At 34.5% G+C, this 144,179-nt stretch overlaps 9 protein-coding genes, 1 long non-coding RNA gene and 1 pseudogene across 11 annotated transcripts in view; 6 read left to right on the top strand and 5 right to left on the bottom strand.

The window, feature by feature from the left end:
* LOC126718113 (flavonoid 3',5'-methyltransferase-like) overlaps positions 1-3,012 on the top strand; it is a 5,344-nt gene extending 2,332 nt beyond the window's left edge. Inside the window, exons 3-4 of the mRNA XM_050420190.1 lie at positions 653-784; positions 1,953-3,012. Of these exons, the coding sequence (XP_050276147.1) occupies positions 653-784; positions 1,953-2,246 (426 nt within the window). The 3' untranslated portion in view covers positions 2,247-3,012. The remainder of the gene's footprint in view (positions 1-652; positions 785-1,952) is intronic.
* Positions 3,013-15,828: 12,816 nt separating this feature from the next.
* LOC126719681 (uncharacterized) lies at positions 15,829-16,905 on the bottom strand. The gene has a single exon (XM_050422210.1). It carries the CDS (start codon positions 16,903-16,905, stop codon positions 15,829-15,831), a length of 1,077 nt encoding a protein of 358 aa, XP_050278167.1.
* Positions 16,906-17,994: 1,089 nt separating this feature from the next.
* On the top strand, positions 17,995-35,405 carry LOC126718114 (flavonoid 3',5'-methyltransferase-like). Its single transcript, XM_050420191.1, has 5 exons — positions 17,995-18,176; positions 21,885-21,967; positions 22,124-22,268; positions 24,726-24,857; positions 34,852-35,405. Exons 1-5 carry the CDS (start codon positions 18,126-18,128, stop codon positions 35,143-35,145), a joined length of 705 nt encoding a protein of 234 aa, XP_050276148.1. The 5' UTR covers positions 17,995-18,125; the 3' UTR covers positions 35,146-35,405.
* A 1,738-nt stretch (positions 35,406-37,143) lies between these two features.
* LOC126718115 (uncharacterized) lies at positions 37,144-40,583 on the bottom strand. 2 transcript variants are annotated; one of them, XR_007652832.1, is made up of 5 exons: positions 40,436-40,583; positions 39,924-39,986; positions 39,093-39,212; positions 38,637-38,752; positions 37,144-37,410 (listed from the first exon to the last, which is right to left on the bottom strand). It is a non-coding gene; the product is annotated as an uncharacterized LOC126718115 (long non-coding RNA). The 2 variants fall into 2 exon arrangements; XR_007652833.1 differs by lacking the exon at positions 37,144-37,410 and having other exon boundaries at positions 38,443-38,752.
* A 15,364-nt stretch (positions 40,584-55,947) lies between these two features.
* On the top strand, positions 55,948-61,744 carry LOC126718116 (uncharacterized). Its single transcript, XM_050420192.1, has 10 exons — positions 55,948-56,435; positions 56,657-56,829; positions 57,653-57,811; positions 57,983-58,132; positions 58,742-58,885; positions 59,641-59,797; positions 60,200-60,372; positions 60,597-60,652; positions 61,115-61,217; positions 61,454-61,744. The coding sequence occupies exons 1-10, from the start codon at positions 56,228-56,230 to the stop codon at positions 61,541-61,543; spliced, it is 1,413 nt and encodes a 470-aa protein (XP_050276149.1). The 5' UTR covers positions 55,948-56,227; the 3' UTR covers positions 61,544-61,744.
* Positions 61,745-66,528: 4,784 nt separating this feature from the next.
* On the top strand, positions 66,529-67,836 carry LOC126719682 (uncharacterized). Its single transcript, XM_050422212.1, has one exon. The coding sequence runs from the start codon at positions 66,529-66,531 to the stop codon at positions 67,834-67,836; it is 1,308 nt and encodes a 435-aa protein (XP_050278169.1).
* A 10,343-nt stretch (positions 67,837-78,179) lies between these two features.
* Positions 78,180-87,919, top strand: LOC126718117 (protein ESSENTIAL FOR POTEXVIRUS ACCUMULATION 1-like). The gene is made up of 11 exons (XM_050420193.1): positions 78,180-78,580; positions 79,323-79,385; positions 79,508-79,581; positions 81,349-82,197; positions 82,353-82,446; positions 82,526-82,690; positions 82,799-83,593; positions 83,701-85,950; positions 86,089-86,164; positions 87,059-87,207; positions 87,290-87,919. Exons 1-11 carry the CDS (start codon positions 78,505-78,507, stop codon positions 87,625-87,627), a joined length of 4,929 nt encoding a protein of 1,642 aa, XP_050276150.1. The 5' UTR covers positions 78,180-78,504; the 3' UTR covers positions 87,628-87,919.
* Positions 87,920-90,990: 3,071 nt separating this feature from the next.
* Positions 90,991-94,748, bottom strand: LOC126718118 (uncharacterized). Its single transcript, XM_050420194.1, has 10 exons — positions 94,477-94,748; positions 94,305-94,376; positions 93,945-94,024; positions 93,299-93,398; positions 93,166-93,219; positions 92,498-92,575; positions 92,161-92,258; positions 92,002-92,059; positions 91,485-91,606; positions 90,991-91,356 (listed from the first exon to the last, which is right to left on the bottom strand). The coding sequence occupies exons 1-10, from the start codon at positions 94,690-94,692 to the stop codon at positions 91,200-91,202; spliced, it is 1,035 nt and encodes a 344-aa protein (XP_050276151.1). The 5' UTR covers positions 94,693-94,748; the 3' UTR covers positions 90,991-91,199.
* A 2,179-nt stretch (positions 94,749-96,927) lies between these two features.
* Positions 96,928-104,927, top strand: LOC126718119 (photosynthetic NDH subunit of lumenal location 5, chloroplastic). The gene is made up of 7 exons (XM_050420195.1): positions 96,928-97,100; positions 97,261-97,452; positions 97,591-97,741; positions 97,853-97,941; positions 100,125-100,179; positions 100,503-100,588; positions 104,442-104,927. Exons 1-7 carry the CDS (start codon positions 97,077-97,079, stop codon positions 104,592-104,594), a joined length of 750 nt encoding a protein of 249 aa, XP_050276152.1. The 5' UTR covers positions 96,928-97,076; the 3' UTR covers positions 104,595-104,927.
* Positions 104,928-109,699: 4,772 nt separating this feature from the next.
* LOC126718120 (ACT domain-containing protein ACR4-like) lies at positions 109,700-112,835 on the bottom strand. Its single transcript, XM_050420196.1, has 7 exons — positions 112,395-112,835; positions 112,157-112,202; positions 111,946-112,060; positions 111,784-111,851; positions 110,561-111,160; positions 110,333-110,437; positions 109,700-110,245 (listed from the first exon to the last, which is right to left on the bottom strand). Exons 1-7 carry the CDS (start codon positions 112,466-112,468, stop codon positions 109,901-109,903), a joined length of 1,353 nt encoding a protein of 450 aa, XP_050276153.1. The 5' UTR covers positions 112,469-112,835; the 3' UTR covers positions 109,700-109,900.
* Positions 112,836-134,548: 21,713 nt separating this feature from the next.
* LOC126718121 (transcription factor TCP20-like) lies at positions 134,549-136,031 on the bottom strand (annotated as a pseudogene).
* Between the last annotated feature and the right edge of the window lie 8,148 nt (positions 136,032-144,179).

Here is a 144,179-nt window from a genome sequence, read left to right on the forward strand (position 1 = left end):
TCACAAGATGTGTGTAAAGAAGTGTGTAATAATAAATGTGTAACAAGAATTAGCCTATAAAAAATAGGTGGAACAAGAGGCCTTGTTTTCTAGCGTTGTAAGCAGAATAGGAGTTTAGTACAATTCACACGACATTAGAAAACGGGAGTTTGTTGCCTTCCTACTAGGTTCATGGCACTAGAAAACAGGGTGTTTATAAATTCCACTGATCTAGCTTCCTTTATTTCTTCACTTCTCTCCGTGGGTCTAGTGAATCTTTATCCACACAGTATTCATTTCTTCACAAAATATATATTATTTGGGAATTAGCATATCTGATTTGGACATTTAAAAGGCTTTTTTGGACTGGTTCCCTCTTTTTTCATAATTTGGCACCAAAAACTTAGGCTCATGCAAGAGCCATGTGATCTCTCTATTAGCAAATGGACATATTATTGATAGAAGGAGACTATGTGGTACAGAGGCAAAGTTGTTGTATCAAATTGATGAAAAACATAGTTGTAGGATCTTAGTGAAACAACATAAAACTTTAGGGGGGTGTTAGTGCAATTTACCCAATTATTATGTTTTGTTACTCCTGTTTTACATTAATGAGGATATAAATATCATTAGATAGTAAGGCCAAATTAAACTAACGTTTTCATCTTTGTAGATAATAGCTATTGATCCAAACAAGGATGCATACCAATTTGGATTGCCATTTATTCAGAAAGCTGGAGTGGAGCATAAGATTAACTTTATTGAATCAGAAGCCTTGCCAATTTTAAATGATCTGATTGCCAATGTAAGTTTCTAGCCTAATGAATGATGCAATTGTATATGTACTTACTTAAGATAGTAATCCTAGATGCTTATAATAAAGTATGGGGCAAATTGTAATCCTAGGTGTTCGTAATAGAAGTATGGAGCAAATACTTTTATGTTGTTAATAACAAAAGCATGATCTTTCTGTGTACCTCCCATTCTAGCATGTCTAACAGGGTTATTTGTAACATAATTATCATGTTTTTTAGTATGGGAAAAAATAACATCAACAGAGGCATATGTTGATGGTTGATCACTATTTAGTGAGTAACATAAATTAATTTAGAATTTGTTAATCCACATTTGTATGCTAGTTACATGGAGTTAAATTAGTTTAAACAAATTTGTGGTTTTTATTGCTTTGTTACTATACCGTGAATTGTCAAAATAGATTATTATTTAAATATGTTACTACAAAATTTTTCATAATCACTATGTAAGCTTGGTTCCTTGAAAAACATTTCTAACTCTGCCACTTACTACTTATAATAAAAATAACCACATGGCTAATGCGGAATAATAATAATAATAATTTTTATTTTTATTATTATTATTATTTTAAAAAATAAAAAACTCTACATGAGCTCTGTCACTAGGTCTAAGAACATGAAAACCTCTTCATTAAGAGTCTATATGGAATCTATTTATTTTGTTGCAACTGAAAACTTTTTGTTGAAAATACTATAGATAAAAGTAAAAGTTAGTTGAAATAATACGATGAGACCCATGAATAATATCAAAAAGTGCAATGGGACTCATGAATAGTAAAAAAAATAAACGAAATAGTAAAATAAGCTGGCTTTTTAAGCTGGAGCCAAACGCACACTAAGAGTGTTTTTTTTTTTTTTTTTTTTCCATAGTTCCTAAAAGGAAGAATAAAAAGTGAATCTAGAATTAAAAATTTTCCCTTGCTAAAATTTGTAAATGTTTTCTATTTTGATGAATATGATGTCCTAATTTAATTCCTACTTGCGGAAATAATATGACCATATTCAGAATTCCTCAACAAAGTCTTCAGATTCCACAATCCACATGCAGAAATAAATTATAGTTGTGATATGTTAGGCTTCACTCTCCTTTTAGGCTGTTTTTTTGTGACAACTTAACATATGTCGCACATACTTGACCTTGATTTTCTAAAAATGCAGAAGGAACAAGAAGGGACATTCGATTTTGCATTTGTGGATGCTGACAAGCAAAACTACATGAGTTATCACGAGCTTCTTTTAAAACTAGTTAAGATTGGTGGAATAATTGGTTACGATAATACCTTATGGTTTGGATCAGTGGCTGCTCCTGAAGAGGATGCTAAGGAGGGATTTATTAAGCATCACAGAAAAAGTGTCATGGAGTTGAACAACTTTCTAGCAACTGATCCCCGCATCGAATCATCCCTCATTTCAATTGGTGATGGCCTCACCATTTGCAGGCGCCTCTACTAGTGAAATCAACACATTGAAGTTGTTGCTACACTAGAAAGTTACCCCAATAGTTATATAGAATAAATCAAATATTTGAAAAATAAATAAATAATGACTTGCAAATTGGCTTGACAGTAAGTATGCTCAATAGGAAAATTTATTCCTTATATCCGATGTTTGTCTTTCTCTCACGTAAGGATGGACATTATATGAGAGGACTGAGGAGCACCTAATATTGGTAGCCAATTGTCATTGCATGAGCATGGCTCAATATTTTTGTTATATAGCTTGCTTTTAAACTCAAATTTTACTTGGCCAATTCTGCTGGCAATTGAAGCGTACAAAGCTAATCAACTCTCCTCCAAACTGGCGCACTTTCGATGCGTATACCTCTTCCTCAGTCCGTAGCAGAAGTGAAAGCACTGGCATGTAGACGTGCAGTTAGTTTACAATTGAGATCAGTCTCCAAGAGGTGATCTTTGAAGGTGATACAGTTGTGGTGATTCAAGCAGCAAAAGATGGTTCGGCAGACCAGTCCATGTATGGTCATCTTATTGGTGGCATCCTTCAACAAGCTTCCGAGCTGTGTAGGTTTGAATTTTTTTTGTGTTAATCGCACTTGTAATAGAGTAGCCAATGCTTTGGCTTCAAGAACTAGTGTTGGTTTAGATTTACAATTCTGGCTAGAAGACTGTCCTGGGGATATAGCTCCCTTGGTTTTTGCAGATGTTCCTTAAGGGTTTTTTGTTGTTTCAATAAATTCCCAGTTTGGTTTCAAAAAAAAAAACTCCTCCAAACTCTTATCTCAAAATAATAATAATAAATAAATAAATAACTTCTTGGTATATAGTTTTTTTCTAAAATAAATACAGTATATATAAATATTTAAGTTCTTAGAAAACGACTTGAACAAGACTCAGAGTTATCAACCTCTAATAAAAATAGTGCATTAGGAAGTGATCTTCAAATAACATGAAATCTAAAAATAAAGAATAGTCTCTATTAGCTAAAGTACCGGCAAACTTGTTGATTTTATGATAGTTGTGCTACACTCAAGGACAGAGCTATTCATTGGCCTTCCGGGGCCATGGCCCCCCTAGATTTGTTTTTTTTTTTTTAATACTGTACATATTTACCTGAGATTTTAGAATTTGGCCAAGAAAATTCTTCTTCGCCCCCCAAACATAAAACCCTTAGCCCCTCAAACCCAAAAATTAATTTCCCAAAGAAGAACGGAAAATTTTAGCCCAAACAATAACAAAAAAATCAGCCCAAACAACAAAACAAATTAATTTTGGCCCATTTTTTAGCCCTTCAAATCACATAACTTACTTCTATTAAAAACAAAATCCCTAATTTCATACTAGTACCGGTCAAATATGTTAGTCTTGTCTCCTCTTTGCTTCGACTATACAACAGCACAAGCCACACCCATAGCTACACTCCATGCTGGTGAGGCTCATCTGCAATTTTACATTTGGTACTCTCTCAAAGAACCTCTCTCTCTCTTTCTTCTAGGTTACTTTCTAGGGTCGTTCTCTCACTCTATCGTATTATGTATTCTGTATCCTGTATTTGACTTCAATATTAGTAAAGTTAAGTGTTTTGTATTGAGTTTAGTGCATATGGCGTAGTGGGGTCAGTGGCCCTAGTGGGGTTGCTTTCTCCTATTTCTAGTTTGGAAGGTTTATATCAAAATGCTACAACACATAGGCCATGACACCATATTCAATTATCAATGCACATATATGCAATTAGTTAATTTCATGATGAAAAGTTATAAATTTATAATTAGTAATTGTTTGTGAATGGATTGGAGTCATTATTTTTTAACGTAATAGCTTAGAACTTAGGTGATGTTTGGTTTAGTTCTCTTTGCCTATTTATTATATATATTTTGCCTTTGTTTTTCTTTTTTATATTCTTATTTACTTAGCTACAATTATCTAATGTTTTCTCATTTGTTGATATTTTGTTAATACGAATTAGCTACTAATTTGAAGTTTCAAAAATATATAGATATATATATATATATATGTTCTATATTTTTGCCCCCTCAATTAGAATCCTGACTCCGTCTCTGACTTCACTTCACACCGAAGTCACTGACTTCACTTCACACTAATGAAAAGTTTGGACTAACTTCTGTAGTCATTTACAAGACTACAAATAAAAGTTTAGGATAGGAAACATTATTTAAAGCTAATACAATCTCCATAGCATCCAATTCCACAATTAAATTATCGATTCCTAACTCCCTAGCCAAATTGAGACCATCTCTTAAGGCCCAAACTTATGCCAACAAACTAGAAGCTTGCCAATAGCTCTGAAGAATCCCTTCACCAAGCTACCCTTCTCATTCGGGATAAGCCTTCCCTTACCAGCCTGACCTGTGCTCCCCAAAAAAGTACCATCGGTCTTGAGCTTGAACCAGTTCACCAAAGGCTTTTGCTATTTCAAAAGCACAGTAGTTCTAGTTGTAGAGGCACGGTCTGAGGGTAATTAGGCAAAAGACTATATTGCCGTTACTTAAACATTGAGAATGAATAAGTCTTGGGTTGAGGCATTTGTTACTAAAAATTACTGCATCTCTATGCAGCCCAAGATTCCATATGCTTGTCAAAAACACAATAGACCAATGGATAGAAGATTAAGCATGAATGATAGAACAAGTGCCATTCCTTTTTCAACCAGGAATGAAGGGGGTTTTCCCCAGAGAACTGAATCCCAAAAGGAATTCCAAAATTCCAAAGCTACTCTAGAAATTCTTGGCAAACTGGCAATCTCTCAAAACCTGAACAATTGATTCATTTTCCTCATTACATAGGAGGCAAACAATGTTAAGATTGACAACCCTTGATCCTAGTATTTCCTTGATAAGAACAATCATTTTTTTTTTCAAATCAAATAAATCATTTTTTTCGTCCTAGGAATAATGCAATGCAGGCAGAACCAAGATAAAATATGGACCTTAGGTAGCATAAAAGCATTCCAAATCCAAGAATGACTCCAAGATTCTGTCGTCATAGGGTTTAATCGCTTAGACAAAAGATAAGCAAATTTCATAGTAAACTCACCATTCTTAGAGAATGACCATGCTTAGGAATCCTCCTTATTGGAAAGGAGGGGAATTGGAATTTGGAACGACCTTTATAGTCGGTAAAGGTCTGTCTTCACCTATCTTTAATATCAAATAAGTTTTTGATAAGTAATCCTCATCTTACTTATCAAAAAAAAAAACAATAGGGCTTAATCCGTGTCTTGTTATACAATTCAAATTCCCAATTCCTACTTACGCCAGTTATAAAGCATGGACTACCCAACACTTAAACACCCATGTTCTCGTTGGCAGGTCTTATTTTCTATGAAATTGAGTGTTTTTTTATACAGGGCCTATTACGTTGCTTTTAAACCGCCACAATAGGTAATTACTAAAAAAGTACCTATTACAGTGGTTTGGAAGCGCCGCAATAGGTCTGAAAATTCCTTGATAGATGACCTATTACACTTAAAAACGTATATATGGTTTTCCAGTCATTGAACCCACTTCCATGTAAAAAGCCTATGGTGTAGAAAAAATTTTCAGCAGGCTTGTGGTGTAGAAAACATCTCCACTAATCTGCGACGGCTTTTTGTGTTGTTGCAACAAACTCTGGCCGTTGCAAATAGTAATCTTTTTTGTAGTGAGGTATAACCGTAGACATCCTATCACCCCACCTATAATTTAATTTTCAATAATTAATTCAGATTGCAAAATATCAAAATGTGTTTGTGTGCTTTATGTGTGTACATAAAGGTAAAAGTTAAGCATAGTTACTTAGCTTTTTTAATTTTTTTTCTTAAAATTTTCTTTTGATAGGTAAATAGTGGAGAAGAGGGAGAACTAATTCGAACAATTACCATTAGACTTGATAGGCCCAGAATGTATTAAACCCTTGTGATGAATTAACCAATTAATTAGCGAAGTTAATTAATTAATCAGATTAACATACAATACGCATAGTAACACAAACAAATCACCAACTTAGTTAATATGTAGCGGAAAATAAAGTTGACACGATGATTTGTTTACGAATGGGGAAAACCTTCAAGGCAAAACCTCACCGGGTGATTTTAAGGTCTCCACTCCCGAGAATCCACTATTATCACAACAAGCAGTTATAAGTAAAAAAATCACAGTATCTTATACCAACCTACAGCTGAACCCTTACACCAATACTCAATTGGACTTGTTCTGTAGTGACAATCTCTCCTTTCAATGCATGGCTCCCAGTACATGACTAACCAATCGATGCACTGATCTAAGTACGTGACTAACCACCAACTTGAGAAGAATGTTGGCTGCAAAGTTCTTCAGTTCATCAACACGATGAAGATCACGAAACTCCTTGGTTATAAAATCCTACGATGTACAAACGCAGCAACTTCTTGAAGAGAAAGATGAACTAGGGCATATGTCTCCAGTCACAATATGCTTGTAAAAAACCTTTGCATCAAGCTACACTCACTTGCATCAGCTGTGACGGCCTATAAAATAATCTTTATATATGTTTAGGGTTATGAGAAAAGAAAGCCTAAACATGTATACACGGATTGATGTGAAATCAAATCTGAAAAACTAATTTTTATAAATCTTGATAGATAGGTTATTTATCGAGCAGCTGTCGAGCATTGGGCAAAAACTGCCTTTTAAACATCGATAGAGGCTATTTGTCGAGCTAGCTGTCAAGTTTTAAAATCCAGCACTTCTTCACTTGTTTCTTGGACAAACTTGCATGGCTTTAACACTTGGACTTGAACTCTTGTTTCTTGAAATATTAAACACATCCTAGATCTACCCAATTACAAGTAAAGTGCATTTTGTCAAAGGATTAGCCAATTCTAGATGACATAAATTCCTAACATAATTCGCATATGTCCTAACAGAACTAATACTTGAACCCCAAGTATAATTCCACAATTGTTATTCTTTAGGTTCCTAATTAAATTCTAGCTAGAAGTGCACTGGCCTTTTAGCCAATAAATCACATGGTTTTACTACATTGATTAATAAGTTACATTATTGAAATTAATTGGAAACTGAAGGTATAACACCTTAAAATTTGTATCTGAGTTTTTTCCTTGTGCATGTATAATCCGAGTTTTTTCCTTGTGCATATATAATATGAGGTTGTGAGTTTTGGTTAGTTGTTTAACAAATAAAGTCTTTTGCTTTTGAATAAAAAATTCAGAATTCAAATCCAACCTATACAAAAAACTAATTGGTATCTTGACCGGATAATAAAAAGTAATCATCATAGAACCATAGATTAAAATTCTATCGTATTAATCAATCAAAAAAAAACTTATTTGTTCCTGTTCATAGTGTAAAGATGGACAATTCCGGTGGTAATGTTCCGTTTATTAAAAATGTCCTTGAAAACTATGAAATTAAAATCTGAGATATGAGGAACATCCCATGGTCCTTGTGACTGAAGCTTTTGCTCTCCACTTTGGACTCTATTCAGAAAATCTATGTATGAGACGTCCCTCTCAAATGTATATCCAGGAAAAAAGCTCAACCCTTCGAACAAAACTTGGAGTTCCTATTAATTAAGAAAAACAAAACATTACGAGTCATATTGTTATATTAATTAGAAGAACTTTAAAGGTATTTTTCTAGTTTTCTATAAGGTATTATAAATCATGTTGATCATTATAAATCATGCTCCCAAGGCATGTGGGGGCATGGGTTTTAAGCAATTAAAGGAGTTTAATCTGGCTATGTTGGCTAAACAGGGGTGGAGGTTACAGACCGGGGTTGATTCTTTGTTGTTCCGGGTATTTAAGGCGAAATATTTTCCAACTACTGACTTCATTGCAGCTAGCTTGGGGAGTACTCGGTCCTATGCCTGGAGGAGCCTATTGGCAGCCCAAGAAATAGTGAGAAAAGGAAGCAGATGGCAAGTGGGCAATGGGTGTAGCACGCAGATTTGGCTAGACAAATGTTTACCCTCCCCTTCTACATATCAAGTGTCTTCCCCAGTATTAATCCTCCCTCAGGAAGCTTGGGTTGAAACATTAATAGATAGGGAGAATGGAATGTGGAAAAGCGAGTTGGTTCGACAAGTTTTTCTCCCCCATGAAGATGACATTATTTGCAATATTGCCTTAAGTGCAAGTCTGCCAACAGATAAGCTAGTTTGGGCTCCGACTATGAATGGTCATTTCAGTGTTCGGAGTGCTTACAAGTTAGCTAGGGAGATGGGTCTGAGAGCTGATTCAAGGGAACTATCTGATGGTACTCGTCTAAGGAGGTTTTGGAAGCAACTTTGGAGGTGTAATGTCCTGCATAACGTCCGCCATTTTGCTTGGAGGGCATGCAGCGACATATTACCTACGAAAGCAAACCTGGTTCGTCGTAAAGTCTTAAGGGATAGCTGCTGTGAAGAATGTCAGAGGGAAGTTAAGTAATCGGGCCATTTATTCTGGGGTTGCTCTAGAGCCTGTGATGTTTGGCGCAGCTCAAAGCTATTTCGAAATTTTGACAACTTACGTTTCCACTCGTTTATGGATGTGTTATGGTTTGTGATGATGGAGGAGCAGTGGGAACAAAGCCGGGTTGACAAGGTCTTAATGATAGCTTGGGCCATTTGGACTAATAGGAATGAATGTAGACATGGAGGAGTGAAAAAGACCAGTCAGGGGCTGCTACAATGGTCCTTGGACTATTTAGGGGAGTACCAGGCATGTTCTATGGATCCTGGTGGTCCGACGCCCTCTGCAGTTGTGGACTGGACCCCCCCGCCTCCAAATCGATACAAAATAAATGTGGACGGTGCTGTGTTTAAGGCTCAAAAAGTAACAGGTGTTGGGGGTACTGATTCGGGATGCTGAAGGCACGTTGATTGGAGCCTGTAGCAAGCGAATTATGCCTCCTCTAAGGGCCATTGAAGCTGAGGCAAAAGCTATAGAGTTCGGGTTGCAATTTGGGAAGGACTTATCTATACAGGAGTTTACATTGGAGAGTGACTCCCAGACTTTGATACAAGCTTTGTTGGAGTTGTCACCACCGCCTTCTTCTGTTGCTGCTCTGGTGTATGGTTCTTCGGCTGCTTCTCACACTTTTCGCTATGTGGACTTCTCTCATGTGGGTCGTAGAGGCAATAAGCCAGCCCATTTACTAGCAAGACATGCTTTAGGCATTGTTAATTTTTCAATTTGGGTAGAAGAGGTTCCTTGTTTCTTAGAACACGGTCTTGCCCAGGATGTAATTATTGCTTTTCAAAGTAAATAATAGTATGAAAGTATTTCCTATCCAAAAAAAAAGATGTCCCTTGGTCATCATAATATTTGGCTAATTTTATACAATAGATGATGCCATCTTTGGTCACAAGGGAAATAATTCTAGAGTGAACAAATAATGGAAAAAAAAAATGATGATCTCGAATTTTCTAGAATATAAATTAATTTGTAATATAAGATATTGGTAAAATACTAAAATTACTAGTGTATTGTTTTACATATAGATCCTTTTTTTTTTTAACTTAAAACAATATATGGGTTGGAAAACGTACGCTTGATTTTAGAAAAACATATAAGTGCTTTCTTTTTCTTATTTTTTTCTTATCTAAATCAAGATTTGAATTATATTATTGATAGGTACAACTCAACCGTCAATTATAGTGGCTGGTTAGGCACTGTACACATTATATTTTTGATAGGTACAATAATATAATTTGGATAAGTCTTGACCCAACCTAATTAAATATTTAGGTTAAATGGATAAGACCCAAATGGATAATTCAATTAAATGGTTTTTTTTTTTTTTTTTTGTGAGAAACAATTAAATGGGTTTTGTTGGTTAAAACTGGGTATCCAATTACCCATTTAAAATTTAAAGTTTAGTACTTAAAAAAACAAAAAGCCAAAAACCCTAACAAACAATAAAACATCACAGCCGCCTCTTCCTCTTATCTAATTTAAAAAATTTCTCCTCCATTTTCTAGGCATTTTCTCAACTACCAAACTAGACAAAATCTAAACACCTTTCCCTCTTCCTCTTTCTAAAGTTTGTCTTTCTTAGATCCAACTAGTACGACTCTAGGGTTTCGATATGAAGAGAGAAAACATAACCATTTTTCATCAAAGATCTCTCCGATTCTATAGTCGTCTCTGAATTTAACTCTTCCTTGTAAGAATTCTGGTTTCTCTGCTTTTCCGATGGACTCTAGCTCTTGCTCCTACTTCGGTAGCGAAGTTTCATGCAATTTAAGCAGAGTCTCCGTTGGATTGGAGAACAAGCCGAGTTCGAACTTGCGGAAGAGAAATCTCGGTGAAATTGAAGGCTCTGAAGATTTCTTTTGTTGAGCAAGTTTCCAATGGAATTTTGAATTTCAGTGACGAAAATGTAAAAGCAAATTCCGAGAACAGAGAAACTGAGCAAGTTGAGAACAGAGCATCAGAATTTTCATTTCTGTGAGAGAGAGAGAGAGATTTCAAGTTTTTTTTGGATTGAAAAATCTATGTAATTTGCAATTTTGCACAAGGTGGATAAAGACTTGAGAATGATACCTCAATTCTCATGATTTAATTAATATTTTTTTTTTACTTATCTTCTGTTTGGTTGCCAAGAAAAGTTAGGAGAAAAGAAAATCTGCAAGTTAGTTTCAGTGTTATGTTTCGAGGGAAAGGTGAATTAGTTTTGCCAAAAAAAAAAAAAAAAACCTCAAATGATTTGCATGATATTAGTATGGGTGTGAAAATTTTTCCAAGAATTTCTTGTTAAATTTTTAAATATGAATTTTATAATGGGTTAAATGGGTGGATTACTAATTAAATGGATTGGGTTGATAATAGATAATTAATTTATATATAAACGGGTCATAAATGAATAAATGGGTAATTACACACCCAACCTATTTATGACTCAACCCATTTATAACATAACCCGCCCATTTGCCACCCCTAGGTACAACTCAACCCTTCAGCTATTGTGGCTGGTTACGTACCATACATACTAGGAGTTTCTAATTTTTTATGGAGAGGTTTTTTTTTTTTTTTTTGAGAAAACGAAAAAGAGCTTTTCATTAAACAGGCATTACGCCTCTGTCATGGAATACATATTGCAGAGCATTACTATGAATGTCCTCCATCCACACTTGTGGTTCATACAAGTTTTTTGCTAGTTTTGCAAGCTTATCAGCTACTTTGTTTTCCTTGCGCCTTGTGTGTGAGTATGATGCTTGTCTCAACTTGGCTGAAAGGCTTCGTGCTTCCTCTATTATGTGCCCAAAAGCTGTCAAACATGGCTGTCTTGCTTTGAGGTGGTTGATAATAACCTCTGAATCACCTTCAAACACCACTTCTTGGAGTCCTAGTTCGAGAGCGAATAAGATCGCCCTTCTGCACGCCAGAGCTTCCAAGTCAGCAACCGTTGGTGGTAGTCTGATACGTTCCGAAAGGGAGGCGATAACCATGCCGTCTGAGTCACGAGCTACCACACCCAAACCTACCGAGTCTGAATCAATGAAAGTTGCTCCACCAAAATTTATTTTGTAGATTGGATGTGGGGGAGGCAGCCATTGGGTTGAATGTACAACCATGTCTTCTTGTGTTGAGTAATCTTTCACCGAATAGAACTCTTGCAGCCATTCCACAGCATCACTGAAAATTTTTTCCGCTGGCAAGGAAGTGGACCCAACTCTTTTTGCATTCCTATTGAACCATAGACTCCATCCCATATAGGCAAACAGTTCAGCCATGTGTTGGTTTTTTTGTGCAAGGATTCCTTGAAATAAATCTCGGAAACTTACAAACCTTTCTGATAGGAATTTTCTGCAACATTCAAAATCCCACCAGATATGCTTCACCGATTGGCAGCCCCACAAAGCGTGTAAACAATCTTCAGCTTCCTCTCTACATTGATCACACGTTGGGTCTATTATTATTTTCCGCCTCTGCAAGTTCTTTTTTGTTGGGAGTGAATCATTTGCTGCCCTCCAAATGAAATGGTGAATTTTATTTGGAATGTTCAAGGACCAAATCTCATTCTAGAATTGCTTGTGGGCCGTTGGGTTGGAGGTGCCAGGGCAAGATACTTCAGCTTTTCTTAATAAGACTCGGTATGCTGATTTGGTTGTGTAGTGTCCTGATTGAGTTTCAGCCCATACCAGTTTGTCGTCTGTAGCTTCTAGGCTCAAAGGGAGGCTCATGATTGCATCCTCTTCATGAGGAAGGAATTCATCACGTATAATATCTTCAAGCCAACACCTGTTGTCCTCATCTATTAGGGCGCAGACCCGGCTGTTATTGGGAAAATTCTTCTAAGGAGATATAACTCGGCTGGAATGCAAGTCAGGCAACCAGCTGTCTCCTCGGATTTGAACTGATTTCCCATCCCCAATCCTCCATTTTGATCCCAAACGAACCACCTTTCTAGCTTGCAAAATACTTTGCCAAGCGTAAGAACCTTTCTCCTTCACCCCATCCTCTAGTATTGTGCAATTGGGAAAATACCTTGCTTTAAAGACTTTGTAAAACAGTGAGTCTTTGTTGTGGAGCAACCGCCATATCTGTTTTCCCAACATGGCTAAATTGAAATTCTCTATGTCCTTAAAACCCAATCCTCCTTGACACTTTGGCTTACATAATTTTTTCCATCCCACCCAATGTACCTTCCGAGCTTCTCCCTTATAACCCCACCAGAATTTTCTAATTAAGGACTCAATATCCTTGCATAGACTTTTTGGGAGTTTGAAACATGCCATGGTGTAAGTGGGCATGGCTTGTAAAACCGCTTTTATTAGGACTTCTCTTCCACCTTGTGACAATAGCCTCTCCTTCCAACCCTGCATTTTGTGCCAAATCCTTTCTTTAATATAGCCGAAACTTTGTTTCTTTCCCCTTCCCACAAAAGAGAGTAAACTAAGGTATTTGTCATAGTTGGTTGTGGCTGCCACTCCTAGCAAGTTTTTTATCTCTTCTTGCATAACTGGCTCGGTATTGGGGCTGAAAAAGAGTTGTGTTTTGCCCCGGTTTATTTGCTGCCCGGAAGCATCTTCATATTGCTTCAAAATGTCCAAGATGTGGGTGCACTCCTATGAATTTTCCCGACAAAAAAGCAAGCTGTCATCGGCAAAGAACAGGTGTGAAATTTTTGGGGCTGCACTACATAGCGAGACTCCTTTAATTGCACCCGAGCTTTCAGCTTGTTGTAGAAGAGAATGTAACCCTTCTGCACACAATAGAAACAAATAAGGGGATAATGGGTCCCCTTGGCGGAGACCCCTTTTGGGGGTGAAGTTGCCTCGGGGTTCACCATTAACCAGAATAGAGAAAGAGACAATTTGAATGCAAGATTGAATGAGAGATATCCATCTATTATCAAAACCCATTTTTTCCATTATTTTTTCAAGGAACACCCACTCCACTCTATTGTATGCCTTACTCATATCCAGTTTAACGGCCATGTATCCTGTTTTCCCGGTTTTTTTTGTTTTGAGGTGGTGGAGTGTTTCATGGGCTACAAGGATGTTGTCTGTGATTAATCTATCTGACATGAAAGCACTTTGTGATTCTGACACCAATTTTGGCATGATTTTCTTTAGGCGGTTGGCTATTGTTTTGGATACAATTTTATATAAGACATTGCACAGGCTTATGGGACGGAAATCAGTTGTTTTTTCTGGTGATTTTGTCTTAGGTATAAGTGCTATATAAGTGTGGTTAAGGCTAGCAGACATGTTACCCGAGTTCAAGATAGCCAAAGAAGCATCAATGATATCTTGACCAACAAATTTCCAACAGGATTTGAAAAAAATAGGAGACATACCATCAGGGCCCGGAGCAGTTAAAGGCTTCATCTGCTTTAGAGAAAATTCGACCTCCTCTGCTGTGAAATTTCTTATCAGCTCAGAATTCATACTTGGGGTAACCCTTGTGTCAATCCCTTGCAGGATCTGGTCAAAGTTAGTGGGCAATGAAGATGTGAATATTTGCTGGAAGTGTTCCACCAATCTGTCCCCAATTTGTTTGTCATCTGTCACCATTGTTCCATCTTCCAAAATCAGCTTGGAAATAAAATTCCGTTTATTCCATTGTGTTGCTCAACTATGGAAGTAGCTCGTGTTCATGTCTCCACTCTTCAACCATTCCGACCTTGATCTTTGGTGCCACAGGCACTCTTCTTTCACCATGAGCTCATACACTTCTCCTCTTAGGACCCGGACCTGTTCATGATTAGTACCAGCCATAGACATGGATTCGGCTTGGCTAGCTTTTTCCTCTTTTGGTTTAGCATGTGCCAAATATTCCCAAAACTCAATCTGCTCCATTTTTGCAAGCTTGACCTGCATACCTCAACCTTGTCGATAAGCCTCCCAACCGGATCTCCATAGTTATGACCATCCCATGCTCTCTTGATAACTCCCTCACATGCTTCATCTTTTAGCCACACCGCCTCAAAAAGAAAAGGCCTGGATTTTTTTATAAAATCTAACATTTTCATCATCAGAACATAACCACAAAGGACAATGATCAAATAAGGTACCTCCAATATGATGAATGCGTACTGTTGGGAACAAATGTATCCAGTCTGGAGTAGCCACCCCTCTATCCAAACGTATCCATGTCACCTCCCCCTCAAATTGATTATTACACCAAGTGAAAGGTGTACCGACAAAACCCAAGTCCTGGAATCCACAAAAGTCCAAAGCTTCTCTAAATTCTCTCATCTGTCTTTCTGGTCTTTCGAGGCCCCCTTTCTTCTATTCAGCTTTTGTGATCTCGTTAAAATCCCCCACACACATCCATGGTAAGTCCAATTTTAGGCTGAGGTGTTTTAGTAGTGCCCAAGAATGTTCCTGGTTGGCTGTTGTTGGATTTCCGTAGAAACCCGTCAATCGCCAGGCGTCATCCATTCCTGGGTTAACTACTGCATCAATGAAGCTTGGTGTTGAGTCCAGAACTTTGAGATTGATTCCATCCTTCCAATATAGGGCCAATCCGCCTCCTGTATTAACCCGCGGCTCTATGAAAACATTCTCTAGGTGGAGCTTCGAGCAAAGGGTTTTTAGCTTGTGATCCTTTACTCTTGTTTCCATGAGGAAGAGAATGGTGGGCAAATGTTTGTTCACCAATTCGGTGAGTTCATGAACTGCCCGTGATTGGCCCAAACCACGGCAATTCCAACTAATGCAATTCATTGCCCCTGGCGGGGCTGATGAGCAGCCTCCGCCAATTCAAGTTTTTCATCATTACCACCTTGAGTAATCTGTTGCCGTTTGTTAGGACCTTCAAGTGCTGCACTTAATTCAAGGACTCCACGTTTTTTGCCCAGACAAATCTCTGAGACCGGGACTGCTTTGTTTGATGTTGGCCATTTTTTCTGTGTCCAGGTGGGGAGGATACGAGTTGTGCTTGGAGTTGGATTGGAAACCCTAGCCGACTTGGGATGGTCACGTGATTCACTTAATTTTTCATTGCACATCTCTGTTTTGGTGGCACGTGTATTCCATTCTCCTGAGCACTGGGCTGTTTTCTTACAGCTGACTTGTGTTTTCAATGCCCAATTATTCTCCTTTGATTCCGTGTTTAATTCCTCATAATTCGGTTGAGTGGCTGATTAGGTATTGATGTTAATTGAATGCAATTGAAACTCATGCTGCTGTGGATCAAGCAATGGCTCAACATTCATATCTGTCTTAATATTATTTTCCAGTCCATAATTAATATCTCGCGTCATTGATTCAGCCACGCAATTATTGTTGCTTTGTGCGTTACACTTCAACTCCTTAGTGGGCGTTACTCTATTTGTTTCACTCCGACCATTGGCTTGAGTATTTTCCGTGATGATCATTGCCAGCTGTTCCAAGTTTGCAGTCACCTCGGCCTCCATAGGTGTAGTGACAATGGTGGTCTCAGCCTTCTTCCGTGACGAATAATATCCCGGCACAGTCAATCCCATTTTCCTTGTTGGTGTGAAAGCTGAAGCTCGTAAACCTGGGCCGAACTGTCTGTCATCTGGCTTAAGGGTTCCTTCATTATCAATCCATATCTCACACTCCTTGTCATCATGTGTAAGACGTCCGCACCAATAGCACACATTTGGGAGTCGTTCATACTTGAAACTGATCCAAACTTGCCTCCCATTCTCTAAAGAAATGAGTCTGCCTCGACATAAAGGTAAAGATAAATCTATGCTCACCTGTAGACAAAGAAAATTCCCTCCATCAATTTCCTTGAACTCTTTGGGAACGGTCACTTCCCCAATCACTCCACTGATCTTCAAAGCCGCTTCCTTTGTCATGTATTTTGGTGGTATACCATGTAGTTGAACCCAAAAGCTTGCTCTTTCAAATTTAACCTCATCTATTGGCGTTTCTTTGTCGTATTTCTGCATCGCCACCAAATGTTTGTCAAAACTCCATGGCTCGCTTGCTATGATTCGATCAACATCATTCTTATTATCGAAAGTGAATAAAACCATGTGATCTCCATAATTCTGGATTTTGAAACCATTGCGAGCCCTCCATATTGGGTTGAAGGTTCGTGCAATGGCATCAATGCTTAGGTTTCTCTTCGTGAAAAACTTTGCTAGGATGGATAATTCCTCTAAACTGTCAGTAGCCGTTAGACTACATCCTGGTCCCTCCCTATTAGTTAGAGTCAAACGGCTCCAACTCTGCGTGAGGTCTTCCATTACACCCCACCCTGTTCACCCTCCAAACCTTATCACTGTTTCCCTAACCCCTAGAAAAAAACCCCACTAGCCTTGGAATAAACTTGTTACTCCAAGGAAAACTAGACAACACCTTCAGACGACGAAGGGACACTCCAATTCTACCGTGCCAAGGAAATTTTAGAGGCAACTTCCGTGGCTACAGAGAAACCTCAATGAGCCCGTCTAATAAGTGAAAATAGTGACTTATGGAGAGTTAGAAAGGCATGTATGTTATCTAATTTGATTTAGTATCTGTTTGGGAATCATATAGTTTAGTATCTATTTGGGAATCATATAGTTTTTGAAAGCTTATTTTATAATATTTATTAAAAGATATAGTTTTTTGGTAATTTTTATGTACATGTGTGACAAAGAGCTAAAAACAAATTTATTTTAAAAAAATATTAGTTTTGTTAATTAAAAAAAAAAGACTAAAAAATAAAAACTAAAATCTTTTTTTTGGCTAAACAGATACAAGGCCTAATATTAATATTGCAAAATTTTGAGGGACAACTCTCATAAACTAATTAACATAACATCCTATGTTTGATCCATCTCACATGTCATTCTCTTTTTTTTTTTTCTTTTTTTTTTTAATCTAAACTATCATCCTAAGTTTCTTTTTTCATTTGGCTTCATATTTTCGTTAAATTCTAGTAACCTTTTTACTTATCCTAGGTAAAAATTATTTCCCACCTATTATTTACTCATTATAAAATAAGTATATTAAATTTTATCATATTGTTACATTTAAACAAATATTGATTAATACTACTTTTGCATGTAGTACCACACTACCACTTATTTTACAAAATAGATAAGAATTTAAAAATAATAATAATAATAATTTAGAGCATCATATTTCATACTCCATTATAATGGAGTAGAATATATTCATATAAGTTGGTTCAAAAAAAAAAGAATATATACATATAAGTTGTAACAAACGTCAGATCCTACATTTATGGATTGGTCGAATATGTCCAATTATTTTACCAGTTACTAATAACAAGTATGGTATGGCGTATACAAGTCAAAATTTGGTTTCATTCTCAAAAAAAAAAATGGTTGAATAAAACGATGGCCTACCCTCAAACGGTGCCGTTCAATTCTGAGTTTAGTATATATACAAGTGAAGTGATGGGCATTGTAATTCTTTGCCTAGAAAAAAAGCACTACACGTGAAAACTTTTTCAGCAATGGGAACCGCAACAAAGAAGGGCATTCTCAAAAATGAAGCACTTCAAAAGGTTAGTTTTCCCCAGTGCATTCGTTAAATTATACTTCAAAGTTCAAACCCAAGCCTTTTTCTTTTCTTTTCTTTTTTCTGTTCTCCTTTAATTTGTACGTTGTTGATCAAGAGCTTGTTACGTAAATAGTACAGAATTTTTCATTTGAAAAAAAAAAAAAAAAAAAAAAAAAAAAAAAACAACAACAACAACAACAAATATGGCCTGGAAGACCACAAGTTTAATTGTGAGCTTCCCTTTACGAGCTTAAAAAATAAAAAGAAGAAGAAAGAACAAACAAACCTCTGATAAAGTTAATTATTCAATAAAAGATAAAAGAAAAATTGCCATATATGTTGTCTGAAAGAGTCTCTGATCGGCTTTTTTTTTCTTTTTTTGGTTATGTTTTGTTCTTTTTAATTTTTTTAGCTTCTTCTTCACAATCAGGAAACTATTAATTGTTCTCTCAAAAAAAAATTTGTATTTTTGATACCAACTCTGGATATTCTACAATTTATTGACGCAGATATTCTACAATTTATTGACGCATAACAGGGGGAATTTCATATATATAGCTATTTAGTTGAAACTAAAACTATGATTTGCCACTAAAAAATAAAAAACCTATGATTTGCATAATAAATAATGCCATACTTCTCCTTTTGGGTAAACTAATTTAAGCATGTTACTTCATTTAAATAAACATAGTTTTGTGGGTTCTACTTAACTTAACTGGTAAAGTCTCTAATGATTGAATAAGAGATTTAGGGTTCAATCCTATACCAAAAAATTATTCGGGCCAGATTGGTTTGATGATAAAGAACTATCATTAGAAACGAATATCATAAGTTGAAATTCTCTCTTAAAAAAAAATAAAGATAGTTTTACAAAGCTTCATTGGCAAACTTTGGTATCCACAATAATTTTGAGAATCAAACCTAGATAATAATTAGGGCTGTCCACGGGTAGGGCCGGGTCGGTTTTGGACCCAACCCGGACTCGACCCGCCGACGTCGGGTGGAGGGGCGGAGGAACCCAAAACCGACAGCCGGAAAAATCGGTCGGTTCGGTTTCGAGTGATGGTTAGAGTCGGTCGGGCCAGGTCGGTTGCCGGAATTAAAAAAGGCATCGAAATCTAGAAATAAATAAATAAATAAAAATATAAAAATAAATAAATAAATCACCGGAATCTGGAATTTTCGCCGGAAACTGGAAAATATTGCCGGAAACTAGATTTTTTATGAAATCTGCATTTTTTTTGCTAGAATTTGCTGGAATTTGGCCAAATCTAGCTAAATCCCACCAGATCTAGCCGGATCTGGTCGAGATCTCGCTAGATTTGGCTTGTTTTTGCAGGATTTGGCCGAATATTTTTGTAGCTCCAGTCGGGTTCGGGTTGCTCAGGTTTTGGAGATGCAAACCCGCCACTCGACCTGCCGGTATCGATTTTTGAGAATGGAAACCCGCTGCCAACCGACTAGACCTTCGGTTCGGGTCGGAATTGGGTCGGCGTCGGGCGGTTTGGCCTGGTTGTCGGGCTCTGGTCAAGTCTGGACAGCCCTAATAATAATAGGTTCTTAAAAAAAAAAAGTAGATAATAATAATAATAATGTTTATAGTAGAATTTTTTAAGAGCGAACGTTATAAGTTGAAACTCTCTCTAAAAAAAATAAAGATAGTTTTATAGCACTACCATCAGATGTGTCAAATGCCAAATATTTGGCATTTGACACACCAAACACCAAAATTCATACCTCATGAGATGTTCTATATGCCATAATATTTAGCATATATGAATAATACCGTTCCATCTTTGGAATGGAACGGACAACTATTCTAAAAAGAAAAAATAGTTTTTTATTCTTTCCTCTCTCTTCATTTATGACTCTTTCTTCTCTCTCTCTTTCTTTTTCTTCTTTCTTTCTCTGCCTCTCACTTCATCTTCACACTTCTCCTCGTTTTCTTCTTCTTCTTTCTTTCTCTAGAACCTCCACCTCTCCCTTTTTCTTTCTTTTTTTCCCCCCTTTTTTCTTTTCTGTCACTTTCTCTGCACCTTCTATATCTCTTTTTTTTTTTTTCCCCTGTCACTCTACCTCTCTATCTTTTTCTTTTTTTTTTCTCCATGGAGCTCAGCCTCACCGATGAGGCCGTCGCCGTGGAGATCTCTTATTCTAATCTCCCTCTTTTTCTTCTTTTCCTTCGGTTGTGGATTCCATGTGATTGTGATTATGGGTGAGTTGGTTCTTTTTCAAGCTCTTTTCTCTCATTTCTCTTTGTATATTGGGTTGTATAAATGGAGTTGATTCATCTCTTCAATTTTTTTTTTTTTTTTGGGATAGTTTTGTGTTGATTTTGGGGATTTTTTTTAAAGTAGTATTGGGTGATGGTGGTGGCTGGTGGATTTTTGTTGGTGGTGGCAGGTTGTACCTATGGGTGGTGGTGGCGGGCTGTGCTTGGGAATGGTGGTGGCGGGCTGTGCTGTGTATGGTGGGGTTTTGTTGAAGGTTTTGAGTTTTTTTTTTTTTCTCTTTTGTTGAGGTTTTTGGATTTGGAATTTGTCGGAGGATCCGGTGATTGTAGTTGTAGTTTGTGGCGGTGGTTGTTGTTGTGGCGGTGGTTGTTGGTTCTTGGTTGATGATGACTGCCACTAGGCTATGTGTCTGTATATTGTTGTGTTTTGAGTAAATATATTATTTTGTTGTATATATTATTTTAATGTTTAGAATGAAAGAATAGAATATGTGATGAATAGTGTATTGTAAAATGATGTGATAAAATAATAAAGTAGGCTTTTGGTGTGTTAAAATAGCATTTTTTATAGGAGAGCTTATGAGAATGCTTTAAACTTCATTCGCAAACTTTGATATCCACAACAATTTTGAGAATCAAACGTAGATAATAATAGGTTAAAAAAAAATGTACATAATAATGTTTATAGTAGAATTCTTCAAAGAATGCGTTATGAAAAAGAAGTTTTTGTAATAAATAATTTTACACTATGTTTGAAAAAAAATGGGAGTAGAGGGAAGGATAAAAATTAATAAAATTAATAAATAAATTTTAAAAAAAAAAATAGGAGATAAGAAAAGAAAAGAAAGGGAAAGGAGAATAGTTTTCCAAAATATTGTTTTGTTTACAAGCTAGAAAAGAAGGGAAAGATGTATAACACTTTTTAGCTTTTTACTTTCACATTTTCTCCCAAATTGGAAGGAAAGAAAAATAGTGGTCCAATGGAAAATTATTCTCCCTATTTCCGGATTTCCCTTTCCTTTCCTCAATTTATCTCCAACTAAATAAGAAATTTTCTTTCTCTTCCCAACTCTTCTTTTCTTTCCTTCCATCTCCTCTATAACCAATGATAGGCTAGTACTTGGTTTTGGATTCCCTTCAAGTCTTTAAAGGCCCGTTTGGTAAGGCCATTTGAAGACTCTTCTATGTGATTTAAATGCTAAAAAACGTGGACCTCACTTATCTATCTACCACTTTTGGTCTTGAAGCCCACCATCCCACTAAGATAAATATTCCAAAAGAATCTTAAAGTATTACCGCATTAGTCCTAATTTCTTTTATTTTTCAAGGGCAACCAAAATATTCTAGTCGGCATTATTTGTAGCTATACACATAGAAATGATACTTAGATTTGATCCTTTTTAGGTTGTAATTTCATTTCAATTTGTAACTCAGTATGGCTCAACTTCCTCTAAAAATGATGTCTTTGATATATTATAGTACATTTTCGAGAAGAGCTTCCCGAGAGAGCATGAGCAATTGAAGGAACTCAGAGAGGCCACAGCCAAGCAATATCCCATGTGGTTGGTCATAATTTCTTTCCTGACACTATTTTTTAAGTTATTTTAGATGTTTCATGTGGTTAGGATTGCTTTAACCTCAGCTTTTGAACTAAGCATTCAAATTAATTTGTTGTGTATGTATGATCTTTACTTTTGAATTGTACTCAAATGTGGCAGGAGTTTTATGAATGTGCCTGTTGATGAAGGGATATTCCTCTCAATGCTTCTAAAGACTATGAACGCGAAGAAGACATTAGAGCTTGGAGTCTTTACTGGTTACTCTCTTCTTACTACTGCTCTAGCACTACCAGTTGATGGCAAGGTAAGTTTCAAAACTCATATTTTCCACACCAAAAAAAAAAAAAAAAAAAAAATTATTTTCTCGTATTATGGGTAAGTTACACTAATACCCTTGACTTTTTATGCTATTTCATTAAGACCTCCTTAAATTTTTTTTTTTCCTTGTCAATTTTGCCCTTTAAAGTTTGGAAATATTTTCATTTTGATCCATGAAGTTATTTTTCATTTTGGTCTACCAAATTTAATTTTGTTTTCAAAATGGTCCTTTTGTCCATCTACATTAGTGAGCTGGCAATTAAGTGCCAAATAAGCATCTAGCTATATGGCTACGTCACTCATTTTGCCATGTTATCTTGACATGTCACCAAAATAAATAATATTTTGAAAAGGGTAATGCAGAAAAAGCAAAAACTCAATTTGTAAATTTTTTTATAAACTAGTTTGTATCTTTAGTATGGTTTTTGAGTGGAGTTGTGATGTGGTTTTGTGTTAGAATCCTCTTCCCTCTCCTTATGTGTGTGTCTGTTTGTTTCTCAAAAAAAAAAAAAAAAGTTTGTATCTCTAGCATTTTCTTAAAATTTATCAGACCATTAAAAAAGCAAAAAATTGTTTTCCTTTGCTCAGATATCTCTCTGGCAATGTTTGGATCCACGTTTAACCACGTTTGCGTCTGCGTTTGTTATAAATTGCTGGGTTTCTGTTTTTTTTTTTTTTTTTCACGCGTTTTGTTTTGGAGTATTGCGGTTACTGTTCATTGAACAATAACCACAAATGTTGACTTTCTGCAGTAAACAGTGCACATATGCACTATTCACGGACCCACAAATTACACTTTTTATCAACTTTTTCATTAAAAATGGGTCCTACAGTACTATTCACACATTTAAAAATTATTTTGCTACAGTGTTTTCAGTTTTCAATTTTCAGTTTCAGCAAAATAAGCTCTATCCAAACACACCCTAAAATATCAGTTTTCAGTTTTCAGTTCTCTCCCCTAAAATATCACACCAAAAGGCCCCCCCCGCCCCCAACTGCCGCTACTCGTTGCCTCCAAAATGCTCATTATAAGCAACATATATCACCTTTCCTTTCCATCTCCACCAACTCAGTCTCAAACCCGATGAGACCTTTTCCAAGATGGACAAGCACTTTGGTCCCTTATGACCTTTTGCCTTGGCTACATCACCACCATAGTTTGCTTATTTTCATGACACCACCGAAGAAAACTCCACACCCACGACCAAATCAACCCATACTACTAAAGAAAGGAAAAAAAAAAAAAGAGGCATGGTGTTATGGGTTGATTTGAGTTTGATGATGGCTTTGATTATGAGGATTGGTGTGTTTCATAAATCAATTTTTTTTTCATAACACTACTAATGGTGCATTTCTTAACCCACAACAATTTTTAAATTTTTCACAAATCCTAATATGGTCTATCGTGGATGGTATATAATAAAAATTGTGTCAATGGTAGACCAATGTAAAAGTGATACTACTCTAATTATAGTAATATAAGTAGTTATAAAAAATAATTTGTGAAAATGTTGTTTTCCTAAAATTACCCATTCGATAATCTAACTTAATTCATGACATGGTTGTGATGCCATGTGATTCTTACCAATTTACCCTTTCTTTAAGTGGATTGGTATTGCTTCAACAAGGTTATTTTGTGGCCATGTGTATATTAAGAATAGCTCAAGTTGATCTTACATGATAACCAAAGTTACCTTTTATAAAAAGGAGTGGTGATAATTACACACAATTTCATGTCAACTAAAACCATGTTTTTAAAACACAATTTGACAATATGTGTGCATGGGAGTGTGCAATAAAGAGTATATTACAAAAATTAGCCTATAAAAAATAGGTGGAACAAGAGGCCTTGTTTTCCAGTGTCATAAGCAGCACAGGAGTTTAGTTCAATTCACACAGCATTAGAAAACAGGAGGTTGGTGCCTTCCTTCTATGTTCATGGCACTAGAAAATAGGATGTTTATAAATTACACTAATCCAGCTTCCTTCATTTCCTCACTTCTCTCCGTGGGTCTAGTGAATCTTTATCTACACAATCTTAATTTATTCACACAATAGATGTTATTTGGCCATTAGCATATCTGATTTGATCATTTAAAAGGTTTTTTTTTGGAATGTTTCCCTCTTTTTTCACAATTTGGCACCAAAATCTTAGGTTCATGCAAGGCAGTAAGAGCCATGTGATCTCTCTATTATCAAATGGACATACTACTGATAGAAGGAGACAATTTGTACAGAGGCAAAGTTGCTATATATCAAATTAATGGAAAAAAAAAATTTAGTTGCAGGGTCTTAGTGAAAATGTGAAACAACATAAAAGTTTAGGAGGTGTTAGTGCAATTTACCTTATTATTATTTTTTATTACTCCTATTTTACATTAATGAGCATATAAATAGCATTAGATAGTAAGACCAAATTAAATTAAGGTTTTTATCTTTGCAGATAATAGCTATTGACCCAAACAAGGATGCATATCAAATTGGATTGCCATTTATTCAGAAAGCTGAAATGGAGCATAAGATTAACTTTATCGAATCAGAAGCCTCGCCAATTTTAAATGATCTAATTATCAACGTAAGTTTTCTAACATAATGAATATTGCAATTGTATATGTACTTACTTAAGACAGTAATCCTGCATGTTTATAATAGAAGTATGGGCCAAAATTATTTATGTATTTAATAACAAAAGCATTATCTTTCTTTGTACCTCCTATTCTCTGCATTCAAAAGAAAATACACCTAGACCTTGTCAAAATGGATAAATTTGAAGAAAGTCAATTTCTTACTAGAGGCCATTTTGATTTGGCCAACGAAACAAAATATTTCGATATTAGTTAATATCGAGGTACTATTTAGGAGTTATCATATATATATATTGTGGGGCCGAAGAATTTGACAACCCCGGCCCACTTTATACTAAGCCCAAAGCCCACGCCGAGGAGAAAGAAATGGCCAAGGACTAACAAAGAAAGCCCAAACAACCTAGAAACGTTGCTGAGGACGATCCTGTTCTTGGCATTCCAGATCCCAGAAGGAAAGAACGGCACGCCATCAAAGGCAACCTCCTAGAGCACCCCCAGAAAAAGGACAAGTACAGTAGGACACCCATGGGGGTATGGTGTAGGAGCAATTCAAGGAGAAACTGTCACATCCGCATTAAATGCACCCAACTAACGTTCTGGCCGTATTAATGAAGAAATGACCCTTGAACAATGCAGTCTTGGTTGCCGCAACTCACAGAGAGTTTGGGAAGGTGGCTGATAGGACGAGCACTCGAGTAAGGACCTGCATGATCAACAGATGGAGGGTCGAGATCAATTGGAAGGAGATATATAATGTGAGAGATCCTCCAAGAATAGTGGATCAAAAATCAGGAGGGAGAGAAAAAAAGAGAATACGGGAACAATTTGCATAATCTTGGAAACCGTTGTAACCTAGCATTGAAGAAAGAAGAAGAACACCAAGTTCCTCGGACGAAGTGCCCGATGACAGAATTTCATACTTTAGTCTATATCCTTGTTATTCATTCCATACATAACCGTGTCTAGTTGTTGTAATCCTGACCAAGACCTAGTTCTTAAACCCATTCTCTATAAATTTATTGTATTGGACTAGTTGGACTTGAGTCTACTCATTCAACAGAAGAAGTACTCGAACCCAGTCCCTACATATATATATGTTGGGAAGGTGACTGATAGGACGAGCACTCGAGTAAGGACCTGCATGATCAACAGATGGAGGGTCGAGATCGATTGGAAGGAGATATATAATGTGAGAGATCCTCCAAGAATAGTGGATCAAAAATCAGGAGGGAGAAAAAAAAGAGAATACGGGAACAATTTGCATAATCTTGGAAACCGTTGTAACCTAGCACTGAAGAAAGAAGAAGAACACCAAGTTCCTCGGACGAAGTGCCCAATGACAGAATTTCATACTTTAGTCTATATCCTTGTTATTCATTCCATACATAACCGTGTGTCACAGGGTTAAATTTTCTTTCAAATTTTCTACCTATGATGGCACTAAGCCCACTGACTTAGTCTCAGCCAACACACCACACACACGCACTGTAGGAACACTATGATCAGAATTATCAAGAGAATGCACACACACACAGCACACACAGTATTTACAGGGCTCCAACCCCAACCTTCATTACTCAATATCAAGTACAAAGGAAGCCTGAGAATCCACACGAATTTCTCAAAGCAAAACAATACACTCTCTATGCTGTTGACAACCCCAACAGCCTAGGATAATATACAGAATAAACTGCCATGGCAGTTACTACCAAGTAACTGCCCCATTTCCTGGACTTACTGCCACATGTAGTCTGACTTAGGACACCTTCACTGCTGTCATCTGGGTCTGCCTTACACGTTTCCAGCCTTTGCACTGCATGTCTGAAGCACCCACAATGTTAGGAAACGTTGGTAACTGCCACCAACTGCTGCTGCACACACAGCACATGCCAGCCTAATACTCAGCATCTCATCATGGGTCTTCTGCCCATGTTCCAGCAACCCACACGTGATGCCCATCACATTTTAGAAGCCTTGGCCCTCTACCCAAGCCTTTCCTATCAGCATCACAGCCCATGTATCATGTCCATGAGCAGCACACTAAGTAACTGCCATCAGCCCACTCACATCAATCCATACATTAAGCCAGCACCAACCAGCCCAATGTCTTGCACAGCATATCATCAACATCAGCAGCCCAGCACTGCCTTGCACACAAGCCACCAAACCCACATACGAAGCAACCAATAACCAAGCCATCATGCCATGCACTACCACGTAGGGTCAGCACCACCTGCTGCTGCCCATCATCAACAAACCGTTGCTGCCCACCATGGCCCTCCTCTGCCATGGCCTTGGGGCATCATATGGAGCAAGGTGCCTCCACATGCTGCCCCTCATCGTGCTCATCAAACTGATCCCAACAGGAGGATTGGGTTTGTCCCCCTCAAAGAGCACTTAGGAGCTTCACTAGATAGGCATGAGGAGCCATTAGTGTCTTGAGAAAACATTGAGCCATGTGACTGGCCTGATGTTGTCCAAGCACTCCACTTCCTCATGCCATCATCAGCAACTTGCAAAGCTCCTAACACCGTGTCTAGTTGTTGTAATCCTAACCAAGACCTAGTTCTTAAACTCATTCTCTATAAATTTATTGTATTGGACTAGCTAGGTTTGAGTCTACTCATTCAACAAAAGAAGTACTCGAACCCAGTCCCTACATATATATATATATATATATCAAAACCTAAAATTTGTTAAGAACTTCTGTAAATTATAAGTCCATATATAAAGTAAATATATCCCTAACCTAAAATATTAATCCTTAATCAATATATTAACCCAATAATAATAATAATAATAATAATAATAATATAATGGTGATTGTAGAATTCCAATTAGTTAAAAATAAAATCAAAATATTAAAAAAAAATTAAAGGTATCTCAACAAAAAAAAAAAAAAAAAGAATTAAAGGTAAATATTAATGTTTGTCCGATGGGTAAGTAAGGTCAATTGAAATAACAATAAAATGGTCAAATTTTGAAAATATAACATTTTAACTCAACTACTTTAGTACTTCACGTGGACACACTCAGAGTGGATTTGGTGCGATCTGTTGTTTTAGAACTTTGAGGAAGATGACCAAACTGACTGAGTTTGAGAGAGAAAATGAAGAAAAAAAACAAAGATTTCACTATTTCAATACCAATTTTTTGGCCGGAATGCGAATTATTTCCTGGTATCGCCAAAACACCCCGGTACATTTTGGTATTCAAAGTGGTACGAATCATGAGTGTTTCTGTACCAGATTGCATACCAAAAGGGTAAATTTTGGCATACCATTTTAGATAGTGATAGGTAATATTGATATAACTCTCTCTCAAATTTGGGTGTAAATGGAGCAAATTGATAGTTTGGAGGACATTGAAAATAAGGAAAAAGTTCATGGTAGAATTGTGTAATTTTCCAAATACAATTTGAGAGGCAAGTGCTATTTTCTCCAAGGGCTACTTGCAGGGACGAAAGGAGGGGAGGCCAAGGGCCATTTTTTCTTTTAAACCCCCTTTGAATACTTTATAATATCCCAATGTTTCCTAATATTATATAACCAAAAAATTTACATTTTTATCTATTTTAATTTATAATTTTTTGATATATTTTTAAACTAATAGTTAGTAATCTGTCATTTGGGATTAGAGATTTGGATGATAGATGTCATTGTAAATTCTTACGTGCTATGTGACTTATGAATTTTTTTATGAATATAAAAATGTTTAATTTTATAATTCTATAAACTCTACAGTTACAACATTATGTTTACATACTTTTTACAACTTCTTTTTCCCATTTATTTTTTAAGAAATACTGATATCAACAAATATGAGACGAGAGTTACTTAAAATTTTATGAATGAAATATTTTTAATGATGATTTTACTTATATTTTATGTAAAGTGATTTTTTTTTTTTTTTTTTTTTTGGACAAGAAGGTTGTAACTTTTATTAAGAGAATTCAACCAAATTGGATAAAACTATAGCACTAAGGTGTGAAGGAACATCCTTTATCCACACTAAAAAAAAAACCATTGATATGTCTAGCATGTGTAGTAAGGTTATGAGCAATAGAATTATCCTATCTTTTAGTATGGGAAAAAAAAACATCAATAAAGACATCTGTTGATGGTTGATCACAATTTCATGAGTAACATAAATTATATTAGAATTTATTAATCCATATTTTTGTGGTTTTTCTATACTACTATTTAAGGGACTTCCCCTGTTTGAGATCCTCTTTTTTTGTTCAAAAATACTCCTACACCCCTATATTTAAGTAGAGACAAAAGTAAAAGACAATCCGGTAAAATACAACTCTAACTTCCACTAAAACATTGCCAAAAAAATAGAGTCACTCTCCTTTTTGATTTTCAAATTTCTTTATCCACTTATAAATTCTAAATGCATAATATTAATGAGGAAATTTCTAAACCTTAAATTAGAATGAATGAAAAATTATGACACAAAAAAAGCCTCATCGTAAGCACGAAGCGCGTGTGATGAAGCTAGTATTAATGTTATTAATTTGGTTTCGTTCCGGCCAGAACGACTAGAATATCTCATACTGATATGCATTCTGGTATAGTAATATCACCCATTCCACCTTGGGTTAAATTCTAGCCAATTTCAAGAAGTTCTGGCCATTTTGTCAAATTCCGCCCAATTTCGGCCAAAATGAACATTTCGGTGGGTTTCATATTTTGTCTTTGCCGCCATTCTTCTTCTTCTTCTTCTCTTCTCCATTTCTTCTTCTTCTAGAGTCTAGCTAGTACTCTTTTAAGTTTCAACTTTTATGAGCCCACACGTGATTAGCTTTGGTTAGCTTTGGAAATGACAAAGAAAAGTTTTTATAAAAATCCAAGTGTCAAACTTAGCTATTATTTTATTTTCCCCCATTGTTTAGGTTGAAAGTTGTTATTGGTTCTAATTTGAACCTATCACTGAAATTACTTTTTTTATCCACTAATATCAACCTGTGATAACCTTTCACTTAGAATTTGTTGTGAAAAATATTGTGAACATAACATTTCTTTATTATTATAGATATTCTACATATTAATTAAAATATTAATAACTTTTGTGGATGCAATAATTGCTTTGACCCTCACATTTATTGAATTTTTTATAAATTATCCAAAATGTGAATTTTATTTGTAGAAAAAATTATAATAAATATTTTTTTAATCCCACTTTATTTAATTTTTTTAGAAAAATTAAATTAAATTCATTATTTTATATAGTAGTAACACTTCTTTGAATTGATACTTACATGTGTGTGTGTATGTTTAAGAATCCCGAAACACCTTAAAACGGTACACCAAAATAAACCAGTACCGAAATATTCCATTCCACTAGAAAAATCAAAACGGAATTAGTAATATTGGTTTTTTATTGCTTTGTCATTATACCATGAATTGTCAAATTAGATTATTATTTAAATATGTTACTAACTCCAAAAATTTTCATAATCACTATGTAAGCAGAATAACAATAATAATAATAATTTAAAATAATATAAATAAAATTCTACATGGGCTCCGTCACAGGTTTAAGAATGTGTGTAGGGAAGTAGTTTTGAACTCAAGTAGTGTTGGGCCCGAGTGAGAATAAACCCAATACTGACTAACACATTCTGGTGGATGACCTCTATGAAGGAGTCAAACCTCGGACCACGAACTTCGCCAGACACATTACTTACTAAGAAGGTTATAGATCATTAAGCTAAGGATGAGGTACTTGTTGAGCCCTTGAGGATGAAGTACTTACTAAGCTACCAAAGATGAGATACTTTCTAAGCTTCCAAGGAAGGACTAGGGAAAATGTAGAATTGTCCAAGGAAGCCTACTCAATTTTTGTGAGATTTAATGTAAGAGTTGTGTGTGAGAGTTTGGTGAAGATTCTATGAAGATGAAGAATTCGCAACTAGCTCGTGACTGGCTCGCAAGTGCCAACCCACGAAAAGGCCATGTGAGAAGCACATGCTGGAATTTGAAGAGTCTTTGTCAGGCTGGATTTTGCGAGTCATTTGCAATTCAAGTCAAGTTGCAAGTGACCTACAAAACTCTTTGCCTGATGACTTTAAGTGTGTCTTTTCACATGCCTTTATCAATACTATGTAAACCCTCATTACCCACGAAATTGTAATAAGGAGTTTTTCCAAGAAACTTTTGAGAGAAAAAACCCTAACCAAACACTTGAGAGTTAGAGATTGTTTACCCACAATCATCTACACCATTTTTCTAAATTTTCCTTTACTCCTACCTCTTCATCTACACATCCTTGAGAGGTTCTTAGCCCAAACACTCACCTCAGCCCTTTTGAGTGTTGAGAGAAGTGTTGGTGCATATGGGAAGCATTGGAAGAAGCCATTGAGTGGCGTATGCAATTTGGAGGGTCTCTTCATTATTCATGTACTCCAACTTTATTCACTAGTGGATCGATTTCGGCTTGAAGGACCGCGGAGAGGTTTTTCGCCGAGTACTTCGGTTTCCTCTTTGATAACACATCTCAGTATTATTCTATATTTGCATCTCTCTTCCCCACCCTTTAAGCTTTACATTTATTGTCTATTGTACTTGCTTATGCCATAGAGTAGTGTTCCGGGTTTATTGCGCATCATTTACTCTTGTTCCGCACTTAGGGTGTGTTTGTTTTGGGTGAAAATCACTTCCGGAAATGCTTTTCCGAAAATAAGGCTATTTGGTTGGTCCGAAAAATTGAAATCCATTGACCGAAAAAAAAATGCCTTTGACCACGGAAATCATTTTACACTTCCATTTTCCCTTCAAAGTATTTCTGGAAAAAGAGAGAGAGAGAGAGAGAGAGAGCGTGCGCGCGCGAGAGGAGAAGAAACATTCCAGTCAGTCCAACGATCGCCGGCAAACTCCGAGCTCCAGTCCGCGCCGATCTCGCGAGCTCTAGTCCGACGACCGTGATCAACGCTTCGCGAGATCGCGCCGTCGATCGCAATCTCGCGAGATCAAGATGGCGATCGACGGCGCGGTCTCGCTAAGCGTCGATCGCGATCTCGCCTTCGCGAGATCGCGATCGTTGATGATTTTTTTCCTGGGTTTGTCTTTTCTTTCTTCTTTTCCAAACACCAGAAAATATTTTCTGGAAAATTGTTTGAAATACAACCAAACACATGAAAACATTTTCCTTTTCGGAAATACTTTTACACGAACCAAACACAACCTTAGTTAAGTTAGAGTAAAAGTAACTAAGCCGTTTTTTTAAAATTGGAGGTCTAAATTCGCTATAGTGTTTCACACTATTTGAGTTTTCATTATTGATAAAGTAATAGTCACCTTCACATTAATGAGACTCACCTGCTTGACACAGTCATATTTATTGATAAATGATTGGCTTGAACAGTGCTAAAGGTCCCAAAAGTCTCCATTCATCATGAAATGGGGAAGCAAGAGCCTGATGGGATAAGGTGCCTTCCAGCTGTACAGGGACAACACATTCCAAATGATGTAGGACACCGTTTATTTAAATTTTGTAATTATTTAATTACAACATTTTTATGTAATTTTTATTATTTTAGGTTTAGGTGATTTATTTCCTTGTTTTAGGTGCTTTTAATGTTGTTTAGTCAAATTAGGGTTTTATATGCTTTCATAGCCTCCTTAGGGTCTTCTAGCTGCCTTAGGGTTTCTAGCCACCGTAGGTTTTCTTTTTACTATTTAAACGCATTGTAACCTCTAAAGGCAATTCAATTTTCAGATTTATAAAATACAAACTTTGTCTATTTCTCTCTAGTGGATTCCAATTTTATCACCTTGTGGATTCAAGGAACCCTTTATGGATTTGAGGTTTACTGCCCAGACAATAACAGTTTAGTTTTTGTCCATCACAGAGAGTATCATGTGTGCTTTTTTCAAACTTCCGTAACATCAGTTGGTATCAGAGCCCTGACTTACTTTAGTCTGATGGCTAACCGGCAAGACGGTGACCACCACAACAATGATGGCAGTGACGACTTCAACAACCCAGTCCTCACTAGGGTTGAGTTCCTCAAGTTTCATAAAGAGGCTCGTGATGAGAATCAACAATTTTGTGAAAAGAGTCAACAAATTATAGGCAAAATCAAGCAAATAATTGCTACTCTTCTTGCTAGGAAATCATCTCACAACAACAATAATCAATATATTCAACGACGCACTCCTAACTACAAGAAAATTCCATTCTTTGATGGAGATATATGTAAGTTGGATTTTATTGATTGGTTTCTTGATTTTCTTTTTACTATTTAGGCTGCGTTTGTTTTGGGTGTAAATGATTTTCGGAAAATATTTTACACCCAGCAACGTGTTTGGGTGCACCGGAAATTACGGTCAAACAGAATTTCATTTACGCTTTGATCGGAAAAAGACCCCCTTCACCTGTAAAAAGACTTACATAGTTATTTTACCTTCAAACCATTTACACTCTCCTCTCACTCTTCACACGCCTCACTCTCAGCAGACACTCTCTCCAAAGCTCAACTGTGACCACTCATCCATCTCAGCAATAGCATTGCTCCAGCACCACCTCACGCACCGACACGACAAAGCTCAGCTCCGACCACCCAAGCCATCCGTTTCCTCCACTCAATGGTGAGATTTCTCCATCTTTTCTTCCCACTCAACCTCATCACCATGCTCCACCGCTGCATGTCTCTGATCCACCACCGCCATCACCACCCCCGCCATCATCCAAGCTACCCTACTCCATGAGCTCCGATCCACATCCAAGCTACCCATCTACCCACATAACCCAATCCCCATTTCGGCAAACCCACACCCACCTTGCCCGATCCACACCCACCCAATCTAGCTGCCACCGTCCTCCATTGGTACCGATCTCTCTCTTTCTCGATCTAGCCGTCGTCGTCCTCTGTTGTTACTGATCTCTCTCTTTCCCGATCTATCTCTCACTCTTTCTTCCTTCTCTCACCAAGTATATCATGTATATATTGTGAATAAATGGTTTTATTTTGATTTTTGGTTGTGTTAAGTGTATATTTTGAAATTTTCTTATATAAAATTTGTTTGGAAGCTGAGAAAATGGTTAAGAAAATGTGAAAATTTTGTAAGAAAATAGCATTTTCAAAATGTTACCAAACACTGAAAATCGTTTTCCGAACTATTTTCCATTGCACACCCAAACACCCGGATTTTAATTTCCTTACGGGAATTCATTTTCCCCTGCATTCATTTTACACTCTAAATTCGATTTACATCAAACCAAACGCAGCCTTAAACGCATTGTAACCTCCAAATGCAATTCAGTTTTCAGATTTATAAAAATACAGATTTTGTCTATTTCTCTTTGGTGGATTCCAATTTTATTACCATGTGGATTCAAGGAACCCCTCGTAGATTCAAGGTTTACAATCCAGAAACTAACAGTTTAGTTTCTGTCCATCAAAGAGAGTATCATGTGTGCTTTTTTCAGGCTTCTGCGACATCACCAAAGAAGAAGGCAGGCCAAATATAAGGAAGGATAAGGCCAAAAAAGGGAGGACACACAGAAAATTAGAGAAAGAGAATTATAGAGAGAAAAATATAGCTTTAGAAGATATTCAAGAGCCTGTTCTTTAGCAAATAGCAACAAAATGTATTGTGTTGACTCTTGCATGAATAATATAGTCTCATCTTTGTAGTTTCACATAGAATCTTCTTCTTATTCAAATCTTCCATTGTGGATTATTAGTAACCCCTCCTATCAAATTAATTAGGAAGTTAGAGATTTGATTAAGATTTTTGACTCGCATAATGTGAAAACCTCTTCCTTAGGAGTTTTTTTTTCCCTGGTTCCTAAAAGTGAATCTAGAATTAAAAATTTTCTCTTGGTAAAATTTGAACATGTTTTCTGTTTTGATGAATATGATGTCCTACTTGCGGAAATAATTTAACCATATTCAGAATTCCTTAACAATGTCTTCAGATTCCACAATCCATATGGCTAAACTTTTTCACTTCTCTTCTCTTTCTAAAAATGCAGAGCAAACAAGAAGGGACATTCGATTTTGCATTTGTGGATGCTGACAAGGATAACTACATCAGATATCACGAGCTTCTTTTAAAGCTGGTTAAGATTGGTGGAATAATTGGTTACGATAATACCTTATGGTTTGGATCAGTGGCTGCTCCTGAAGAGGATGCTAAGGAAGGATTTATTAAGCATCACAGAAAAAGTTTCATGGAGTTGAACAACTTTCTAGCAACTGATCCCCGCATCGAATCGTCCCTCATTTCAATTGGAGATGGCCTCACCCTTTGCAGGCGCCTCTACTAGTGAAATCAACACATTGAAGTTGTTGCTACACTAGAAAGTTACTCCAATAGTTATATAGAATAAATCAAATATTTGAAAAATAAATAAATAATGACTTGCAAATTGGCTTGACAGTAAGGATGCTCAATAAGGAAAAATTATTCCGTATATTTGATGTATATCTTTTTCTCGCGTAAGGATGGACCTAATATAGGTAGCCAAGTCATTGCATGAGCATGGATCAGTATTTGTTATATATATAGCTTGCTTTTAAACTCTTATATACTGCCCAAGTCAGCTGGCAATTGAAGCGTACAAAGCTAATGTTATCTTTTTCCCCAAAAAGAGAATAGTACAAAAAAAAAGAAGCTAATTTTTTCTTATTAGTTTGATGGATCACGTTTGCATAAGACTGTCACATTTATTTCTATTAATATTATATACAAATTGTTTTATTTAAAATTTGGCTGATAGGCACAAGCTTGCAAAAAAGCTCTAAAAAAAGTGTAGTGAGTGTGACTTCATTATTCCTTGAAATTTGGTTGATAGGCACAACCTCAATAATGCAATGAAACAAACAATTATAGTTTTTTTTTTTTTTTTATGGGAAAACAATTATAGTTTGAGAAGAGATAGCAAATATGCTGCATTATTTAGATTACGATAATCATTATAGCAATTTTTTTTTATGCAAAATAGAAATTCTACTCTAACGTAATCTAAATGTATGTGTGTAAAATTTTCTCCTAAAAACTTGAACTCTGGCCTTTAATTGTAGTCAAAGACTACAACTAAAATTTAGGATAAAGTTTACATTGTCAAGATAAAATTTATGATAATTTAGGATAAATCATATTGTTATGATAAAATTTAGCTACAAACTTTGTTGTAGTCAAAGGCTACAACTTCCACTAAAAAAATTAACTTTTACATATTTTGAAAATCTAGCCATTGAATTGCATATTCTTTATGTTCTTAACACACATCAAATTTTGTATCAATTAGATATTATTTACTATTTAATTCATAAACTTACTTTTAATACATAATTTTAAACTGCAAAAACTTGAAATTTAAATATTTGGTTAATGATATAGCTATTGATCTTTGATTTTTTGAAAATTCTACAAGTATGGAAGATATAAAAAGAAAATATTTTTTACTAATAAATTAGTCAAAATTCACATTAAATAAAAAGATATTGATTAGAGTTGTAGTCATTGGCTAAGCTTTGTCTATATCGTTAATTATGACGGATTTTGTCTACTTTTTCCCACCCTATCTTGGGAATATATTTATTTAAGGAGTTTCTTAAAATATCACACTTTTTTTTTCTAAGAAACGAGAATATTATTCAAACAAGAGAAACAAAGAAGCATCCTTCCTACAAGCATTCACTTCACAACTGCTGCAGAAAGAAGATACTTATTACAACAAAATGAAGACCAATAAGAAGCAGCAAACTTGGCTTAGCTCTATCCTCACCCAATTAAAATTACAACTAACAAAAGATTTCCCAAGGTCTAATATACAGTGTCGGCTGAACAGTGGAGCAAGAAATACGGTCGCCTAAGGCCTCAAGTAAAAAAAAGACCCCCAAATTTTAACCAATAAGGTTATTTATAATCAATAAATAAAATAATATTTTTTTACCAAATGAAAAACAAATAAAAAAATAGAGAAAAATGCAACGTCCACAATATTTTTTACAACACTTTTACAATTATGCTAAGTAATAGGTTGTTACAATCTATTATTGATGACAAAAAAATAATTATAGTGATATTTTCAAAGAAAAAAAAAGCAACTTAAAACCTAGAATTTGTTATAAAAAAAAATATTGTGAAGGTTTTTCTTCTAAAAAAAATAAGAATAATAATAAGAGTTTAATTAGCAAACTTTTACTAGTTCTCATCTAAGTCCACCACTAACACTATTTTTTTACTTACTATTATCAATCTACCATATCAACAAGTATGAAAAATTTTATCAAATTTTTTCTGTTTATAAAATTTCTAAAAAAAAAAAAAATTCTACGTAGTTTTTGTTAATTAGTAGTAATTTTACATATAAAATAAGATAATCAATTTTTGCCTTAGGCCTCCAAATACATTAAGCCAGCCCTGCTAATATATCGCAAATTAGAGTTTGGACAGGCCACGCAGCATGTGTCCAACCATCTTTAATGGCATCAAAATAATTTTTAGCATCACCCTCCACTACAATTCTCTTAGTGTTTTCTGATTTTGCTAGTTGCAACACCCAAAGAATTGCAGCTGCTTCAGCCTGCACAGGTTCACAAATTTCATAAACTTTGATTTCGGTGTTAATATCATTCTTGAATTTTCAATTTGAACAAGTCTTTGAGAATTTTATTTGTGACAAATTAAACATTCTACTAATATTTTCCATTAAAGCCAAATGAATTTAATCATGAGATATACACATGATTTCTGTCAAAGCATTAATAGTTTTGAACTATCATGATTAAATTCATTAAGTTTTAACAGAAATGCTAACAAACATTTTATTTGTCATAAACATAAAATGCAATGAGTAAATCATTCAAATAGAAGTTTTACAGTTCAAGGATGATAATAGCTTTGAATGCAATTGACCCATTTCATTCTGTGTCTGAGAATGATTCATTTATGCAAAATTTCAACTGAAGGCATTTGTGGGCAATCTGGAGTTTTCAAGTCCAAATGCTTGGTAACTTTTGATTTCAATAGCAAATCTTTTCTCATTAATTTGAAAATAATTCAGTTACACATGGTAATTTCATGCTATCAACTCCTAGTAGTTGGAATCAAGGCTCTTCATGCCCGAAAGTTACAAAAATGCAAATGGAAGAGCTGGGTGTTTGATTTGGGTAGTATTTGTTTGGTCGACTATAAGGGTCAAATGGTTGTTGTCTTCTTGTTGTGGATCGTTGAGTTTTGTGTGGGTTTGGGTGAGTGGGTAAGTTTCTATAGGTGGACCACTCTCTTAAAATATCCTGACTCAATTTGAAACAAATGACAGTAGTTTTTTGGGTGAGAGGACCATTGGACAGACACCTCTTACATGACAGTCCCGTTGTATTGAACAACATAAATAAGTCCCACAAGATTCTTACGAATAAGCTAAATATGTAATTCTCACATTTATAGAAATCTAGAGATTCTTAATCAAACCAAAAGTAAAACATGAATTCAGAATTTCAGACATCACATTCTTTGAAAATTGGACCATGAGAATATTGAATCTCATAAACCCGCAAACATAATATGAAAAACCACTTAACTGCTACCTTGAATCTAATTCAAAATCAAAATATAGACAAATCTCATCAGGACCCCGTTATATGATCAGCGGATTGGAGTAGCATTGTTCCTTTGTGATTATTATTAGAGCAAATGAAGAAGAATTACAAGGACCAATACAAACAAGAAATGCACAAGTATTCTTAACTTGAATATCATTGCAAAGGTAACACTGCATTATAATACTAGAACAATTTCAGTACTTACAATAGTCATTCGCACAATGAAAGAGAAACATTCCAAAGGACTTGAAATTGCAAGTATTTGCATAAATTTGAACCACGTTAATGGTAAAAGTGAAGCCAGTCAACCCTCTTCTGATTCTGCACATCAATTGATTCAATTTACACATCAGAAAGAAACTAAGATAATAATCAAAGTTTAAGAACACACTATTCCCCTATAATACATAAAATTAGCCCATTCAATTCACATTTATAGGGGGAACAAATCTCCATGACAGTAGAGGATGTAAAACAGTAAGGTGAATTTGGTATTCCACTTTCTTAACAATATAGCAAGCTACTTATAAAAATAAAAAATAAAAAACAATATAGCAAGCATGGGGCTCAATGCAGTGTTGACAACATGAACAAGAGAAGTATTTTTTTTTTTCAAGGAACCAGTAAGAAGAACAAGAGAATATATAGATACTCTTCATACCATGTATGGCTTCCATATTGTCTTCTTTGTAGACTCCAAGGGGTGAGCCATGTACAGATAATAGCATCTCAGCCTCAATGTTTTTGGTGTCATTCCAATAGACAGCCTTTGGCTACTCACCTGCAAAAATGATCAGATGTCACATCAATTCGTGCCCATTTGATAACCATCCAACACCTCCCATGAGAAATCTCACGGTATCAGGGAAGTCATAAACCATAAGTTGTCACACCCCTCCCCCCCCCCCCCCCCCCCCCACCAAAACTCTCTCTCCAAAACCCTTGAAACACCTAGCTGATATGTACTCTTCTAACAAACTTAAAACTTAGCAAGCTTTTATGGTTCACTCAATTGCAGCCACTAGCTGCTTATCCTTATATTTTCTCCTTTAACAAATGAATTGCTTTTGCAATTTATGATCATTGCTTAAAATGACAAATCTACCAGCACAAACTTTGCATCCAGAGCCTCCAAGATATCTACTTCAGCAAACAAGACAGGCTTTCAGAAGACACCCCTGAGAGTGAAAACTGACACAACACCCATAAGGGTTTTGTATGTACAATTCATTGGAGCATCTAGGGCACACCGGTAATTGTAGGCACTTAATATGCATCAGCTGAAACTTCTTCAAGGTCCTAAAGTTGGACTACAGCATATTGATGAATTGGAACTGACTTGTGCCATTCAGTAAATGCTTTTGCCCTTCTACTTGGTTTCAACAAATTAATAAAACAAGAACTTGGTTCCTAACTAAAACTAACCAAGACACTCGGTTAGTTACATTTTAATAAGATTGAAGCTTCATACAAAAATAAATAAGAAACAAACCCCGGGAGTTTGAAGACCATCTTGCATCCTGAATATTTGAGTTTCTGATGGCTCCTCCAATACCTATAAAATGGAAAATTTCAATCAGAATAACAAGAGAAAGGGACTGAAGTGTGTGTTTGGATTTTGGCTCAAACCATGCTTTAATGAGTTAATAATTATCACATGGGGTGCAAAAGAAAAGCACATTTCAATGCAATTAAACAAACTCAAATCAAATGAAAGTTGAGACCATCCTTTGTTTTGTCAGAATAAACCATGGACAACTGATGCAGAAGAGAAGCATTTATGTCTCTTTCCTTATTATCATATTCCATTGAACTTCAAATTGTTTGTTTCCTTCAACTGAAAGGTTTGGAAGATTTTCTTTACAAAAAAATGGCATTGTGGGGGTTTGTAGTTGTTCCTTGCAAACGCAATTCAGTCAGCAAATGCTCAATCTCCACATCACGAATACCACTAATGGCATCACTCTGTCGAGGAGGGAAAAAATAAATAAATAAAATCCTAACCTGAAACGCTGCGTTTTGAGATCATCCCTTGCACCCAAAATCAGTTTCGTCGGTCTCTCTCACGCCGATCTCTTTTGCCTCTTCTTCTTTGGGAGAGCTGATCTTCTTCCCGCTTCTTCTTTATCTTCTTCTTCTGCCAAATATGCCCTTCCATATTTTACAGTTTTCTACCCTTTTGCCCCCCACTTGGGAATTGGTGAACCCATACATGGCAGCCAGGTGTTTCAAATTTTTTTTTTTTTTTTTTTTTTTGATAAAACAAATGTTTTTATTTATTATTATTATTATTTTGATAGGTAGACAAATTTTTTTAATTTGAACGTGTGCTACCTGTATGTATGTTAATATTGATTAATAAAATAATAAATATATAATAACATTTTTTTTCAATTTTTTTTGTTAGATTATGTTGAAGAAAATATTATTTGGTAGAAAACAATAAATAAGGAGGGAGAGAATGCTAGTATTAATTAGGTAATAAGTTGGAAAACAATAATATTTAATGGTGTTTTTTTAACCGTTAGATCTATTAGAAATTTATGGTGTAAAAAAATGTGAGTTTATAAGAGTTACACCAGTTATAACTCTAAACAATGTTACATCACTCTATAACTTGTTATTGAATTAATATTTTAAAAATTCAACCATTAAATTACATGTTCTATATGTTCTTAACATGCATGCCAATTTTCATATCAATCGGATGTTATTTACCGTTTAATTCATAAACTCATCTTTTATACATTATTTTAAATTACAAAAACTTAAATTTTAACAATTGATTGATGTCATGACTATTAATCTTTGATCATCTTGAAAGTTTGCAAGCATGGAGAATATATGAAGATAATATAATCTAACAGTGGATTTGTCAATATTCACATCCAATTAAAAAATATTGAGTGGTCTAACATTGCTTAGAATTACACCAGGTATAACTTGAATCCAACCCATATATATATATAGGGTTTTACTAGTGTATGTTCTTAAACATAAGTTAGTAAACCATTTTAGGAAAAATTTTATGGGAAAGTGAAAAAGTGATTAATTTTTTTGACAATTTTTTCAATTTTTCATAAAAAGTTTCTTAAAATTAATTACTAATATGTACCTTAAAGGCATACATTAACCGGACCCACATATATATATAGGGAAATACTAATTGATGTCCTTAGGGCAATGGTTAACAATCCATTTAAAGAAAGTTTTTATGAGAAAAGAAAAAAAAAATAATTAATGTTTTGAAAGCTTTTTTCATTTCTCATAAAAGTGGTGTCAAACTTTCTTAAAATGGATTTTTAACCATTTTCCTAAGGACACTCATTAGCATGGCTCATATGTGTGTGTGTGTGTGTGTGTGTGTGTGTGTGTGTGTGTGAGAGAGAGAGAGAGAGAGAGAGAGAGAGAGAGGAGCCAAACCATAAAGTTTAGAACAACTTGTTTTCACTTTTAAGTTGGGGAGAGATAGGAGAAGGATAATATGGTCTCATTACTAATAGTTGGCATGTCAAAATATATTTTTATGGTTGCAAAAAGACTGATTCGGCTATGGGTAAAAGTTGGCTTAGTTGTCTGTAAAATATTTTGTCCCTACTTGTAGGCACCTTTGTCCCTTAGAATAACAAGTTTATCCTTAAGGTTTGTGGTTATTTCTTTCGGTGGTTAGGGAAACACTATAGTCATGGATGAACTAACAAACTGTTGCAATGGTTTGTCGATTTCAAACAGAGAAGGGCCAACCCTCGATCTTGAGGAGGAGATGGCTATGCCAGAATTCATCATTGCTGGCAAATTCTTCACAAGACAAGCTTTGAATATGGAAGCTATTGCTTTGACCTTTAAGCCATTATGGAGATCAAAAAATGGTTTTAAAGTTAAAATCAAATTTAAAAATATGGGCAACCACATAGTACTCTTCACTTTCGATAACAAACTAGAAGTTGATGCCATTCTTTCTAATGAGCCTTGGAGCTTTAACAAACATCTTATGGTGTTGCAATGCTATGACAAGGATACGCCAGTTGATGACTTGACTTTCAATCGTACATCCTTTTAGGTATAGGTACACGACATACCAGTGAGATTCATGAATCAAAAGGTAGCGGAAGGGATTTGCAACACCGTTGGTACGGTCATCAAGAAGCCTGAAACAAAGATGGATGGTGGAAGTTTTATAAGGGTTTGAGTTAGTTTGGATATCACTCGTCCACTAAGCCAAGGAAGAATGGTGTCCATGGGACAAGGAAAAGAACAATGGGTCTCATTTAAATGAGCCTACCAAATATTTGCTACTGGTGTGGCTGTCTCAACAATGATGATAGGGACTGTGAAGCTTGGTTTGACAATGAAGGTTCCCTTAAAGTTGAAGACCAGCAATTTGGACCTTGGCTATGTGCAGCACCTACTAGTCGAGCACGAAAAAACGTAGTCACTATTCCAGGTTTTTTTTAAGAAGATGAAAGGAAGCACTTCCACTCACAAGGCTTCGATCCCTCTAAGGCAAGCTCAGGTGGATACCAAGACGGCTCCACCACCACAGAGGGTATCGTCTGACGTAGAACAGAATCAAGAGGAACCTTTAATGATTCAATTATTAGGATCAGTTACAGTTGGCAAAAATAAGTCCTCCCCTGATTTTGCACAGCAACTTAATCATGCAAAGCCATTGGTGAATCAAATTGAAGAATTGGATCATGATTTAAAGAAATTTGATATACCAATTAATGAGGCATGGTCTGACACTCATCCACCATTCATTCCAAATTTAAATCCTCCTCAAAAGGTATCCAATCCTATTATCACTCCAACAGAACCGTTTCACAATGATTCTTTCCTTTCTAAGCTTGCCGAAATTGATGAGGGTCTATCAAAATTAAATGTCGTGTCAACTCTCAATTTTGAGGTTTCAACGAACGTGCAATCAGTCCACGTAATTAATGAGGAAGATAAGGAAACGGCTAGGGTTTGCCAAGGTAAGGGGTCCAAAAATCTTGCAACCCTACATGCAGAAGCAACTGGAAAACAAAAAAAAAAAATTCACAACAACAAGGAACATGGAAACGACTGAACAATCCAGATGTATCAAGAAGCATTGATAGAATTGCAAGCACAGTAGATTCGATGCTATCAACAAAAAGAATTCCTAAGGAGCTCTCTTATCCCAATGGTTTACCAAGCAAAATACGTATGGTTTCCATTAAGATTAATCCTATTGCACTGGCAGAGGCTGATGATCAGCCCGCCCATCACAATGAGTCTCTTAGTCTGGAACTGTCATGGACTTGGAAACCCACATACAATGAGGAAGCTTGGAATTTACATCCAGGCAAAAGATCCTTCTGTTGTGTTTTTAGCTGAGACATGGACAAATGATGCAAGGCTACATCAATTGTTACGTAATTTTGATTTCAGAAATAAATGGTTAGTTTCAAGTGACAATAGAGGTGGTGGTTTGGTTTTGTTGTGGAAGGAAGATATTCAAATCATAGTGGAAGACTCGTTGAAATTTTGTGTTGATGTACTTGTTGAGAAGAATACCCCACAGGAGTGGCGCTTCACAAGTTTCTATGACGAACCGATTACAACTAGAAGGCATAAGGCATGGACCAAGCTTCGAACCCTTGATGATAAACCACACATGCCTTGGCCGTGTGCGAGGGATTTCAACAAAATCACAAGACAAGAAGAAAAGGTGGGAGGAGCAATTCATGCACACAGTCAAATGCAAGCCTTCCAGGATGTTCTTGATAAATGCGGATTTATGGACTTGGGCTTCATTGGACCGAATTTTATGTGGAGTAAACATTATACCGATGGACACCCAATTTAGGAGAGACTTGACCGTGGACTAGCTACAAACCCATGGTTCTTGAGGTATCCTGGCACTCGAGTTCACCATCTACCTTACCTTTCATTGGATCATTGCCCTTTGCTTATCAACCCAATAGGTATTGAAATTCCATCTTACAAGAAACCTTTTTGATTTAATGAGATGTGGCTATCAGATAGTCGATGTGGAGAGGTGTTTGAAGCAACTTAGAGGTCATGTGTAGCAATGGACACAAATAAAGAAATCCTTGGAAAAATAGACAAGTGTGGCAAAGATTTATCATGATGGAATTATAATGTTTTTGGTAATGTTAGAAGAGAATTTAAAAATTAACAAAAAAAAAAAAAAAAAAAAAAAAGAGAGATTTGCTAATTGAAGAGGAAGTCATGGCATTGAGGACTGGTAGCAATATTCACATCAAAGAATTGAAATGTGAGATAAATGTTTTGATGGACCGAGAAACTAGAATGTGGAATCAACGCTCCCGTATTCTTTGGCTGAAAATGGAGATGGTAACACAAAGTTTTTTCATTGTCGGGCCTCTCATCGATTCCGGAAAAATGTGATCTTAGGAATAAATGACCAATAGGGAGTTTGGAAGGAAGAGCCAAACGACATAGCCGGAGTTCTCATCAATTTTTACCAGGAACTTTTCACCACCTCAAACCTGACTCTACACCAAGAAGTCCTAGACCAAATTCCTCAAGTAATCTCAGATGACATGAACCAAGAATTGACGTGCAAGTTTGAGGAATGGGAAGTGGTACAAGCTTTGAAACAAATGGCACCAATGAAGGCTCCTAGGCCTAACGGAATGCCCCCTTTGTTCTTCCAGCATTTCTGGCCTATGATTAAGGGTGATGTTACACACCCGATGCTATCTTGGTTGAACTTAGGTACACTCCCACACCCAGTGCATCATACCTTTGTTACCCTTATCCCAAAAAAGAAAAATCCAAGTTTAGTGTCGAAATATCATCCTATTAGTCTTTGCAATGTTCTTTACAAAATTTTCTCTAAAGTCCTTGTTAATAGGCTAAAAAAATTCCTCAATTCTATCATTACTAAGCACCAAATAGCTTTTGCCAAAGGTCGCCTCATTACTGATAATATCCTTATTGCCTTGGAAACATTACATTGCATGAAAAACTATAATTCTAGTTCAATTGGGTTTATGGCTTTGAAGCTTGACATGAGTAAAGCCTATGATAGGGTTGAATGGGTGTTTTTGGAAAATTTGATGAGAAAAATGGGGTTTTGTGAACAATGGATTGGACTTATCATGGTGTTTGTGAAAATAGTCACTTACTCAATACTAGTGAATGGAGAACTAAAAGGCTTGATCCACCCCTCAAGGGGCTTTAGACAAGGAGATTCTCTCTCTCCTTTTCTTTTTCGCCTGTGCACTAAGAGCCTACATGGCCTAATTAAAAAGGCAACAAGCAATGGCGATATCAATGGTTTCAAGGCAAACAATGACCCAAACTAACCCATTTGTTTTTTGTAAATGATAGCCTTCTTTTTTGTAGGGCCAACTCCACAGAATGTAGCAAGGTCATGGACATTATATCCTTGTATGAAGAAGTTTCTAGCCAAAAAATAAATAGGGGGAAGACAGCTTTATTCTTCAGCAAATCAATTACTAAAGCAAACAGACAGATCATTAAAGGGATTCTTAGGGTTCGTGAAATCCACCACTATGAAAGGTACTTAGGGTTGCCATCTTTGACGGGAAGAAGGAAAAAAGTAAGCTTTAATTATTTATAGGAGAGAGTATGGAGGAAATTGTAGGGTTGGGAAGGAAAACTCCTTTCCCAAGCTGAAAGAGAGGTTCTTATTAAGGCAGTTATCCAATCCATTCCAACTTATGCAATGGGGTGCTTTAAATTACCAATGGGATTGTGTAATGAAATTGAGGTGTTGATAAGGAAGTTTTGGTGGGGACAACAAGGGGAAAAGCGGAAGATTCATTGGCTAAAATGGGGTGAGATGACAAAATCAAAAGGTGAGGGTGGTAACGGCTTTCGTGACTTAGCTTTGCACAACGACTCTCTCTTGGCCAAGCAAGCTTGGCATTTACTGCAGGATAAAAGCTCACTATTTTATAAGGTCTTTAAACCTTGATTCTTCCCAAATTGCATAATCATAGAGGCTACTAAATCAAGGCATGGTTCTTACGCTTGGAAAAGCATACTACATGGTCGTGACATCATTAAACATGAAGCTTGTTGGAGAATAGGCAACGGGTAGAAAGTTCAAATTTAGCAACATACATGGCTGCCAATCAAGCACCTTACCCATGTATCATCATCTATTTTGGAGGGGTGGGAGGAGGCCACAGTTGAAATTCAGATAAATGAAGACAAGCGGACATGGAATGAAGAGGTAATTGATGGCCTGTTTGCTCCTGAGGAAGCTAAACTCATTAAGAAAATCTCATTGTCGAGACATCCAACAAAAGACAAGCTCTTCTAGCCATGGACACAAAGTGGGCAATATTCCTGCAAATTTGGATACCGGTTTTTGAAGCATGAGGTTGACGAGGAAGGGTCTATGGCAATGTAGGTTGAAGACAAAAAATTCGAGCATAGCATCTAGGATTTGCGAGTTCCAAATAAGATCAAAAACTTCTTGTGGCGAGCTTGTCATGATTCTATTCCTACAAAAGCAAATCTGAGGAGGCGACACATAACAGACAACTCGCTATGCAAACGATACTTGAGTGACAAGGAAAGTCCATTACACGCATTGTGGTCATGCAGTGAACTCAGCTCAGCATGGTCTTCATCAGAGTGGAGCTTTCGCCAAAACACAAGCGCCACAAACTTGAAGGAGCTCGTGTCATGGATACTAAAAAATCAAGGCAACCCAGAGCTATTTATGATGATAACGTGGGGAATATGGCATCAACAAAACCAGGTTCACACCCACAAACCTTGCTGCACCTCAGACCAGCTCGCATTGTAGGCGAAAGAGAAGTTAGATGAATTCCTACTGTACTCCCACCTAAACCACCAACAATTCCGAGGCCAAGGGTGAAATGGAAGCGACCAAATGCAAGTTGTTTCAAAATAATTTTCGACGGAGCAATCTTCAAGAATGAAAACAAAAGTGGCATAAGAGTTGTTATCCGAGACCACATTGGCTCCATCATAGCATCACTTGCTCAGCTAATATCTCCAGCACTTCAACCGGCTGAAATTGAAGCAGTTGTAGCAGCACAGGCTCTGGAGTTTGGACATGAAATAGGCATAAGTGGAGCGGTTCTTGAAGGCAATTCTAAGTTGATTATTAAGTTCTTGAAGGTAGGTGGTAATACAATTGCCTTAGTGGAGCCTCTAATTCAGGATGCCATAGTTTTTTCTAATTTCTATTCAAAATTGTTATACTCTCATTGCAAAAGAGAAGACAATAAATTAGCACATAGTCTAGCTAGATATTCTATAAATGTTTCTGACTATGTAGTTTGGATGGAGGAAGTCTCCAATCCTTTATTCTCAGTAGCTCAACATGATTTAGCCAATTTAGCCAACCAATTTCAATAAAGTTTCAAGTTCATTCTCAAAAAAAAAAAAAAAAAAAAGTTGTTTGAAAAAAGTATGGTAGAATTAATATTAAACAATTTTTAAGTGAGCGCTGCATCACACCTGTTAATAGTACTTAAAAAATATATATATTAAACTAGATTGTGTATGTTCATAGGCTTTTTTTTTTTTTTTTTTTTTTTGGTTGCATACTTAGAGGCTCTTATATTTTTTTGTAAAGATTAATAGATTTATGAGCACGCACGTGAGTAAGAAGTAGGATAGATATAAATGGATACATAAGCAATAAAAAAAGAAAAAGAAAAAACACAACATGAAAAGGAGTGTTTTTTTAGAAAGGTGTAAACTTGTGTTTTTTAAATCTATATCAATCTAAAAGAAAAAAAAAAATGTTTATTTCAATTTTCTAACAAAAAAAAAATCACCATGTTCGTTTGTTAATAAATAAATAAATAAATAACTCAGGTTCCTATAAAAAAAACCCATGTTAAATTTTTTTTTTAATAGAAAAATCTATTTTTATCTTCTTCTTTTTTTTTTTGAGAAATAAACACACATACAAGGGAGGGGGAAAGAGGTTCTAACACAAAGGTATACCACAACCTATTTTTATCCTTATCCTATATTTTCATGTAGTTTTTGTTTTTTTTTTTTTATGAGATTATCACAGGGGCGGCCCCACATTGTGTTCGGGTGGTCACAAGACCACCCTAACTTGGAAAAAAATTATTATTATTTAAAAATTTTATGATTTTTTTATCATTAAAAAAAATTTTGAGGCCACCCTAAATTTTTTGAGGCCAAACAAAATTTAACTTTAAACAAAATTTGGCAACAAACTTGATTGTAGTCATGTAAATTAAGGTTACAACTCCACTTAATTGTTTTTTTATTGGATGTGAATTTTGAAAAATCCACTATTAGATTAAAAAAAAAAAAATTATATCCTCCGTACTTACAAAATTTAAGAAAATCAATAACTATGTCATCAATCAAATGTTAAAATTTTGAGCTTTTGTAGTTTAAAATTACATATAAAAAATAAGTTTATAGGTCGAATGGTAAATAACATCCGATTTGCCTGAAATTTAACATGTGCTTTAAGAACATAAAGAACATGTAATTCAATTGTTATATTTTCAAAATATATAGCCATGTTAATTTGTTTGATGAGAGATTTAGCCTCAAGCTACGACTAAGTTTGTAACCAAATTGTGTCCTTAAACTTTGGTCCTCTTAACAATGTATTAGGTCTTTACAAACAAAAAGAAAAGGCCCAAGAAAAAATTTATTTAACTAAAATTTTAAAAGAGATGTAGCTTGCAGTATTGATAATGAAACTATTTTGCAACAATTTCAAAATAAGAAAATTTGTAGATTGTATTTGCGTGTTTTTTTTTGTCAATATATGAAGTTTTTTTTTATTAGATTTCGTATAATTTATCTTAATGAATACCCTAGAAAATATTTCTAGACCTACCGCTGGATTATCCCTTGTAATTAAAAGAATATCTAGTTATCCACTACTCTTTTTCACTTATCTAAGTAAAATTATTAATTTTTAAAATTTTAAATTTAAGGTTACTTATAAAATCTCTCTCCTTTTTTATTTCTCTCTCACTTTTTCTTTTTTCTTTTTGCACATGTTCAACTCTATAAAAAATAAACTCAAGTTGATATATAATCTCAAAAAAAAATATATGTAAGGAGAGGTGGTGCCTAATTTTATAGAATATGAAGAAATGTGGTGAAAAGGAAAACTGTTTTTTTTTTAATTTACCTAAAATTAGTTAAAGGGCTATGCGTTGCACGATTTTATCATAAACTTATAGACTATATATTTTATCTAATAAATAATAAAAAAAAAAATAATTATTATAATAATAAAGGGAAAAGATTGAATTAGTATAATAACTATCAAATATAAAATGATAACACCTAAATAAAAAAAATTATTATTTTATAACATACCAATTGTGTTCTAATGAGAATTTTGTATCTTTGGGAGATTGTTGAATACCTCTTTGTACACTACATTTTTAGTGTATCCTTTTTCTTGTTTGTCATTGTTCTTTATTAGAAAATTTAATGATCGATAAAAATTCAAATCATATTTAATGACTAATAAAATAAATAAATAAATAAAACTAAATGGACAAACTGCCTTCTTTTATAGGTCAAAGTGTACAACTCTAATAGTTAGCCAAAACTATTTCAATTTGAAAAGAAAAGAAAAAAATCAAATTGTTATGAACAATTTATCATAAAATTTATATCAAGACATTATATACTATATAATAAAACCTATTCAATTTAATGGAAAAAAAATTAGAGTAAACAAATACATACCTGCAAGGTTGTAAGTAGAAGAAGAGAAGAATAAAGAAAAAGAACAGTATAGTGGATATTCATTATAAATTATTTGATATATATACACTCTGGATTCAAGAAGTTGATATGAACAAAAAGTCTAATGTTAGTCTAATTTGTGGAAGTGTGAAGATAAAGTCTTTTTCTTTTTCTTTTTTTCTTTTTTGAGAAAGTTTCAACCTATGGCATCCACTCCTGTTTATAGCTCCTTATTATTAAACCAAAACACCGATCGATTTTTGGTGTAGGTAAAGATTGAAGCTCAAATCTCTTATTCAACTATTAGAGACTTTACCAGTTGAGCTGAAGTCTAAATCTTAAAAAAAGTGGCATGTGAACAAGAAATCCAAAGAAAAAAAAAAGGTCATGTTGTGTGAAGAGGCACCTTGAGTTTTTAAATTTTTCATAAATAGGTGAAAAAAATCATGAATAATCTAAAATGTTACTGATCTCCCCCCCCCCCCAACGAAATTATTATTTATACGGAGAGGATTGTTGATGTGATCCTCTCTGACCAATGAGATAATGTCATCTATACAAATGTATGTGTGAACTTCCTAATCAACACAATGAATAAAAAATAAAAATTACCAGATGATGTTACATTTACAGAAATAACAATATTTTATTGGTTGAGAGGTCAGGGAGGACCACATCAAAAGTCCTCCTGGCAGACCTAATAATTTCTCCCCACCCCCCCCCCCCCCCACAACTAAGATTTTGAGGAGAAAAAAATTATAGGAGTAATACTAGATTAATTCCCTCTTACCTTTTTCTCAAAAAAGATTAATTCCTCCCAAAATCCATTTTAGCGGTCTCTCTAAAATTTTAAAATGCAAAGAACCCTTAAAAATATCAATTAACCCCTTATTTAGCCTATAATCTCTCAAAATTCAATTAGAGAAACAACTTTACCAAATTCCATGTCACAAAAAAATGAACCCAAATCTATTTAGATCTCATGTTCAATGTAAATCAAGACATTTTCATCCAAATTAATAAAAAAAGAGAAAAAAAAAATTAACCATTCTCAGTATTTCATTCAAAAATATATCCTCCTTACACCTCTAAAACTGAAAGCATGTTGAAATTGTGCAAAATTGATATAGTCTCATTGTGTAGCGTGATTCTTTGTCGTTGTGTTGCTTAAACCAGCCTCGATTCTGTGCAAATCAACCCTTGGCCCTTGTCGTCTATTCAACTCCTCTGTATGACTCTCTCTTTCTCTCTGCCAATTTGCAGTGAGTATTGAGAATGCATTTTTTTTTTTTTGAAACTGAGCTTGCATTTCATTAATCTGAAATTGGAGTACAACAGAAAACACAGCAACAGGGACGAAAATAAACAGAACAATACAAACTCAACTTTTGGCCCTATCTAACAGCAACACTTGCCGGATCATAGGCGGCTCCACTCCTATCCATTGCTGCGAAGAACCTGCTGCCTTAGCAAACTAAGCAAGCTCATGCGCCGCTCTGTTGTCTTCCCTTTTCAGATATCTCACCTTCCAACTCCTAAAGGACCGAACCAGCTCCAGAGATCCTTGAATAACCATCCCAAACTCATCATTGCAGTTGCTCTCATTAAAAGCCTCAACCACCCCAGCCGAATCAGATTCCACAATGACTTGCTGAAGCTCTAACTCCATGGCCAACCTAACTCCTTCAAACACTGCAAAGGCTTCTGTAACAGCAGCACTATAATTTCCATTCAAAACTTTGCAGGCCACAGCTACAAGCATCCCCCTACTGTCTCTAACAACCACACCCACAGTGGATCGACCCTCAAAACCCGCAGTGGCACCATCTACATTTATCTTATAAAAACCCGAAGGAGGTGCCGCCCAACCAACATTTGGAGCCTGTTGCTTCAAATGACTATACAGTATGGCATTCTTATAGTCCTCTTGAGTGCGCACTGCAAGATTCCATATATGAGAGTGGGGACTGCATTTAGCCTCATGAACCGCTTGATTCCTATTAAACCAAATGGCCCACGCAGTGACAAAGAAAGTTTCAAGATCCAGAGGAGATCCAGCATCCAAAATTTTTAAGGCTAAATCCACAAGGCACATATTCCCAACCAACAAATTAATTGGACAATCTTGCCAATTCCACCAAACTTCCCATATCTTAGCACAATAAATTAATGCATGGCTGGTACTTTCCATTGCTTTCTCACATAGTGGACATTCGGCCCCCACCTTTACACCTCGCTTTGCTAGATTAAGCCTCGTAGGCAGCCCATCCAAGCAAGCCTTCCAAGCAAAAATTCTGATCTTGGCCAAAAGCTGGAGTTGCCACATTTTCTTCCATAGGCAAGTCCTACTATCTCCACTTGAGCTCTCACTCTCCTCAGCCTTCTCCACCACTGAAAGAGCAACATAATATGCACTTTTGACAGAAAATACGCCTCGTTTGTTCCCCATCCAGATTATACTATCTTCCGGAAAATTATAGCTGAGAGGGATGTTTAAGATGGTGTTAGCCTCAAAAGGAAGGAAGAACCTCCTGACCATGTCCACTTTCCAGTGCCTCGTTTCTTCATCAATTAGCGAAGACACCATTGGGAAATCACCAATATCTTGTGGGCGGGAGCAAACCTTGTAGGTTGTAGGAGTAGGTAGCCACTTGTCCTCCCATATATGAATCATCTTCCCATTTCCAACCCGCCACCTTATACCCCTATTAATAACCTCCAAGCTGTTATAGATGCTTCTGCAAGCATAAGAAGGGTTGCAATCAAGTTTTGCACCCAATATGTCACTATGAGGAAAGTACTTGGCCTTGTAAATCCTAGCAATCAATGAGTTTGGGTTGATAAGGATACGCCATGCTTGCTTCGCAAGCATTGCTAGATTGAAGGCTTGTAGGTTGCAAAAGCCCATACCACCTTCAAACTTTGACTTGCACATTTTCCTCCAACTGACCCAAGCCATTTTTGCCTCTTGATCTCTCTGACCCCACCAGAAATTGCTCTCCATTCTTTCTAAGTCTTCACATAGGCCCTTAGGGAGTTGGAAGCAACTCATAGTATATGTAGGGATGGCTTGTGTGACTGCTTTAATTAAAATTTCTTTGCCCCCCACAGATAGCATTCTTTCTTTCCAACCGGAGAGTTTTTTCCCCACCTTCTCCTTTATTTCTGCGAAGACTTGATTCTTTGACTTGCCTATCACTGATGGAAGACCAAGATACTTCCCTTGCCTTACCTCTTGCATTGGCCCTAAAACCTCCAGGACCTCCTCTCTTGTTTCAACTAGAGTATTATGGCTAAAGGTCATTGAAGACTTATCCATGTTGATTTTTTGTCCCAAAGCGGCTTCAAAACACCCCAGAATTTCAACCAACTTGCTGACCTCCTCCTTATTAGCCTTACAAAAAAGCAGACTATCATCTGCGAAGAATAGGTGAGTGACTTTAGGGCAGCCCCTGCATATGGATACTCCATTGAGAAGATTTCTATTGCTTGCATCAGAAATAAGGGCAGAGAAGGCTTCCATACATAAAAGAAACAAATAGGATGATAATGGGTCGCCTTGTCGAAGACCCCTAGTCAGAGATATTCTACCATGGGCTTCCCCATTAATCAAAACAGAATATGTTACTGTTGTAATACAGTTCAGCACCCACCCAACCCATTTCTCATGAAATCCCATTCAACCCTGTCGTAGGCCTTGCTCATGTCAAGCTTGACTACCATAAAGCCATCCTTGCCACTCTTCTTATGATCCAAATAGTGCATTAACTCAAAAGCAATAAGCACATTATCTGTAATTAATCTCTCCGATAAGAAGGCACTTTGATTCTCAGATATTATTTGAGGCAACACTTTCTTAAAACGGTTTGCAAGCACTTTGGATATCAATTTGTACACTACATTACTGAGGCTGATGGGTCTAAAATCCTTCATCCTATTGGGCATTTTAACCTTCGGCACTAATGTAATATAAGTATTATTAATATCAGATAAAGAGGCATTTGAATTAAGCACATTTAAAACCATATTAGTTACATCAACACCAACAATATCCCAATATTTTTTATAAAAGATAGCAGACATACCATCAGGCCCCGGTGCTTTGGTTGGATGCATTTGCTTAAGAGCTGCTCTGACCTCCTCTGCTGTGAAATCCTTAGTGAGTTCCCCATTCATCTCCTCGAACACCTTTGCCTGAATTAGATTTGTCACCTCTTCCATTCGGGACGGGTTTGTGGAAGTATAAATATTTTCAAAATAACTGGTGACTGTTCTAACTATCCCCTCCTTACTATCACACCAAATATCTTCATCATTCCACAATCCCACAATTGTATTCTTCCTTCTTCTCTCTGAGGCGCGGTGGTGAAAATATTTAGTGTTGCGATCCCCTTCCCCTAGCCATTGATTGTACGTAATTGGTTGGTGATAATATCTAAGTTCCTGATCTTAGCTAGTGGCTTTTAGTTAATTTGCACTACTGGCTTAGAAAATTGATAAAATATCATTTTGATGAGACTATTCAGATGTCATTGCAAAACCCAACTTCTACTCTTTTTTTTTTTTTTTAATTTATAATCAACTTCTACTATTTTATTTTATATTAAGTTTATAGGTTGTTTAGGTTTTTTTTTTTTTTAATAGTACATGTTATACAGTTTATTCACTTTATTGTTTACAATTTCTTTAAAAAAAATATAACTAGATTATAAATTATAAGTTTAAGTTTTTAAAGTGTGGGTAATATATGAGAGCATTAGCATCAGAAAATGCTACTCTATTCTATTTTACCATTCCAAAAAGCTACTTTATCAATTATACCATCCCATTTTACAATACTTCCAGAATCCCAAACTTTTATTTTCCTATTCAACTCATTAAAATAATATTTCCCCCAATCACCATCATTTATTCTTTCTTTCTCCCAATCACCATCACAATAAAATATTAGTTTTTTTTTTTTAGAATTGTGCTACATTGCACTGTAGCATTATTACAAAAAAATTTGCAATACTTAGCAATAGCATTTCCTGATGCATTACATTTTGGGGCTTGAAATGTCAAATATCCCTTACATTTGGCATTAGCATTCCTCAATGGTAATGCTATGAGGAAATCATTCACAATTGTTGTATATTTTAAGAAAAATTTTGTTTAAGATTCAGATGTTACTACTCAATATAGAAGTCAAGATTAAACAATGAATTTTTTAACGATATTTTTACTATGTAAATCACAAAAGAGTTTTTAAAATTGAGTTCAAAATCAATTTTAGCATCATGAAATAATGTACAGCACAACGATGTTGAGTTATAGTTTTTTTTTTTAATTAATAACCTTATTATATTTAGCTTGGCCACTTTAGGAAAAAAAAATTGACTTTGTCACTACATATAGTAATATAATTTAAATAAAAAATAAGGATTAATTGAAGATTTTAGATTGTGATCAAAGAAGATAAGAATAAAAAAATTATATATTTTTTAAAATTTAAAAAAGTTTCTACAATTTGATGAAGTTACTTTGTGTAACAATGAATTTTAAACCCAACTTATATATATATATATATATATATATTTTTTTTTTTTTTTCTTTTTAGAAGCACATGGCATTTTTCTTTTCTTTTTTTAACTCTAAAAGAATTTCTAGAATTTGGTAAAGTTGTTTAGCATAACGCCATAACCACGATTTCTGCCGTCTAACTTTTATTATATAATAATAATAATAATAATAATATAATAATATACGATATGATTTTTGAGTTTTTTATTTACGCATTGTTTCGATACAGTGGAATGGGAGAGAAGAGAAAGGAAGAGCTGGTATTTCCATTCCCTTCTTCTTTTCTTTTCTTTTCTTTTCGTTCACAGCGAGGAAAGGGAACAAACGAAAAAGCATTGAGCTCTGAAAGTCTGAACCACGTGCACGAGACATCACTGTCATTCCCTTATCACTTTTATTCAACACTTGAACAGTTTTTGAGACACCTTTTAATGCTTGATTTGAGTTATGTATATTGGACTCCAAATTAAGTCTGTGAAGCGACATAGCTAGCGAGAGAGATTGATAATGGAGGAAGCGAAGGGCAAGTCATGGATTATACTCCACAACGCTGTGATCGTCACCATGGATCCTCAAAGCCGAGTCTTTCGCAACGGTGGGATCGTCATCGACCACGATTCAATCAAAGCCATCGGTCAGTCATCAGATATTCTTCGCGATTTCTCTGCTCTCGCTCACCAAATCATCGACCTCAACTCCCAAATCTTACTCCCAGGTACTTCCTTCTCTTTCTACCTAAGCTAAAATTGCTTTTGCCCAACAAAAAAAGTTACTTATAAAAGTAAATAGTTGTCCTGTTAGCTCGTAAAGTTTTCATGGTTGAATAAAAGATTTAGATCGATCTTGATAAGACACGTAAGTTGAAACTTTCTAAAAAAAAGTAAATAGTCATATGAAATTAACTTCTGATATTTGATGCTTACTAAAAATAACTAGGATTGATCAACACGCACGTGCACACCTCTCAGCAACTAGGGAGAGGGATAGCCGACGATGTGGATTTGATGACATGGTTGCACGGTCGGATTTGGCCTTACGAGTCCAACATGACTGAGGAGGACTCTTATATTTCCACTTTGCTTTGTGCTATCGAACTCATTCACTCCGGTGTAAGCACCATCTCTATTCTTTTCTTTTCTTTTTCTCTCTTGTAATGTACTTTTGCTTGGAACAAAGTTGTCTATAGAAAGATTGACCATTCATGTGTATCTTTAATCACATCTTTTTTTAACCCATCCAATCTGATGCATCATACATATGATATATGACTAGTATTAAGTAGGTGGTGTGTTTGATAACAAACATGGATGGTAATAAAAATCATGTGCCCAAGTGTTTCAATTTATGTTCTTTAAAAAGTAACCACTATTTAATAATAGAGTCCAAATTCGGTAAGAATGGATTGCAAAACCTATGTTTTACACAATCCAATAAAATATTGCCATATCAGCTTTTCACTTAAAACTCAATAAATCCTACCAAACATAATAACATCTCAATAAACTCACAATTAAATTGGATTTTCAAATGGGTATTAGAATTGAGTAAGTGTGGTTGAGCCTATTCTTTAATATATAATATGATTATGTGGTATATTGGTATTGAAGGGATAAAACTTGGGTTTTACACCACATCCTTATAAAATTTAATCTCTTAGTAATTTTAAAAAAATAATGTCATGTTCACTAATGCCCTTAGGGCATTCAGTAATAGATCACATGAGAAATATAAAACAGTGTCAAAAAAAGGCATATATACTGCACTAGGAGAATAAAAAAAAAAGGAACACTAAGAGTGAGATACAGGATTTATATTTGTCATTTGACTAAATTTGGTCAGTTGGTTAGCTTTGGTTTTTGATGTTTCTGTTTTGGGGGGCTTTCTTTGGAGTTTAATGCTGTGATTGATGATGTTTGTGGTTTCTTGAGTCAGGTAACGTGCTTTGCTGAAGCTGGGGGGCAGCACGTGTCTGGAATGGCCAGAGCAGTGGAGTTGCTGGGCTTGCGTGCGTGTTTAGCCCGATCAACCATGGATGCTGGTGAAGGTTTGCCAGCAACATGGGTGACTAGAACTACAGATGAATGCATCCAGGTTGAAAATATCTTTAGCTTTTTCTGTTTTTTTCTTTATTCATCTTATAATGTTCTTGAAAGTTATGTAGATTTTCCTCTGATTCAATTTTTTTTTTCTTTATATTGTCAAATGACTCAAATGTGTTATGTTTGCATTACATTTTTCTTTTTTCTTATTTTAAGGGCACAGTTGCAAAAGGAGCTCTACAATAAATATCATAATACAGCAGATGGACGGATCAGAGTGTGGTTTGGGATTAGGCAAATTATGAATTCAACTGATCGTTTACTACTTGAAACGAGAGACGCTGCAAGGCAACTGAAAACTGGAATCCACATGGTATGGAACCGTGGCATGTGTGTATGCATTCATTATGTGTGTGTTCTCATTCATAGTTATATATCAGTTACAAGCCCGAGGATCTCTACACTATGATACATATAAGCTACAAGTTCTTGAAGATGATTATCTGACAGATCTGTTTGATGCATGCTCAAGCCTTCTTGTCAAACTAGAAAAATGTTAATAACCATCTCTGTTCTTGCATGACATTTTTAAGTTTTTACCATACATTATGGACTAACATCTGTAAAGTCTAAATAATACAAACATTTATACATTTCTCTTCTAACTTTTGAGTGGATTTAAAATATGGACGTGAATAACTTTCCTCTCCCATAAGATTAAATAGAGGGTGAAGTCATGGCCTACTGGGTGCTGTGTAACTTACCAATTAAAAAAATATGTGACTTATTGTGAAAAGTTATCAAATAAAAAGGAAAAAAAAAATTCAATTTCAATTGCCTTTTGCATCTTGAGAAATTTTAAAATTTCCTTCCATTAAAATATTAAACTTCTGCAGAAATTCAGTTCGATCAGGTTGACCTTTGATGCAATGAAGGATTATTGATATTGGAAATAGAATAAGTTGACCTTTCTATTGTTTAGCATGTTGCAGAGATACCCTATGAGAATCAACTTGTGATGGATACTCGAAAGGCCAATCATGGAACAGTTACACACTTGGAGAAGATAGAGTTTCTCCAAAACAATCTGCTAGCAGCTCATACGGTTTGGGTCAACAATACTGAGGTGAATTATTTCTTCTAGTTACTTGCTGCACTTTAAGGAAATCGCTAGATCTTATTTTTTCTTGTCTGTACCATCTTATTTATGAAAGAAAATTAAGGATAATGCCTTTCACTCAAAAGTCTAAACAAGACAGTCAGTAAATTAAAAACAGGGTTAGTAGAGTGTCAGTAAAGTTGACTTCCCATGTTTTACTGAATTTGATATGTTTTGTGAATCTTCTGGCTTTGGTTCTATTTTGAAAGTATGAGCATCATCTACATACATGTTTAGTATTCAATTTGTTTTTCTGTAAATATATTTTTTCCCTTCTGGGTGTTGTTTAATTGTTTGAGTTTGTTTCTATGATAATTCTGATTCAATTCAATCGTGGATATAATGGAACTGTACATTTTATTCTTAATATTTTGGATTACATGAAGAAGAAAAGGTTTGAAGACTAACTGAACCTTAAACATCAATATATAGAAAGTATGGTCATGTTCATCATTAGAACTTACTTATGTACCATGTTCCCATACTCTTGGGTGATGGATCCTTAGGAATCCTACTGATCATGGTTGAATTCTCTTACCATTCTGATTTGCAACCAGCATTTTTTGGAAAATGGTATTGAGTTAAGTCAGATCAGACAACTGTTGGGAGCAAATGTTACATAAGAATTGCATTGGTTGAACATGATAATGTATATTAGTTCTATTGCTTTTTCCTCAATTACTGCCACCGGTGTCCATAATTTTAACTCATGTCTTCTTCAGATAGGTTTTCTTTCAAGGGCAGGGGTCAAAGTATCTCACTGTCCTGCTGCTGCCATGCGAATGCTTGGATTTGCACCTATTAGGGAGATGCTTGATGCTGGCATTTGTGTCTCCTTGGGAACAGATGGGGCACCATCAAATAATAGAATGAGCATTGGTTTGTTCATATTTTGAAATCATTTCTATTATACATTTTCTTCATGTTTGACAATACCATATCAATAGTTGGCTTTTATCTGAATTTTGGACATTTAGGTTGAAAAACCTTCACTTCTTTAGCATCCCAGACATACTACATCACACACGAAACACAGGGTAAATATATGCCAGGAATAGCTGTCACTGAAATGCAAATTTAAGGAAACCAAATTAGAGGATCCTTGTGGAGGTAGTGTCAGCTTCTTCAGGTCTTTCACATAAGTTATAATTAACCAAAGTAAAAGTTATATCTGTTTACTATATCGGTGCAGCAGAATCTTTTCTTGATACTAAAGGAATAAAGAATGCTCGTTGTAAGACTGATGTCTGGAAACTAATATATGGATTCACCTCTTTGCAGTTGATGAGATGTACCTGGCATCTCTTATTAACAAAGGGCGTGAAGTTTATGCAAATGGAACCACTGATCCTACTGCTCTCCCTGCTGAAACAGTTCTTAGAATGGTGACAATAAATGGTGCAAAATCAGTACTCTGGGATGATGAAATAGGGTCTCTTGAGGTTGGGAAAAAGGTTGGACTACTTTCTCAAATTAGTCACCCTTTTATTTTTGCTTCATTCTCCTTATTCGTTTTTCCCCTTGTTTAAGTTTTATTATAGGAAGAAAAAGTTCCTTATGTTAGGCCACTAATCAACTATATTTAGTTATACTTTCCATTAGGTCACAAATACTAGATTATTTTATTCATTGTACAGGCAGGTGAGGTTGACTAATGTTTGTGTCCCTTGTATGGTAGGCTGACATGGTTGTCATCAATCCTTCCTTTTGGACAATGGTTCCCATCCATGACTGGTATGAGCTCATCCTAATTCCTAAAAAAAAAGATATGCTATACTTTATTCATAAATTATTTGTAAGCTTTGGGATGACTTTCAGACTTTGTTCCATTTTTTGAATGGCTTTTCATCCCTCTTGAAAACTGATCTTCTTACTCTTTTTCTCAAATTGCTATTTGTGCCATGTTTTGTGATTAAATTAGGGTTGAGAATTGAGAGTATGAGAATCTAGTCTTTTAAGTTCTCTGAATTGTTAATAATGACTTGAAATTAAAATAGTATGTAATAATCATTGACCATTAGCTATTATTAACTTTTTTTTTAGTTATTTCTAGCTTTTGTTGCTAATCTAAGTGCCATGTTCTATTTGGTCAACTTCATGTGTTCAATCATTAGAACCAGCCAGTAAATTTATTCAGTTACGTAGATTACTGATTCAATCCAAGATCTCTTATTTAATGTTTTGGTTACTATGCAGGATTTCCAGCCTTGTTTATTGCATGCGAACTGAAAATGTGGTCTCTGTAATGTGCAATGGCCAGTGGATTATGAAGGACAAGAAGATTTTGAACATAAATGAGGTACTTCGAAATTACTTTTTCATCAGTTAACAGTAAAATTGAAGATTAGCAGTACATATTTAATGTTAACACATTGGGAATTCATTTTAGATCATCAAAGGAGTCCCAATTTCAATCAATTACTATAAGAATAAGATAAATAATTCAATATTGTTTATCAATATGTGGGTTCCTCCTTTTTCTTTTTTTCTAAGAGTTGCATGGTTTACTTATGGTTGCAAATTGTATCTGGACAGGAAGATGTTATTTCGATGGCCCAGCAAGCTTCTAGTGAGCTTTTGAAGAGGGCAGGAATAATAATTCCAAAGAGAATGAATATACTATGATTCTTCAAATGGTCTTGTAATCACTGGACTTATGGAAAAAGCTTTCGTAGTTGTATGATTTTATTGTTTGATACTATCATCTGAGACTACCATAAGCAACTACACTTTTTAAGTCTTTGCACTCAGGCTTTTGTTCCCTATCTCCTAGTTTGCTCTTGTCATCTCAAGCAACTTAATTCAAGATCATACTCTTGCACTGTAGTTTGAACGGATATTGTCTTCTTTCTTCTTTTTTACCCCTTGGGGTAGTTTTTTAGATTTTTCATTCATCCCTCAAAGTATATTTCTGTGAAATTGATAACATGCCATGAGCAAGTAGTCTTCATTTGTGCCATGAAGAATTGCCAATATTATCTCCGAGTTAATAGCAAACAAAAGACTCCCTATGAGCTGTCCAGCCAAAAAAAAAAACCTCCCTATTAGAAAGCTTGTTAGTACTTAAGGAACCCCTATGTAGGGTTTGTGTCCAAGTTTTGTGCAGGTTATGTTTGTTGGTCCTTAAGGAACTCCTTTGTTGGGTCTTTTGACATTTCTGTTGATCCTCCAAATTTTGTGCAGGTTATCTTGGAAGGAGGCTGAGGGTTAATGTGTATTCTTAATTTCTTTTACTCTTTGGTTTTTGTGTTTCTTTTTACCTCAATAAAATTCTTCTCTCTTGCTAGCTAAAACAAAAATGGTGATCAATGTTGTGCATCACACGATGTGTGCATTTGTCATATAACTTAAAAAGTTTTTTTTTTTTTTTTACCACAACTTATTAGGTTTTTTTTGTCTTTTATTTTTATTATTCAATTCTAATTATATTATTGAAATATTTTGTTTAGCTTATACTAACATAATATACTTATATGCTAGTTATATATAATTTTTAACTATATAATGCTGATAAATTTAATATATATAGGCTTAAACTGATATTATTTTATCTAATTTATTTAAATAATAAAAATCTTGAATGTATAATTTAGTCATTAATTATTAACTTAAATTTCTTAAGAGTTAAAAAAAAAAAAATAGTGTGCCATTTACTTTATATAAATTAAAAATAAGATAACAATTGTCAATTAGTGCATTAACAAACTCGAACATGTTAAAAATAAAACTTAAAGTTTAAAATATCATCGAAGTTAGTGATGAGTTTTTTTTTTTTAGCAAGTTAGTGATGAGTTCAAACTTTAACTCTTTGTTTATTAAAATAAAACTAAACCAATTTAAAACTTTTTAATATGAGTTATTCTAAGGATACAACCAACTAGCAATTTTTGGTATTTTAAATGGAAACTAAGGTTTAACTCCTATCACCTTTAATGCAAAGATGAACCCACGTTGGGGTTAAAAGGGAGCCATACCCCACCCCTCCTCCCTGTTTAAAAAAAAAAAAAAAATTTGAGAATAGCATATATATTTTCTTATAAATTTTAACATTTGACACTAAAATTTATATCTTGGCCCCCTCACCCAAAAGTTTTTCATATTGTTCCATGAAATCCAAAACATATTTATCTATAATTTCCCAGTCATCCTAAGAATAAAAAAAATAATAAATAAATAAAATCCTTTGCACAATCACCTGGATAACAAGAAAATCCTTAAATTAAACTAAAATTCTAACAAACAAATGATAAATTAGATTTGAACAATAATAAAATACTACCAACAAAATAATTACAAATCACAAATCTCTAGCAAAATAAATCACAAAACCCCAAAACTTTTACCCAACTCTGCCTCTCTCAGCTCTCATCTTTTCCTCCATGGCTCCATTCCACCGCCACCGAGTAACAGCCTACACCGTTTACCGCTCCATATAGTAGTTAGTATATATATGTGGCTCTTTCTAAATAAATGGAAAAAAGTTGTCATCTTTATTACTATTTCTTCAAATTGCAATTTTTGAAAAGAAAAGATCTCACATCTTATGTTATTTTACCAAATTTTGGACATTGAAAACATCAACAAGTGTCAATTAAAATACAAAACTCTTGGCTATAAATCCATATAATTGATACTCCTATAATTTTCATTTGCTTCATAGATTATCAACTATAATGTTAGATTCTTTTATTTCATTAGAAAAAAATAAATAAATAAGTCTAAAACATATATTGATGACGTAACATTGGCAACCTCTAATGTTGATATCCCAAAATTTGAAAATTCTCAAACAAAGAACCTTGGCCCCCCTTGAGTTCAAATCCTAGTTCCATCTCTGCTTTAATGTAAGCAAGACCAGCATGTCAGGCGTCTTTTCCTCGAGCACTATCCCTTCAGGAATGTCGAAGGCTTCTTGACTGATGTTCACTTAAGCAGTAACCCAAGGACGATGACTGGGCTTGGGAGTGTCCTCGAAATTAGCACGGTAGAATACCTTTAAGTCTTTCTCCATATCAGCTTAGGTGGCCTCGGAGGTTGGATCTTCCTGTTCCTCGTCAAATGGAATTGGCTACTCATGTGAATAGAGAAGCTTAGCAGTAAGAGGAGCAAGTAGCTCAGCGTCTTTGAGTACCAGGAGGAGGAGGTGCAGTCAAGAACCCGAGGATAGCTACGTTGATTAGTGCAAGCCTCGGATCTTTGGCCTTAATCACGTGTTTAGGGGATTGAAAGTGTCTAGAGATGGGTTTGAACTTAAGGATCACGTGGACCGCCCGAAGTTGCCCGACTTGGTGAAGAAAGATCTCGAACTGTAAAATCCTGTTAAGATCCGCAAAGTTCACCAAGTTGTGATTTGGGGTAGTATGAAACTCGTCTGTAAATGAAACAGAGAAAAAGGGGTTAATTAAGAAAAAAGGTTGAAAACAAAGAATGCAAAATAAGAAGAGAGGGTATTCTAAGTTCTCGGGCACCCCACCTGGTTCCCCATCTTGGGTAGGGCAATGCAAACTATCATGCCATACCCTAGATGATGAGAAAGTCTTCATCCATACCTATATTGGACTTGGGAATACAAGAAATCAACCTAACGGAGGGCACTTTACACTTAAAATAGTAGCCTGTTTCTTTTCCCTTTTGGCAATTGTAAACCCAATTCACATCGTGGCAGGTAAGGTCGATCCCCATCTTTCGATTTAGCTTACACTGCCGAGGACCCTAAAAAGGTTAGGAGAGCATTAGGTCGGGGAAAGCCTAAAGTTAATAAGAAAATCCCTAGTTACCCTACCCATGGAAATTTTCATTCCGCCTTCAATAAGGGCAATCATGGGAATAACCACTGCCTCAGGTGGTTTATTTACAAACCATTCTCCTAGTTCACAATGTTGAAGTTCTACGTTTTCAAGGATCCTACACTTAGCCCTAAAAGCAACCATGCCCTCGGGGGTATCAACTAATTTAGCAAACCTACCCATATGTTCCTATCAGGTAAAAATAAGAAGGGAAGAAAGAAAAAGAATTTCCTTTACAACAATGGATGAGAGGCCAAAGGCATTTACAAGCGCTGAAAGAAGATTTTCTAGGATTGCTACTTCAAAGAAAATTTGTAGAGAGCATGTAAATGGGAAAAAATTGCCCCCACTCCTCCTTTATATAGGAGTGGGAAATGAGCAGTAAGTTTCCTGCTCATTAATCCCAATAAATTTGGACCGTTGGATCACCATTGCATCGTAGAACGTAGGGGGACAAGCAGCCGCCTGATGCAATAATTGTAGCAACGTGGGTACCGAAGCGTCAAGAATATTCATGAGACAGGTGAAACGACATCCCCACATGGGAATGCACTTGGCACGTACTAGCCCTCCCATTACTACTAAAACCTCACTCTTAGAGTAGCTACTAAGAGCAAGGTTTTAAAGGGCTATTATGTGGGGTCCGAGGACCAAGGAGAACTAGTCGAGGATCAACTTGCCCAATCCAGGCCTAGAAGGGTAAGCGATCTCCAAGGACTTTGCCTACCTGAGGAGAGTAAGAGAATCTGGACAATTGGTATTTTGTGAAAACCCAAGGAAAGGAGATAACAATGGGGGCAAGGATGGTGGGAGGAAGTGTCCTAAAGGATATACCTCCCACCTCCGCATTCAATGCCCTACACTAACATTATTAGTTGCATTAATGTGAAAATGACTCCTGAATAGTAACTTCACAGCTAGCAGGCTCTTTTACCACCTTTAGTAGAGCCTTAATGGGACAAGTATCCTAAGAAATGCCTTGAGACCTACAGGTGGAGGGTTAGGATGCATGAAAAATGGATATAAAAGGGAGGGAACCCCCAGAAAAATAGGATGAACATTTTCCTAAGGACCAATAGAACAGAAAAGAGAAGCCTTGTGTAGAATTGGAACTAAATCTATATACAAGAGATTGATCCTTGGACTTGCCCAAGGAGGACATTATCCTTAATTGCTGTTCAAATTGCTCTTATCTGTTACTTTGACTCTTTGGTCTTATACTTGGACTTATCCAAGGATTGCACTTGAGCTAGTTACTCACTTTTTTAAAAAGTCTATTGTTTGGGTTTGATTCGATGGACAAGATACCACTGATCTAAGTAGGCTTGAGTCTTTATCAATTTCGAGTCCTTACCGTGATAATCTTAAATTATAACAAATGCAAATTATTAATTTTTTTCTCAAAAAAATAAAAAAGCCTCTAAGCAAGGGCGTTGTCAATTTTAAAGCATGTTAACCTAATTTTTTTAATTTTTTTTTTTTTTTTTACAAAATTAATCATTATCATCAGCAGTGACAAAAGAGGCAGCATGATGTAGCGGCGCAACACGGTATCAACTCCAAATCAGCCGTGCGTGCTAAGGGAGTACAAGAAGATTCGACGATTTTCTAGAACTCGCCCCCATATAAAATCCCCTTCTCTTCAAAAAATATATCCCTCTCCGGAAATATAGAAATTTCTCGAACTTTCAGGTAATCACAAGCTAACTCTTATATAAACTCCCCAAATCCATTTCGTTTCTCACCAAAACACTTTCAAAAACACACAAAACAAACACTCTCAATATCACAGAAAAAGCACTTTCTACTTATATATTGAGGATAATGGACATTCCGTTGTTCGCAAGCCGCCGTTGGAATACGAAAACGACGCCGTCGTCTCGGAAAGTAGTGTCGATCCCGGTCCAATTCGTCGGGTCGGGTCGGGGCGGATCGGAGTCCGACTCTTCGGCGTTGAAGATCCAGAAGGTGTTCCGAGGGTTTCTGGTGAGGAAGAGCGTGAAGAAGATCGCGGCGATCAGGAGAGAAGTCGATGAGGTGGAGAGGCGGATCTCGAGGGAGGAGGCGCTGGAATCGATGAAGAACGACCCGAAGGAGAGGCTGAGGGTGAACGAGACGCTGATGAGCTTGCTCTTCAGGTTGGATTCGGTGAGAGGCGTCGATTCGGGGGTTAGGGATTGCCGGAAGAGTGTGATCAAGAGGGCGATCGCGTTGCAGGAGTTTTTGGACTCCATTGTTGCTGATGAACAAACCCTAGGTGGTGTTGATGAAGCTCCCGACTCCTCCGAAATCGGTGAAAAGCAAGGTAAAGTCTCTGAGTCTGAGGTTGAGGTTTCTGGTGCTGATTGCAATTTGTCTGCGAATTGTGATGAGTATGAGAAAATACAAGTTGCTGAGTCTATGAGTAATTTGAGTGAGCCTAAAGAGACTCTAAAATCTGCTGCTGATTTAGTTTGTAATTGTAATTTGTCTGCGAATTGTGATGGTTTAGAGTCGGAAAATCGTGTTGATTTTGATGAGTCCGAGAAGATTCAAGTTGCTGAGTCTATGAGTAATTTGAGTGAGCCTAATGAGACTCTAAAATCTGCTGCTGATTTAGTTGGTAATTGCAATTTGTCTTCGAATAATGATGGTTTAGAGTCGGAAAATCGTGTTGATTTTGATGAGTCTGAGAAGATTCAAGCTGCTGAGTCTAATGAGACTTTAAACCAGTCTGTTGAGACTCAGAGCGAGTCAGGGTCGACTGGGAATCCAGAGAGTTTGGTTGAGGAAAATTCGTTGAAGAAAGAGGTTGAGGAGGAGGGGACGGAGATTGCTGAGGCTGAGAGGAAAGAAGGGAATGAGAAAGAAGAAGATTGCTGTTTTGGAGGGAGAGAGGATAGCAAGAGGAGCAGGGAGCTTTTGGAGAAGATAATGGAGGACAATAAGAAAATGATGGGTTTGATGATCGAACTCTTTCAGAGGAATGAGACGCAGACGAAATTGTTGAGCTCGCTGTCGCAGAGAGTTGGGCAGCTGGAGAAGGCTTTCATGTGTGACAAGTTGAGAAAGATGAAGAAGAAGGGTGCTGCTAAGACTATAGTAGATGGGGTGGAAAAATCGCCTGATGCAAAGAAGTCCGAAAAGAGATAGTGAGGTGCACAACATTTGTTCAATCTTTAGGCTTATTGTAAAGAATTAGGAATTTATGTTCTGATTTTGGAAGCTGGTGAAAGGAAAAAAAAAAAAAAAAAGGGCTGCTATTGTTGTGTTTTTTCCACTTTCGAGTTTGTTTAAGCTGATTCTCTTTGTTCAAAATACAGGTGTGTTCTTTTGTTAGTTTGATTCAAGTTATTGATGAATTTTTCTTTTGTAGCAAATATGCCTGTGTTTCTGATATTCATTGTGGTTGTGATGCATAAGCCTTTTTGGTAAAAGTTTCGTTAGTATCACTAATTTATGTATCACCAAGCTGTTTTGTGTTATTTAAAATCTCTGTTCATCATAATCATATTTGTGTGGCTGATGATGCTGACATAAAAATTTAATGTGGCCTGGTGGTTTAAAGAGGGTTTCATTTAGTCTTGACTCTCTCTGCTTGCACATCTAGTTTGATGTTTTAATCCTTTTCATGAAAGGATTCAAAATGGCAAATCCGATTATATGACTTGTCAAAATGGCAAAACTTGTTTATTTACTATGTTTAGCATTGGTGGGTAGCAGTTGCTATTTTGCATCAGGGGGAGGGTTTTGTACAAAATTCGAAGACATGGTTGTATATGGTGTTATATTTTTTATTACAATTAAATTTAATTCAATTATGTTTTGAATTTAATGAATTTAATTGTGAAACCCAATGTACTAACCTAACTTTAATTCTTTACAGTATCCATCTGTTTGCTTTAATCAATCTTTTTATCTGCTTTGAAGTTGGAAACATAAAAACAGAGCACTCTTTTGCATTGACTCTGGCAGTTTGCAAGGGATCTTTTGTATATTGATGAACAAGTCCCTATTGCTTCCGTTTTCTTGTGATTTATCTTTTTTTTTTTTTTGTGTGTTATGATCTTTTCATGCATCAGTCACTGAGGAAATGTCATTACTTTTACTAAGATATCTGCTATAAATGGTGCTAAAAGAGCCTTTATTTCATTTTTGCTTATTGATTTGTCCACGTATGGATTTACACTTTCTTTCGTAGTTCTGTGGGTATATGAGAATGAAAAAAGGAACATTATAGTGTCGTTTCTATTTCAAAACTGTAGATTTTTTTCTGATAGTGGGGGATTTGAGCCCTAGTTCTTCTCGTAAAAGAGAGCAAGCAATATCATTGAGTTATAAGTCCACTACTAACCTCTGGGATCCAATGGAGGAGAGGGAGTTGAATCCTAGTACTTCTCATAAAAGAGAGCAAGCAATGTCGTTGATTTTTAAGTTCATTAACCTTGGGCTATTTTTGTAGAAAATATCAGGAGGTGTTTGTTGAGTTACAAAGCTTTTGGCAAAGAGAAGCAAATAATTATTTGCTAAGAACAAGATATATTATATATCACAATAGAAGACCTAGGCTAGGCATTCAAGAAAATTCATCAAACTTTATACTAGATGGCCCCACAATAGAAGTGTTAAGTTGCTACATCAATGTTATACTAGAAGGCTCCATTGAAGAGATAGACCACTAGTGTAAGGCAATGTTTATATAAAGGCTATATGGCATTTCCTTTTCTTTTGTTTTCTTTCTATCTTTTTTATTCTTCATAAATTCCACACAGCACTGGTATATATGGAATGCATTAGTGGATAGGAGATCAGAACAAAACCAATGTCATACTTAGAAACCCAAATCCCTAGTTTAACCGTTAATGTTGTATATATAGGTATATACAAGGATAGGTTGTAATAATGTTGTTTGAGTTTGGAGATTATGGTTTCATAAAGTTGAAAATTCAAGTTCTGAAATTTTCTAATTGAAAATTCGAAAATCTGAATTTTTTGAAATTTTTTGCAGAATTTTCTAGTGACTGTTTAGAAAGGTTGAAGAGGTTTCAATCTTTGTTAACCGTTTTATAGAAAAAAAAAAAAAAAAAAAAAAAAAAAAAAATCCACTTCCCATATGTGTTTCTTCATAAAACATACGTGCCTTTTTATGAATAGAGACTTATGTTTATTTGAAAAATAACTAATTCTCCATATATGTTTTTTCATGAAATATAATCCTATGGGAATAAATAGAGAATTATATTCATTTGAAAAAAAAAAAAAAAAAAAAAAAAAAAAAAAAAAAAAAAAAAACAAGAAATCCTATAGTCATTCTCCATAATTGCTATCTGTAGAACGAAACATTTTGGTTGTATTCTAGGGACAAATTTGCGATAACCGTTTAGCAACAAAAAGTGTGGGGGGCAAATATTGTTTAAGGAAAACGATATAATACTTCCAAGTTATCTTTTTTCTGTTTGTCTTTTGTGTTAACCTTATTCTTCCATTATTACTTTGTGTAATATTCTCAACAATCTTAGACAATATTTGACTACAAGACAAGGAGTAAATGATAGTACAACTTTGAAGATATTGAACTATGGTTTGGTGAAATTGAATCGCTTTGATAGAACCAATTTTACACGTTAGAAAGAGCAATTGGCTTGGATTTGAAGAGTTCTTCAAATGATGAATCGATCATAAAAAAGATTCAATGGAACAAGGCTTAAAGAAACAAGTTTCTTTGTTGGCAAGACAAGGAGATGATTCTTTCACATTGTGAATGTATTAAATGTTCATAGTTTGAACATTAAAAATATGAATTTCTTGTTTATGAGCAATTTGAATTTCAAATTGATTGATGAGTTTCTTTGTTAGAATCTTTGCATGTGTTGCGAATTTATGTACAACTTGAGAATTCTGACATAGAAACATTTATGAAATAATATTTGTGGAATAATTGTTTCTTTACATTGTTTGGAATCTTAGTATTGAAACTAAGTAATTCTGGGAGGTTTTTGATTTGTGGGTTCTTGTTATCACAAGAAAGTTAGAACTTTGGTATATGGGTTGTCATGTTTTCTATGATTTCTTATTGAAATTGCTATCAACAAGTTCAGTCTTTTCTCGTGTTAAATAAACGTGGAGTATAAACATTAATTGATATTTTAATAGAATTGTTAATGCTACTGTTTTTCATTAGTAACCATGTGAATGACAAACACCACGGACACACACCCACCCACCTTTATGGTTTTCATAGACATCTTGATTGATTTTAAAAGGCATGATTGGTTTTAAGTCATTTATATGTATATATATTTGACTTATCATTCTTTTGAGAATTGATATTAATTTCATAGGTTGAATAGTGCTTTTTATAACAAGAAGAATATGTAATGTTTCCTTTGTGGAAAGAAAGGCCATTATTTTTGAGAATATAAATTCTTAAAAAATAAGAAAGATAAAGATGGAAATGCCAATGAAGCAATTGTCATAAAGGACATTATTGCTATGGTAAGTGATGTATGTAATAAAGATCACTATATTTCATAAGGCTGTAGTTATAAATCCTTCCGATTGGTGGTTTGATTCGATGTTGTATGTGTGCAACTACAAGGCACAATTCAAGACTTATGAGGAGTCCTCCATAGAACTAGAGACGCTTGTGGATATCCACAGTAAGGCAAAAGTTCATGGAAAGTGCATTGTTAAAGTGAAATTGAGTTTTGGCAAGAAGTTCTCTTGGCCAATGCTATGTTTTTCACATACCTGATATCAAGAGAAGCCAATTTATTATTTAAGAATGGTCTTGTTCAAGTATGGAACACTAGTAGGTAATGGATATGCTACTAATGATATGTTCAAACTTAGTATCATTTATCAATATGTTTTGGTTGTGCTTATATTATTTATGGCATGCTAGATTGAGATTTTAAAATTTCAAATTCTTGAAATTTATGTCAAAACATGATATAATTTATATAAGCATGATGACTTGAATTGAATGGTGTATTAACTGGAAATGGTGAATATTTTTAAGTGTCTATTCTTCTTTATGAGGAACATGTCATAATACACCAAAGTGCAATCCTTTATACACCCTCATAAAATGGTTTGGTCAAAAGAGAAAACTCTATTTGATATGGTGAATGCCATAAACTTGAGTGTAATCAGCTAAGTTCCTATCTGATCAATGAAAATAAACTTTGCTTAGTATATGCTATGTGTATAATAGAGTTTCATTTCAAAGGTATTTCATATGTTTTATGAAATGAGAAAGTGATTAAATGCTTATCATTTTAAATTGTGGGGGTGTTTAACCTCTTATAAAATGATAGACCAAAAAGAACTAATTAGTCGAAGAGCTATATAAAGTGTATATGTAGGTTTTAAATAAATTCGAGGGTATGTAGTTTATTAGACTTAATATCTAATATAAGAGCAAAATCAAAGGATATTGAATTTATTAAGTTTAAATTCAAAGATGATTTCAAGAATATCCCAATGTCTACTTAAACACGAGTAAATTACTCCAATGTTAAATATTACATTAAGTGGTATTAAAAATTTAAACGTGATTCACCAAGTGAACATAGGTGGAGTCAAAGTATAATAAATAAAAGAGATTTTAATCCAAATTTTATTTCATGTGAAACTCTTGTTTACCTTGTTAAAGGTAATAAAAGTGTAGTCTTAATTAAATACTCATGATATTCTTTAAGGGAAGTGATCTTAAAGTTTGAGAAAGTTTTGTGCTTCTAAAAAGACGTAGCGTTCTATTGTAAAAGTTATTAATGATGAGATAGACTCGATATTATTATTTAATAATAATTGGGTCTTAATAGATCTACCTCTAGTTTTAAAACCAATTGGTTGTGAGTGGGTATTATAATAAGATATAAAAACTTTTGGTCTAAGGTTAATAGTAAAAGGTTTGAAACAAAAGGAAAAAAAAAAAAAAAGATTTTTGATATCTGTACACTAGTAACTATTTGTGTTATTAGTTTGATATCTTTAAAACCATTCATATAATTTTAAAGTGAAAATTCAAATTCTAGAATTTTCTAAGTGAAAATTCGAAAATCTAAATTTTTTGAAATTTTCTGCATAATTTTTTGATGACTGTTTAGAAAGGTTGAAGAAGTTTCAATTTTTGTTAACCGTTTTATGAAAAAAATAACTAACTCTCCATACGTGCCTTTTCATGAATAGAAGCTTATGTTCACTTGAAAAATAACTAACTCTCCATACATGTCTTTTCATGAAACATAACCCTATGGGTATAAATAGAGGCTTATGTTCACTTAAAAAAAACACACAAGAAACACAAAAAATCCTGTGGTCATTCTCCAGAATTGTTATTTGTAGAACCTAACATCTTGGTTGTATCCTGGAGACAAATTTACGATAATCCTTTAGTAACAAAAGTGTGGGGGGCAAATATTGTCTAAGGAAAACGATATAGTGCTTCCAAGTTATCTATTTTCTGTTTGTCTTTTGTGTTAACCTTATTACTCCATTATTACTTTGTGTAATATCCTCAACAGTTAACCCATTTATACCACCGTGCATCCTTGGCGTGATGGTCGCTTTACAAGTATAAGTACTTACGGGGTTTAGGGGGTAATGGCTGAAATTCAAGTCTTCACGAGAGAGTTTTACACACATATACACTTAAATTAGGTTAGAGTAGAATTTCTATCTTTAAAAAACAAAAAAAAAAAAAAAAATCTTTAACCCATTGGACAAAGTTTAGCTACAAAATTGGTTGTAACTTAAGGTTATAAACTCATTCAATAAAATAAATATTACAATATATTTTTGACAATCTAACCGTTGAATTGCATGTTCTTTACACTCTTAATACACATCTTAAATTTTGTGTCAATCAGATATTATTTACTATATGATCTATAAGCTTATATTTTGTGTATAATTTTAAATTACAAAAACTTGAAATTTAAAAAATTGATTGATAACATAATTATTAATTTTTAATTTTCTTGAAATTTTGCAAGCATGGAGAATATAATAAGAAAATGTAATTCAATGATGGATTTATTAAAATTCATCTACAGTAAAAAAATATTAAGTAAGTTTATAACCTAAAGTTAAAACTAATTTTGTAATTAAATTTCCTAATCCATTTATCTTAAGAGCAATCAACTCAAAGGGATTAACTTTGAATAGGTTTATACCTAAGTTGATCGTAAAAATAAAGGTACTTATGACAGATATTTGTTTATGTTTTCATATTTCAGAAGTCGTTTTCCACCTCATCCAAAATTTATCAATTGAACCTCCACTCCTTACCCCTATTGTCTGTCACCCAAAATTTATCAACTGAATATGCATTTGGATTGCGTTTTTGGTATTGCATTTTTGCGTTTGCGTTTTCCTCTTTTTTTTTTTTTTTTTTTTTATTGAGAAGCGCGTTTCAAGTGGTAATTTGTTTGTCAGTGGGTCCTGTGCACTGTGCACGGGACCACTACCTCGTTGACCAGCAAAATTTTCACTAGAATATGTCTATCATTGGGTCCCGTGCATTGTTCACGGAACTCACAAACCTCTTTTTCCAACAAAACTTTCATTAAAATAGATCACACGATACAATTCATACATTTAAAAATTATTTTGATACAGTGTTTTCAATTTTCAGTTTTCAGCAAAATAAACAGTATCCAAACGAACCCTGAATCTCCACCCACTAATGTCTTCGGTTTTCCATGGTAAACCGATGGTCAACCACTGTCGTTGGTGTCTGCTGATTACCAATCACAATTTTTTTTTAATATAAAATATATATTCCATGGCATTTTTTGGGAGAATTTTCATAAATGTAGCCAAAGCATTTAAAAATAATTTCTTATATTTTCATTTGAAAACATTTTTCATCGAATCAAACACAGATCCATCCTCTAACATATATCTGACTGAACAACAAGATAAGCAATAGTAACTTTGGAATTGAAAAGTTACTTGATTAGTTGATTTGGTTGATTTATTTATTTACTTGATTAAGAAATTCTATTTTGTTGAGAACTGAATTGAAAATTTGTTGCAAATAAGGTGTCTACACCTTTTTAAAATTAAAAAAAAAAATAGTTGTATGTTTTAAAACTTCAAATCTAAGACAAAGTGGACTTTGAGAAATTGATTTTCTAACGGTTATTTACGAAGTACCAAGTCTTAAATTATTTAACTTTGAGGGAAAAAAAAAAAAAGAAAAAGAAAAAGAAAGGCTTACGAGTATGTGAATTGTGAAGGACTAGAATTTTAAAATTTAAAACTTTTACTTTTCTTGAGCACGACGAAATATTATTAACTCATTTGATGGCTTAAAGTTTGATCTTTTTTTTTTTCTATAAAAAGAAAATTTATTTTAGGGGTTTGTCATGTGCTGTAATTATATCATTGGACAAATACATAAGTTTTGAATGTGAATAATTATAAAAATTTCTTTATAAAAATAAATAAATAAATAAAACATCAACCACGCTCATTCAAAAATAGTGTGTGATAAGATTAGTTGTGAATTTTTTTTTTTTTTTTTTTTTTGAGAATACACACAAGGGAGAAGAAATGTGGTTTTAACATAAAGGAACATTACAAATTTCACTCAAAATACATTATACTTTTAAGGGAAGACTAATTGTGATTGATCTAAAATAAACCTATATATTTTGTCTATAAGCTTAAGCCAATGAGATTTTGACATGTAAATGATTAAAATTAATTCTCTTTGGGAACAATCATAATTTTTTTTTGAGAATATGGGAACAATCATAATTAATTACTACTACCTTCTAAAAAATATCAATTACTACTAATCATATGTGTTTAACCCCAGTTCTAATAATGTATGATTTGACTTAATGTTTTAATTTGGTGGTCCGATTTTTCATATGATGAGTCCCTTTAATCGTTAGGAGTTCTAATGATGTTTGAAATTAAGCTCTTATTCATCTAACAATCTAATTGACATTTATATCATTTGTTGTCAACATTACCATTCTACCCTTGAGCAATGAGCTGCTTACACACACACACATATATATATATATATATATATATTTTAAAGCAAAAATTTTATGTCTTAAAACATGAAATCTAAGACAAAGTGGACTTTGAGAAATTGATTTTTTGAGGTGGGTGTAGAAGGTCCAAGTCGTATATTGTTTGTTTGTTTTCTTTTAAGATTTAGCGCGTTAATTGGGAAGGATTGGATTTTTAAGATTTAGAAAATTTATTTTTTCTTATTAAAAAAAGGGTAAAATGCCCTTATACCCTGACATATGGCAAAATTAAACTCGTTACACCCGATTTTCAATAAATGACATTTCACCTTCAAATGATAAAAATAATTAACACCCGCACACTTTTTAAAAATTATTTTTTGGGACAAAGTGTCAATTATTTTAATCATTTAGATGGTGGAAAATGGAGCGTATGTCATTTATTTTGATCCTTTGGAGGTGGAGTGTTATTTATTCAAGAAAAACAAATTGAGGCAAAAATATCATTTTGGTTTCTACATTTTGTTACTTTCAATTTGACCTATACATTTTGGTAGCAGTTAATTTAGTCTTTATCGTTATTTCACTAACGAAAAATGCTTATGCGACGCACAAATGATTAAATGTTGATGTGTCTAAATTTTATTGGTCCATATCAATGATTAGATGGCAAAACATGTCACATTAGTATTTAAAAATATTTTTCTTTTTTACCATTTTTTTTTTGTTTTCTTTTAATTTTATTGGACAAAGTTGAAGTTGAATTGAGTGATGACAAAAACAAAGCTTTCAAATGGTAAAGTAGAGGCACATAGAAAGTGTTGTTGCTCCGAGTTGATGCTGGAGACTTCAATTCCAATGTTGAGCTCTCTCTCGCTGGTCCAGATTCCCCCAATTTGAGTTGTTTGGGTCTTTTTGTTTCGAAGGTGGTGGTTTTGCTTTATGGTGCTAGGTGTTGAAACGATGGTGGTTGGGTGGTGGACTGGTGGTAGATTTGGTTTTTACAATATTTTTGGTAGATTTATGGTATATTTATTAGAATTTGTTATTGTGATTAAAATTTATGATTTGTTGTTGAAGGTTTTATGAAATTAGTTATTGAGTGTTTGATTTGTTGTGTGTTTGGTTGCCATGAAAGAGAAAGAAAGAATTGCAAGTAAGCTTTTTATATTTTTTTTAATTGAGGAATTAATTTTTTGCTTCTTTTTTTCTAATTATTATTATTTTTTCTTTAAAATGTTGATGTGGTATATTTTAAATGTTAATCAAACATTTTTTAATTTTATTTTACTAGTCAGGTCAACTTTAAGTATGCCAATTGTGTAATTTGTGTGCTACATAAGAATTTTTATTAGTGATATAATGGTAATTACTAAATTGTTTGCAAGTTGAAAATAATATGATCCAAATTGACTGCTATCAAAATGTAGGAACTAAACTGAAAATGACCCAAAATATAGGGACCAAAATGATATTTTATTTTTTATTTTTTAAATCCTAAAAAGAGGAGTTTAATAAATATTGTTAACTTATACATTTGGAGGGTTTAAATATTGTTTATTTTAAGTGTTTGTTATTGTTATGTCATTGGTTCGATACATAACTTTCGAATGTTGATGATTAGAAAATTTTCTTTAAAAAAATTTTAAAATCTGAACAGCACATATACATGTGATAGGATTAGTTGTAATTTTTTTTTTTTTTTTTGATGGGAGGATTAGTTGTAATTTTTTTATTTGATGGGAAGGATTAGTTGTAATTGATCTCAAATAAAACTAAAAAATTAAATGAAAATCATAAAGTGTATTATAAGCATAAAATCACATTGTTTTGGTAGGTAGTGTTCAGATCTAAAGCTTCTATGTTTTTGTACAAGTAGATTAAAACTCTATTAGGTTTTATCATTAAATTGAGCCTATATAAGAATCCGATTAGAGATATATGTGGCGTCCAAGAGCAAAATATGGAGAAAGAGACTAGACGAACATTATCTTTGCTTTGGGCCGAGTTGACTCACATCAAAAATAGTCCAAGAGCCTTTCCCTTCACACAAGACTTTTTCCCCTGTCAAGTTTTTAAAAGATTTAAAAAATAAAAATAAAAATAAAAGTAACTTTATTTAGAATAATGCTAAAGATACAAATTTTTTTATAAATTTTTTTACAAATTGTTAATGTGTTGAATGATTATTAGTAGTTAAAAAAGTAAGATTAATGATGGATCTAAATGAAAACCAATAAGAAATTAGTCACATGAACATTTTGTAAAATTACGGTAAAATAATATGCGATGGTAGCATTATTATTTTTCTTAAAAGGGTTAAGTAAAAAATAATAATTATTATTATTTTTGAATTAAAAGGAAATTCTATTATCTCTATGCTATTTTTGAGTAAAAGGAAATTCTATATTAGATTTAGGAGAAGGGGGATATGAAATTGTGTATATTGTTGAATAAGCAAAGCAAGCTGTTGAAATCATATTTACTTGTTTAGTTGATTTGGCTGTTCTGACTACCACCCAAACCCTCTCCTCACCCTTTTCTTCTCTCTCTCTCTCTCTCTCTCTCTCTGTGCACAAGTGCTCTCTCTCTCTCTCTCTCAAATACTGATTTTCCAAACCCTAGAATCCCTGAAACTCCAAAAAATCCCCAATTTCACAACCACCTCTCTCTCTCTCTCTCTTTCTCTCTCTGTGTGTTCTCGGAGCTCTCTTTAATCCAGTGAGTGTGTGTGTTCGCTTTGCTTCTTTAGATCTTTCTCTCTCTCTCTATCTCTCTCGTTCTTGCTCAAGTTTCGCGACCCGACGACCGTTCGATTCCTGATATGGCGGAAGGCAAGCTCGATCTGCCAGACGATCTCCTCTCATCTAAGCCGTCCGATCACTCCTGGTCCGCCAAAGGTACTACCTACTACCACTACTACTTCACCATGCTCTTCTCGCTCTTTACTTCATTCTTTTGCTTTCAATGTTTATCGGTGTTTTTTTTTTTTTTTTTTTTTTTTTTTTTTTTCTCGATTTGCGTACGTATTTGATGGATTTGATAGATGCGGATTCGATGCGAGGTTTAGGGCTTTGTTGATCTGAAACCATCTCTTATTCCTTGTGTGCTCCACTATTTCATTTTCTGTTTTTTTTTTCAACCTCAGCTTCGTCAATTAGGGTTTCCTCCATTTTTTTTTCTGTTTATTGCTCAGACTTCAGATCAAAGCGCGAATTTTTTTTTTTTTTTTTGAATTTGGTTATTTGATTGATTTACTGTTTTTCAATTTCTGGTTTATGCGGGGGTTAGGAATTTGCGTGTATTGCATATAATTTCGTTTTGAAATTGTGTTTAAAGTAGTTTCTTTGTCACTTCGTTTCGGTTTAATTTAGTGGAATTGGCATTGATTTCGTGCTTGTGATTTGGGAATGTAGTTATTGATTTTTTTGCTTTCATATGTTTAGAGCTATGAAGATTTTGGTTCAGTGCCTGGAGTGTTTTTTTTAGTGCCCAATTCAGCTTTTTTTATCTTTCAGCGAAAGTTTTTTGTTAGTTATTTTCTCTCTATTGGATTGCTTGTATGCTGAACATGTTTGTTACATTGAAAATGAAAGCTTAACATTTATTTTTGTGCTTTAATCTATGTTCATACTGTGCCAGTGGAAGCTTCGGGTGGGAATGATGAGGATAAGGTGCTTATGGGGTTACTTGATGAGTCAAAAGGTACCGTTGTATTGTTTGATTCGTTTGATGTGAAATGATGAACTATTGAGGCCTATCCGTGTTTGTTGCTATTACTTGGTCTCTTGTTTTTGGTCTGATGTTTTTAATTTTCACTATTGCAGATCAATCAGCCTCAGAAAGCAGCATACCTCTATCTCCCCAGTGGCTTTATGCCAAACCGACTGAGCCTAAGATGGTATAACTTTAATCTGGCCTATTATAATATAATCTTGTTTTTACTTCAGTAACTCCTAGTTCTGGATTTAGGCTTTATGCTATATGCATGTATACCATATTTACCTGAACTTTTAAGGTGAAACTGAGAGGCGTACTTCACACAGCTGTAGTCCAAAGTGCATATATGCCTTACTCTTAGTTACCTGTTAATCATCAGATATTCTCCTAGGCATTAGAATATATTTGGCTTTATGGCTGTTCAAATAACAGAAATATGGACAATAAAGTAGCTGTCAACTTAGAGTTGCACAGGTAAAAGTCTCAAATTTAAGAGGCGTTCTTCAGTTTGGAGTATGCATCTCAGGGTATGTTGGCTGCAGCTTCCCTTTTGTATATCATATTTCAATTTCAAGTAACAGGAGAACGATGAAAATTAAGTGCAAATACTGTTGCACATTTTGTCTGATCTGTGAAAATTGATATTTTGTAAGTTCTGTAACTTTTGCCTACTATATTTATCATTGATGTTTTATCCTAATATTTATCTGTGAGAAGGTTGGGTTGACATGGTTTGGACGTGATTTGGAAGCTTGTGAACACATTTGTGTGAAAGAACTTTAATATTATCGTGCAAGTAAAAAGGCAAAGGGATGCCTCGAATGATATGGGTTGAAATTATAGGGAAAGACGTGGTCATGTGGTAAATGGGAAATGATGGAGGTGATAGGGAAGCCTTTTTTTTTTTTTTTTTTTTTTTTTGAGGATCAGTAACAAAAGAACTCCATTAATATAAAGAATACAAGAAAAGGGCTGAGGTCCAAGCACACAGGGATTATACAAAGGGCTCTCTAAGCGACCAAGTTTGGAACACTATTTTTCTTTGTCTCAAGTGGTCCATTTGGATGAAATACAATTTCCAGTCTTTTGAAGGGGTTAAATACCTGTTGCTTCAATTGAAGCATTTTTTCCCCTTAAATCACTTTTTGATTGGATTAAGAACATTGGGGATCTTAATTGTTCTTTCTTGTAGTTCCTAGATCTTTGTAATTTTAGGATTTAACTTTTAATTTGTTATCTCATGTACTCCCCATTTACGTCCGTTCTTGCACTTCTACCTGTTCTTTTAAAATAAACTTATAAAAATAATTAAACAGGGACATAGTATAGATAGAATTAGTGGTGAAAAAGGATCCATTTAGCCAACCCCAATTAGTTGAGATTAAGGCTTGAGTTCAGCTGATCTCCTACTCCATACAAATTTATGTCCAAAGAAGATAATGAGTAGTGTTTTATTCCTTACTTGGTATTGCTAAAATGGTTACTTTTAGAAAGCATATGATTTGTTTGATTTCTCTTCTGTGTCTAAACGTAGACCCTTATTTTGGTATAATAGCTAGGCTCTTAGCCCGTCCTTAAGTTGGTACCATGCCAGATGTTTGTGCCTTCTTTTCAATTGATTCTTGCCCTTATACCTCAGCTTTTCAATTCAAGTGGAGTCCGTGATCAGTGTTTAATGTAACAGAATACATTGTGTTTATATACTGATCCACTTGCCAGTCCTATTTCATGAATTTTAAAGCAACTTCAGCAATTTGATGATGGAATTTTTTATAACTTTTGAAATTTATTAGACAGCTGATTTTCAGTGTATATTTTATCTGCTCATTCATTTTATGATTTTTAGTATTTTCATCTTATGACAGTATGATAAGGTTCATTTGGAGATTCACAATTTGACATTCAGTCATAAGGAATTATATATTTAGTGTAATTTCATTGTTGACAGGAAATGCGTGGTCCAACTTCAGTGTCTCTTGGTAATCCTACTGATCCCAATCAAAAAGACAATTGGCGTCTGGATGGATCTGAGGACAAAAAGGATTGGAGGAGGACTGCTGCTGACAGTGAAATTAGCCGCCGCTGGCGTGAAGAGGAAAGAGAAACTGGCTTACTTGGTGGTAGAAGAGATCGTAGGAAGGCTGAGCGCCGTGTTGACAATGTCTCAATGAGAGAAACCGTCGAGAGTAGGGCATTGCCTACCTCGGATCGGTGGCATGATGGTCGTAATTCTGGGCATGAAACACGGCGTGATAGCAAATGGTCTTCTAGGTGGGGCCCTGAGGACAAAGATAAGGAATCCCGAACTGAGAAGAGGACAGATCTGGAGAAAGAAGATGCTCACAATGACAATCAATCTTTTGTGGGTAGCAACCGTTCAGTTTCTGAGCGTGACTCTGATTCTCGTGATAAATGGAGGCCACGCCATAGAATGGAGGTTCATTCTGGTGGTTCTAATGCCTACCGTGCTGCACCTGGATTTGGACTTGAGAGAGGACGAGTAGAGGGTTCAAACATGGGATTTACCCTTGGACGAGGGAGGTCAAATGTTGTTGGGAGAGGTTCATCTACTGGTCCCATTGGTGCTGCAGATAAAAGCGAAAGTGTCCCGGGGAGACCAAGCCACTCTGTTGATTCTTTTTGCTACCCAAGGGGAAAGCTTCTTGACATATATCGGAGGCAAAAGCTTGATCCATCTTTTACAATTATGCCAGACGATATGGAGGAGTTAGCCCCCATTACTGAAGTAGGCTTTATAGAACCATTGGCTTTTGTTGCTCCTGATGCTGAACAGGAGGTAATGATGGAATTCCTGTATTTAATTTTCTTGTTCTTCTGGTGCCATTTTTTTTTATAAGTGATGTCAATTTTGTGTAATAACAAAACTATTCTTTTTCGTATAATTTTCTAAAGTCTTTTGCGCCTTGTAATTGGGTCATGTGATGCTAACAGGCCATCCTTGGTGATATACGGAGGGGAAAGATCACTAGCAGCGGGATGGTGTACAGTTTGTATAGAAAGGGGAGATCAACTGAAAATGTTACAGGTATTCTCAGCTCAAATGCTATGCTTTTAATTTCTGCTTGTATTCTTGGTCTAAATCTTTAAAAACATTCATTGTATAGGTGTTGAAGACTTAGACTCCACTGAGCAAAATCAGGGTATCCTACTCCCAGCTTCCAATGATGAGGCTGCTGATACTTCACAAGAAGCTGCAACTGATGATGTATATCAAGCTGACGATGATGGTACCTTGTGGAAATATGGTTCCAAGAGGAATGCGGTAGATGGTGAGTTACTGTTTAACTTAGCATTTGGAGCTCATATTTTGAACCACTTTATACAACTTTACTAGTTAATTCTATTTCTTAAAGATTCTAAACGTTCTTCATTTACAGAAAAATATATTAAAGAAGCAGAAGATAATGTTATTGGAGCAATCAATGGGTTGGAAGATGGATTAGCCCCAATAATTTCAGAAAGTAATGGTGTCTGTGGTGCCACAGAGATTGATGGTGCTCAGCATAGTGCTTCTCAGATGAATATTGGTGAAAAATGGCAGATGGCGGATTCTGATTTTGCCAAGCATGTTCAGTTTGATGGCATTGAGTTTTCCACTTCATTTGACCTAAGATCCAAACTTCCCGATGATTCAAATTCTCTCTTTGTTGTGCCCTCTCCTGAGCAGAATCAAAGTAGAAACAGTCAGGCAAATGACTTGGATAGGGTAGCCCCACCAGAGGAGTTAAGTTTGTACTACGTTGACCCTCAAGGGGTGACCCAGGGACCATTTGTTGGGGCTGACATCATTTTATGGTTTGAACAAGGTTTCTTTGGGACAGACTTGCCAGTCCGCTTGGCAGATGCTCCTGAAGGAACACCTTTCCAAGAACTGGGTAAGGTATTGCCTTACCTGAGAGCCAAAGACGGATATGACAATAGCACTGAACCAAACTCTAAGCTAGAACATTGTGGTGCCTTTGAGGAACAGTTGGACACTAGTTTACCTGCTTCTGCTTCTGTTATGGAAATTAATTCATCATCAGTAAATGACCTGTGCCCGACATCGACTGAGTTTAACAGCCTTTCAGCTCAGCATGTTCAGTCAAGAGTATCTGAGCCTGAAGTTTCATTACAACTGCCACATTCTGAGGGTCAACAAAGCTTCCATAAGCTCATTACACAAGATGAAGGTTTATTTCCTATTATTAATGTTTCCTTTTTTAAAAAAAAAAAAAAAATTGGGTCTGTTTCCTTTCCAATCTTACTAATGAATGATTTTCGTTTTTCCTCCCTTCAGAAATTGTGTTTCCTGGAAGACCTGCAGACAAGGGTTATTCTATTGCAAAATCTTCTGGGAGCAGTCGTCATTCTACAGACAATCCTATCAGCCACCCTTCTCTTCCAAATGAATTGACAGAACCTGGTGTACCAATTCAGAATGATAATAAGTTGCACCCCTTTGGCTTGCTTTGGTCTGAGCTTGAAGGTCATACAAAACAAGCAAAGTCATCCGCTCCATCCACCATGGGAAGGGCTGCTCCATTTGGTGCTATGGGTGATCCAGCTCTTGCTGCAGAGACATGGTCTGATGTTTATAGGAAAAATGCTCATGTTGACCCCAACTTGTATCAAGATGCCATGGCTGCTCGCCATTTGTCACTCATGGAACAGGAATCCAACCATTTTGATTTAGCAGAGCAGCTTATGGCACAACAATTTCAGCAGCAGCAGCAGCAGCAGCAGCAACTCCAACAACGATCTATGTTGTCTCCTCATGCACACATAAATGAATCAGTTTTAGAACATGTGCCTACTCAGACTCTTTTACACCAACAGTTGGCCAATCGTTCTGCTCCAGATTTGGATCATCTGTTGACACTTCAGCTGCAACAGCAGCGGCAAATTCAGTTCCAACAACAACAACATCAATTGCATCAACAGCAGCAGTTTCATCAACAGCAAAAGCTTTTGCAGGAGCAAAAGATTTTGCAGGAACAAAAGCTTTTGCAGGAGCAAAAGCTTTTGCAGGAGCAACAGCAATCTCAAGTCCGGCAGGTGCTTCTTGAACAGTTGTTTCGAAGTCAAATGCATGATCCTGGCCTTGGGCAGTCACATGTTGATCCTCTCAGAGCCAATCATCAGGCTGTATTAGAGCAGCTTCTTCTACAAGAAATGCAACAACGGTCTCATCATCCTTCAAGGCATAATGAACCATCTTTAGAGCAGATTATGCAAGCTAAATTTGGTCATATGCCACAACAAGATCATCAGAGAGATTTATATGAGCTTATATCACGTGCACAGCATGGACACCAGTCATTGGAGCAACAGCTTCTTCAACAAGACCAGCTGCAGGCCAGGCAGCTGTCAATGGGATTGAGGCAGCGGACTAATATTGAAGGAGAAAGGCATATTGGTTCTATGTGGCCAGCAGATGAATCTGATCAGTTTCTCAGGACTCATGCTGGTCCTCACCGAACTCACTCTTCAGGGTTTGGCCCAATGGATGTTTATCAGCGACAACAGAGGCCATCCCATGAGGAGCAGCTGAATCAACTTGAAAGGAATCTTTCATTTCAGGAGCGGCTTCGGCAAGGTCTTTATGACCCTAGCTCACTGCCATTTGAGCGGTCAGTTTCTATGCCTACTGGTGCTCCAGGGATGAATCTGGATGTTCTAGCTATGGCTCGTGCTCATGGTTTGGATATGCAGGAATCAAGTGCACGTATGCAATCTGCTGGTCAAGTGGGTACATTTTCATCTGGCATCCACCCTCATAATCCCCATCATCCTTTGATTCCCAACCAATTTCATGGCCCTCAATTGGATGCAATTGAGGGCCGTTGGCCTGAGAACAATGAGCAGCTAGAGAATGACTGGATGGAATCCCGGGTTCAACAATTGCATATCAATCCAGAACGTCAGAAAAGGGAGTCAGAAGTTAAAATGACTTCTAGAGATCCAACTTTATGGATGTCAGAAGGGTTTAATGATGAGAAGTCAAAACAATTGTTGATGGAATTGCTCCATCAGAAATCAGGTCATCAATCTACTGAGCCATTGGAGGTGGGTAAGGAAACAAGGGCACCATCTGGCCTTTATTCTGGGTTAAGCTCCTCAGATCACCCATTCACTCTTCGTCTAGACCGAGAAGCAGGTCTGGATAACACTTTTGCAGTGGGTTCTTATGGTTCTAGTTCATGCGAACCATTACAGGATGAGCGGGCCACCAGTTTGGAGAGCAATGAAATAATGCCGTTTAGATCTGATTCTGGATCATTGGTTGAGGGAGAATTGCGCTTGGCAGGCATCAATGAGACTGGTCAGGCAATTTATACAAACTCTAACATGATCGGCAAGTCGATTATGAGCAATGAGTTCTCTGAGGCTGAGGGGAGGAAGCATGGGTCTAGAAGTGAGGGTGTGATGAAGGGTCCAGCTTTTGAGATTCAGGAAGGCTTGGTTGAGCAAGCTGGGTTGGCTGCTCTAGACCGTGGGGAAATTTTGATTAATGCCCTTAGCAGGCAGTCATCAATTGGCTCTGCAAGTAAGTTCTTTCTTAATTATTTCTTTGTATACCCTGCGTTATGGTCATATTAGAGTGATTATAGTTTATATATTTTTCCTGAATTTGCTATGATCATATTGATAATGGTTTTTTTTTTTTGTCCGAATTTGCTCTCAGGTGGGAAAACAGGATTCTACAGTGACAAAATTGGTAATTCATTTGTGGAGGAGGTTTCCAAAGTTTCTAAAGAGCGGTAAGTTTCCTTTTGTATAATACACCTAACTTTTCAAGAAAACCTCATTTAATGCATTCTCTTTCATTTAAAAAGATATTAGTTTCTACTTATCAAAAAAAAAGAAAAAAAGATATTAGTCTCTAAAACTACTCTCCTTAGTTAGGGTTTGGCTTACCTTCAGTACTTTTTTAATTGGAGGTCTCCTTTTGTTTTAAATACACAATAGCAAGTGGTAGTAGGCTTTAATCTCCACATTTTATTTAGTTAGTGAGTTATGTGACAGTTTTTCATTAAAATAAAAGGAAATTCCAGTTAACAAAGTACTGGAGGTAAGCCAAACCCTCTTAGTTTAAACTCTAGTGAAAAAGGGTTTTTGACTTTTAAAGTACAGTAAAGGGTAAGTTAGGAAAGTTATTAATATTATGTTCATTGATTTTTCAATGAGGATCATATTTTGGGGTTATCCCAAAATGGGATGGAAGACCAACAATATGGGACAGTGTGAGCATGATTTTGCAATTTATTGGAAAAAAAAAAAAAGCAAAAACACACACACACAAACACACACACACACACACACATGCTTGTAAGCTGTATTCCACGAGCTGTACTAAGAACCTGGACAGTCTTTGAGAACTTTTCTTTAATACTAGTTATATATCACTCTTTTAGAGTAGGAAGATGATGGGGTCAGTAAATTTGTTGGCAGACCTCAGTGAGGGTGGTCAAACTAACCCCATTAGGTTCTCATTATCTGTCTTTTGCTTGCTGGTTTTTATTTTTCATGTTTTATACTTTTCTTGTTCTTAATCATGCAAGATGAGACAGTGATGTTATTATTCCACAGTTTAATTCTGAAGTATTGCTTTATTATCGTATCATGCATTGCTTAGTTTGACCTCCTTTTGCCAGGGTGCCTGTTCCATTAAAAGGGCAAGACAATAATATTTTGCTGAGACGTCCTCCTGTCCCCCACCCATCGTCATCACAGGAAGGATTGTCTGAGCTGGTCTCAGATCAAGTTGCGAGAGGGAAAATTTCTTCTAGTGGTGCTTCTGATGGTATTGACATCTCAAATCCTCGTACACTTTTCTTCTCCTGGTTAAAGTAATTAATAATATGCTTATATTTCTAAATTTTCAGGGGGAAGACGAGAACCTGGGGTGAATTTATTAAGCCAAGGTTCGGACATCATGGCATCTGGCAAGAAAGACATGCGTTTCCGGCGTACTTCATCTTTTGGTGATGCTGATGTTTCAGATGCATCATTTATAGATATGCTGAAGAGTAATGCAAAGAAAAGTGCACCGGCAGAGACTAATTCAACAACAGGATTTTCAGAGATCACAGATGGAGCACAAGGGGGACGAGGTGGCAAAAAGAAAGGTAAAAAAGGAAGGCAAATTGATCCTGCTCTTCTTGGTTTCAAAGTCACTAGCAATCGCATAATGATGGGTGAAATTCAACGCATAGAGGACTAGCCCTTTTGATTTGAATTTTCTTTTTCTATATGTTCATTCCTTAAAAAGTTGTATAGGTTCAAAGCCCTTGGTGTAAAGCGTCTAAAATTCGTTAATTTTTTCCCCGTGCAATGATGATACGGCAGAGGCCAAAATGCATTTTTACAGAGTTTACAGCATCATGACAATTTTGTACAGACTAACAAGGTCCATAAGGAAAGTATTCAGGTTATATAGATTTGTATATTTTGAGAAAGAATGTAGTTGCAGTTGGTTTTGACACTATAATCTTTAGAAGTGGCAGTTTTCTTCACCTCTCTGTGCTCACTTGATGTGTTATGGTTCGTAGCATAATGGTTTCCTAAGTTTAGGTCCACTGGTAAAATATTTTTGGGAACGTTTTTATTATTTTTGGGGTGTTTTAGACGGTTGAAAAATGTGGTCAATCTTAAATGATTGTCACTTAAATGATTTTTGTTAAGAAAAATAGTTTCTTTGAGGTTGAAAGAGAATAGAACCGCCTTCTTTATTAAACCCACAATCCTCCTTTAATCTCGACCCCCCCTCTCAAAAGCTTCAAAGTGATTAAAATGCATCCTATATTTTATACAAATTTTGGACATAATTCTTACGTAAATGTCCCTGTATTCAAGTTTCACGCATTAAGATAAGTTGTCTCAAAATCTTCCAAATATCTAAAATAAATCTAAAACTATAAAACAATAATCTTTTATTTTTTATTTTTTATTTTATTTTTAGATATGATAGTATTTTAAACTGTTATTCAAAAATAATTTCCGTAAAGAATCTCTAAAAGGACAAATATCATTTAAATGCCCTTGAAATCTTGAAAAGTTTCAAAACACCCCTAATAACCTCTTAAAACCTCATAAATGATAAAATGGTTTTCCTAAGGAATCTCCAAAAAAAATGACAAATTTTGTCAAAATTTCCAAAATGCCTAGGGAATCTTGAAAATTATCAAAATACTTCTAACTAAAATAAATAGTAAATTGTATTCATCATTGTATTTTATTTGTAAATTTGTTCAAACTTCAAAGCTACTGGCAAGAAAGTGTAGCCAGAAAGTCAGACAAGTTTTTTTCTAATATTGTTAAACATACGTCTATAAGTGGTAAATATGGTAGATGCCCATTTTCTAATATAAGAAACTCATGGTCCTTTTAATTTCTAGTTGATTTTTTACCTTTTGTATTTATGCATCTTCTTTTTCTATATAAAGGGATGAAGACCATTTGTAGAACTCAACAAATAATAATATTACTCTTTTTATTTTATTTTATTATTATTCTATGCTGTCCATCTTGATGAAGAGATGGGAGTAATGGGATTTTGATCTTCGTCATTTAACTAAACAACCAGATGGAGGGATAAGATAAGTATGCGAGAAGCGTTCAAATGTGCTATATGATATATTTCTTTTGGTAGACGATATTGAAGTGTTAGATAGATAAAAGCCAAAGCTCCATCACTTTTTTTCTAATCCTTCCAATCAATTAATCTAGGACTAATTTATGTATCAAAAGGTCTAGGTTCAAAATTTTCTAAAAAAAAAAAAATTTGTTGTTGATTGAGGTAGTTTTGTTAATTCATGGATGGTTTTCCAATGAATTGATAGATGATGAAAATTTGATGTCTCAAAATTTCTACAATTGTCCCCAACTTTTAAAAGTTGCATAAAAAAAAAAAAAAAATTCAAGCTTCTTTTTGGAGGTTTCAATGTTGTAATTATGCATGTAATGCGAAATTAGTTAAATGAACGGGTTAGGTCCCCACCTATAATAGATAGGTTGGATGAATAATGGGTAATAACTATATATTCGACATGTTTATGACCCGATTCAAGACCCTATACAACCTATCCATTTGGTGATGATAGGCTACGAATCAATGGTGATCTACAAGAGGTGTTCCAACTTGGATAATTTACACCCTCAAAATTTGCTTCTTTTCTCTTTTTACACTAAAAAAAGTTGACAGTAGTTTTTTTAGTTTTATTTTAAATTATCAATAATTTTATTTTGATTGTGCTTACTTGATTTTAGTTGTACAATGTTAATGTTTTAAAGCACTAAAATTAAAGTCGTCATTTGACATCTACATAAGATATAGCAAAATGGTAACTTTTCGTAAGAGAAACATCGAAAAATGTTTTCCAAAGTATTTTTAAGAACACTACCAAAGATTTCAAAACAAGCAGTTTTTTTTTTTTTTTTTTGAAACTATTTTCATAAAGGGATAGGGTCATGAGCCAAGGCTTTATTTTAATAGATCAGAAGGAAAAGTACTTGGCGGTGGACAACCAACAGACGAAATTCTTAAAGCCCATTTTCCTAAAACATGGACAACTCAACCTAGTTAAAGGGGAACTCCTCAAAGCTCTGGCAAACCAATTCAATATCTTTGATTAAGGCTGACTGAAGCTGAAGGCAGCCAATTTTTAGTCAAAACATTTATACATTCTTTGGGGTCATTTTCTATACCAAGAGCTTCAGCCACAGGGAACAGTTGACAAGCACACTGTATCATTAGAAATTGCTACATCAGTATTCAACTTTAAAAACTGCCAGAACTGTTTTATTACACAACTAGAAGTTTATATCTGGCTTGGCTTTTCCATGCTGCAACTGATTCCTTACTCTCCAAATATAGTCAATGGCAATGACTACGTGCAAATAAACAGAATTGCTCACTAGTTACTCCCTTTAGGCCTTACCCAAAAAGTCATCTTTATGGAATTTCCATTGGAACCCAAACCAGACAGCTTTTGCCAAGACATACTTTTGGAAGAAATGCAAAACTTGATTCCTTTTTCAACACCATGAATGCAACATGAAGATTCGTCAATCTGAAATAGTTTGTCTTGCCCTTTCTTTTGTTGGAAGAGTCCCAACAACTATTCTCCACATCAAAATTTATAATGTTTCATGACCCTTCAAGTACCACAAATTCCTCCATCCAGCACATCTTGTATGATTGGATCTATCAGCTTGACTACACCGATAAGCTAATTTAATTGAAAAAATCCATTTTTAGAGCCAAGCTACATCAATTTAAGAGGCTTGGGAGTTCTTCTAATGGGAATAACAGCCTTGCAGGACTCTTCAACAAATACTTCTCTCAGTATGATAACAACCCAAGAATAGTTTTGATTGTTGATTAGGCTTGAAACCATCAAAATTTCGGCAGTCTCTGAATTCAACATAAAACACCGCCATTGTCTTCAGAAAAGACAATGTCTTTGTGTGTGTGTGCTGGAGCCAAATTCCTTGCTAGTTAAGTTTAATGAAGTGGGACTGAGGGTTTTCATTGTCACACTAATGGAAGTGTGGGGGTTTAAATTAACACAATTTGTTACAGGTATAAAAATAAAGCCATAAAGGTGTTTGGATCCCAAAATATTATCAGTCCCATAGTATAAGGCATGTAATTGGAGATTTATAGGCAATATACTATAAAATTTTTAAAAAAATTTACATTAGAATCACGACTAATAGGAGTGAAGATTACCATCTTCTCAATTTAATAATTTCTCAATGATCCAAGCCAACATTTTACGCTGACAGCATTGCTTAAGACTGAATCCACTGGCCTTGGAAGAGTTGTGTGATTGTTTTACCCATGATCCACTCCAACTCAGATGATGATAATGGAACTTGATTGGCAATAAGAGACACTGCTTCTTTTGCTCCTTTATAACCGCATTCAGGAACAACAAATGGAAAGTCGCTGCATAATAGGATGTTGAGAAATTTTTTTTTTCCCCATTTGATGTTTCCATTCCCACCACCCCCCCCTGCTGGGAATATGAAATATTATCTTTAAACTGAATGAGTAAAAGAAAAGATAAGAGTTACCTGCCCCACATGACATGGTTAGCACCAAAGCTGGAAATGATTTGGGAAAATATGTTGGATAAATCCTGATATGGAAATGGCATTCTTGACACCCTAAAAAGTGCACTGAATTTCACATAAACCTGCCAAATTATGAATAGTTTAAGTTATCAACTGAATAACTGTTAACAATTGCTTAGCAAGAAAGAAAAGAAGAACAAGTATTATGAGTTATATATCAGGACTAATATTAAAACCAATTTAAGTACTCTTGCTCAATTACCCTGGGAGCCCTCTCTGTCTAGCAAAAAACTTAAGGCGCCTAAGGTAAAGCTCTAGACAAAGTATAGCAATTATAAAAGAACAACAACTTCTCTCAATCTCAAGGCTTCCAGCACAAGTGAAAATATAATGTTCTCATATGATATTCTAGTCAGACTATGATCAACCTTGGTGATCTCAATATGGCCACAGTAGCTGGAAATAATCAGGGCTTGCATATATGCTGTGTCTTTTAAAGGTATTCAGGACATGTTACCTGCGGGAATCTAGATAGATTTAGAAGCTCAGAAAAGGCCAGGCTTTCATCATCATTTCTGCAAATTGACATGTAATAAGTATGAAAGTTAATACGGTCTCTATCTAGCTGCAGATTGAAAAGCTTCTTTTAACAGAGTCAAATTACAAAAGAGCTCACGTTGGTGGTTTGCAGAATGCCAAATGATCAAGCAAAACAACTGTTGATGGAAATTCTGTGCACAGTTTCTCAATTTCTGAAAGATGCAGTCTGAGACCCTGAAATACACATCTGATTAATATATTATCATCTTGTCCCCTGTAATCCAATACTTACGTGCCAATTATTGCCCCAGCCACTAAGTAGGTGAATGCACAGTAATTAAGAATGTGAAAACAGAGTAAAATAATGCAATATGTTAAAATAAATTTAAGAAATAGGTTGGGACCTTTTATTTAGATTATTGTTTTGTAATTACTTATATAGGTTTGAGTGGACTAGATAAGAATCATACTACCTTCATACACATGAAACCCACTGGTACTCCAAGTTCTCCTGCCTTGGAGAACATAGCCTTGCCAACTTCATTTGTCATCTGCCAAAACCATCCAACATGTAAATAAAAATAAAAATAATAACGCATGTGCATAGATGAGATCTGCCGTTTCCTTGCACTGCCTTAAATCTAGTACAGATGTAAGGGGATCAGGACACACCATTTGATGGAATGCTGCAAGGAAATTAATAACATCAATCCTAATGGCAGTAGCATTTATATGATTCTCTATCATATGGCATATTGCCTTTTGCCCTCTTCAGTATTACATGCATCTGTGATATAGTTTAAAGGGATAAACAGACCATTTGATAGGAGTTCTGGAAAGAAACTTCCAATTTTAGAACTCAACAGCTAGTTTCTGTCCTTATATTTATACTTTCATGAACCATTTGCTTGCCTGGGATGTCAGGGGCTAGAGTGGACAAACAGCATTTACGAGATTAATGTATGTGAAAAGAGTATAAGAAAATTTTCTTGCTTTGTCCTAGACAATGAGATAACTAGTGCCAAAAAAACCCCTAAAATATGTTTTAAGTTTTCACAAAATTGATCTATGAAATAAAGGGGAAGAAAGAAAATACATTCAGGATAAACAGCAGAGACTATGCTCACTTGGTGATTACTACCTGCTGACCAGATGGCCACAAATATGGATTAAAGCGAACAGCGCGATAGCCATCCTATCATGAAAGAACACTGTGTCAACATTAATGCTCTGAGAAAAGAGTGGTACATGGTTATATGAGATATTCAGTAGACCTTTAAAATGAGATGCTCAAGCTGCTTAACCCCACTTCCATCTTCAGCTGGATTTGCCAGGCAGCAACCAACAAATTTGGTTGGGTACTTGTTCAGGACACTGTCCAACGATTAAGTTATTAACTTGGTATAAGGCAATACCTTATAGTGTTACGTGGTGAGAACCATAACATGGAAGCAATCAAATAAGAAAAACTACTATAATTAATAAAACACATCAAGAATATATGAAAGATCTGACTATGAGTCCTGCCAATTAACTGTTTAGCAAACACGATCCAGAGATCACTTCTTGAACGAAGTGTGGCTTAAAAGTGGAGGAGTTTTAAAACATGCTAACCAACTGATGAACTTCTCACATTTGACCATCGTGATCTTTGAAAATTCCAATTTATAGGGAATAGATGGGTCCTCAGGTTTAGTGTAACTTTTAAGCCATGACTCCAATATGAGTTATATTGGTTAGATGCTCACATCATATAAGCTGCAAAAGATGTTTTCATCCATGCCAAGAAACAATTATAAATGTGACTTTGAAGCTTTTTGAAATATTGATTGTTACACAAAAGGGAGTAAAACAAAATCTAGTACATATCTAAAACAAAATCTAGTACATATCTAAAAACTTAATATGGGTTCAACAAACCTTGTCACAAGAGAATGATCAAACTTATGATTAATGGGCTGTACAATCAGTGCACCATCTACACCTGCTTCTGCCATGCACTGTGGATAGTAAGAGTGTAAGACATTATAACAGTTACTCCAAACTCAGCATATTAAGAAGGAAATGACAAAATGGATTTGTTTTCATATTCAAAATGATTAGAATAAGCACATCCTTCAAAACCAAAGTTACTTAATCAAACTTAAACAGATTCTTTATGACAGAAATTAAAAATAGCCCATGCCCAAAAACTAAAAAATATATCATCAAAAATATCATAAAATAAAAGCAGCAAATACAGAGACAGAAAAACACATATAGGTTGAATAAAAGGCATACCTCAAGTAAGAAATCAACATTTCCTGGTAAAGTGGGCTCTTGGCCAGGAAAGTAAGGGTATTTATCTGCAGCCTTAAGAAAAAAAATATAAAAAAAAGCAAAATTTCACTCATTCTAGATATTCTAAGAAACAAGAAAAGTACTTTCCAAAATGCTTTGAGAGTGGTTTTACCTCTTGGGGAGATGCCCATACATGTAAATGTGAGTCTATTATTTTGGTCTGAGAAGGAGGAGTCTTGGTTTGTGGTTCACTGGTGGTGGCCATTTTGGCTGCTAAGATTCTGAACTGGGATTCCTTTGAAAAATAAGAAATGGGTTGTGGACAATAGTAATTAAAATGGTGAAGAGGTGCTGAAACTGAAAGCAGAGGCTTAAATCTCATTGCCATTTTTGGCTTGCAGAGACTTTGAGCTGGGGGGCTTAATTGAAAAACAACCAAAAGGGTCGTGAAGAATTATGAATTTTTCATAAAGCACATGTAGTGGCGACTTTCTGAGTTTTTACGTCGACATTCTAATCTTCCTAGAATATTTAGTAACGATTTGATAAAATTTGTTACCAAAATCCTGTTACAACCAACTTTTTTGTTGTTGTTGTTGTAAATGTGGTCTTTACTAGATATGATTTTATTTTTTGTTTATTTTTATAAAGTTTTAACTTATGGCGCTGGATAATTACCATTTTCCATTATTAAATTAAGATGTTAATCGATTTTTTTATTAATAATTTATTTATTTATTTATTATCTCTTTCATTGTAACTTTTGAGACCAACCAACAACTAGAGATGGTATTCCTTCAGCGTTGAAGTTTTCAGGTTGGTTTTCTTATAAGAAAGCACATTAATCTTTAGAAAAAATAATTAATATACTATTCCTTTTTGTTCTCTGTTTTTTTTGCTACAAATATATGAATATTTTTTTATTTTACAAACGAGTGCTCTAAAGGCACTGGTTAAGAATTTAGTTAAAGAAAGTTTTTATGGGAAAATAAAAAAAGGCAATTAATGTTTTGACAGCTTTTTTCATTTCCCATAAAAATGATGTCAAAATTTTCTTTAATTAGATTCTTAACTAGTGCTCTAAGGGCACTCGTTAGCATGATCCTTCGAGGCTATTCCATGGACTAGCATAATATAGTTTTTGATAACTTATTTACTCGAAGAAGGGAAAAAAAATTAAAAATAACTCATTTTTGAGAAAGTTAGTTTATAAACTTTATATGTTTATTTCCTTGCCAGCCAGTAAATAAAATATTATGAAATCAACATTATTATCAAATAGACAAGTGTTACACTTTCTGAGTAACTTTATATGCCCGCAATGGGTGCTTTCTTTGTTTTATTAACATATTATGTTTTATAAAAATAATAGGACAAATTACAACTTGTTCATTTGTTATTTGACTGAAATTCAAGTTGCATATCTGGAGTTGAAATTTAACACTTTACCCACCTGAAGTTAGCTCCTCAATTAGATATCCTTAACTCACCTTTGTTAAAATGAGCTAAATATGTAATTTTGCTATACTTTTATGTCTTTCTCCTCTAAAATCACAAAAAAACATAAAAATACTAGATGAATAAGATCAAAAAGAATCTAGTAGAACACTTGCATTATGAGATTTCAAATTACAGATAGACGACTTAAGTTTCGTTCAGACCTAGGGGCGGCTTGATGCATTTAGGGGCCTAAGGCAAAAATTGATTATATTGTTTTAGATGCAAAATTACTACTAATTAACATGAACAATGTAAAATTTTTTCTTTTTTTAGAAATTTTATAGATACAAAAAATTTGACAAAACTTTTCACACTTGTTGATATGACAAATTGATAGTGGTAAGTAAAAAAGTGGGGTTAATGGTAGACCTACATGAAAACTAGTAAAAATTTGCTAACTCAACTCTTATTATTATTTTATTTTTTTAGAAGTGTAACATTCACAATATTTTTCATAACAAATCCTAGGTTTTAAGTTGCTTCTTGTTTTCTATTTGAAAACACCACTATAATTATTTTTTTTGCCATCAATAACAGGCTGTAACAACCTATTATTTAGCATTTGTTGTAAAAATGTTGTGAAAAATATTGTGGAAGTAGCATTTTTCTCTCTTTTTTGTTTGTTTTTCATTTGATAAAAAATATTATTTTATTTATTGATTATAAATAACACTATTGGTTAAAATTTGGAGGCATTTTTTTTACTTGGGGCCTTAAGCGACTGCATCTATTGCTTTTACTATTCAGCCGGCCTTGTTCAGATCTTAAATGGGTAAAGTGTCAAATTCCAAACCACAAGTAGATAACTTAAATTTCGACCAAACCACAAATAGGTAAGTTGTAATTTTTTCAAAATAATATTTTATTTTGATCTTTAGCAATATCAATATTTTTCATTCATCAATCTAACGAAAGAAACCATCTTTACATGGTATAAAAAAGATTAGAGATTTTGACAAAAAAAAGAAAAAAAGAAAAAAAAGATTAGAGACAAAATTGATATATTTCAAAGCTTAAGGACCGAGAAATAACCTTAAAAAAAAGTTGGGGGAGAAATAGAAAAAACCGCGAATATTCGTAGGGGATGCCAAAAGGATGCAACGGTCATTTGCGAAAAACGAAGGGAAGTTTGTGTAAATTACACAAGACATTGTCAGTTGTCACCGAGACCTCTCTCAAATTCATCGTTCCTCACTCTCTCGAATTCATCGTGATTCGGGCTTTATTATCACTTTATCACTCACCTGACCTTATTCTTCGCTCCCTCCGTCAATGGCGTCTTCACTTACAACCCTTGTAATAAATCAAATACCTTTATTTCTTTTCTTCATTTCTTTTTCCCACACTTTCTCGGCAACCAAGCAGGGCGTACATTCATACATAATTGTTTCGATTTCAATTTTCTTCCCATTTCTCTCTCTCTCTCTCTGACTTTGCTTTACTCGTGATTTTGCAGTCAAATGTGGGGTCTCTCTCGGCTCCAACAAGCGTGTCGAACAAGGGGGTTCTGGTTCCCACGTGTAACTCTCTCAAGCTTCGGAGATCCTCATTCTCCACCTCGTTGCGTATAAGCCACCTCACTTCTTCGTCGAACCCTTCTTCTCGGAGAAGACTCGGGTTTCTTAGCCCAGTTCGAGCCAGTGCTGAGGTTAGGGTTTTCACTTATACTCTCTGTTTGGTTACTGCGAAAATATCTATGTTTCTAACATTTTAGTATTATTCCCAAATGTAGAGCTTAATGTGAGTGTGTGTGTTTATTTTATTTTATATTTTGTTAAAATTGCAGGAAGCTACTGTACAATCAAAAGTTACTCAGAAAGTGTATTTGGATATAAGCGTTGGGAATCCGGTGGGGAAGCTTGCCGGAAGGATTGTGATTGGATTGTATGGTGATGATGTGCCCCAAACTGCGGAGAATTTCCGTGCCCTTTGCACAGGTTGTCTCACTAATTCAGTTTTCTTGCTTTCTTTGTTAGTTGTCTGATCTGGGTGATAATTTTGGTTGCGTTTTCATCGAATCTCAATTGTTAACTGTTTATCTTGATTAGGAGAGAAGGGTTTTGGATACAAAGGTTCGACGTTCCATCGTGTAATCAAGGACTTTATGATTCAAGGAGGGGACTTTGATAAAGGAAATGTGGGTGATTTTCCTATGCTTATACTTTCGTAGTTCGTTTATGTTTAATATTTTGTTGCACTGCAAATGATGATCACATTATTGATATCAGTGAATTTATTTTTTTGGCTATTCATTAAAATTTGAATCGACGTAAAAACTCAATGAAGTTAATGTACGAGAACACTATCAGCCACCTATCAAAAAAGTAAGATAACAATATCAACCAATTTGCAACATTCTAGTTGTATAAACAATTGTATGTAACTATAGGACCACATCTGGTATTGATATAGATGGCAGCTTGAACAGGTATTTTATCTAGCTGAAAACCTAAGTTTCTAAACTTGAGAGTCTTTGAGTTCCCCCTAAATTAGTTGTGGCTATGGATATGGCTGGAGTTTTTTTTTTTTCTTTTCCCTTGTCAAATATATTTTTGTCTCCTGCCAAGAAACAATTGGCTCCTCTTGGTATTTCCAACGGAGATGTCTAGGGTTCAAATCCCCACCACCCCTATTTTAACTATATATATATTTGTCTCCCTTACATCCTAGTTCCACAACTTTGTTATTTTATTGAAACCTTGATAAATAATTTTTACTGGGTTATGACTTAATGTTTTGGTTGACCCAAAGTTGTAGGGATTGAAGCTTTGTATAGTGAATAAACCATGACCTCTCCTAGACCCCGCAAAATTGGGAACTTGATGCACTAAGAAACTATTTGGTAGTTGATTAGAATCTATAGATGTGAAGGATTAAATTTTCCATGCAATCTCCTTGAGATGGAGAATACCATCCACTGGCATTCTAAGTTGGTAGGGTGACATTGATGTCAGTGCTAGGAAGACATTGTGAAGTGTAATGCTGGAGTTCTAATTCCATGGAGACTCTTCAAAAATTGCTTCATCTAGAACTGTTGATGGTTTTCTCTTGGAGGAAAATTTTCCTTCCTTTTTAGAGTTTTGAGACATAGAGAAAGTTCCTCCAATCCATTACATGGCGACCAAGATGATCATCCATGTGTAAGTTTAATCACACAACCTCTTTAATTAGTCATGTGAGTTTTGGATTACTTAATAAGTCGTGTTATTAAAATACATGTAAATGAACATCTGATCGCCACGTAAAGGATTGGATGGATTCTTTCAACTTGGTATGGAGGAAAATTTTGTCCTTTTGAGACTTGTTCAACCCATATGAGTATTATTATCTAGTTGCAACCGCCTATAACAGACATCCAATAGAGACCCTTGTTTGTGCTACCCTGATTTTTGACAAAATGAGTAATATTGATCTGATTTAGAATCAAGTTTGTTGATTTCAAATGGCACCTCCTCCCCGTTGCGGACATGAGATGCAAAACATGATCTCCTGAGTGATATTTATTTTCTAGGTTTTAATTTTCCTTTCCATTCCTTTCCTTTTATGTAATTGGTTTGGAATTTATTTCCTTTCCTTTCCTTACTTGGTCAAAAAGGTAGTTCCTTTCCTTCATTGATTTAGCTTGGAAACTTTATTTATAGGCATCAAGGTTTATTATTGTTATGGTTTTCCTTGATTAATAAAATATTTTGTTGAAAATTTTCCAATTTCTTGGTGCTGATTCTAGGAAATTCTTGGTGTTTGACCTGTAATTTTTTTAAATTTTATTATAATTTTTTTTCATGCTTGGTATTAACTCCTTGGTTTTGTTTTCTTTTCCGTACCAAGCAACCATAGCATTTGATTTCTATTTTTATTTGATTTTTCTATTCTTTCTAATTACTGTTAATTGTTTCATCGTTTGAGAATTTTGTGCTGCATCATGCCATCATCCTATTAAAGGGCATGGTGTAGGAATAGATCATATGTTCAAGACCCATTAGGTGTGCAATCTCCAGTTAAAAAAGTATAAATTCTTATTGTAATCTGATAGTAGCATGAGGCTCCTAAACTTAACTGAATAAAGCCTTGTTCCAACTTCTTTGGCCAGTTGCCTGGATTCCTTTTTTATCCTCTCAGCTCTAACAGACTAACACTGAATCTTTTATCAAATTATAGGCCATTTTAATTTGAAAAATTCCTGTTTGCCATCTTGTTTCTGTTTCTGGAAAATGAAAAAGTAACTTTTATTTTGTAATATTGGTTGTATCTTATGTGGGCATTTAAGCTTGAACTTTCTAGTAGATCCCTCAACTGATTCTCTATAACTTGAATTTGCAGGGAACTGGAGGCAAAAGTATATATGGTCGTACATTTAAAGATGAGAACTTCAAGTGTAAGTTAATTTCTACTTCTCATGCAACAATTGTAGCTGGTTGGGTTTGTTTGTCTATGGAGACCACCTCAGATCTTTGCATGTTAGAAAAGGATAAATAAAAAGATCAGATATCGGAACTTATTGACTGGTGATGTGATCTATAGTATATTTGTTTCATTGTGATTTTCTATTAAAAAACTGAGAATTGTTGGTATGAATTTACTGGCTGGTGCTTTCTGTCATATTAGATTTTTGTGATAGTAGATCATCTTTTCTACTCTCTCTGTCTCTCATGTATAGATTGCACCTGTGCCATTGCTCACCTTAATGATGCTTTGCAGTGTCTCATGTTGGACCGGGAGTTGTTAGCATGGCAAATGCAGGCCCCAACACCAATGGAAGTCAATTTTTCATATGCACTGTTAAGGTACCTAAATGCATACTTTTCTATGTTCTTCTTATTAACTGGCTGAGAGACTTTAAATGCTTTACCATTCTATGTTCCTTTATTCCTGTGTTTCAGAATCCCCTGTTTTAGAGATTAGAGAATACATACGCAGGAACAATAGTTTTCAATGTTTGTCTTTGCTAGGGAATCAATTTCTGAAAAAGTTTGCACACCAATTGTTTATTGAAATTGCAATGGTCCAAATGTCTAAAAATTGATTTATCTGTTGAAACATTCCTACCCAACTTCACCTGAGAGGGTCAGTCGGTTTTGACTTTTGATGGAGCTGATGCAGTCATGGAAGATTGATTTGTAACTATGTAAATTTGTTTATTCAAGATTTATTTTATGTGACCCATGTGTCAATGAGACTCACATGTGAACTCCAATTGAAGTAAAAGTTGCATGGTGTAAAGATGTTTTAGGGTTAAAATAGTTATTTTTTATTTTTTATTTTATTAGTTATGGTTAACTTTTTTATCTAGGGGCAAATTTGAGATTTATGCAATTCCTGCGAATTAAGGGTATTTTGGTAGTTTATTCAAGTCTAGAAAATTTTAGGAGATCCTCAATATCTTAGGTTTTATTTTCTTTTAGTTCAAGTTAGTTTTTTATCTGGTTTTCAGCTTACTAGTTAAACTAGGAGGCCTAATACTACTAATACATGAAAGAGTCCTTATACACACACACACACACACACACACACTCAAAGGGGATGAAGTGAAGTATCATCTAGTTAAAGACTTTGCTGCTTGTCAGCCAATTCAGTTGGGGGGATTGGGTACTCAAAGTCTTCAAATTTCCAACATTGCCCTTTTAGGTAAATGGTTATGGCAATTTGCTGGTGAGACAGATACCTTGTGGAAATTAGTTATAGTTACAAAATTTTGGTGCAGCATAGGTGGTTGGAGCTCAGGGTTATCAAATGATCACATGGGGTTTCAGTTTGGAAACACATTAGAAGTGGTTGGGATAGATTTTCTGAGTTTGTACTGTTTGAGGTGGGAAGTGGCTACCATATTCATTTCTTGGATAACATGTGGTGCGGTCACATTCCTCTTTCAGTGTCTTTCCCTTGTTGTATGGGATTGCTCAGAGGAAGGATGCAGTTGTAGCTGATGTTTTGGGTGGACAGAATGGGTCTATTCATTGGGATATTCATTTTACTTGTTCTATCCTAGATTGGGAGTTGGAGAGTTTACAATCTTTCTTTGCTTTATTGTATTCCACTAATGTTGATCGGAATGGGATTGGTAAAATGGTGTGGAAGCCTGCAAAGACTGGATGTTTTGAAGTTAATTCTTATTATAGAGCCCTAACGACTGGAGGAAGTCATGTCTTCCCTTGGAAAAGTAATTTGAGGGTGAAAGTTCCTTCTAGAGTGGCTTTCCTTTACTTGGCCAGGGGAAAGATTCTCACCTTGGATAATTTGAGGAGGAATATTTATATTTTCAACAAATGCTGCATGTGCAAGAACTGTTGGGAATTGGTGGATCACTTGCTCCTTCACTGCTCTTATGCATGTTGGCGGATGTTTGTGTTTAGCCTCTTTGGGGTTTCTCGGGTGATGCCTAAGCAAGTGGTGGATCTGCTAGCTTGTTGGAATAGAGGGGTGGGCAGGTGTTGGGCAGCAGGGGAGCAATTCCACAATGCATTGAACTGAAACAGTTTTTCTTGCTCACTTTGTCTGACTAGATGACTGCAATGAGCGGTCTTTTTATCCCCCTTTTTTGGAATTTTTAGATTCGTGTTATTTTAATGTTTTGTTTCCTTTAGTACACATCCTGTTTACCATAGGAATAGTTTGTATGCCTCTCTTCTATTAATAAAGTTCTTTTACCTATATATACACACACACACTCAAAGGGAGATAGAGTTTGATTAATAAAAATATTGGGAGCATTGGTGCATGTTGGCCTTTGATTAATAAAGTTCTTTTCTTCTCCTCTTTCTCGCGGTGAGTACTATTCATACAGCCATAAACACCATAGGATTCTCTTTTTTCCTTTTCCCGACAGCCCCAAATCAAGCGTTTCTTTTAACTATCAAGACCCTAAAATCCCACATACTTTCTTCTACCAAATAGGCATCAAATAACTTATCAAGCCACCTTTTAATTCCTTTCTTAACAATTCTCACCCTTGATCTGTAAATTCTCCTAACCCTAAACCAACCACAAGCACATGTAGACAAATTTCCCCATTTGTCCCACATCAATTAGGTTTCAGAGTCAGATTCTTACCACAAGTTATTTTTTGAAATCTTTTTTTGCCTACTGTGCGATAAAGTTTCTCACCCAAGATAGCAGTGAACAGGAAATTAAAGTCTTAAGTCTTTTTCTCAAGACTACAAAGGAACAGAGAAGACTTTAAAGCGTGTTCAATAGATGCAAAACTAGAAGATTTTTCTACTATATGAGAAACTTTGGATAAGCTTACAGTTGCTTTTTTGGTTAAATATCCTTATAGAACAACAACTTATCAAGAACTTAGATATTCCAAGTTGACCCAAAATATGATGGATATAGCCTTACCAATTTGCTGCCATAACAACCTCAATTGGTGTTGGTTCAATGCTACAAGGCGTCGTATTAAGGAGAGAAACTCAGCCTTATGATTCACCTCAAATCCAACTTCAAGAACAACCAAAGGGATGCATTACAAGGACAAAACCTCTCTGCCTCTTCCCCCCTCCTCTCTCTGTGACAAAGCCTCCCCCATCACCCCACAATGGAGGTCATCTTTGTCTGAGGTCTGATCCAAAGCCACCTTGCAGGTATGATCTTATGGAGGGAAATGATGGTTGGTTTTGATGATAATTTTTCTTATCAAAGGCTTTGTTTTCTTTTACGTATTTAATAATTGTTTTGAATTGGGGCTTGCATGTCCATTCAGCTAGAGTCAGGGTTTTAGAACCTGTGTGGACATGGCCAATGTTCGCTACCTTTGGGAGCATTTGGTCTCTATCTTTCAAGTGGTCCAATACCCACTATAGTACTCTATTTTTGTAGATGATGATGTTGGTGGTGGTGGTGAGGTTGTAATCTCAAATTACCTTGCATGGATTACTGGGAACAATGACCTTGTATAGATTGCGCTTGTGTATACAGTTTTGAAAATGATTATACCCATGGCACTTATAATTAGCTATGATTTGGAACTTCTATGGGGGGGCATTTATTTTTTATTTTTGTCCTATGGGGGTTTTGGATACACTGTCATGGCCAAGGCTGCTATTATCAACTATGATGACCAAAACCAGGAGGTACACTTCAGTTGGCTTCTCAAACTAACTTGTTGCCATTGGTTTCCATCACTTTTCACCTAACATGTTCAGTTCAGGACCTCGGGTGACTGGTCTATATGCAAGTGCAGCTCGTGCCGAATTGATCTGTGAACAGTCCAACTTGTCAAGCCCTGAACTGGGGAATTGTGTTTCATTAATTATTTCTCCTGTCTAAGATTCAAAAATTGCTAGTTGCATAGTTTTCAGGGTTCAGTCAGCTCAGCTGATTACAGTAAGCATGCCATATAAGGGGAGATTAATATATATTTTTTTGATAAGTAAGGGGAGATTAATATTATAATATGTTTCTGAATATACTTCTTTCTTGGTTCTCTCCTTCCTTTCTGCATTGGCTAACTGGTATCTTAAGTAGCTTTTGGTTGTTGAATGCATACTGGATGGTTGACTGCCTAGTTAAACAAAATTCTTTTAACATGTTTACTTCGGGTGGCCTGGTGTGTATAATGGAATGTCACATTTGCTTAATGAAAAGAATTTAGAAGTCATTTTATAGTCATATAATGTTATGTTTCTCTTTTATTGGCAGACACCTTGGCTGGATCAGAGGCATGTTGTGTTTGGGCAAGTTCTAGAAGGCCTTGATGTTGTTAGGCTGATTGAATCACAAGAGACAGACCGAGGAGATCGTCCCAGAAAGAAGGTGGTTGTATTTGACTCTGGTGAGCTTCCAATAGTCTGATGCGGGTGTTCCAAGTTGTTTTTCTTTCCCTTGCTTTGCTTAGGAACTTTGAACCCTTCTACCCAATTCATAGGGCATCTTTTTGGGTGAGTTCTACACCCAACTACAAAGGATTTTTGGTTAAATTTGTATCCCAGAAGAAATAGAGTTCTAGCATTGGGAGCTATGACCAGATTAGAGAATTCTCTACTATTGTTGAGGATTCTTGAATATGGTGGAATTTTCATACATTACATGCAATGTGAATAAGATGGAGGCTAATAGGTAACTTAATGAGATTTGTGCACTATCAATTGCTGTTATATACATACGCTGGATGCACTGTTTTCTCTACTTTTGCATTTATTTTTTTTCCTGTTGATTTCATTACCGCTACTTTGTTGGGCTTGAGCAGTGAAATTCATTAGACTTGTGCATCTCTATTTGAAAACTCTGGCCTGGGAAGTGGGAACGACTTTGGTCCATTAGCTCTCTCACTTATAATTAAGTTACCAAACAAAATGACATCCAAACTTCCAAGAATTAGGAGTCCATTTAAAATTGAACGGACCTTTTAATGCGCCTGAGCCTGAAACCTGCACTCGGCTGGACTGTAAGAAACATCCTACGATTTGTGGCAAGTCAAAATAACGAAACGAATTTAATGAGTTTCCAACTTTAAAGCTAATCAAAAAGATCCGGTTTAAAAACATGTAATTTTTCAGTGGTGGCATGGCATTTTCACGGTACATTGGTTGTTCACTTATTCTAATCAACTATATCAGGCTCTCTTGCATCCAATTCATCAGGCTCTAAGAAACTAGTATCCCCGACTATCACAGTTGCACTAGCCAGCCCTTTACTTATAAATAGGGTCTGTTTATGAATCACTTATTTTGCTGTAACTGAAAACTTTTTGTTAAAAGTACTGCAGATAAAGATAAAAGTGAGTTGAAATAGTACAGTAAAACTCATAAATAGTGTCAAAAATAAGCTGAATAGCAAAATAATTTTCATTTTTCATTTCAATCCAAACGGAGGCATAATATATAAAATTAAAGTGGCTGCCTTTAGGCCACATAATTAGCTACTTAATTTGCAAAACTGTAATCATGATTATAACATTATGGGCCTAAAAGATAAGGATAGCGTTTTACACCTCCCTCGTTGTTTTTATTTTTATTTATTTATTTTTTAATTATAATAAAAAAGGTATACTTTTCCCCACTCGTGCTGCAAGTTGGCATTTTTTGCTACTTTGAATTTGGAAAATTATTAGATAGTCCAATAGCAATGTTCCTAGCTCTCAGCGCTCTTACATGGTAGGTGGCCATGAATTCATCCATCCTCTCACATGGTAGGGTATTGCGTCTGATGCAATTGTAATCAATGGCTGAGATTGAAAGTTGAAAAAACAACTTTCAATCTCAATCACTAAATAAAATATATTAAAAAAGAGTTAAAAAGTAAAAAATGTAAAAAAAAATTGTGAGAAGAAGTGGGTGAATTGCATCATGTGCAATACCATCTAATCTCAGTCCTACAAAAGCATAATAAGTGCAGTATATGCAATTCTATAATAGTAGTAACAAGCTCTGAATTTATAGGACCTGTTTGGTAGAGGAGTTTGAGTAATGTTGTTTAAAATGATGTGGAAATATGATTTAAAAAGTGTTGTTAAAAATATGTATTTATAGTATTCATAAAGAGAAAATTGTGTTTATTTTATTTTGATGTTTAGAAATATGAAGTTGTGTGTTTGGTAAGTGTGTTTTTTTTTTTAAAAAAAGCTACCGCAGGTACTGTTTTTCTTTATTTCACATCAAGATTGAACACGTGAGAGAGAAGAGATGGTATGATTATATGTGTGGACCCAGGGCACAATGAAACACACACTCAAATAAGCTTGAACACAACTCATCTCATGTGAAACACTGTTCAGACTCACGTACCAAACAAAGATTTCAGCATGGGATCCACCTGTTTGGGTGTTTAAACACAAAACAACGTTGTCAAAATGGGCTACCAAACAGGTCCTTAGACTCTGAACACACCTATGGTTATGGAGATTTCTTAGGCAGACATAGCCACATAATTACCTTAGGTTTCGTACACAAGTGTGCGTAATCCCTAGTACCACTTCTAAAAAAGCTGCTGGTTTTTTGGTTTGTTGAGATGGCCTTCCTCTCTTGTACCCATTTGGCTATAAGCCATGATTCAGAACCATAAATTCATTATCTTATCATCATTGTCCACAATACCATATAGGCTCTTCGTTATCATCTTAACCAATTGTCTAAACCGCAAGACCCATTAATGATATTGTTACTATTACTAGTACATACTACTATTAACAACAACAACGTCAGATACACTATCAATGGCGCTATAGTTTAATGAGAATAAAAATGATAATAATAAAAAATGTAAAAGGTTCAAGTTGTAGAGGGAGGGTTGTACATGTAATACTGTTGTAGCATGTGGAGTAGTTAAACTTTTGACTTCAGTGTAGTCTTTCTAGCAATGGTTACCACTTTCCAAATGTTGGGATCGAAAGTTACCCTTATCAGTTATCATTGGTCTTTTAAGAGAAACAAGCCAAAAAAATTAAAAAAGAGGACCTTTTACATCTTTCTTGAAAGTTAAATCATAGTAAATGATAAAAGGAAAAGTTACAGTATAAAATGGCATTAAAATACACACGTACTAGAGAAATAAAAGCAAAATTAATATACTACATTTATTATGAGCAAAAAGTCTACATTCTGATTCTGACATAGTACAATAGAGAGAGAATATAAAATTTACAAACCTGCAAAACACCGTATCTATATACCGGTATCTACGCTAGCAAACCTCAATGTTAATATTGTAGATTCTTCTATTGAGAACGACCCTAGCTAGTCACTAGTCACTACCATAGCAAACCTCGAGGTTATAAATTAATTCAATTGACCGTGATAAGACTTTAGACTACTGTTGAATTCAATTGCATGTGGCCCGATGAGGATTCTATACGATTCGGACCACGTGACTCTGTGTGAGTAGGTAAGTAAACTTTTTCTATTTTCATAAATAAAGTCACAACTTTTATTATAATTCTTTAGTGTATTAGGTTATGAGTGGTTTGTATGTAACTTTCATATAGACTTAATAATTTTTTTTTTTTTATTAATCACAGTCAACTAAGTATAAAGTTATGAAAAAAATTGTTCATTTTATCACTTTAACAAAATTTCCTCCTTCTATAAATTCATGCTAAATTTTTATCCTTTTTTTAAGCTAAATCCCATTTATTGTTAGCGTTTTCCTAGATATTTTTGAAGAAAGGAAAACCTTAAATAAAACAAAAAAAGATAAAGAGAAATCCAACTTGGGCACTGTCACAAGCGGCGGGAGAAGCCCAAAACGGGGGGGTAAGGTTGGGGGGTGGGGCCCACATAAACCCCCTGGTCAAATTGGGCCGCGACATAAGACAGGCATTCTGACTCCACGTGTACTGGCGGCTGACATGTCGATAGGATTTTGCCACGTGTACAATGGAGTAGACCCAATAAATTAATCGGACTTTGGAAAAAAAGGTGAAAGCGATAGGACATGTGGGCGCGTACGTGGAGATGCGCGAGATTCTGTCGGTGGACTTTTCAATTTTCAATTTTAAATATCATTATTGTCATATCATCATGCCCATCACTTCTTATTCATTCATTGCCTAATTACTTGATAATCATTTTGTTTTGGTTTTGGTTTTTATTAAAAAAATCGAATTGTTTTTGTTGTATAATTTCATAGAATTATTAAATATTAGAAGGTTATGTCATTTATTAGGCTTACTTATATTAATTTATACTACATAAATATCTAACAAAGTCTAAACTGTTGTGATGCATTCTCCACCCACTTTGGGTTCCTTATCCTAACTTTCTTTCTTAATTTAATTCCACATCTTATCTATTGTGTAGGCTATAATTGAGAATTGGACTTGGAGTTTGGAATTCTATCTTTCTTTGTACAGAAAGTATGATTTAAACTATATGCTCATGGTTAAACATGTCTTAAATAAGTAGTATAAAACAGTAGAAGAATATGTCTTAAATAAGCAATATAAAACAGTAGAACTCTCACATACTTTTAAAAGGAAAAATTGAGAAATAAACACTTTTTGTTTTTGTTTTTCTATCTGATAGAATCTTAATCTAGTCTAATTTAAGTATATATATGTGTGTGATACTCTCTCTCCTAAAAACTTGGACCTTGGTTATTGACTTCTCAATTTCACAAGAACTTATACTTATAGAGTAATTAACATGATAAGAGTGTGCAATGGTAAAACAAAAACTTGAAAATATGAAGTTTTTATGCCTAGTTTTAATGTTATATAATTTTATGATGCAACATGGTCTGGGATTAGAATCAAACAACTAGTTTTGGTTAAAAAAAAAAAACTAATAAGGAAGCATGATGTAAGAAGGAAAGTTGGAAAAGGAAGTAGTAAAAAAGTGACTAATGGTACTCATGCGACATGGACTACAGATGGCTGTAAGGTTAGTGTTTCGGTAGTGACCTTACCAACCAAAGCACTAGGTGCCACTTTCAGAAAATGCCTAGTATGAAAACTACTTAGGAAGAACTTTGCAATTCAATTTGATCAATGTGTATTACTATATTGCAATCTAGCTCAATCGACAGTGTCACAACGCACTTCAATTTGATCAGAATTGTAACAAAGTCAATCTTGGCGGCGCATTCATATATATATATATATATGGACGGTCCTGGCCCTCATTAGAAGCAACACAGCACTTCAATCCAATATTTGAGCCGTGTGTTTGACATTTTTTTCAAGTCATTTTCACCAATCAACTAAACTATGTCTTTGTGCTACATGAAGCCCGACATTCTTTAATGTTTTCAGGGGCCTTGATCTCAGTTTAAAAACTTAAATCACAATCACATTAAACTCACTTCCATCCTCTTTTATTTGAACAATATCATGGCATTAAGATTCTGCCAGACCAAGAAATAAGAGAGAATATTCTTAAGTAATGGAGCAGTGCACTTGTATTTGCAAAACACTTTTAAATACCAAAAAAATGCAACCAGGTAAATGTATATACGCGAAACAATAACCAAAAGATGCAGCTAGTTGTATGCACATGAAACTTTACAAGTTGACAGATTGCAATTTTGAGAGCTGACCAAGATCTACATGGGAAGCACCTAAACCTTTGCAATTTGGTCCTAAAGCACAATCTACAACTAAACAGACTTTTTACTTAATATTTACATGCATTGGACACAAATTTTTTTTTCTCCAAATTAACTGCTCAAGAATATGACTTTATCAAACCCAAGTTGTATAGAAACTTCTCTGATCTGGATCGAAAGATATTACCCAAAGAGAATCTCCCACTCTCTTGGGGTGGAGATTTTGAGTAGGCCTCATCCTTCACATGAAGTACTGTCAGACCAATCTCATTTCGAACTGCCTCAATTGTTTCACTCTTCACTGGATTTCCCGATGCATCAGTCACATAAAAAGTATTTACAGCTTGCGATCCCCTGGTAGTAACCTCAGCTCGAGTAACTGATAGACCATTTTCTCTAAATATACGAGTAACATCAGACAAAAGGCCAATTCTATCTTCACCGCAGAGTTCTAGTCTTATACCCTGTATTGTATCAAAATTTGTTAACATAAAAAGTGAGTTGGATAAGTACTAAAAACTTGCATCTAACCAAATCTCCCATGTTTGTACCTCAGAAGTTCGCCTCTTGATAGCAGCCTCCAAGCAATGAATTACCCTTTGCCTCTCTGCTTCAGAACTAATAGGGCAGCCATCCATATGCCTGATAAAGTATTCCTATCAGCCAAATGAAACAACCAAATGAGGTCCTTTACATCAGTTGTAAAGTGCATTTCAAGAAGTTAATGAGTTTGACAGCAATGGAATACAAAAAATAGATTCAAAGAAATTAAAGACAACCTGATAAGCCTCTGGTCCCTCCGCAATTATGGTAGCATGGTATACTACATATTGCATATCAGTCAGTGTGCATACAGCATCAAAGAGTAGCTTAGGACGGTCAGGACTCATCAAATTCACAACAGTATATCCCTTATCCACACAATTCTCTACTGTTACAAGAAGTTTTCTTCTGTCACTAGTGGACACACAATCTGTATCATCCTTATCATAATCGCGATCAGCATACATCATTTGATGGAGTCTCCGGTCCTTATGAGTTGAACCCACGGAAACAGCAGTGTTGGCACCCCGTTTATCTCTATCCCCTTTTAGTACATAAAGAAGAAGTTGTTTGATCTTAGCAAGCCGATCAGGATCATCAATTGGCATTCCAATTGCCTCGTCCGTTATGTAAACAACTGAAGCCATTCTTGAATTGTGGGTCCAGACCTCTGCGGCTACCACGTTACATTTGAGGTCAGCAAGAACAGCAAAAACCTCTGAAAGCAAGCCTGGCCTATCTCTTCCAGTCAATTCAATTGTCGTATGTTCCATGGCAGCTTGGACACCCACAGACCTTCTCAAGGACCGAAAACTACGTGCCCTAGGTCCCAGCGACTGCAACACATGAAATTAATGATCAATTTGACTTATAATTCACAAGGCTCCACACAGAAAATTGCCAAATGATTATGGTACAGACCAAACAGCAACCAATGCTTTTTCATTGTCTTGTTCTTCCATTATCTAGTTGTTAATGTATTTAATTGGGGATGGTGATTAAACGTAGAAGGCCTGGTAGCTATCCATTAAAGTCTTCTATCCAAGAAGAGTACATTAACTTCTGTTTGGGATGTATATGTACATATGTAGAATTTTATCGTCTAGTTTCCTTCCATAACAATTAAACATTTAACAGTACTATCCTGAGTGGTTTCTGGTTAGACTCTCTAAATTGATCTTTTTAACAGGTACAAGAACTTTTATTAATCTGAACAGGGATAAATCAACAGAAACAAAGAAATTAATTTGAGAATTTTGCAGGACTAGGATAAAACCTCCATACAAGCATTCAATAGAGAAACAAGGAACACAGTAGAAATCAACTACCAAATTCTTCCTACAAGTATGGAAACCCAATAGGAATTTGCACTATTACATTAAGATCTCCAGCTCTACGGTTATTATATCTTAAGCACCTCACAATTAATATAAAACAAAATTTAGTATTGCAGATCTACCTGTTGAATCCGGTCAGCAAGATCATCATCGAACAGCTTGTTCCCATTTTGATCAGTGACATGAAATACTGTAAAGAACAAACGGAAACAACGAAAGTCAATCACAAACCATTGATTCAAGGTCTTACGAATATATACATAATTTGAGAATGAGAAACTAACCATCCATGAACCATTCCCCATCTGAAGATATGTAAGCTCGACGAATTATAAGATTCAAGTCAGTCAAAACTTGAACCAACTCTAACAAAGTCCCACGCTTGTTTGCGCTATCAACCTAAAACGTTTTCACAAAGATTCATTGTAACCACAGTGACCCTTTTGAGTTGTATACAAGATAAGTCAGATAAGACAAAAGAATTCAATCAAATACCTTAATCAAAGTGGCTTTCCTGCTTGAGGCATTATCAACTGTGACCCTGCAAATCCCATATCAACAATGAACCAAAATCACAAAAAAGCTCAAACATTTCAGCTCAAGAAAGCCAAAATTTAGAGAAAGAAAATGAACCCACCACAATTCAACAACAAACAACACCAAAATTGCAAAATGAAAACGAAACCCCAACAAAGAAAATACAGAGTAAAAAGAAAAAAGAAAAAGTTGTTACCTTGGAGGGTTCATTCGAATCACAAGCTTTTCAAATTCATCATCCATGGAGAGATGAGAGGTCCAACAATCCATTTGGAAATGAAATTGAGAGTAAAAAACAGAGCTTGATAGAGAAGAAAGGGAGTATATTTATATAAGAGAGATTTCAGAATAGAGAGTATCTTTGTCCTCTGGAATCTCTGTGTGTCTCTGATTTTCTTTTGTTTTTATGTTATAACATTTATTTTATTTATCTCTCTCACTCTCACACAAACACACACACACACACACAAAGAGTTTTTGTATGTGGGGGTTTGGATTAGATTGGGAATGAGAAATGTGAAATGGGGTTTTTTGGGGGTTGTGAGTTGTGAGTAGTTAGTTGGGGGTGCTGTGGTGGCTCTTGAGCTGGAAGAAGAGTTTTTGGAGGGACATATAACAAACAAATCTATATATTACTAACAAAGACTATACTAATAGAAAAGTGTAGCGCATGGGACTATCTATCATCCGACTCTGTCGCTGCTAATTATGGGTCCCACCCCCACCACTTCCCCTTCCAAACACTTGGTTCTCCTCTCATCTCTCTCTAGTCTTTAGGGTTTGTGTTTTTCATTTTTTTCTTTTTCACATGGCGGCTCAAATCTCAATTCTCAAATCTCATTTTTCCTTTTCTTTTTCTTTTCTTTTTTCTTATGGTTTAGGAATTGGGATATTAAAAAAAAAAAAAAAAAAAAAAAATTTAAAGCTAGACTCTTTTGAGGATCTTTTTAGGTTCTACTACTAGGCAATTATAGCCTATTATTTGTCTTTTCTTCACTTCTTTTGCAATATAGGTACCATGCAATGAGGCCTTAATTAAAGTTTAATTATTATTATTATTATTATTTTTGAGAGAGGAAGGGTTCATTCTATGAGGAAGATCTATCAAAAATGAAATCTATAGTTAGATTTTGGTGTACCTTTTGGGGACCCTTTGGCTGAGTGAGGGAATATGTGTGTCATATTTATCATTTAAGAAATCTATTGGGATTTTGTTAAGCTTTAGGGCATTTCTTTGTGGCTTAAAGGAATCTCCCCATTCAAGCAATTTACTACCTTCGACACCAACTTGATTTTGTTTGGCCTACTAATGGGTAGAATCCCCTTGCGGAGTTATAGTCCTAAATAATGCACCTTATCTTTTTCTTCTTGTCATTGCCTTTGTTGGGTCTGGCTGTATATGTTGATTGCATTTTTCTCTTTTATATCACATCTTTTTTTGGAATGAATTTAATATTGGTATTATTTGCATTTATTTAGATTAGTATAATCCATACTCATAGTCACAGAAAGGAAAGTAGGAGAAAAAAAGAAATGAAATCTGCTTGAGGTGGATTCTAGATATGAAAGTATTTAAATATTCACTCTACTTTTTACCTACCTTTTTATTATTGTTACTATCTACTTGGAGATATGGGTAGCCATCTCAGTTCCTTGTTGGTGTGGGGAATATTATAAAATAATATACAGTGAATGGAGGAGTCCTTTCCCTCAGAAGTATGTAGACGTGTGTATATGGATACGAACGTGGCAGGGGAAGGTAAAATCTTTTAAATGTAAAAGCAGATATAGAAAATTATTAGATATTCTGTTAACGCAGCTAACATGATTATGGGTGGGGAATATCTTCTATTAGGGAAATCATTGTCGTGAAGAGGTTTTGATGGCGTGGGTTGTTGGATTTGAACCTGATGAAACCAAAAATCAATAGTTGGGTTACTCGTCCAATCTAGATCTTTTGACGGATTTTTAAGATCTGCAAGAGAAATAAAGCTGGTCGAAGAGACTATTGGGGTGTGAGTCCCGGTGGGGGAGCCTCCGAAGTTTGAGTCAGTATCCGCCTATATATTTTGTATACAGATAACATTTTGTAGTTTTTTTTTTATGTACCTTAGCAAATGGACAGATTATCCCTTTTATAGGTAGTTTGGTAGCTGTTGTGCTCATAAACATCTTCATGTACATAATTGTAGGTAATTATTTCCCTCTGTGTAATGGTCTCCAACTTAAGGGGAGTTTAAGGTTGATGAGTAATGATCGTCATTAATGTGTTGAATGTGCTTGAGCGGTTACACATTTTTCCATGATAGTCTACTAATGATGCAAGGTCATTCAAATTAATGGACGACCTTAATAATTTTTCTGGACTCATCAGAACCATTCCTCTGTCGTGATTTCTCGCAAGAATATATGGAATATCAATGTTCCTTGTTGGTGATCCCCAATGGAACAGTAAAAAAGATTCTAATGCAATCAACATATAGTGTAAAAAGTAAAAACTTTGAGTGCTTAAGTCAAGAATAGCTCTGTTATGAGGTTGAACCCTTATTTATACTAGTCTAGTGCTCTTAAATGACCCCCCCATCCCCCGATTCCCATTCCGTTTCTTGGTCTTTGAGAATAATACTTAGGTATTCCTAGAACACGGAGAATGATGCTCCCTCCTCTTTTTATAATGGGGTCTATTAACTTGACCTTTATCTCATCAGTTCCCCTAGAACCCATCAATCGTTAGGTGAAATTAGTGGATATGTTATTAATATAGATTAGATTACTCGTATGTCCAATACTTTAGTTAGCTCTTCTTTCCATGGTGATGCTTGGACTATTTTCTGTTATCTAATTTTACCATCTAACCTAGTGCTTGGATACTTGTTCGTGTCAGTCCTTGTCTATACTCGGTTCTCAAACATTGGTCTTGATTCTTGTCCCTCTTAGGGTAATTAACATCAATAAAAGCAAACGGTTTAAAACAAAAATTATGACCTTAAAGTTTATATCATATTCTTTTATGGGAAATGCTAATGAGTGCCTTTAAGGGTATTGGTTAACAATTTATTTTAGAAAAGTTTTGACATCTTTTTAATGGAAAATAAAAAAAGCTATTAAAACATTAATTGCTTTTTTTTCTTTTCTCTTAAAAACTTTCTTTAACTAGATTGTTAACCAATACTCTAAGAGTACTAGTTAGCATAACTCTTATTTTATTAGATAGCTTATCTTATTTTATCATAGGTAAGTTACTTCTTTTGTCTCAAATTGTTGGTCTTGTATTTTATTTTGGGATGTGCCAAAATTTGTCTTGTTTCTAGAATTAAAATCTATTAATTTATTGAGTTTTTCTATCATGTCCATGCCAAACACAAGCACTTTAAATGATAATTTTTTTTGAGAATTTTGTTTATGAGTAATTTTGGGAACTTCAATCTTTTTAATTAAGAGACAAGACAATAAATAATGTTCCCTTTAAAAGTTGAGTTTTCAAAATAAGACCAACAATTTAGGATAGAGAGAGTATTAAATTGGAAGCTCAATTTATCATATATAATTTATTAGCTTAGCTTATCTTATCTTATCATATGTAATAAAAATTAGATAAGAAATAACATAATTTTTTTTTCCTAAAATGAAATAATAAAAAAGACCATCAGGCGTATTCAACTTTGGTAAAATTTTTATTATACACCTAATTATGCTTATTTTTAAATGCATCCATGTGTGTGGATTGACTTACAAGCTAGTAATAATATATTAAAAGTTAAAATTCAATCAATAATTCAAATTAGGTTCTAATTTTGGCCAAGTTCTTTTACATGTAAATTTATGCATATGTTAAGAGCCTTATAGCTCAGCACTTCCGATAAAGATGTTCAAGATTTATAACCCCTCTCCCCATTGTAACAATCGAATTATCAAAATAAGAAGAGAGAAAAAAAATGCATCTAAGAAAATATAATAAAATTATGAAAAGTATCAATTAAAATTTATTATACTTGTATCAAATACTAAAAATGTGCACAATATATTACTTATTAGATAGAACCGTTTCATATATTATATATAATAATATGTAGCTCCGTGTATATGCATGAGTACAATTAAAAACAATCATAATTATACATTTTTTTAAGAAAAGATTCAAATTATATATGGTATTAACTTACATTTTTTTAAAATAATATATTTCTAAAATATATAATGGTTTCTCATTATATATATATGTATGATCTAGATTCTTCGGTTTTTTTACCCAAAAATTAACTTGCTACAAAAATTAAAAAATAAATGGACACATGGTGGAAAATTAGACTTCAATTTATATCCAATTTAGAATCTAATTAGATTTGGAATTTTTTATTTTCACACTTAATAATTCAATTAGCACAAAATTAAAAATTAAATGGGACATGTGGCGCGAAATTGAAAATCTAATTGGATTTTCTCTCTACTTTGCCTATTAATATAGAGAGGTGTTACATCCACAATATTTTCACAATGAATTATAGGTAGTTAGTTGTTATTGGTTCAAATTTGAACCTAACACTAATTACTTTTTTACTCCAACAATAATAACCAGTAACAACCTATCACTTAAGATTTATTGTAAAAATATTGTATACATATTATTTCTCATTAATATATATATATATATATATATAGATTAGTTGTAATATTTTCGAAGTAACAGGATAACTATAAGTAGATAATTATTATACTGTTCTATTTTCTGAACCCTTATGATACTACCAAGACTTCTCAAATGCGCAAGTCTGGGACCCAGCCTCCATATAGACTTTGCAAACCAAGCATAGTTGTTGTTCGAAAACAGGCTTATTTGCGTGATCATATTCACCCACCAAATATCTGTAGTGTCCAATAGAGTGTACTTATAATATACTAATATACTGGTGTTAGTCAAACAACCAAATGACCAAATAAACAACCAGATGGGGACTTGTGAAGAATGAAACACACCCGTAATGAGATCTCTGCACAATGATCCTTTACATACGGATCACTTGCCACAGCTGCTTATCCGCACATGATAGCCACATGGAAGAGAGAGAGAGGTGACTGTTTTGCTTGGTTTACTTGTCCAGCCATTTTTGGGTTGTATCACATGCAACATCGATGAGTCAAGGTGACCTGAGTGAAAGATAAAATAAAGAAGAAAGTAGATATTGAATGGGCGGTTCTAATGATTTTACTTTGGGATTGGACTGTTCTTCCATCACACACATGCATACATACACACTTTTGGGGTTTAGAATCTGCAGATTAAAGTAAACAATGTCTTGTGGCTTTTGTCTTTTACAAGATATATACAAGTACATGTTTTTTTTTATCAGTAATTTTGCTGCCCAATCCTTGGAACTCTGTGTGTTTTTTTATTATTTGAAAGTAGACAGAGAAAAGAGAAGCATAGTGGGACAGTCTGTCCGTACTGGGAAGATTGTAAGGCCCACCTGCCATGGCAGCATTACATGTGATTGGGCTTCTTTTTGCACACACATGATGTTAAAAGCATGAGATCTGCAATTTTGTATGCCAAAATGGCTGATTTTTTGGGCACATCAAACATGGCTGATCTGAGAAGGTGATTTTGTCTCAGCAATGACAGTATTAATGGGGCTGAGGATCAAGTGCAATCAATTTTTTTTAAAGGAGTGGGCAATACCCAAGCCAATACAAGCTACCGAACAACATTGATCATGTGTCTGGTCAAGATGAAGTTTGACAATGTCTATGTGCAGCCATACCCATACATCTCTATGAATCAAATGGTTTTTTGTTTTGATATGTTTAGGCAGCGGTAACTCTTTCAACCTGATTCCTAAGACAAGCTAGTAACAAGGTGGATTTCAATTAACTCAACTGATAAATTACTAATGGTTGAATAAGAGATCTGTGGTTTAATTCCCGTCTACACTAGAAACCGATTAGTATTTTGGTCTGATAATAAAGAACTATTATAAGGAGCGGACGTCATAAGTTGAAATTCTCTCTCTAAAAAAAAAAAAAAAAAAGCTAATAATAAGTGTTATTATACTTCCTCTCTCAAATTATGGGGTTAACTAAAAGCATAAAATCATGAAATCAACCTCATAATTGATTGGTAATATGTCAATTGTCCTCCACCATTACAATTATTTTTTTGTTAAATTTAAGTTTCTTAATGCAGAAGTTTTTTTTTTTTTTTTTTTGAGAATCAACGTAGTGCCTTTTATTCAATGAAAAACCATCAGAGTCTGCTAGAAACAAAAGAAAGAAACTGTGGTGGAGCATCCTCCATCCACGCACTATAATCTAGAACATTTAAAACAAAAAGAGTTAAAACATGAGCAACCATATTACCCTCTCTCTTAACATGACAGTAGTGTAATTTACTAAAACATCTCACCAAAACCACTCCAAACCCTAATTTTCACTCCCAACTGAATAGTGCATCCTTGAGATTGACCTTAACCATGTCCAAGATAGGAGCTCTCCAATGAATTTGGATCGGTGTGGACTGTGGTTGGGGAGGTTGCTGCACCGCTTGGAATTCCGATAGGAGTTCGTTGGCCATGTTTGTGAGTTGATTTGGAATGCAAAAGGTTGGTTAGTTCTGACTAGAATCTGATGTGTCCCTATTATCCAAACCATGACCGAGAATGACTCTTTTTGCTGTTTCATTCTAATCATCTACGAAAGCAACTCTTTGAAGTCCATGAATGCTGTAGATATTTCGTTCTTCTTAATTGCTTCAGGTGGTATTATTTCCTTATTAAGACCGTGGACCTCATTTGTTGATTGCCATTGGGACTGTTGTGAATGCGGATTAATAGGAGCATTAAATGGTGAGCTGTCATGTGTATCTCTCTTAACTTTCGAATCCGAATTGGCAGGTGAATTAACTTGGCATGAGTCTCCAATCATGGGTTGATATTTCAGGCTCTTAGACTTTCCCATATTAACTTTTGAATTCCCATCCAAATTTGGATTTTGGCATTAATGAGGATTCAATTGCGTAGCCCTTAGAGTCAGTAACTGAAGTAACGTACTCCTGCCTCGTTTCAATTTTGTCATGCACTGTTTCAGGCAACGCTTGTACCACGTCACCTCCCTCCATTGTTGCTGCCATGTCGGATTTGCCCCTGTACCTATCGGTGTCGTCCTTATCGCTCCCTGCATCTTGGGATGGACTTCTCTCAAAAAACACAAGCCCCACAAATACTGCTTTCCCCATTGAACAGTAAGGCGAAGCCCGAAGTGATGGACCAAATTGTTGATTGAAGACTTGTTGCATTCCTTTGCTTTGAATCTTGAAAACTTCCTTGCCATGAAAGTGTTTGTCAGGGGCGAAAAAGTTTCCTTCCCGACAAATAAGATTTAAATTGGGTTGAAGGTCTAAATCGAAACTCAACGATGGGCTTCGATACACGGCCCAAAGGCTATCGGTGAAGGTCCAAGAAATCCACTATATTTTATGCCTTGGGCTTAGATTGGAACTGACAAGAGTGGCCCATGAGCAATCCCTACAACGAACACGTTAGCATTGTTGAAAAACATACTATAAGAAATAGCCCAGCGATTTCCTGCAGAAAATAGCCCAACTGTAAAATGTTTCTGCAGGAAAATAACCCAGCAGTGAAATGTTTCTGTTGAAAACGGCCCAGCGGTAAGGTGTTCCTGCAGAAAATAGCCCAGCAGTAAAATAAAACAAAACAAGATAAGTCTCCAGTCATTAGTTACTTCACAAACTAAGGGAAATATTTATGTTTTCGGACTCATCATCCGTTAGCTATGAAGATGAGTCTTCTAATACAATAATATAAGGGAAAAACTCTATAGTAATAGTTACATCATAACCATTGATAGTAAATGAATAAGTAAATATCATGGGTTCCATAATGACAAATAATGGAAAAGACTTAGTGTGAGATGAAGGGAGATAGAGAGATCCCAGCTAGTGCAGCAAGATCATTATGGTGCCATAGCATGCTCGTGAATATAGTGTATGTAGTGAGTAGAGAGAATCATTTGTGAGTAGTATAAGTAATGAGTGAGAGTGTATAATAGTACTGTTGGAATGTTCTGCTGGGGCAAGTAAGTGTTTAAGAGTAGAGCTACGTGAAAGTATTTGTAAGCTAAGAGCTGGGGAACTTAGTTTCTAGGCTTGAAACTAAGAGCTCAGAGTTTTTTTTTAGGGTTGAGAGAACCTTTTCTGGTATATGTCTTAGTGTATTGTTGGTTGTTGAAGCATTAATGGATAGTTCCATTTATATTAGGGTTTTCAGGCGGTGATTAGCAAATAATCTTTGCTAAATCTTCCTCAATCTCCAGAAAATCCTTAGAGAATCGTTCTTAAGATTTTTAGCTAAGAGTAGCAAGCTCAACTTTAGAAGGTTCTTGCTGTTTTGAGTAATAATAGCTGGGTTTCTGGCTTTAGCATTGAATGCTGATTAGCCTTGGCTGATGGGATTAGAGTATGCTTTAGGCTAATGATCTTGGTTATGCTGCAACTAGAATTAGAGTTCCCTAGGACGGATTGGACCACCCCAAGCTAGGTGTCAACCTTGGAGCCCTTGCTGGGAACTTTGCTGGGATCCCTTTGGTGCCCTCCAAACCACATTTCCCTAAGTTTCCCCATTTGGGGTTCATGTGCTTGGTTCATGAACCAGAGAATACATATTTTTAGTATGAAAATGAACTGATTTTGTGTCGTTTCAGGAGTTTCACTGGTCTGGTCATGGCAGCTTTGGGTTCTTGACTGAATGAGCTGAAGGAGAAAGAAGTAACAGCTGGCTGAAGCTTTCCCAGCTTTCTGTCACATCGCAAGCTTTATGTCACTTGAGAAATGATGGGATTTCAGCTTGTAGAGAAAGGATTCATCCCCTGGTGGACATGTGTCTGTTTTCTGATCTGATTAGACAAGTTGGAACCTGATGGGAAGGGGCTCCAGCTGTTCAATTGTTACTGAAATTTGGCTGACTAGTTCACGTGTTTTCCAATTGCTGAGATTTGTGTGTGGGCTGGCCTGACCTAGCTGGGTTTTGTTGATAAGCTTGGTTGGGCTTGGTTAACCCTACAAGATGAGTAGTTTTGCCATGGGTGATATTCATGGTCTTTATAGTTAGTTGATTATGGAAATAATAGACATAGTTCCCATAAAATTTTGTGAGAGAGATATTCTTTTGAGAGATGAGTAATTTGTATTTCCCATGAGTTAGGGATTTAACAAATGTTAAAATAATATTTGAATTTAGTAAATATGTGTCAAAGTAGCATTTGGGCTTCATGAAATAATTGCCAAAAGATTATTTGGGCTTTGCAAAATAAGTGCCAAATTAACATTTGAGTTTTGAGTATAAAGTAGTTGTTTTTGCCAAAATGTTATTTTGGACTTTGTAAGATAATTGTTAAAATGGTTTTGGGCTTTGTAAAATGGATGCCAAATTAGCATTTGGGTTTTTATAAAACTAGTGTAAAGATAATTGCCAAATTAGTACTTGGGCTTTATGAAAGAGTTGCCAAAATAATATTTGGGCTTTTATAAAATAGTGTCAAATTAGTATTTGGGCTTTGTAAAATGATTTTGAGATTTTATAAAGTATTGCCGTGTAGAAACGGGCTTTAGAGGTACCATGTAGCAACGAGTTTTAAGGTGTCGTGTAGCAATAGGTTTTGTAAATAGTGCCGCATCGTAGAGGGCTTTGAATTTGCCACATCGTAGTGGGACTTTGGAATTAGCCACATCGTAGTGGGACTTTAGGAAGTTTGGGCTTTCTTTGGGTTTTGCCCACAAGCCAAATGATGTTGGGCTTTGTGTAGGGATAATGTAATTTTGCGGCCCAATTTTGGTAGTGATATGATGAGCATTATTTGTGGAGAATTTAAGTTGGATGATATGTGGGATATAATTGATAATATTTGTGAGAGGGCCCATGGCAATTTATGGGCTTGTGTATGGAGTATTTGTGAAAGCCTAATAACATGGAGAATATTTGAGTAATATATACGGGAAATATTTATGTGGGTTTTAAATAATGTGTGGGCTTATATGGGTATTTTGTGAGTGGGCTAATAAAATCAAGGTCCGAAAATTTGTACCTCAACAGTGTTTCCCTTACCCCCACAAGAAAAAACCCCACAAGCTCTCTGGATAAACTTGTTATCCAAAGAGGTACAAAACATCACAAACTCCCTCGTAAGAAGGGATTGAAAAACAAAAAACTCCTTCATAAGAAGGGACAAAGAAGCTCTCTGGATAAACTTGTTATCCAAAGAGATAATTTAGATTAATGTAGAAGTTAATCTTGTAGAAATGTGCAAAAAATAAACTTTTCTATTTCTTTTCATTTAATAATTTAGATTTTGTTTCATAGATTTAATAATGTATGGAGTGTCACGTTATTTATTTTTTTTTTTGAAAAGATGTTATTTAAAATTTTAAATGATGTGATGTTGGATACTCTTTTAGATTTATAATATTTAATTTAAACCATAGATTCATTTTAAATGAAAAAAAAAAAAAAATCATTTTCTGAATGTGCACCCAAATTTGCAATCTATCCAAGTACCAAATTTGCAATCTATCCAAGTCACACAAATGAACAAATTAAAAAGAAAAGAAAAAATCGTTTACTTCAATGCATTTTCCTGGCAAGCATTTTAGTCAAATGAAGAGTCTCAAGAACTTGATCATCTCTATTTTCACTCTCTCACCAAGCACAACGACATAATTACTAACAAGCAAGTTGGATCCAAATATCTAAAAACAAAGTTACAAAATGCCACAATTTTCAAGAACTAAGCCAAGTTTTCAAATAAAACAAAGCAAACCTCAAAGTTGAACTATAAAAGTCTAAAATAGAAAAAAAAATCCACAGACAAGATTGGGAAGGAAGAGGGAGAATTCTATTATATATCATAACAGAATATAAGACTTTTACCGCTTAGTCCTCGTTGGCCATCATCGTGTCCTTGGCCTAGTCAACGTACAACAATGACAACAATAGCAACGGCCGACCCAGGATCATACTTCTTTTTTATTTATGAATTTTTAGAATAAGTGGGAGTGAAGTTTGAATTCTAGTTCTCTTTATAAAGAAAATCAATATATATTACTAAGTACAAGACTCTTCGTGGAAGATCCGACTTGATAGAGTGCTATTTTTTTTTTTTTTTAAGAAGTGATAGAGTCAGGGACGGAGCCAGAGCTGAAGGTTTGGGGGGGGGGGGGGGGGCGAAGTTTGGACTTTTAAAAAGTAAAAATAAATAAATAAATCGCAACTTCAAGAAAGTTTTTTTTTTGGGGGTAAATTTAATATTTTATCATCTATTTGCGTATGTTTTTAAGACCATGTTTATGTTCTGTCATAGACTCTTGCCACATTAGTTAGATATTTCAAAGCCTAATTGACACTGAGTTTTTTCTTTTGAATTATATTGACACTTGGTTTGACAAATTCTATCCACTTTACAACCTTTTTGATATCATTAATTGACTTTCGTAACTCAGATAGACAATAAACATCACTGATAATGTTACAAACAACTAAAATTCATCCATTGTGGTCATCAATGGATTCAACGAATATCAAGATAGTGAAAGAATAAACATCAAGCATAGGAGTAACCTTTGTGCAGAGTAGAGAAGTAGCCTACGTGTGGGGATAGGAGGATTTTTGTCTAATATTTTGGTCATTAAGAGAGAGAGTTTAGGTTAATTTTGATATTGAGAATCCAAAAAGAGCAGTGTGAGAACTTGATTTGGGTAAAAATTAAAAAGCTTGTTTTTTTTTTTTTTGAAGCCAAAAACGATAGAAATTTTATTTCAAAAGCAAGTGTAAAGGGTAATAACTAGACCAAAACATCTAGCCTTTGGGTGGACCAACAGCAAACAGCATAAACATGTTGCACTGGCCCACAGCGATACATTTACATTATATCCATAATAGAAAAAAGGAAACTCCTGCACTACGTCCCGACTATACTCGTTGTGCATCATTCAGACGTTGATATTCCTCAAGCCATTTTAATAAAAGCAATTAAAAAGCTTGTGTTTTTAATTGCTTTTATTTTGTTTCATTCAATTGCTCTGTCCTCAATAAGAAATTTCTTTCTCTCATCTTCATCTCCAAGTTTATCTTATTATATGAGATAGTTAACCATGACATAGCTCCATCTTTGGCCAGGATATACCTATAGAAATTTTTTTCTCCAAAATCCAGGGGGGGCCATGGCCCCCCCGGTCAAAGAATAGCTCCGTCCCTGAATAGAGTGCTATTTGAAGGGCCGACTCAATGTAGTTCAAGGTCGAAGTGATAAATTTTAAGCAAGACTTAAAAAATGATTTTTTTTAATTAATTTTTGTTTAAAACGATTTTTTTTTTTTGGTTGTCTTTTGAGATGTAAAATTGTAATTAAATTTTTGTATTTAGGTTTATTAACATCTTCTTTACAATTGAAAATATCTAGTCCACTAACTTAACACACTCATAATAATTTTCTTTTGGTGAAACAATTTATGGATTTCAATGGGGTTGGATTTCTATTAGTCCAATACTTTGGGGGCCTTGGATGGGGTGGGGGGGTTTGGTTTAGAACCCTTTTATAAAATTTTGGGGTGCAGGGGACCTAGGCCTAGGCCTAGAGGCGTTCTTGCCTTTTAGGGACACAAAAATTTCATAATATTCCCAAATTAGTTTATCACCTCACACATGGACCATTAAAAAAAATAAATTGCAAATTGTGATGGACCCATATATGACATGATACATTACTTAAGGATGTTGTGAAATATTTGTAAATTTTTGCTGTATCCCTAATTTTATTGATAATTTAATGTTCTAATTATCAAAAAATAATAAAAAAAATGTTCTAGAATATTCGAGGGAGTATCTATTTTTAATTATATTTTCTTATCTTTTCTATCTTTTTATCAATATTTGATTTCCATACCTTATTAGGTTTTTATTTCTTTATTGGGTTTGTTTTAGTTTTTAAATCTTATATAAATATATAGATATTTTTTGGGATAAATGCTAATGAAAAAATTAAAAAAGAAAAGAGAAAGAAGAAGATATGGCTTTTCATTGTTGAATAAGATTTCCTATGTTTTGAGAAATTATTTTGTATATTTGATATACTACATCCTCCTCTTAGATAAATGTGAGTCCCATGTGCGATACTCACATATAAGGTCCATTTTTATGAGAGAGAAGGGTGTAATACACTGGGTGTGTTGAATAATTTTACATATATTCTATGTTCTAATTACCCTTATTAGAATGATTATTTGGATTTTGAACTTTGAAGAATACTTTGGATTTTGGGGAAAGGGGGAATTAGAACTTTGATGAATGCTTTCCTCCCTTTTTTTACATACTAGTGTTATAGTATAAGGAAAAATTACAAAACATAGTTCAAGATGAAAATGAAGTATTTTATAAATCATGAAATGTATAACTCTCTTCTCAAAAAAAAAAAGAAAGAAAGAAATGTATAACACAAATGTCTATCAAACTTACTAAATTTAGGCTAAGACTAGCAAAAATTTTAGGCATTTTTTTTACCTACGTTTTATTTATTATCTTAGAGGTACTCCTATAAAAAAAGAAAAATAATTGAGGTACTATATAAGTAAAAAAGGAAACAAAAATATAAAAAGTAAAATATAGAAGTACTATGTAGCTACTATTGTTATTGTGCGACACGTGTGATTTATTTGATTTTTAAATGTCACATGTCTTACATCTAAATAAAAATTAGAGGAAATTAGATTATTCAATGGTAGAGGATTCCTTCTTAATATAATATAGCCCAACAAGTAACAACTAAATTTTTTGCAAACCATTAAAAAAATAAACTAAAATATTTGCAAGAAGCTCATTCTTGGAGATTTGAATTGACGCTTTTTTGGGAATGGAAGTTGTAGCAATAGAATCCAAGGGTTGCTTTCTAAATTGTTAACATATATTCTTTCAAAGAATATATCAGTTGTAGCTAAATTTTTTTAAAATAAATTACAATAAATATTAATAGTAAAAAATTGTAGTTCTTGGCAATATTTGTTAGATTTAATAAGAATATATTTAACAAACATGAATTCCTCACAAATTTTATAGAAGTAATAATATTATTTTGAATGAAATCATATATGAATAAGAATTAAGAATTAACGATATATATATATATATATATATCATCTTTTTGCCTTAAACAAAAGAACTCAATTAATCAACGATAAAGAGATAAAAATATCTATGGGAAAAGAAAGAGAAGAAGTGAGGTTGGGGAAGAAACTTACACATTCTTATTATTACCTAACATGTGATAATGGTAGCGTAGGAATTCAAGATGTGCAAAAGGGCTCCACCACTATTCACAACTTGTAAAAGCAAAGTATAAAAGGTGTTTAAAAAAATACGTGTAAAAGGAAAATATGGTTTTTCTTTGATTATTATTATTATTATTGTTTGAAGACAAGACAACCGGGTAGCACACATCTTGACTTAATATGCTAAGAATATGCTAAGAATATTGTTAGTTATATAACTTGAATAGAGGAAAATTCTAATATGATTGAGTCAACTCTGGCTTAAGATATATTGTTTTTATCTTCGTCTTAATAAAGATTTTGACTTACCTCTAATATTTTTTTTAAAAGGATCCTCCTTTCTGTTTTAATGAGAGACTGTCATATCATTTACTAACTAAATAAAATGTAGGGATTAAAATCCACTACCACTTCCTATTATATATTTAAAACAAAAGGACATGTTCAGTTGAAAAGGTATTGAAAGTAAGCCCAATCCCTTAATAAAGTTACACAATTTTTATATATATAAAAAAAGAAAAGAATTAAAACAAAAGGACATGTTCAGTTGAAAATGTATTGAAAGTAAGCCCAACCCCTTAATAAAGTTACACAATTTTTATATATAAAAAAAAAAAAAAGAAAAGAAAAAGAGAGAGAGAGAGAGAGAGACGTGGAAGAATAAAATTATGATAGTCTTACTTTATTTTATGTTAATATTTTAATTGGCTATAAAGTTACGAGTTGAAACAATATGGTGTTTTAAGTCTTAAATTGGATGACCCTTTATAGAATCTGGCTCGAGATAATTTGGAAGGGTAGTGACTTACAAATACTAAAAACTCTCTTTACAAGTAAGACATTTCTTTAAATTTGGAAAGGTCAGGCCAATTCTGCCTCCTTGCGACTCTGCCAATTTGGAAGGGTAGTTTTTTTTTTTTTTTTCAATGCAAGGAGTTCTTATTATCTGGTGTCAAAGCCATGGTGTGTTTGTGATTATTTTAATTACATCTGTGTATATGTAGAGGTTGTAATTTAATAATTTCATGTGGCAATGGTTTGTTGACTAGTGCAACTATCAATGGTCGAGATAGTAGAATAGAAGGATTAGATTTCTAATTTGAGATTCTTCTAAATTTTTATTTTTATTTTTTAATTTGAGATGTTAATAGTTTTGTTATTTAGTGGTATTGTTTATTCTCATTTATAAGGAGAACTATGGTTTAAAGCTCATCTCTAGTATTGTTGCAACCATCGAATTGTAAAAATAAAAAACAAAATTCTCAATTGAGATAATACAGATTTTGGTTCTCTCATTATCGACATCATTCTCCCTTCTCTTTTCTCCACTAAACTTGACTTGAATAATGCACTTGACTTGATTAATGTCCCATATTGTTTTTCCGTTTTTATAATTTGATAATTAAAGGTGAGAGATTTTAGTTATGAATGTTTCTATTGGAAACACTAGGTAGAAAGTGCCAACCAGTATATTAACCAAATCGCGTGCATTACTATTGTTGTTATACTACAAATTGGACCAATTATGCCATTGTAAACCAGCTCAAGAACCAACCCAATAAAAATGTATCCCAAAAAAAGCAAAAAAAACCAACCCAATTACTCGTGGCCCATAATGCCATGGTCCACCGTGAAACTTGTTCCAAACCACACACACAGTTGACAGCTCCATTGATCCATATAGGTCAGGGCTGAATGGATTACAGATTCGATTGCTTTAGCATCAGTCCATTTTTATTATTTTTGGCTGCTGAATCAGTCCACCACATGATTCACATCACTGGCTAGTGGCCATATATATATATATATATACAACAAGCATGTTTTACTAAAATGCAATTGCCATTGTAAATTGAATGGTTATAATTTTTCTTCAGACAGTACCACTTAGCTTTGGTTGAAATTCCAGTGTGAAACAGCAAAGGACTGTGACTCATATTTGAAAATCAAGTCTCAGCACTAATGGACCTCTGGCTGTCTACATTTCATCTTTGGGTACGTGGTCCAAATAACTCTCACTTCAATGGACCACCTCTTCTATCCATGCAACTGACTCTTCTGAATCTCTCATTGATCAATTTGGTCCACTTGTACCAATTATCAGTGCCTTCACCAAAATCTGTTTTTTGTTTTGGAAATTTGAAGAAGTAAGATCAAGATTCCAAGCTGATTGTTGTCCTTACACCCTATGTGATTGAATATGTATAATGTATGTAGAGGACGCAGTCTAGTCGTATTGCAAAGACCAGGGGCTGGGTTTCTAGGGATAGAATGATACCATTAGTATGAATACAATTTTCTATTGTATTTAAACTGTTTCACTTTATATTCTACTAATTACAGTCAATAAAACGTCGATTTTTCTTAACTTAAACATATGTCGTATGTCATATTGTAGTTAGTTGAATATAAAGTGAAATACCAAGTGGGAGATATGATTCTCATTATTAGTGATAATGCCGTAAAAATCATCAGTGAGTTACACGATCCTCACACACTTGAAACAATCACCTACAAGAAGAAAGAAAACCTAACAAAGAATATCGGTGTGGTGTCGGCCAAATACCCTTCAAAGGTCAAGTTAACTATTCTCACAACTCTAGAGTGCTAGAGGGGTCAAATTATGTGTACTTTTTTCTAGATAGTTTTTGGGTTTTTATAGTCGCATAGGGCCATACCCCAAGACTTGCAGAACAAGTCTTTTCTTTATAGGAAAGATACTTATTAATACGCGTATATTCTAGAATTTTAGTCATATCGAAATTCCATTCATGTTGGGACTCTACGAATCAGGGCTAATCATGTGTCACAAGTATTTAAGGTTCCTTAGAAACTACGTGATGATGAGTTGGATGACACGTGGCCGCTCCATCCATCCATCCACGTTGGTCCTAACTTGATCCGTCCAGTGCGAGTATATTCTTCTTATGTCAAGTCCGTCAAGATGGATCCGTCATATTAATTTTTCCTTTTCAATTAGTATAACCATTGTATCACCTAGGAAAAAAGAATAGAGGGAGAGAGCTCTTTTCTTTTTTTAATGATGAGAGAGAATAAAAATGTGGAAAAAATGCAGATGATACAATATGGTTAATGGTCAACTCTTTCTTGGGTTGGGCTTCGTTTACTACGTGTTTTTACAGTATGGGTGTGCCTTGGATATAAGACCTATCCAAAAGTAAATGGTGAAGTAGAGTTTGGGCTGGGTTGACAGGTTTAGGATGTAATCTTTTCAGTTTGGTTGGCAAGTCCAAGAAGGTTCTTGCCTGTTGCCAGAGCTTTGCTACATTACTAATTTTTTTTTAAAAAAAATTAAATGACTTTTATCAATAAATGAAGGTAAAAAAATGATTGAAATATTCTTGTGATCCAAGAAAATTTGTCTAAATTAAATTTTCGTTTTCAAATTAAAAAAATTTCAATAAATAAAAAAAATTCAAAATTTAATAGGATAAATTTCATTTCCTATCTATTTGTTGTTAAAGGAATTGCGACCAAATGAGTGTCAAAAGATTTAAATAGGAGGGTGTTTGGTCGTTGATTTCAAAACATATTGTTTAGTGTTTAAACACTAAACAATATTGTTCAAAAACAAAAAAAATATATTTGGTCATTGATTTCAAAAAGTATTGTTTAAAAAATATTGCTCAAAACATATGTTTCAAACAATAGTTTTTGAAACATGCTTGGGACTGATTTTGAACAACAAAAACCATTGCTAAGTGGCATTTTCGTAATTATGTTGAACAGTACCGGTCAGTTTTTTCACCCCCACTGAACAGTACCGGCAGCTTTTAAACAACATTTTATATTTTTTTTGTACTTTGCTGATTTAAAAAATATTTATTTTGTACTTTATTCAGTTTTTTTTTACCATCTAACACACACATACCAAACACATATTTTATGTTTTTGAACACTGAAACATGTTATTTAAACCATGATACCAAACACATTTTTTTGTTTTATAAACACTAAAAACATATATTTCAATAACACTTTTTAAACTACAATTTTCACATTTTTTTAAACAATAATTTTTGAACTCTATAACCAAATGGGCCCTTGCCAATGAGCTATATCTCAATTAACACCTCTTTTCCAAAGTGTAACTGACCAATTAAAAATTAAATAAACCCAATGGCCCTTGGCTCCAAATACGAACATGGTTGGATTATCAAGGTCATGCGGAGAACTCTCACAAAATCTAAGAATTTGTTGCTTGGGTTGGGTCTGATATGTCATTCGAGCACCTTGTATTTCTTGACATTTGATTAGATTTTCATTTGGACCAAAATAAATAAAGATTTCCTATGCCTAAAGGGCCATTTCTCTCCCATTGCTCTTTCTGGTACAGGGAGTAGAAGCATGGTGTAAATGGGATTTGTTATTTTGTATGGAGGGATTGGTTCATACTTCATAGTAGTCTCCAGGGGTTGCTTGAACCGTTCATAAAATTGTGTTATTAACAAAGGGATAAAATTGGGTTTTAAGAATAGTTATGGGCAATTTGGAAAATTCGCTCTCTAACGGTAATATTAAACGCATTTCACAACTTTCTTGCAATTGTTACTTCTTTGATACTACATGATTTGAGTTTCCTCAGCGCTTGGCAACTATGGACTTTTTATTCAAGTGCGTTTCCAAAACTTCACCAAACACACGGTTTGGACTTTCGGTAGCAAAAAACGCTTTTTCAACTCCTAAAAGCTGAAATAAACGCACACAAAGTCTTGGTAAGTATACACATTTGTGGGAACTTGGGTTAGTGTGAAGTAGCTTGTTTCAACGTGATTATAGGAGTCCATCTGTCTATGTGACCACAATGATATCAGAAACAAAATCAATTCGAGTATTTGACTAATTAGATAAAAACCCTCTATTTCACTTTAAATGTTTCATTTTAATATTCCACCGATTACAATCAATTACACATCATTTTTCTTTAATTATAAAGTAATTAAAGTTTTTTAAAAAACACATAATATAATGTAATTGGTGAAACATAAAATGAAAAATAGTACTTAAAAGAGTTATGCAAAGGCTTTTAACTTTGATTAACCCATTGGTTGCCGACAATAGAACCCATAGAAATTGTTACTGATCTACCAACCACAATCGCCTCAAGCGACTACAAACCCATTGGTTGCCGACAATAGAACCCGTAGAAATTGTTACTGATCTACCAAACACCACACATTTCTCAAAACCACCAACAATGCGTCTTTAAAAGCATCCGTACTCATCCACCATATTCAAAGGCCTCATGCTGCCAGCCACAGCTTCTCACTAGCACCAAGCTATTAGGTGAGAAGAGAAAATTGAGTATAGAGAACTAAAAAAGATATAACCAATATCATTGTAATATGTATTTCATTAAAAAATTCGATAAGACTAGTCTCATATTTATTAATAATTTAATATGTATATACATATATTTTATTATTATTAATGGTTTAGGAGTTGTAAACACCATGTGAATACAACATTTGTAGCTATATGTAGACACCCCATTTGCAACCTCAATTTAATCTCATTTTAAAGGGAAATCATTTTTTATTATGTAAGGGACAAATCATAAGTTTGATCGTTAGATTTTCAAATACTTAATTGAAAATAAATCTAGAAGTTCCAATGATCAAAACGACATATTATGCGTTTAAATTGAGCCACCAAATTAAAGATATAGCCAAATCAAAGTTAATACGCATTCATATGATTGTGACTAAAGACTTGTGATTATGACTAATTTTAATTATGATTGGTTCTCTAAAGAAAAAAATCATGATTAATGATATGTAATAATCTCATGGACTAAGCTTAGCACAAGAATGCACCAACAAGCATAAGATTATTTAATTCTATTAGATAATTAGATTATGTAGATTTAGTTGATTATCTTAGATTTTTTTTGGGATAATAGGTCCCAAGTCTTATTTCTCTTTAAAATTAATAAAAAAAAAATGTTTGAAAGTGTGAAAAATCAAAATCGAATTCCATTTGGACTCTGAATCAAAGTGTCAATTATCACTTGGACTTGATTCCCAAGTGTTAATCGGCAATTAAGGACCAGAATCAACACTTGAGTGCCTTGACACAAATTTTCAGCCTAATTTTCGAATTTTCTGATTATCAATTTAAAATAAATAAATAAATAAATAAATATATATATATATATATTTATATATATCTGTGTGTGTGTGTGGACGTGTAAGATAATTAGCCTTGAAATTTGTAGCCCTAGAAGCTCTCAATTCTTCTTGAATTAATGCCCAACTGCCTCCACAAATCCTAAACACAAACCTTAGTGTTTGGATCATCAAACCATCCCCTAGTTTTCAATAGTGGATTCATCCAAGATTTGCTGTCATTCTACCAAAATTTCCAAAGATCCAAAGAAGATTAAAGAGACCTTTTGAAGGGAGGAGGGGTTATCCAAAATTTTGAAAATCCAAATAGGACATTTGAAGGGAAGAGGAACTGTCCAAGGAGCCAAGAGCTTGGATACCAAAGAACATTCAAACCGTCTTTGATGAAACCAATCGTGCATGGAAGTATAACCCTCTAATCAAAGTACTGTAGAACCAAACTTTTACTCTAGAACTACTTCAAATATGTTTGTGATTGATGATATGAGATGAGCATATTTGTTATAGAACTAGGATTTTTAACATGCACATGAAGAAGATATGTTCAAAACTTGTTTTCAAAACCCTAATTGTTAGATTTGTTTTCTTAAAAATGTTGTTTTTGTATTTATGACATGTTTTGATGCGTTGATTATGTGACATGACCATGTCTATTACATTCTAGGAAACTGATTAATTGGGTGAGGTAGTACTATACACTTTCTCACTTTGTAACTTAGTCTTCAATCTTTTATCATGGTTCTAAACTAGGACTTATTAATCTAATTTTCATCTTTTTAGAATGTAACTAGGAAATCTAAACCATGTAATTTTTTGAATTGTTTCTAGGAACAAAGTCATCTAACTTTCCTTTTATACTCTTCAAATGTAAAATTTTAATTCAATCAAAAAGATGAGGTATTTTCAATATGGTTTTCTTATTTAATAAAGTAAGTAGTGATTCCATGTAAACCCTTAATTTAGGGGTCAATTGTCATTAGTCAAGCCATGCATTTTGAGAGGCAATTAAGACGACCTCACCTGTTCACATGAGCCAAATTTCCCTAAGTTTGGGTCTCTCACACTATATCATTATAATTAAATGGTTCTATATTTATAAATTGACAAGTGATGTGATACATATAATTACATTAAGAGATTTTACAAAAATACAACTTAAAATAAAGATATTCTTTTAAAAAGCAAAACAATATATTATAGTTATCCTCCAAGACCAAAACAAAAAATATATTACAAAATATTAAGGGGACAAAAATAATAATAAACCCTTCTATTTTTTATTTTAATTATGAGAAATACAAGGGAAAGGAAGGGTATAGCTAGGGAGTGTAAAAGATATGAGCTATCCCCTGTCTTGCAATAATTATGTGATGCATTCAATATAAGCATCATACCTCTCATGTTGTATGGACTTTACAGTTATGTACCATCCACATACCATAATATAGATGATTGCAAAAATCATTTTCACTATCTCTGTATTTGGGTTATAAGTTACAAGGAACAAGTACAATAATAGAAAAGACTAATTCCAAACTAGAGCCAAGTTCCATGGATGAAGTCTGAAGTACACTTTCTTTAGATGAGTAGGTACTTGTCCAAAAGAAGAAAAGCAAACAAGGAAAACAAGGGGAAAAAAAGTGTAACTCGTGCACGACAAAACAACAAAAAGTACAGCAGTAAAAGGGGCATCCAAGAAAATATGCATTTGAAGTTCAACAAAAAAAAAAGATATGAAATTGCATACCTACTCTTCAATTGACAAGTTAGATGGGAAATCACTGCCTTGTTCAGATTGGGAAGCACATAGATGTCACTCTTCTATAGGCTATATAGCTTAAGCATTGTTATACTCCAAAGTTTATTTTCAGAAAGAGATTACTCTTAAGCGATATATAATATTAATATATGTGTAAGCAAATAATTGAAAATTCCTAGCAATACGACATTTGATGACAATATTACACCTCATAACCAATAAGAAACAAAGAGAAATCAAACCTCCAAACTATTGCTCTCTTTGTAATTCATCCTGCATGTGATAAAGCACAAGGAATGGTTACTTAAGTTAGCTTGCTCAAACATAAGAATTTTTTTTTTTTCAAGAGTTAAAAGAAAGAGAGAGCAAAAAAACCTGTATTTGCAGACAAGGATGAAAATTTTGTTGTACAAAGAAGAGCAATCCTGCTAGTCACCTATCGTATTTAACCCAATACATTAAAAACACTGAATTGAATTCCCAACTTTCTCAATAATAAACTCCAACCATTCAATACCGTAATAATCTACTTAGCTTCTTAGTCCAAGCAAAGCTATGCTGTAAGTCATGATCAATCTCTCTCTCTTTTAGCTACTGCCTTGATTCTTCAGAGTCATCCTTGTCAGAAGGTTCCTGTTGCTGATTCAAGGAATCTGCATCACCTCGGCTCTGCCCCATGTGTTGGTAAAACTGACTCAAAGCTTGAGGATTTATCATCCCAATATGACCCTCTTGAGAAAGCCCAAGTTCCAAACCAGGGACCACTTGCCTGTTAGTTCCACTCATAATTGCGGAAAGATTCATAGGACCCAAATTCATATTTGGAAATTCAAACCCATGGAATCCAAATTTGGGAAGAAAATTCGAGTTTTCACTCCCAAAATTCAAGCTTGTCTGGCTTGGATTATGAACAAAACCTGTCCCAATACCACTAATGGAGGGCCACATCCCAGTTGACACATGAGGCCTACCCAAATTTCCACTCATCATTGTCCAATTGACCCTACCACCGGACCCAATACCTGATCCTCCTAGGCTTTCCATCTTTGTATGCAAACCTGTTGAAACAGAGTTACCCTGTTCAGAAACAGAGGACCCTGCAGCCGCAAGAGCTGAAGCTGGAATAGTACCACTACCAGTTGCAGCTATAATTGACGGTTCAGCTTGTTGTAATAGCCACTGAATTGTTTCACCATCAGACTTGTGACCCAATTCTCGTGTTAACTGGAAAACCCTGGCTGCACATAGAGCTGGCATCCTTATTCTTCTGCCTCTACCATCCACTTTTTTGTGCCTGTCTTTGGTGGAGCTTCTTTTTGGAGCTAACAGCTTCTTGTTATCATCTTTGTTTGCGATCATAATTTGGAAATCTGTGATCTCTGCAGGCTTGTTTTCTGCCATGTCTAATTTTGGGGAAGGACTAGTGAGTCAAGAACCTCTTGTGGATGGTGATTTTTGAGGCCTTGGGTTCCAAGAGAACAGGGGTGAGATGGGGCCTCTATGATTGAAGAAGAAGATGACCTCAAAAGGCTTTGATGACCTTTCAATGTCATTTGTCAATGGAATTTAGCTTCGTGTTCAAATTTTCAAACCCATTAAAATTTTAATTGAAAAATACTAGTACTTTATTATCTCTCGCTCTCTCTCTCTGCCTGTCTTTACTGTTAGGATAAAATAAAGGATTGGACTACATGGATTGGTGGGTACCATTTACTTGATCCTCAATGTTTGATTATGAGATTGAAATAATGAGGATGACTTTATAATTTGAAATTAAACACGTTAACTTCTATTTAGAGTGTGATACTATTTCGGTTGGGTTGAAAAAAATTAAAATTGAAATTAATATTTGGAACCCAATATATAATAACTCATTTGTTCTTGTTCCTTTTTTTGTTTAGATTTGTTAGAATAAATTTACTGCAATATTCTTAAAACCTAATTAATCTATTTTGAAAGAAGTTTATTGGAATTTTGTCATCTAAATTTTAGATAAATATTAACTAGCACTATTTTAGTATTTGTATAAAATATTGATGATATGATAAAATTTAATCCACCAATTTCAAATCAGATGGATAGCATTTCAAGAATTATTCAATAGAGGTACCTTAAAACTCTAAACGATTAACATATTATTGACTATCGAGTACTATAAACTATTAAGACCTTAATGAATACGCTTACATTGGATCATTGAATTTAAAGTCATTTCTATGTACACAATGGCGATACAACGAAAGCTATCCTATTAGGTGATACTCTTTTCGTCTTAAATTGTTTGTCACCTTGAAAAATTCAACTATCTTGAACTAATAACTTATCGGTTGTCAAAGTAAACACTCCTAAAATTCTACCTAGATAAAGAAAATAGAAAGGGATATTAGGTGTTTAAATAAATTATGGGTAAAGTAAGACATCCATGAAAATTGTATCTAATATAGTAATATTGTTTCAAAGTCCACAACATTTGTGGATATCTCAATTTAAAACAGTGAACAAACAAAATAGACCCTTTTACGGAAATAATTTACTACTACAATCTCATGTTCTACGAAACATTAACAAGGAAAAGAGAACAGGAAAGAAGTCCCACTCAAATTGATTGTCAATTTTACCAGCCTAGCAAGGACAGTAATAAAGGCCATGTCCAACAATCCAAGAATTGTTCACATTCTGAGTGGGATTATAATGTCATTGAAAATTAATGCAATCATGCGCTCGTTGTGCCTTAATTAGTTACGTGATTTGCTTGAAGATTTATGCACTGTCTGCAAAGCCACGGGGGTTTCAACTTTCAACTTTCAACTTTTGTACTACAATATCAAAATATTGGGTCCAGTGGGCACAATAAATGATATGATAACCAAGGGGATTTGTGCAATAAGTAGGTTCTGATATTTTTGGGGTCAATACTCAATAGTAGGTCATTGGATTGATGACTCTCTCACTGTGGGGACATTATTGGCCATGCAAAGAAGCCCTATCTAGTGGAAGCCAATGATGAAAGATGGGCCAGAGAATCGAATCTTCTTTATAAACAATTATGATTGAAATTTTCACAACTTAGTAAAGTGTCAAGTTAGTGACCGCTTTTTATTTTTTATTTTTGTAAGTTGATGGATGTTTTTAAGATAATTGTTTATAAATTATATTAGGAAAATTTTGACATTATTTTTATGAAAAATGTTTTATCCTCAATATTTTTTTATTAAATTAATTGAGAGAGAGAGAGAGAGAATGTGTGTGAGAGAGTGACTATAGGTTATTTTCCTTAGTTTTTATTTTGTTTGAAAAATAATTGAGGTAAGAAATACAATTATAATTTTTTATAAAAAAAGAAAACAGACTTTAAAAGAAAAATCTAAACAAATAAACAAAATCAACTAAGAAAAATAAATCATAAGTCAATAAGAAAATGTAAACTTGCAATGATTTGTATTTTTTTTTAAAAAATCATTTGAATTATTTGGATTTGTGTGTAAATTTGAATGATAAATTTACAATGCATGCATGTATTAAGTTCTATATTATAAGTATGTTAGGGTAATTGTGAGTTTCAATTAGCTCAACTGGTAAGTTTCTGATAGATGAATAAAAAATTTAGGATTTAATCATCGTCTACATCAAAAATCGATTGGTGTCTTAATTTGATAATAGAAAAATATCATCACATTATTACATTCAAAAGGTAAATATGAATGTGATAAAAGACAAAATTGCTTTCACATTCTTGCGACCTAAGTGATTGGGAAATAAACATGGTCGAACTTTCTCTACTTTTTTTACCTTGACCGTCAAGCAAATAAGATTAATAATAATTAATATGACTTTTTTTTTATAGGAATTAATATGACTTTTGAAACTTAATATTTGGTTGTAGACTCACTCACATGTAGGCATGTAGCCCCTAGAAATCTTGAGATTATCATAATTATTAAAAAAAAAAGGGTGTTTTTTGTGAAGGATTTCTTGGAAGCTGCATTATATGAGCTTCATTAGATACGTGGGGATGACTTTTCTTCGTTTCTCACTGCTTTAATAAGGCGGATTCGTGTAGATAATAATGGGTAGGTGAGATATATGAATTATTTCTTTGAATTGTATTTCTCGTGTGTTGCCCACCAAGGAGACAAAGGGGGCCCTTCAAAAGTTTGCTATTGACATATTACCCAACGTCTCTTGAAAACAAAGTTTTTTTTTTTTTTTTTTTTAATAAAAAATTTTCTTACTTTAGTAGGTTTGTAGACTATCATATGTATTACCAAAAAAAAGTAGACTATAATTTGAAAGAAATAAAGCTTAATCCATTGTTTAACTTCATTATTACAGTCCCAAATCCTATCTCTTTCTTTCCAGAACCACCTCCCTTCCCCACGCCGTCCTAAAAATGAGAGCGTGATTTCTTTAATGAAATGACCAGAAATTAGGAGTGCAAAAATCCGATACCACCTACAAATACGATACTATAGGTTGGTTTGTGTCATATTCGAATTGATAAGATTGACTAGTTTAATAAATGTGTCGTGTTTATGTCTAATTTACATAACCCACTTGACTCGTCTGGCTCATTTAATTAAACATTATTTTACAAATATACTTTATAATCTTAGGTATATAAACTTATTAGTTGTTGGGGTTTATTTGTTTGACATATTGTGATTGATTATTTGTAATATTGAGATATATTATAGTTTTGAATGACTATTTGTGATACAGTTGCTCGTTAGTTTTGAATTTTACATTAAAATTGTTTGGTTTTTCATAGTTTAGATCAATTGGGTTAACACTAAAATTTATATTTTATTTCGTTTTGATAAAATCTAATAAACGGGTCGACATGATTGACCGTTTAATAAACAAGTCGTGTTAGGGTTAAGGAATTTTGACCCGTTTAATAAACGTGTCGGATTAGTATTGACTTATATATATAGTCGAATACTCATAAGTCAACATGACACAAATCCAACACATGAGTACAAATTGTCACCCCTATCAAAAACCCAAATAAGGTGATTTTTGCACTGCCTCATCATAAACTCATAGCAAAATGTTTACTGATTTTTGGATATACCATTTGTTGAAACTGAAAGTATCCATTATATTCATAATGAATTTACAAGCCTACATAGATAGGCAGAAACTATTTTTTTTTTTTTTTTGATAGATATAATTTGAATGAGAATTTGAATTTTTGATGTCTTATTTGGAAACTCTAAGTAGTGTTAGTTGAGTTAGAATCTTGAATACACCATATAACACTAGAGTAGATTTAATGGTTCCAAATGGATTTATGCACAAGGATATCATAATCTATAAATCTAACATCAATTATATCTTCTAATAAGAGTTAATATTCCCAAAGTTTATTATGTTAGTGTACAGTTGTGATGTGTGATTAAATCATAATATAGTACACCCTCTTGCATACAAGAACCCTACCTGGTATAGATGGTATTGCTTAGAGAAATGTGACTTTTGGGTAAGGTTATGACTCTTGGATAAGGGTAAATTTTGAATAATAATAATAGTATCATTTTATTAATTATTTAAATTGATATTATTTTAAAGTTATTTGGGCATCTAGTAATTAAAAACATGATTTCATCCCTTAAAATCATTTTTTTTTTCAAAAATCACAATTTTTAATTGATTTGGCTAAATTTAATGTGGCGTTTGGTACGAGGTAATGTTTTAGGATTCTTAGGAATGTTTAAAAATTCCTATGTTTGGTTGCAAATCACGTCAGAGAATCAGATGCTAGGAGAATCTGGATTCCCCCTTTAAACCCCTCTCAGTAAGAATGCGGATTCCCTTTAAAATAGGTGGGTATCCAGATTCCCAAGTTTAAAGGAAATTGTATTTTTTTATAAATTGACAATTTTAACATTTTTCCTAATTTTTTAAGCAATTAAGATAAAATATAAAACAAATCATCAATATATTTTCCCTTGTTTTATCTTTTACCGCCAAAATAACATAAACAGGATAGACAACATAATATTTTTTAACAAAGTTCTATTTAGATTTTACGTGTGGAAAAAAAAAGTTTGAAGGGGACCCTCCATTATTTCCAGGTATTCATTTTTGATGTTGTGTGTGTGTGTTGCTCAACAAATTATTAATAATTTATATATTTTTTTCATTATTTATTTAGAGGAAGATTGTTTTTTAAAGGACTTGGTAGTTCACATTCAAATCTAAGGATAGAGTGGAAAAAATAAATAATTTATTTAAGATTCCTGGGAATAAACTAAATATTATCATCTTATATTCTTAGGAGTCTTAAAAGATTCCCAATGAAACCAAACATATGAATAGTTATATTCCTAACAATTCAGATTGCAAGGAATCATATTCCTAGGAATCAGGATGTCAGGAATAATGTGGATTCCCCATACTAAGCGCTACATAAGTGACATTATATTTTTTAATCACGTGTTTCTGAATTTTTTTTCTTTTAAAGAAAGTCAGATTCTTAAATAATTTTAAAACACAACGCCAAATAAAATATTAAAATAATATTATTTTTTAAAATTATGTAATATATATATATATATATATATTATGCTCATCAATAAATATGTCCATTATGAAGGACTGCATAATTGTCTATAAATAAAGGAAATTTCATTGCATTTGGAATCTTGGATACGATAAAATCTATATGCTGGCACAAGATCTACTGCTTGTGAACGCCACTTTGACCAGAGACTTCAATCCACAAAATGAGCTACTAGAATTTACTGCCAATAACTTCGCATTTGGTGTCTAAACTTGGGATGACAAATTCCACGACACGTGTTTGACCAAAACCTACTCGCATATTCCGTTTGACTGTGTTTCTTTCGCAATAGGATCTTACATTTTAAGTCGACCTGTTCACACTTGAATTATTTCCGCTTTATGTAAGAGAGATAAATAAAAACAAGGAAAGTGTCACATTGCGAATCCTAGGTAAAAGGTTCTCTACGTTTCAAATCTTGTCATGGAAATTAAACAAAGTTTCAAGATGCATCTACGTACGTATTTAACCTCGTACCTATGCGGCTATACGTCCTTTTGAGTAATACCAATTAAGTTTCGAATATTGGGTAAAACAGCCAAGAATTTTTTAACTAGCACCCTTTACTTCAATCCCACAACCTTTACTTCCTTTCAACTCCTCTACGACACCATTACTACGTGCCCCGACTATCATCAACTGCAACCGCTCCCCCCCGCCTGCCTGCTTCTTGTCCTTGGTCCAAGCCCAAGCACCACTGCAATCCATATGTTTGACAAAAATAAATTTATTTTTGTAGCATTGAAGTTTGAGTGAGTTAGATAATGCCTCAATTAAGAGGATTTTTTTTTTAGTGATTGAGAGAGATTGTAATAAACATAAAAGCAATATATACATGAATTTATATATGAAGATGGGAAGATATTAAACATTCGTTTTGTCCGATCTGTAGATTGGTTTTCAATAAATTGATGGTGGTTATCTTGTTATGCACTTGATTCACTCAAAATGGGATAATGCATGATATGTATGAATACTAAACATAGAATTATAGAAAATAAATAATCATCCTCTAATCTAGTGCATGATTATGTATATGTTTGCATGGATGGTAATTTTCATTTCATATCATCAATCAACATGTATATATTTTACGATATATGTAATATAATGACTAATATTATTATACCTGCATGCACGACTTCCTTCAAACGACTTGATGCCAAATCAAGGATGTCAATACCGTACCGGAGGCCGTACCGGTTTGGCCACCGGTACGATATATTTCGGATACCGGTCAATACTGGTGTACCGTTTCGGGTTTACCGCTATTTTTTATATTTATAAATATATATAGATATATGTATGTATGTGTTTGTGTATATATATATATTATAATAAATATAAAAGTTTACCATAAAACATTTCCTCAATTTAGAACTAGTTATTCATGGTTTTAGACTTTAGTATCAATTAAAAGGGAAAAAAAATAAAATAGAAAGCTTAAAAGTTACCATTGCATACTAAGAAAACAAATAATACTAATAAGTTAATACAAATAAGTTACCATTTTGTCCTAACAAAAATTCAAAAATTACAAAACTTAAAAAAAAAAACTTTTTTCTGTACCGGCCGGTACGCCTGGTACCGGCCGGTATTGCCCGAAATTGGCCAATACGGCCGGTACGAGGCCGGTACGGCCGGTATTTTTTCCGGTACGAAACAGGGGGGTCGAGTGTACCGGATTGCTGGCCGGTACGGTATATTCCGGCCGGTACGGCCGGTACGGTACGGTATTGACATCCATGTGCCAAATTCAAGGATGAATTTGACTCCTTAAAATGTTAGACATTTTAATTCACGAATCTTCCGTTTGATTGATGAAGGGAGGTATGTGTTGGTGAATGCAATGCATGTGTTGTAGCTTGCTTGGTGATGAGCTGATAAAGAATTTGGACTTGTTTTTATCCTCATGCACGTTTAAATTTGATTTTGAGCTGATAAAGTATCCCAAATCTTGGATTTTGTAAGAATCAGGACATTAGTGCTGATTGGTACCCACACTTGTGTCTTAGGCACCTTTTGGTTCCAACTTCGACTTTTGGCTTGTTTTTGCTCAATTTTATGATTTATTTGAGGATAATTATGAGTTTTGAGCTATTTTAAAGCCACTTAATGATCATTATTATTTTAATGATTTTATCTTGTAATATTCAATTTTCCTTCATTTTTGAAGGAGGTAAAATAAAAAGTCAAACACTTGTGATTTATCTTATGACTTTTCTTATTATTCTTAATTACATCATTGTCTTAAAAATAAATTAATGAAATTTTGACATGAAATTAATTTCAATTAATCCAATTGATCTCTCTTAGTCAAATGGTTTAGCCCATATTGTGTAAGAATGCATATTCACCATTGAATCTTGATTTGGTTTGATCATTTGATCAGTTGGTCCAATCTTTGAGTTATATACACTGCTTTGATCGTGGTGAGGTCAATTGTATTTTAGAGTGGAATTCATGTTCATCAAGTGGTTCAAACAACATTTTTACTCTTGAAGTGTTTTAAAATTACAATTTTACCCTCAATAGATTCTTTGGTTGCAAAATGACGTCTCTACACATATTGTAAATTTTTTTTTTTTCGATATCTAACTCAATTCAAGTCTGACTTATAATTTTGAGCACTCATTTCAAAGGGGATAAAAAATCTCTAAGCAGTGGCTCGACATTTGCTTCAATTGACTAGTTATATGTTTTGGTCAAACATAATATTTTTCTCCAAAAATTTATGGAATTCATCCAGCTTTCCCAATTCCATATCAAATCAAGGCAAATAATCTTTTTCAATGCCTCTATTGACTTTTTTGTCCCAATTTTAAATCTTCTTGATTTTTTGTGTTTCAGAAAATTCTCTAATTGATTTGAAAGAAAATATGAGAGATTATAGTTAGAATTACAAAATTTCTCTCAAAATAGTACTTTGAAGAGTGAATAAATTTTTCCTCCAAACTGGTTTGGAGAATCTCTTTCAATCTATTATATAGCAATTCACAAAACAATCCATGTGTATTATTTAAATTAACTACGTAGACTCATTAAATAGGTCATGTAACTAAAAGTACTCATGGATGATTTTATTAATGGACATGTAGTGGGTTGAAATTTTTTTCCTCAAAACTGGTTTGGAGATAAGCTTTTTCCATTGATTCGAGTAGCAATTTTAGACTTATTAAGTGCCT

The sequence above is a fragment of the Quercus robur genome, chromosome 3 (genome assembly GCF_932294415.1).
Source record: "Quercus robur chromosome 3, dhQueRobu3.1, whole genome shotgun sequence".
Taxonomy (NCBI): Eukaryota; Viridiplantae; Streptophyta; class Magnoliopsida; order Fagales; family Fagaceae; genus Quercus; species Quercus robur.

What these genes read in the sequence shown, in the direction of transcription:
- LOC126719681 (XM_050422210.1), bottom strand. Translation starts at nt 16,905, where the DNA reads ATGGAAGACCTCACGCAGAGTTGGAGCCGTTTGACTCTAACTAATAGG.
- LOC126718114 (XM_050420191.1), top strand. Translation starts at nt 18,126, where the DNA reads ATGGGAACCGCAACAAAGAAGGGCATTCTCAAAAATGAAGCACTTCAA. An exon ending in AAAATGAAGCACTTCAAAAG is followed by an intron (nt 18,177 to 21,884) that starts GTTAGTTTTCCC and finishes GATATATTATAG; the next exon opens with TACATTTTCGAGAAGAGCTT. An exon ending in TAAATGATCTAATTATCAAC is followed by an intron (nt 24,858 to 34,851) that starts GTAAGTTTTCTA and finishes CTAAAAATGCAG; the next exon opens with AGCAAACAAGAAGGGACATT.
- LOC126718116 (XM_050420192.1), top strand. Translation starts at nt 56,228, where the DNA reads ATGGAGGAAGCGAAGGGCAAGTCATGGATTATACTCCACAACGCTGTG. An exon ending in TTTGGGTCAACAATACTGAG is followed by an intron (nt 58,886 to 59,640) that starts GTGAATTATTTC and finishes TGTCTTCTTCAG; the next exon opens with ATAGGTTTTCTTTCAAGGGC. An exon ending in AGATTTTGAACATAAATGAG is followed by an intron (nt 61,218 to 61,453) that starts GTACTTCGAAAT and finishes GTATCTGGACAG; the next exon opens with GAAGATGTTATTTCGATGGC.
- LOC126719682 (XM_050422212.1), top strand. Translation starts at nt 66,529, where the DNA reads ATGGACATTCCGTTGTTCGCAAGCCGCCGTTGGAATACGAAAACGACG.
- LOC126718117 (XM_050420193.1), top strand. Translation starts at nt 78,505, where the DNA reads ATGGCGGAAGGCAAGCTCGATCTGCCAGACGATCTCCTCTCATCTAAG. An exon ending in ATCAACTGAAAATGTTACAG is followed by an intron (nt 82,447 to 82,525) that starts GTATTCTCAGCT and finishes TTCATTGTATAG; the next exon opens with GTGTTGAAGACTTAGACTCC. An exon ending in TTCTAGTGGTGCTTCTGATG is followed by an intron (nt 87,208 to 87,289) that starts GTATTGACATCT and finishes CTAAATTTTCAG; the next exon opens with GGGGAAGACGAGAACCTGGG.
- LOC126718118 (XM_050420194.1), bottom strand. Translation starts at nt 94,692, where the DNA reads ATGGCAATGAGATTTAAGCCTCTGCTTTCAGTTTCAGCACCTCTTCAC. An exon ending in TGTGGCCATCTGGTCAGCAG is followed by an intron (nt 92,576 to 93,165) that starts GTAGTAATCACC and finishes TGGTTTTGGCAG; the next exon opens with ATGACAAATGAAGTTGGCAA. An exon ending in TGGGTTTCATGTGTATGAAG is followed by an intron (nt 92,259 to 92,497) that starts GTAGTATGATTC and finishes TGTGTATTTCAG; the next exon opens with GGTCTCAGACTGCATCTTTC.
- LOC126718119 (XM_050420195.1), top strand. Translation starts at nt 97,077, where the DNA reads ATGGCGTCTTCACTTACAACCCTT. An exon ending in CGTCTTCACTTACAACCCTT is followed by an intron (nt 97,101 to 97,260) that starts GTAATAAATCAA and finishes GTGATTTTGCAG; the next exon opens with TCAAATGTGGGGTCTCTCTC. An exon ending in TTTCCGTGCCCTTTGCACAG is followed by an intron (nt 97,742 to 97,852) that starts GTTGTCTCACTA and finishes TATCTTGATTAG; the next exon opens with GAGAGAAGGGTTTTGGATAC.
- LOC126718120 (XM_050420196.1), bottom strand. Translation starts at nt 112,468, where the DNA reads ATGGATTGTTGGACCTCTCATCTCTCCATGGATGATGAATTTGAAAAG. An exon ending in AGGGACCAGAGGCTTATCAG is followed by an intron (nt 110,438 to 110,560) that starts GTTGTCTTTAAT and finishes TTTGGCTGATAG; the next exon opens with GAATACTTTATCAGGCATAT. An exon ending in TCAAGAGGCGAACTTCTGAG is followed by an intron (nt 110,246 to 110,332) that starts GTACAAACATGG and finishes GATACAATACAG; the next exon opens with GGTATAAGACTAGAACTCTG.